We start from the raw sequence: 140,130 nt of genomic DNA, 5'->3' as shown, positions 1-140,130 counted from the left end.
TCCAGAAGAGCGCAGTCCTGGGAACAGCTAAGATACTGCGCAGGACCCTCAAGCTCCCAGGCCTCTGGTAGAGGACCCGAGCTTGAAGGATAAACCGCGTGCTGGGTGTTTTTTTATATAACTATGTTAACAGAATAAGTTCAGATTCTCTTAAAAATAATAACACTAAAATGTTAAGGACTTTTTGAGAACCCCAGCACAGACACATCTGAGGGATAAATATTCTTTAATCGTAGATGAACTCAAGCAGAAATATCGATGAAAGCAGCCTCTCCCAGCTGTCTCAGTGTGAGAGGAGGCTACAGCCTGGACAGGTCCCAGTCTGTCACAGGGCTAACACACAGACACCCATCCACACCCACAGTCACAGCTGTGGGCAGTTAGCTAACCCCACTAACCAACCCAAGTCAGCTTCCCTTTTCTCATTTAAAGACATTGATGATAAAAGGTTAGATCGCTGATGTGCACAGAGTTTGTATCTTAGGATGAAACAATAAATAAACTCAGTGATATTGTGACTTCACACACGCATTAGTATGAGCAACCATTAATGAATGAAACTAAAGTTATACAGACCTTTTTGATCTAAACAGGGATTTTTCTTCATGCATTCATTTATGATGATAGTTTTTTATGTTCAGTCAGTAAACCTCTGCTCCTAAATGGACCTGTGAGGATTTGGCAAACATAAACTTCCTCTTAATTATACACAGATCAGCAGGATGCTCCTTTTATTAATATTCTTAACTCAAAAACACTGTTGGGAACTTTTTTAAATTCACTGAATCTGTTTGCGTACGTCCTTCACGACTGTTAAACTTAGAAAAACCACATAACTGACATTATTCCTTGTGGACAGATGTAACATGGTGGACTAATATACTGACTTATCCCCATTTTTGCTGTGGACTGGTTTGTTTGTGTGTCACAGTTGCTGGTTTGGATTAACTGGAGGCAGATGTGTTTGATTGCACTGATGTGCGGCTCTGTGCAGGTGTGTCATATGGTCACATCCTTTAAATGTGTTTACGATGGACAGTTTGCTGTGTTAATACATAATTATACAGCTACAGTTGTATAATTAGCCTAGACCCGAACAGTCACACGTACACGTGACACACAAATTGCAATGGGACAGCCCAATACAGCCACCGGGACAGTCTGGTTGCATATTCAAAAATTCATTAAAAATCATTCTTGATAGTTGATGTCCAGCTTTCACCACATACCTCTGTGCCAAGTTTCATCCAGATTTACTGTAATATTCCTCAGAAATTAAAGGACATTTATATTCAATTCTATACGATTACTTAAATATTGCATCGTATTCAAAAATTCATTAAAATTCATCATTAATAGTTGATGTCTAACTTTCAACACCGTCTTACTCTGGGCCACCTACTGTACCTCTGGGACGCGTTACATCTCAATTCGTTGTAATCTTTAGCAAAAATTGAAAGAACAATTATATGTCAAGGCTGGCTCTGTGACACTAAATAACAGAACTCAGGGAATAATCCAAAAGGCGGTTTTATTAAACAAAAGCAACATACAAAATATCCCTAACCCATACTACATAACCTAAAAAGAAACATAGTGGAAGCAAAGGGACACTTAGAAGCACAAGAAAACAATATTATACTGAAAGGGCAAGAGACACAGCCCAAACATAATCCACAACTAAAACGCCAAAAGAACAAGTCATCCCACATAGCAGACGGGTCTGGCCCGGATCTGGTATCAAGCCAGCACTGCTGGCTGACTTCTGGTGTGGTAAGTGGTATATCATCCAGATATGGGCCAGGTCTGGCATAGATGGCACTGTTTATGTGATGGCATGCCACATCTGGCCTGATTGTGGTTTGGTTTATGTGGCCCAGGCTCATAGAAAACAGGTCTGGGCCGGATCCAGCATCAAGCTGGCACTTTTTCTGACTGACTGGTGTCATGGCAGGGTGTATGTCAACCAGATCTGGGCCAGGTCCGGCAATGATGGCACTATTTATGTTCCTATTTTCCTACTTTAGTTAGAAGACCCAAATGCCATGTTGCAATACTATACTGCTATGGTAGCCAACGTTTCACATGCAGCTTTGACAGGTTTGTGAGTGTACACTTTATCCAAAACCTAGTGACTCATGTTTATCACTGGGTGGCTGTAGCTCAGGAGGTAGAGCAGGTCACCTACTGGTCGGAAGGCTAGTGGTTTTATCCCTGGATCCTCCAGTCTGCGTGTCAAGAGTGTGAATGTAGTTAGGAAGCAGTCAGTTTAGAGAAAGTGTGTGATTGGGTGAATGTGACATGTTGCACAAAGCACTTTGAGTAATCTGGGAGAGTAGGAAAGCGCTATGTAAGAATCAGCCCATTCACTGTCTGAACAGTTTTGTCATGTTACTTTTGCACTATTATGTTCCGGCACATGTTGTTATTACATGGCTTGATTAAGGTACACATTAGGCTGACATCTGGGGCCAGCAGTGTGTCTGCAACTGGCCTTGTGCTGGCCCATGTGTGGGCCACCTCTGGTAAACCAGATCTGGGCCACCAAAGGGCCGTCATTCTTTGCGGTACGCAGGCCATGTGTAAGCACATTGTGTGGGACAGATCCAGGCCATACCAATTTTGCTATGTGGGAGGAATTATGTAAAAATAGAAACATCATAAAAATGAAAATGAACATAAAGTAAAATGTACTGAAAAGAACATCAGTATGGCCATCATTATTTGCTTGGAAAGTCTAAAGTTCCATGGCTTTGAACAGCCAGAGAACGCAATGCCCAGCTTAGAACGACTAAAAGTAACTTCTTTTAACATTCTGTCATTCTGCTTCTATATCAAACATCCACTAAAAATAGTCATTTGGAAAAAAAATTCGCCATTTTTCAGCAGTTTGGGTTCTTCTGTTTATAGGGGCTGTAGGGGCTCTATCCGCCTTAGTGCAGCTGCCGTACCATACTGTAATGCAGTAAGTTAGCAGGCTCTCAATGGGTGAGTGGTGGAAGGTCAGCAGTGGATGTCTGGGATGATTGTATTAAAGGCTGAGCTGTAATCCACGAAGAGCATTCTGCCACTGTTCTAGGTAACTCAGCACCGAGTGGAGGGTCGTGGCGTCTTCTGTGGATCTGTTTGTGCGGTATGCAAACTGGTGGGGGGGGGGCGAATTCTGGGGGGAGGTAATCCTCGGTGTGCTGAAGGACTAGTCTCTCAAAGCAGCCATCCCATCCTTTAGACAGGATGGGATGGCTGCTTGATCCAGTGAGAGGTTGAAGATTCTGGTGGAGATGAGGGTGAGCTGGTGGGCACATGCTCTTAGCACTTTACCACGTACTCCATCTGGACCGGCCGCCTTCCTGGGGTTCACTGCTAGGAACACACATCTGACATCGTGCTCCGTTACAGTGAATGGAGCGGTGCAGGAACCAGGTGAGGCTGAGGATGGGAGCAGGGCTGAGGCAGATGAGTGCTGCTGTTGTGGTGTTTCAAAGCGGGCGAAGAAGCTGTTTATTTCCTCTGCTAGCTGCACACTCAGGTTTTCTGTTTTCACAGTTCTGCCTCTGTGGTTTATGTTGTCTATTATTCCATGCCACACCTCTCGTGTGTTGTTGCTGGACAGGTGGGACCCCTTTTCAGGTCAGCTCGAGCAGCTCACCTGACCTAAAGTTGGCATTGTGGGCTTTGAGGAGTGTGCAGACCTCGCTGGTCATCCAGGGTTTTTGGTTTGGGAAAACCTGAATGCTTTTGTCCACAGTCACATTTGCAATACAGAACTTGATATAGTCCAGTACTGATCCTGTGAAAGTTTCTAATGCAATATATTATACTTTACTAATGTAACACTGCATGCCAAATCAATTTCGAAAATATCTGAATTTTGTATTGAAAAATGCAGGTTTCTTTCAGAATTTATTTTTATGTTATCAAAAATGTATTAAAAGTACAAGCATGTAAAATTACAAGAATGCAATCAAAAAAAATATGACCAAACAAGCTTAATTTACAGTTTACAGTTTGAAATACAGAACATAATGAAAATATATAAATAACTACCTATTCGTACCCTAAAGCAGATGACTCGTAAGCTGGAGAGGAAATGGCGTGTCACAAATTTAGAGGATCATCATTTAGCCTGGAGAAATAGTTTGCTGCTTTATAAGAAAGCGCTCCGCAAAGCCAGAACATCTTACTATTCATCACTGATTGAAGAAAATAAGAACAACCCCAGGTTTCTCTTCAGCTCTGTAGCCAGGCTGACAAACAGTCAGAGCTCTGTTGAGCCAACCATCCCTTTAACGTTAACTAGTAATGACTTCATGAACTTCTTCACAAATAAAATTTTTATCATTAGAGAAAAAATTACCAGTAATCATCCCACAGATGTAATATTATCTACAGCTACTCTTAGTACCATTGATGTTAAGTTAGACTCTTTTTCTCCAATTGATCTTTCTGAGTTAACTTCAATAATTACTTCCTCCAAACCATCAACGTGTCTTTTAGACCCCGTTCCTACAAAGCTGCTCAAAGAAGTCCTGCCATTAATTAATTCTTCGATCTTAAATATGATCAACCTATCTCTAATGATCGGAGTCATTTTTGACCAGGACATGACCTTCAACGCACATATTAAACAAATATGTAAGACTGCTTTCTTCCATTAGCGCAACATCTCTAAAATTAGAAATATCCTGTCTCAGAGTGACGCTGAAAAATTAGTTCATGCATTTATTACTTCCAGGCTGGACGACTGTAATTCATTATTATCAGGAAGTCCTGAAAACTCACTGAAAAGCCTTCAGCTGATCCAAAATGCTGCAGCAAGAGTCCTGACAGGGACTAGAAAGAGAGCAGATTTCTCCTGTTTTGGCTTCCTGTTAAATCCAGAATTCAAAATCCTGCTCCTCACATACAAGGTCTTAAATAATCAGGCCCCATCTTATCTTAATGACCTTGTAGTACCATATCACCCTATTAGAGCACTTCGCTCTCGCTCTGCAGGCCTACTTGTTGTTCCTAGAGTATTTAAAAGTAGAATGGGAGGCAGAGCCTTCAGTTTTCAGGCCCCTCTTCTGTGGAACCAGCTTCCAGTTTGGATTCAGGAGACAGACACTATCTCTACTTTCAAGATTAGGCTTCAAACTTTCCTTTTTGCTAAAGCATATAGTTAGGGCTGGACCAGGTGACCCTGAATCCTCCCTTAGTTATGCTGCAATAGACGTAGGCTGCCGGGGGATTCCCATGATGCATTGAGTTTTTCCTTTCCAGTCACCTTTCTCACTCACTATGTGTTAACAGACCTCTCTGCATTGAATCATATCTGTTATTAACCTCTGTCTCTCTTCCACAGCATGTCTTTTATCCTGTCTTCCTTCTCTCACCCCAACCAATCACAGCAGATGGCCCCGCCCCTCTCTGAGCCTGGTTCTGCCGAGGTTTCTTCCTGTTAAAAAGGAGTTTTTCCTTCCCACTGTCGCATGATTGTTGGGTTTTTCTCTGTATCTATTATTGTACGATCTACTGTACAATATAAAGCGCCTTGAGGCGACTGTTGTTGTGATTTGGCGCTGTATAAATAAAATTGAATTGAATTGAATACGTTACTCTCATTCAGTAACGTAACGAAATCTATTCTGTAATCTGTAGTGGAATACATTTTAAAAGTAACCTTTCCAACACTGCTTGTAGATCTGCCCCTGAACAATAGGATTTTACACCTTTATGATTAGAACTACAGTATGGGCAGAAATCTGTGCCATCAGAAACTGAATTTGAATAGTTACATTTGAATTGCTCAGATTGAACTCAATTCAATTCAACTGAATTCAACTTATGGTTTCTGAATGATCGTCACTAAATTGAAATTGAATTCAATTGCTTTGAAACTGTATTATATCCTTTAAAAATGTAGCTCTCGAATAATTTCAGTTTCACTTCTCACCATTCAGTTTCAGTTCCAAAATTCAGTTATTTGGAACTTACATCCGGTTCCGGTTCAAGACTAATCAAGCGGAGAGTAATCAAACTTCGTTTTACCAGCGGACCGAAAGTGGCAATCTTGAGCTGGACCTGGAGTTTCCGAACCATAAATTGAATTTCAAATTAGACTAATTCAAATTCAGTTTTCAAAAGCATTTATTCAAGTTACAATTCAGATTCAATCTGAGCCACGTGATGTTTCTGTTTTATTAGGAGACTGTCTCACCCCAACATCGTCAGACTCATGGCAGTTGCCCGCACTGAGTCCTGCTTTTTGTTGGCAACTGAATACATTCATGGTGCAACCCTGCAGCAAGTGCTTCACACAGACAGCTGCTACTCTAATAGTCTGTGTTATTGAAGGATTCAGCACTTCTTTTGGGTTTTTTAATCCATTTTTAGACAGCGATGAGATCAGCTGCACACTCCACAGATGCCCAGAGTTACTGTTAATATCAAAAATATAACGCTGTCCTTTGAGATTTTAACATAAGACTGTGAGTGTGATGGATCTAAAACTGTTTAAATCTCTACAGCCTGGTAACATGGAAACTTTAAAAACATCAGCAGAAGGTTTCAGTAGTGTAGTGTGAGTTGTTCTTTTTATTTAATAATAGTCTATATTATCTATAACAGCTACATTCACCCTGGAGAGAAACTAGTGAGGGAGACCATCAGGACCAAGCTGGGTTTCTGGGTCCAGAGGTTTGGAGAAACTTCTTCCCGTTCTTTCATCACAGCTGTCCTGTGCCAGAAGTTCTGTTGACCCACTGAAAGAGGCATCATTTCAGAAACACCAGGAAGACTGAAGCTCATCGCATTGATCAAGCAGGACTCATGATCTTCACCAGCAGCTCCCTCACAGGGAAATCTTCAGAGCTCCTCTGTAGGCCCGCCCCAGGAGATGGATAAACCCAGCATTTCATGAACACTGTGATGGAGACCTTTGGTTTGTGTAATGTTATAAATACTCGGATACTCCCCAGAGGCTCCGGACTTTTACATAAAGATATTATATTCAGTCCTGTAGAAAGTTATATATTTAAAAAGATATGATCCTCTCTGGTTACTCTGGTATGAATAACTCTGAATCACTTTATGGTAAATAACACACTATCTGCAAAAAACTGTGAAAACTGTGACCTTTGACCTTCATCAGGTTTTATTTAATTGTGTTAGAGAAACTCAAACACGCTCTTCATGCAGCTGAGTACATCAAGTGTTTAAAACGGAAGCTGTGCAGGTCTGAGATACAAACTGAGGTCCTGTTAATGCTGATGTATAGTGACACAGTTACAGGGGTGATTAATCCTTTTGTTTTTTTGTCCTTAACTTTATCAATAAAACAGCTGCAGCTTTCACTACAGCACATGTGGTACTTTAACCTTTGTACTGTTTTCATCAGTTCATTTTGCAGTTAAAAATTTAAAGATGCCGAGGAGCAGCTCAGCAAAACCTTAAAAGAACTGAAGGCAAAAGAAAAGAAATCACAAAGCAGGAACTCCAGCAACACTTGAGGGAAGATGAACAACTTTAATAATAGACCAACGCGTTTCGGCTTGTGGCCTTCATCAGGGTCATAGTAGAACATTTTAAAATTGCTTAAATACAAGACAGGAAACAGAAAAAAATTCCAAATTAACCAGTCAAAACTTCATAGATAGGTCAGCTGACATATAATAGGTAGGTATTGGTTAATTGGCTAAGTCACGCCCAAGAAAATACCGGACTAGATCATTACTGATGAGGAGGAGGGGGGGTGACATAACCCCCATACGTCTGAAAATAACACATGCATGAAATGCATAAGGAGGATGCTATAAATATACACACAGGTTTAAAAAAAGGGGGGGGGGTTGAATGGTAAAAGCACGTTTGAATTAGAAAACAAGATTACATCATCACATGGGAACACATTTGTTAAAAGATCCTTATTTATGTCTCTAAAATGTAAAATATCTAAAATTTAGACTTGAATTGTAGACTTAAGATGAGATGTCTGAAGCGCTACTTCTTCTTTGGCTAAAATAATAAGATTAATTAAATAAATATTACTCACGTGAGAGTAATTTAACTGGTTAAAAAAAAGGGAGATGTAGCTCATAAAAACTCTTTGATAGAAAAATCCTCATTCATACCTCTGGGGTGCAGACTCTTAAAACGGAATATCCAAGATGCTTCTCTTTTTTTCCAGATAAAATTTATGTTGCCACCTCTTTGGTTTAGTTTAATGGCTTCAATGCCGGAAAAATAATGGTGAATTTGGATGTTTATCATTGAAGTGTCTTGCAACAGGGCTGGTTAAATCATTCCTCTTGATTGAACTTCTGTGTTCATTAATTCGATCTTTAAGAGGGCGGGATGTTTCTCCTATATATATTTTATTGCATGGGCACTGTATCATGTAGATTACATTGTTAGTTCTGCATGTGATAAAGCCCTTTATGGCAATGGTTTTGTCACCTATAGCGTCTTTGAATGATTTAACATTTTTGGTATATTGGCAATTAATGCATGCCCCACACTTGAAATTACCATGTAGGTTATGAGTTATCAGGGTTTTATCTGGAGTGATAGGGTCCTGGCAGGCTCTAACAAGCCTATCTACCTATTAAGACGCACTTAAAGAAATAGGAAAGCTCAAAAAGGAAGCTAAAGAGCTCCTCAAACACAAAGTGAAACTGGCCAAACAGCAGCTGAAAGAAACATTTAAAGATGCCGAGGAGCAGCTCAACAAAACCTTAAAAGAACTGAAGGCAAAAGAAAAGCAAGCCGAGGACAGGAGGGGATTCTGGAGCAGACTGCTGAGGAAGAACTGACCCAGCAGCATCCAGTTTGAGGACATCAATAGTTTCTTCCTCCTCTCTCCACCTTTCTTTCTCCCCATCCTTCTTCTTGGGACGTTTGTTTGTTTTTTAAAAACTCTAATCTAAATACATGCACTGAAACACACAAATAAAATTGCCATAACTTGACCTCATGTTGCCTGCTTGTGTGTCTGTGGATGTAAAACAGTAACACACCTCCTGCTCTGTGTGTCTTTAATTGTAAATAAATGCAATATGTTTTCATTTTAAAATGCAGTGCCAAAAACTTCTGCTCCCACGTCTAACAGGCAAAGGAAGCTTTGGAGCACACTTGTAATCTTACGCTGTCAGAAGATAAACAAATGGAGAATGGTAAATTTACATGGACCTCACTCTAAATGGGTTTATATAAATCTCATATCTACTATGGCAGTGACAAACCTTAGCAGACTCTGTGGGTCCAGCTTGTGAAGCACGAGCGATTTGCTGCTGCACTGGGCTTTCAAATGTCCAATGTTTTTTCTTGAGAACTGAGACCTGACATTTTTTTGTCTGATACCTGACAAATTTTTTCTTGAGACCTGACGATGTCCTAAAATGTACACGGTACCAAAGGCATCCGCAGGTGACGACGTTTCGTCAACATTGTTGTTTGTTGGGGAGGAAACTTACAAACATACAGTACAGCACTTCAGAGTCACACTGCTAGCGATCGAAGATTTATGTAAATTTGACAATCTGAACACACTCTGTACTGTACAGGAGACACGGCATGAGATTGATTGACAATCGTCTACAGCCAATCAGGACGCAGAACACAATGCGCTGTTAAAAAATAAAACATAAAAAAAGCATGCAAAAAAATCCGCAAAACAGCGAGTCTGCGAAAGGTGAACTGCGTTATAGCGAGGGACCACTGTACTTAGAGTGGCTCTTATTTATGCAACACTGATCAAATGAAAGGAGGCTGTCCCACACATTTATTTACAGAGGGGTACATCCTGGAGAGGAGTGGACCAGGTCACCAGTCTACTGTTCAATACAAAGATAGCAGTACAACACTTTATTGTACACACAGTGCAGTTTGGGGTTTGGGTTTTTTTTGTTTTCATACTGGAGAACAATAGCATGTCACACCAGGTCTGTGGATGGTAATATTCAAATGAAATAATGATCTATGCCAATAAAGTTTTACACTGTATTTAGACATTACATGGACCACATCCTAAACATGGTGGCTGTGGCTACAATGTAGCTGCCATCACCAGTGTGTGAATGTGTGTGTGAATGGGTGGATGACTGGATGTGTAAAGCGCTTTGGGGTCCTTAGGGACTAGTAAAGCGCTATATAAATACAGGCCATTTTAAACATGGAAATTCAGCTGAATGTCCTGAATTTATCGAGTTTCGGAGAGAAAAAAAATCCTGATTGTGATTTGATTAAATGGTTTGATGAACATGTTGGCTGTTAGGTCTTCCGTACCTGAGGAAAATGGCTTCAAATAAGCGAGAACTTCAGTTACACCAGTTGTTTATCTTTAATCATCACTGAAAAATGGAGCACAGACTGGAGGTAGAGTTCAACAGGAGCACTGTTTCACACACCGTCACAGCAATCACCATCATCAGGTAGATCTCAGGCTTACATCAGCACCATTTAAACAAGACAGAATACTGTTGGCATATTGGGTAAATATTTACATTCATATAAAAATACACTGCGGGGTTTAGAACAAACAGAATAAATGTTTGTCACAGGCTCCCTGTTAGAGGTCCACCTGCAGAATCACTGAGTATGTTAGTCCTGCCGAAAAGTCACATTTCATCATGTAAGGTTGCTGAGCTATATAATCATGTCACATTGGTACAGTTGAACTGAAGAAATGCTGTATGAAACTAACAGTTATTCCATTTGTTTCCTGTAAATGAAGCAGAAGCACTAACTCACTAGTGTGAAAATCCAGGAGTCAAACCTGAGACAAACCCGTCAAAGCAGGGAAACACTGTTCACAAAACTCGGAGGCACTGTGGTCATCACTAACTCCAGAAGAATATTTGACACAAAAACCTTTTAGAGCACATCTATCAGAAAGCAACAAGCAGACTGAAAGTACACAATATAAACTATAAACAACGGTACCTTGTCACATATTCATCACCCAATCAGGTAAATCTGTGTTTTTCACTTTGGACTGCAACAATCAGCAGATGTGAGAACCAGTGAGGACAGACACAGTGAGGTTTGAACAGCTTTCAAAAGCTCATAAGACTCTAAAATGACTACAGAAATGTTAAAGTTCAAGTAAGAAAAGTTGAAATCGTCCCGTCGTCTTCAGCTCACAGGACCTTCTCCTCGCACTGACCGTCAGTCGCGTCCGGGCAGCGACAGGAGAGCCCTCCAAGCCGTGGCAGGCACAGGTGAGAACATCCGCCGTTGTCAGCGCAGTAGTTATACACTAAAGCATCGAAGGGAAGACAATGCAACAATGTCACAAAGGTCTTTACAGAAAGGCTCTTACTTTGACCGTACAGGATGTCTGAAAGGCCATGGTGGCAGAGGACTGATGATGTCACCCATGTGCACCACTGTTGCTGTCAAATGTCATTTTAGTTACATTGTATTCACATGTGTTCTCAAACTAAATGCAAAGAGAGCTTAGAGCAGCACAACAGTGTAAAAACAAAAACAGTAATGGGCAACAGAGCAGAGTTCTGATTGGCTGCTCTTTCATCGAGTTTGTGTGTGAAGGCCAGCAGTAGCAAAAAGAGATCTGTGTTACGTACATGTTTGAAATAAAGATTTCACATCAGAGTTAGCGTGCCCGTCTTTTATACTGGGAAGAACCCATAATGTTTTCATGTGGACTGAAACAGCCAATAGTGAAAATACCTCAGAGTTCTCATGTGTGTGTTAACAGAAGGGCCAGCTGGCGGGACGAGTGCATAAACATGACTATATGACTAGAGGATCTGCAGCCTCAGGAAGTGCCTGAACACTTCATCATCCATTTGTGTTGCACCGAAACCAGCAGGTGAAGCAGTTTCTCATCGTGGCCTGTTGTACAGTTCTGGGCTCTGAGCCAGTCTCCATATCCACAGCTGGCTTCTCTGAGGTCATGTCAGCCTGAAATTCCCATGCTTCACATGCTATGGAATCTGGAATCAATTATTCCCACTATTCCCACTGCATTAAACTGCTGTGAAACAAACTCCACAGAGCTCGAAACTCTCAGCCCACAAAGTTCCAACGAACGGGAAACTTCTCTGCTTACAAAAAGACAACATGGGAAAATCACCACCACCTTTAGGGATGTAAGAAAATATCGATACAACCAAATATCGCGATATTTCGCGCAATGATACTGAATCGATATTTAAAATCACTGTTATCGATTTTTTTAATTGAAAAATGACATGCATTTACTGTTTATTTCTTTTGTATGTTGGAATTCAAACTCCGGCCACTGGTTTGCAGTTTTCACCGCCTTTACTATGACGTAAAAACGAGGTCTCGCGATAACTGTAGAAGCGTCTAGTTTGCCAAAAGAACGAAGTAGAACAGTCAGTGGACGTGTGTGATGCTAGCTAACTGATGACTGAAGAGGAGAGGATACAGCCGGCCCCCGCAGCTTTCAAAGATGATGTGTGGACTTATTTTGGATTTAGGACAAAAGAAGGCAGTAAAGACTATGACAAGAGCTATGCAGTCTGTAAAATCTGCACCGCCAGAGTCAAATATTCCGGTAACACAACAAATTTACGAACACACGTGTCTAGACACCATAGCGACGTAGCGTCAAATGCTAATTTTAAAATGAAACGAGGTGATCCCGCTCAACGGACAATTGAAGAAGTTAACTTTTCGAAACTACCAGCAACTTCAACTCGTGCAACAAAAATAACGCGGTCAGTACTTGTTTTTATTTGCAAAGACATGCGCCCTCTGAGTGTTGTGGAGAATAAAGGATTTCGTAATATGATTAAAACGCTGGAGCCCCGTTACACCGTTCCTTCTCGACAACACATCACGGACATCGCTCTGCCAAAGTTGTACCAAGAAGTCAAAGCGACAGTGCTGGACTCTCTCAGCTCGGCTGAGACAGTTGCTCTGACATGCGACGCTTGGACTTCGAGAGCCACTGAATCGTACGTAACTGTTACAGCACATCACATAACGGACCAGTGGGACCTTCAGTCTCATGTACTACAAACCCGAGCCATGCATGACAGTCACACAGGTGAGCACATTGCAGCGTTACTAACTGACGCTGTGGCTGAATGGGGATTGAACGCAAAGGACCTTGTTGTTGTTACCGATAATGCACCAAACATGGCTCTCGCGGCTAGACTTGCCTCAGCTATCCAAAGTAGCAAGGAGTTTCCTATGCATTCCTGGAACAAGTGTCTCTGCAGAGAGAGTTTTCTCCTCTGCAGGAGACATAGTAAATGCACAGAGAAGTGTCCTGAGAGCTGACCATGTCGATCAGCTTGTATTCCTGCACAAAAATCTGGAAATTGAAAAATAAACACTGAGAAAACACTACACATGTAAAATCTCTGATATGAGAATGTTTGACATTTTGGTTGAGTCTCATAAGCACTTATTTAGATGAGTAAATTCCTTTTTTCAGGTTGTACTAAAAGTGTTCCATTGATGGACACTGCAGAGCTGTACTTTATTTTATCAACACTTAATTGTAATAGCACTTTACATTTTTTGTTAATGTTTACTTGGATGGATTCTTCAAGCAATTTCATTTTTGATTTATATTTGTTTATGTTAAGGTCACATAAAAAGTACTTTGTTTTGATGCTCCATAGAGCAGTTTTTGGATAAGTATTTTACAATCATAGTACTTAGAAAGACTTCAGTGTTACATGTTTACTTTTTTCATGTTAAAAAATACTTGATATTTCAGTAAAGTAGTTTTTGTTTGTTTATTTGACATGACTTCTAATAAGGCAGATGTTAATTTCTCCATTCATTTTGAACTTAGAGTGTTTTTGTTTCAGATGTTTCATGTCAAGCATTAAACAGTTTGGACTGTTTACTTGAGTTTTCCTAATTAAATTTAGTCCTACTAAACACAAATATCGTCTGGCTTTTAGTATTGCAATATATCGTATCGTCTACCCTGTATTATGATACATATTGTATCGCCAGATTCTTGCCAATACACACCCCTAGTTCCCTTATTTCCTGACGGTTTTATGACCTCTGGCAATATTTATTAATGTAAAAAACCAAAAAAACAATTAAAAACTAGTAACAACCAAACGAAACCAACCTTTTTCCCCTAATCTCAGTATTCATGCTAAGCTAAGCTAATTACACTCAGATGAGCTTTGCCCCCTTTTTAAAAAACCTTTGTAAACCTTCCTCCCACAGACTGTACTCTACAATTTCTCATCGTCCTTAGTCCCTACATTTGTCTCTCTGGTTTCAGTCACTGCTCTGGCTGATAGAAGTCATACCCTGTGGACACTGTGTTGCTGTTGTGGTGATGCCGTACAGGCGAGAGCGTTTCTGTGGCAGAAACTCTTCTGTCTCTTTCCCCAAGTGACGATCCACAGCCACCACGGCCTCCCTGTAAAACACCCACAACCTTTTAAATATCTCAGAGGCCACATAGTGATGTGTCAGATATGTCACATTAACACTGCCATTAGTCACAATGTAGTGAATGTAAGATACAAAGCACTTAAACATAGGAAAAGGGCTTGTGTAAATAGGTGAATGAGGCATGTTGTATAAAATGTTTTGACTTCTCCGTGAGAGTAGCTGACGTCATTAGCCACTTCCAGGTCCAAACTCCGCTTCAGGTCCCAAAGTCAAACGAACACTGCGACATCACTGAGAGTTACAAACTGTCTAAATTCTTTCATCTTTAATAAAATGATCAGTGTTGCTGCTTTACCAGGTGTAACTATGAAGTTTAACAACCGGTCGCAGCAGATGGCCCCGCCCCTCCCTGAGCCTGGTTCTGCCGGAGGTTTCTTCCTGTTCAAAGGGAGTTTTTCCTTCCCACTGTCGCCAAAGTGCTGCTCATAGGGGGTCATATGATTGTTGGGTTTTTCTCTGTATCTATGAGGCGCCTTGAGGCGACTTTTGTTGTGATTTGGCGCTATATAAATAAAAGTGAATTGAATTTAATTGAATTGAATTAACATGCAGGATGTTAACATGCAGGATGTTAACATGCAGGATGCTGTAAACGGACCAAACTTCAGCCAGGAGAACAACTGAGATAATCCATCCACAATACAGGTTAGTCATTCATATACTGCTGCATGGGCTGGGCTGTAGTTACATCCTAAGGTTTTAAAAACTGAGCTTTAAAATGAACAGTGGCAATAAAAACCGAGAGAGGCCGACAGCGATCACTGACTGTTTTAGTGATCACTAAACACTATGTAATCTGGCTTGTTCAGATTAAATAGAACAAGATACAAAACATTAAAACATGTTAAAAACACAACAGCCTTAATAAACTCAGAGCAGTTTGGACCCGGAAGCAGGGTTCATATGTCATCACTTAAAGACCGGATATAAGACTCAGTCCATGTACCATTTGACAGTTTTGAGCCAGGACTTTCTGGATTTAGATCAGCAGAGCTCTAAATAAAGAAAAATGCAAAGTAAATGTCTTAGTTGGTACCTCCTCCAGTCAGTGTAATACAGGTTTCTTCCAAAGGAAACCAGGGCAAACGGATACTGGATCCCTTCGACGATATTCCGCCTCAGTTGGCGGTGAGGATCCATACACTCCACCTTCCGAGTCCCTGCAGAGTCATTGGGATAAGTAATCCAGGAACACATTACCAGTAGGAGCTCTGAGTGCTGTGTGTGGATCTGAGGAAGGCTTTTTCCTACCTGCATCTGCCCAGCATAGCTGTTGGTTTTCATAGTCAAAGGTGAGACCGTTGGGAAGTGCTAGATTGTCTTTGACCAGGACAACTCGCCCAGTCCCATCCATGTTGGACATCTCAATTTTAGGCCCGTCTCTATTCCAGTCTGCCCAGTACAGCCGCCTGAGACCAACATCACAAAAACCAGTTACAAGAAACTGCTACTGCTGGGTTCATGATACAACTTCTGCTCTGATATTAATTTCACTGCTAGCAGACTCAAGCACATTAGCTTTCACCAAGAGTCCTGAAGTTATTGCTAGTAATTAGAATATATGGCATGTAGTAATGGATATATTGGACAAAGGATGCTGATTCATAGTGAAGGAGGACATGCAGAGGGTTGGAGTGACAGAGGAAGATGCTGGGAGGATGAGGAGGATGATAGAGGCATTGTGAGATAAAGGAACCTTCTAAAGGAAGCAACCAAAAGATGTAGTACACACAGGGTCAGTGCTACTCCTCGTTATACGATTACATAGTATTACTGCTAATACCTAGAGATGGCACGATACCACTTTTTTATGTCCGATACCGATACCGATATCATAAATTTGGATATCTGCCGATACCGATATGAATCCGATATAGTGTTTTTTAATCAACAAAGCTGTTTTTTAAATATCTTGCTGCATTTTGTATAAGTTCATACTCAAGTTTAAAACAACAACTACACTAAAGCTATTCTGTTATACCTGTATGCAAAAAAAAATATTTCATAGTTCAGCAATACTGATCAATCTAATAAACTTAAACCTGCACCATCCTCCCTATTCTGGTATTTTAAAGAGTACTTAGCATAAATATTAAGCAGCCTAACTAATAGGGTTCCAACTCCCAGCAACAACAAAAATAAATAAATAAAAAATAGGGAACCACCCCTCACGCTCCACCTCATGATGCTTAATCGACGTAACCAACCTTAATTTGATGCAGTGTGGAAAAAAAAATGCACAGAAATCAATTATTTTTCAAGAAATATTAAATAGATTCAACATCTTTCTTCAGCAGAACTGCAGACTGCACAGATGGTACCTTCCCAAAGGAAAAAGTACTATAGCTTACTAGGGTATGTATATATATATATATATATATATATATATATATATATATATATATATATATACATATATATATATATATATATATATATATATATATATATACATATACATATATATATATATATATATATATATATATATATATATATATATATTAGACTTAATAGTCACTATATACAGTAATTGACTTCTATTCATTTTACATCAAATTAAAACTTTGGGTGTCAGATAATTATTTATTAAAAGCTAGACATTTTAAATGAGAATAAGAAAGAAAAGTATGTCTTTGTGCCCCCTTTTCCCTGTTAATGCCCTATCGGCCCCCCTGGCTAAACTTTGCTAGATCCGCCCCTGCACAGTTACCAGCCGTCAGCTACGTAGAAAAAGATCCTCGAGTAGAAAGTAATATTAAATAAATTCTAACAACAGCTGATCAAGCTTAAACGTGCTGCTGTTGTTCAGCCGCTGGTTTCCTCTTTCTGGTGCAAAATGGGCCAAAAGCAAACTAGAGACACGGACTCGCGACAGAAAAGCCGATCAGCTGATCGTTAAGCAGTTTCATGATTGAAGTAGCAGCAGGAGAGGCAGTCGTTTGTTAAGCTTAACGCAGGAATGCTTTACAAACATTCAGAGATGGACTTACACACTTGCTTTACTTCTCTCGGGGATAACTTTGTCGGAGATGAAATGCCGGGTTGCTAGCGAAGCTCCAAATGCTATCCAGACCACCGACAGGTCCCGCATGCCACAGCCGCTCTATCACGTGATGCATACTGCTCCGACGTGCTAACGTTCTGAGGTGAGTTACGGCGTGTTGCAAGTTTTGTGAGGTGCTTTCGTGATATTTAATGGATCGGATTACATTTTTTATTTTTCTCCGATATCCGATCCAGTAATTTAGGTCAGTATCGGACCGATACCGATACGTAATATCGGATCGGTCCATCTCTACTAATACCAATACAAATACTATTACCCGTATGCTGGGTTGGTGACGATGGGTCGAGGGTTCACCAGGTCAGTGTCAAAAAGGACTCTCCGGTGACTGCCGTCCAGCTTTGAGACCTCTATGGTGTCTCGCGTGGAGTCAGTCCAGAATAGAAGGCGGGCCACGTGGTCAATGGCGATGCCTTCAGGACTCTGCAGCTCTGAGGAGGAGCAGACATACTTAACACTGAATACAGGGACTGATGGCACCACTGCACTTAACTGCCAAAGGCCGAAGAGCTCAACTTCATCAGGGGCCTGGCAGGAACATCGAAAAAAAAAACCCTTAAACTACAAGTCACTAGCATACAGCTAAGAAGTACAGACCAAGAACATTCCTGTGGCCACACGAGCTGCTCAGCAACACCTGAAAAATACTGACCAGCCTTTTCAAAAGATTTTTGATGAAGCATCCACGGGATCTACCAGAAGGTTCCAGGAGTCGGATGTTCAATCCCTAATACTGGGACAGTTTGATCTTTGGTTTTGAGAATATAGTTTAGCTCTTGTGACAGCAGCTGCAATGAAACCATCCCACTGCTAGAACAAAGAAGTCCTGGGCATAACTTCTCCTGCACCCGAGTAATCAAACAAAGAACCACACAAGCTCCAGTCTCTCGTACAAGTTCAGCACAAAGTGGAGCCACATATAAAGCTGCTTCTGCTCAGTCGCGACACGTGCTGTACCTTTAGTAACAACTGGAACGATGTCTCCTCCAGTGAGGCTGGCCTTGCTGATAGCTGGTCCAGTGATGTCGGTCCAGTAAACCATCTTCTCCACACAGTCGTAGGCCACAGCGATCACCACTCGATCCTGGTCATGAAAGAAGAAAAAGATCAACCTTTCATTATTTTAACAGACAGCTGTGTGTTCAGCTGCAACACATTAATGCAGATGTGCCAGATGATTTCTAGACTTCATGACAGAGACGAAGAGCTCTGCAGCTGAAAACAGCTAAAGAACAACGTGAATGTGTGAGGACACAAAAATCATAATCCATGAACACATTCAGGCTCTTACAGACATCTTTTCAAAAGACCCTCATCCGAGTCTAGACACAGAGAGCATTGCAGTGATGTCACTATGGTACCACTCGCAGATAATTAAACTGGGTAAAATATCACTGAAACACCAAGTCAAACAACCAAGTGGCATCTCTCTGAAGAGAATATCATTATGGCCACAACACATTCAATTCAGCACCAGATCACAGCAGCAGCTGTCTCAGGGTGCTTTACACTGTAAGGTAACACTAAAGCATGTCAGGCAGCAGGACGGGCTGATAAAGTCCAGACAAAAACACGTCAGTATCTGTGGAGGCTGTCAGCAGCAGCAGTGTCATTGTTCTTACAGGGACGTGCAGCAGAGGTTTGGCCTCCTCCCTCCTCATGATGTATCCATCGAGCGGCACATGTTCGATCTTCCCGCTTTGAGCGAACAGCAGGTATGCTCCAGGAGCGATGGGCTGGACATCAGGCCGCGGCGTGGGACCGATCGGAGCGGGAGTAACTGCCTGATCGATGCCTGTGTGGGAGAAGAGTCATGCTGGCAGTGGGCTTTGTGTGGAGATGTAACAATTAGCCTACAACCTTCAGTTCACCAAGATGATACTGGCCTCTCTAAGACATCACCTGACATGTCTGACACATCCAAGTTTATATAAAGGTACATGTACAGCATTACATGACACGCATACACCAGCTGGACTCTGCGATGCTCTGCACAGATTAAAACTATATATGGCCACGGTATGCTGTGATTATGTTTCTAATCACGGACTGATTTCATCTTTTGGGTATTTAGATATTTGAATGCTGCCATTTATTTTTCTATTAAGGTAGTGGGAGTGTCAGGTGGGGTCACTCTGGTGTGAGTGGGTATGATTTTCATGTGGCCACAAGTTTGAGTGGATGGACTGCGCCTGGGAAACTGATCAGCATCGTGGGTTTATTGGGTGTTTCTAGATCTATTTGTATTCTATTGTATATATTATTCTATTTTACTCGATTGTATGTAGTATTTTTATTCTATTCCAGTGTCTTCTAATTTCTGCTACATAACTTTGCACTTTTGCTGTATCAAAAACAAATTTCCCACGTGTGCGCCTAATAAAGGTTATCTTATCTATAATTATTTTCAGTGCTTCAATCAAATGGATGTTTTTATTGTGTGTAACCTTTTACCTGTGTGTGGTGTGCAGCTGTGCCGTCCCTTTTCCCTTTGATGTTTTTGTAGTTGGGCTTTAGTTACTCTGCTCAGCTGTGTACGCCATGAACAACTGGGAGGAGCCTTGTAAAGACGGACCAACCTGTTTGTTTGTGCCACTTCCCCTGTAAACCCATTACAGGTCACACACAGCACTGACTCCCAGCTGTTTGCAGTGCTGTGCTATGAGTTTAATGTATGAATTTATTATTACCAAGCAGTGGTATGGGTATATTTCTTACTTTTTACCGTTTCTTCCCGCAGTAAATATAAACAACGACAGTATTCAGGAAGAAAAACAAACACTGCAGATATTTTATCATAACTCTGGTTTTACGTGGCCGATCAACACAATTTAAAAACTGGTATAAAGTCCACACTTTTCCCGTCAGTTGTTCCGTCTGTCCTGCTCACATCTCCAATGGTTGTACACGTTGTCATTAACGTGGCTTCATCCACATCAGCCGCTTTGCTAAAACACCGGTGTCGCAGATAAGGACGCTGTCATAGCCTGTCAACCACGTTGATTAGCTGCGTATATACGAATGTGAATCGCGTGATTGGCTGGACTGTGGGATAATGTGGCATCGTTCTGATCCCATACGGGAGCAGCCAGTCACTGACTCACACTGCAGAACAGAATCGTTAAAGTATTAATTTTAATTTCAATTCAGGTTTTTTTTGTGTGCAGAGACGTGCCAGCAGCTTAGAGGGAACATTGCAGCCTGGCTACAGAGCTGAAGAGAAACCTGGGGTTGTTCTTATTTCCTTCAATCAGTGATGAATAGTAAGATGTTCTGGCTTTGCGGAGGGCTTTCTTATAAAGCAGCAAACTATTTCTCCAGGCTAAATGATGATCCTCTAAATTTGTGACACGCCATTTCCTCTCCAGATTACGAGTTATCTGCTTTAGGGTACGTGTTTGAGAATTATACCACGGAGTCAGGTACTTCTGATTAGAGACCTTAGTTTTCACAGGAGCTACAGTATCCAGAGTCGTACGTAGTGAGGAGGTGAAATTATTAACAAGATAATCGACCTCTGTTGGAGCAGCGTTCAGATAGCTGCTCTGCTCTATGTTGGTACAGGGCATTGAAGATGATAACAGTGGGTGGATTATATTCTTAAACTTAGTTACAGCGCTTTCAGAAAGACATCTACTTTGATAAAGTCTACTCTCCACTGCTGTGTAATCAATTATTGTAAATGTAAATGTTATCAGGAAATGATCAGACAGGAGAGGGTTTTCAGTTATATAATGCTCGACAGTACATTTATCATGTGCAGCTTCAGGCAGAAAAGAAATCATATTTAAATTGAAATGAACCTCATATGAGTAAAAAGTTTAATATATCGATAGAATGACACGATAAAATGTTTGTTTTCCGATAGCACAACATCAATAAGCAGAAACAGAGACTCACAAAGAGGAGGGCTACTGTGAGGTCCTGTGCGGGTGTTGGGGACCTCCTGCCCGTTGGCGTCCACACACCAGCACTGCCCAATGCTTTGGTGGCACTGCGTGGGCTCGTAAGCTCCGCGCTCGTCACACCGGGGAACGTACCGACCGACAGTCGGACGAGGACGGAATGAGAAGGGAACGTCAGAGTCGGCTACGGCACTCGCTCTCTGCTGCTCACACCGGGTCTTCTCACGCTCTGAGGACACACGAGAACGAAACACGTTCACAGAGTGATGGTCGCGCCTACGGAGACGTACCAGTGTCCCGCTCCTTAGAGAGTCACATGTTCACAGTCACACAGTAGTAGCATCTGATGACATTAGCATTAATGCATCCACAGGGTCACAGGGAACAGGAAGAAAACATGAGGCTCCAACACCTGTCAAGTTAAACCTGCTCTTGATCTGTTATTGACATCACTAGCCCCGCCCCTTTCTTTCTATTTAGCATCCAAGCAGTCAGACTTCTGCAATACCTCCCCAGGCCTTTCTTTGGACGCTGGCTGCTTTTATCCATGTACCAGATGACTTTCAGATAATTTTTTATGTGTTTGTTACTTAAACCACATCACTTTGACCTCTGAATCACTAAAGCATAAAAGGGTCAAGATCTGCGAGGCAGATCGTCAGGAGATGAGAAGTGTGGACCCAAGTGCAAGCGCTGACAACTGAGTAAATGAATGAGTTTTCTTTTCAGGGAAAGGTGAAGCACAAACAAAAGCAGAGCATCGCAGGGAACTAAACCAAACAAAGGCTAAACTGGAAGCAGCTACAAAACAATAACACAGAGGAACAAAAACCTGCGAAACCTGAAACGTCCAACAGGAGACGATACACAGACGAACCAGCAACTAACAGAGGCAGACACAAGGCTTAAATACACAGAGGGACAACGAGGGAATGAGACACAGCTGGGAGTAAGACATGACGAGACCATGGGGACGCAAAACTCAATACACTGACATGAGACACAGACCTTCACTATAAAACAGGAAATGCACGAGGGCGAGCACAGACACGACGAGCTGCAGAGACATGGAATAAAACACGAGGGGGAAACCCAGTAAACTAATCTGAACAACTTAGGACTGAGAATAACTCCAAGAACAACAAATGAACGTAAGATGATACAGAAACGCAAGGAAACAAAGAACGCCGGGTCAAATGACCCAAAGGAGCTGTTTACTAAAGGGACGAACCAGTCAGCACATAACAGACAACCAAAGAACACATACAAGTGTATCTTTGTTAAAAGCAGCATGTTGCACTGCAGGGCAACCTGCTTGTGACAAATAAAGCTTTGAGTGATTGATTGATGTCGAAAAACACTCCATACAAATGATTTTTGCACCAACAGCATGATTCCCAAAGACAACGACGTGACACGGTGTCTGTAGGACGTCTGAGGAAACTGGAGGCTAAAAAACCTGATCAGCAGGTGATCAGGAACTGAAACGATGCTGCAGTGTTAGCATTGAATCAGGAGGAAGACGTATGGTGTCCTGATCAGGGTGCATTTGTTTGTATGGACTGTGAGTCTGGAATGAATCACTATTAGAAACAAAGGATTCGTCATTTTCAAATGCATCAAACTTTAATGACTGGGTCATTTGGAAAAACAAAACACATGTGACACGTGGCTTATTTCAAAGGTCCATGCTCCTGAGCAGACTTCAGCACGTGGCAGCTGCAGATACAAAGACTGAGTGATTAAAGCAGCAGGCTCTTCATCTCTGTGGTCCCACAGCGAGTGTCCTCAAAGACAAACCACAAGCCAGCCACAACAGTGTCATCGCACACGACAGCAGGCTGTCCTCACAGCGCCACATCTGCCCCCAACAGTCCAACGGGACAAAGGATCCCTGATGGCGGCGGAGACGATCAAAGCCCCGCTGTCGACACTAGAGGCATCTAAAAGATGCTGCTGACATTAAGAGTCACGGACATGTTTTGACACGGGACACTAAATGATGCCTTCAGAGGCAAGACAGGTCATAATAAAGGATGGAAATATGACAAAACTGTGGTGCAGAGGAGTAAAGCTGTAATTAGCTGTGCGCCTCCAGCTGCTGACAGCTGGAATCAGTATTACTCTGACTGCTGGCTGCGCTTCTGTTTGTCTTCTTTTAGTAACACACACACTTTCAGAAAAAGAAAGAAAACATGAATCAGGAACAAAAAACGCTGCTGTTTCCTCAACACTAACTGTACTTGAATGCGTCACATGTTGAGTTAGATCAGACAGAGAATGTGCTGCTGTGCTCCGAGCAGCATCAGAACCATGCAGCTGGAGCTGCAGGACGACACTCTTACTGGAACGCACAAATCAAAACACTCTCATGGGTCTCAGTGTCTCCGTTTACAGTGATACATGCATGGCTGGGGTGTTTAAACAGACTCCTCCAGGATGACCTGTTTCACGATTAAAACAATGAATGGGGGCAGTCACTCTGGAACCAGCAACCCTCTGTCTGTAAACCTGTGAATGTGCTGGTTACCCACCTGAGAACGTGGGACTGCAGTGGAAGCCATCTCCGTGGAAACCAGGACGACACTGACAGGTAAAGGAGCCCTGTGTGTTGGAGCAGGAGGCCTCGGCGTGGCATCGATCCTGCTGCTGGCACTCATCCACATCTGAACAGGCAGAAAAAACAGAGGCTCCTCACATTCTGGATCTTGCAGTACCAGTAATGGCCACCAGATGGTGAAAAGTTTGAAGGTAGATCTTTAGTTGAATGCTGCAAATAGACTATGTGCGCCTTAGCATGTGCTACTTCCGGCACTCCTGCAGAGCGCTTCGTTTCCGGTGTGATATTCGTGCCTTGTTTATGCTCGGGTTTTCTAAAACAAGTCAACCAAATTGACGATTTACATTTCTCAAGGTGTCTTGGGCATTTACCGAATATATCTGTAGATGTTCGTCAACTTGTCGATATTTCTTCCTCCGCGCCTCAGAGCAAAAGAGAGGAAGGATTCTAATTTTATATTTCTCAGTATCTGTATACAGCGGTCCCTCGTTTATCGCGGGTGTTATGTTCTAAAAATATCCCACGATAAGTGAAATCCACAATGTAGCCACCTTTATTTTTTGCATGTTTTAAGGCTGTAAAACCCCTCACTGCACACTTTATACTCTTTTCTCAGGCAGGCATGAACATTTTCACACTTTTCTCTCTTGTTTAAACTCTCAAAGTTCAAACCTTTGTAGAAGAATAAGTCGAGTATAAACCAAAGATCAAACCCTGTTTTCAGCTGCAAGAGAATTCAACATTAATGAATCAGAAGTCCAAGTTTTAGTGTGATGGTCAGCATCTTCCTCTGCCTTCTGGGTGCTACCGCAGGTGCCTTTGACGGTGCAGAACGTTTTGTCGACGTTGTGTTTGTTGGGGGAAACGAACATACAGTACAGCACTGCAGAGTCACACTGCCGGTGATCGATGGAGAACCGTCCAGTAGATCACAGGAGAGACGGCACAGAGGAGATCGTCTGCAGCAACCAGGACGCAGGAAAGTGAGCCGCGTCATAGAGAGGGACCGCTGTAATTTTGAAGGTACGTCACAACATACTCGTTGTAAATACTCATGTATACAGACCCTAACCAGCAATCAAGCAGTGGGCAGCCACCAATGCAGCACCCGGGGAGCAGTGTGTAGGGACGGTACCTTGCTCAGGGGTACCTCAGGGTGGCCGTTCAGTGGAGTCGAACCCCCGACCTTCCGGTCATGGGGTGTCAGGGCCACCACTCTACCTACTGAGCTATCCCTGTTCACCTGTGGCTTGAATGCTGAACATTTGCCTGTTTAAATCATAATAACTGTCACTATACAGAGATGTGTCTTCTGCTGCAGTGATGCAGTTCTGCTTGTGTTGAGTGATGTAAACAAACAATCGATCTGCACGCTTCAAACGTCAAAACTGATCATTTGACTTTTTTGACACAGCAGTGGTGAGTGTTCCCACCTTCTGCTCTTTGTAACTTAATGCCATCTTTCCGTTTTCGTGTTTGGATATGACTTTGGAGTCCACCTTCGCAGTAGCGATTGACCGCAAAATAAAGCTACTTTACATCCGGTCTTAAAACAGGAAGTTAGCATTTTCCCGTGCACAGGGTCTATTGTAATGAAGCCATAACGCCAGAGTTCCCGGGCGCGACAGCCTGGCAGGCTCCCGCAGCAGCAAAATCCTCCTAAACCTGTTTGGTCGTGTCTTTGAGAGCAGCTGTGTTATCACTGCTTGCGAATATGGACCCGAACACAAACAGCCGATGGACACTGAGCAGTCGTACGTCTGTGGGCAGAATTTAGATGACTATGTGCATCACAGACTGAATTTAAAGATAAATCAACGACACCAAGTCACCCAAATGACCCCCTGGTGGCTGGGTGAGGTACAGGTTTTAACATAGTCCCTTTTTGCAGCTGCTAATTACGGGCTCTGAGTAGACTCTTCTTCAGCCAACGTTGAATCGACAAAGCATGCTGACAGACCCGTCTCTTTAACCAGACGGTGTATTTATAGCAGCAATAGTTTTGTCCTCCTGTCTTGCAGCCCTCTGTCCACAGAGGCTCAGATCCAGCCAGCGGTCATAAGTCTAGTGGCTCGACGGCTGAGTTAGTGACAGGTAGCATAAACGCTATGAGAGGAAAGCATCTTCATTGCATTCTGTAGCCCAAACATCCAGCCGGTCATCACGAGCCATCTCCAGCCACAAGAACAAAGAGTCCTGCCCCACAGAGCCCTGATCGAAGCAGCCAGTCTGAGACAGGGCTGAGCACTATCAGCCCACAGCGCTGTGAGGCGTGGCTGCATGTTTCAGCACGTCGATCAACGGTTAGATAACAGGAGCTAAAGGTGTCAGACCCGAACATCGTGATGTTTGTAACTGTAAGTACACTGATTCTGAAGCACTTTACAGTCTGTACCATTAGCACTGGAGCATGGTGTACGTTACATGCTGTCTGCGAGCACGACAAACATCTCCAGACTCAAGGACACACAGTTTTACATGGAGGACGACAGACATCCAATCAGCTTACAGATATTTAGAGCAATGTGCTGAAAATGACTCTGAAACCTAACAGCAAACTAGAACGCATTATTACTCGAGCCACGAGTGTCAGCGTGTTAATCCATCAAACCCATAAAAATCCAGCTCTTCAAACAGGCTGTAAGAGAGCGTTGAGATGGGCCTGAGCCCCGTGGTGACCTTTCACCCCCAAACACCTGTAATCTGAGTAAACTGATGACACACAGGTCCTGGCTGTGTTGAACATTTCACACACAGAGCCTTTGAAAGGTTTCTGTCATGTAGCTGGAGAGAGGTGCAGAACTGTGGATTGCATGAGGCTGTGCTGAGCCTCACTTGTAAAAGCTCGACCTGCAGTTACCACTCAGTAGCTGTGACTGTGGACAGACAGAGGTCTGTGGTAAAGGACTGACTGCTGTGCAGCACACACTGATACGAGCCTGTAAAGCTGTGGAGTGACTCTTCATTCTGTGACAGGTGAACATACCTGTCAGGCATACGATCCCAAACATTTGTTGTATTCATGCAGCAGTGTCTCTTACATTTACAATGCATCTGTTTATTAAGGATGAGACATCAGCGAGCACCGTGAACTCACCCCGACAGCCCCGGCCGTTACCCTCAAACCCCGGCAGACAGGAGCAGGTGTAGGCTGAACCTCCGGTGTAGCGGCACAGTGCTCTCTGTGGAACATCGCAGTCATGAGAGCCTCTCTGGCAGTGATCTACTGGACGGTTCTCCTCTGCAGGACCAGAGAGAAACATGTTTTGATGAACCTGTCCCAAACTACACGTCCCCATTCATTAGTATGATAATAAAGACCAGTGGTGTCTATCTAGCCATCCATCTTCTTCCCCCTTATCCTGGGCCGGTCGTGGGGGCAGCAGCCTACGCAGAGAAGCCCAGACCTCCCTCTTTCTGGCCACCTCCTCCACCACCACCTCCATTTCCTCCAAGGCATTCCCAGGACACGCTGTCCTGGGTCTGCCCCGGGGCCTCCTCCCGGTGGGACGTCTCACCCAGGAGGCGAACAGGAGGCATCCTTATCAGATGCCCGACCCACCTCACCTCTTTTCAATGTGGAGGAGCAGCGGCTCTACTCTGAGCCCCTCCCGGATGGCCAAACTCCTCACCCAGTCTCCAAGGGAGAGGCCAGCCACCCTTCAGAGGAAGCCCATTTCTGCTGGTTGTATCCGCGAGCTCGTTCTTTCGGTCACTACCCACAGCTCGTGATCACAGGTGAGGGTAGGGACGTAGATGGACCGGTAAATTGAGAGCTTTGCTTTTACACTCAGCTCCCTCTTCACCACGACGGACCGGCGCAGCGTCCGCATTACTGCAGCTGCAGCACCGATCCGTCTGTCGATCTCCCGTCACTCGTGAACAAGACCCAGAGACATTTCAAATCCTCCACTCGGGGCAGGAATGTACTGCCCCGGTGAAACTTCCAGGCCTTTAGTTTTTGAGATCACCTCAAAGTGCCCTGCTGTAGGTGGGTGGACAGGTCGTTTTGAAAAAAAGATTAATCTTGAAGAGTATTTGACTTATGAAGCTAAAATTCCACAGCACTCATTAACCATCCAAACTATTATATTTAAACACATCCTACATTACAACATCCCATCAGAGGGACGAGGTCCAACCAACGAACCCGACAGCATCTTCATTTTAGGTTGAAGCAGTCACATCTCGTCACTACAGACCAGGCAGGAAACATCTCGTCTGTGCTGCACAGATCGTTATTGTTTATGTCCGCTGTCAGCTTTAGGTGCAACAAAGTCATACTCACCCACAGGAACCAGATACCCCCCAGCTGTCAACACACACACACACACACACACACACACACACACACAACCCACCGACACACGTCTTTCCATCACTGGCGAACACAAAGCCGGCGGAGCACTCGCAGCGCAAACTTCCAGGCTGATTACTGCAGACGGCGTTGGGTCCACACACTGAAGGAGTCTCCCTGCACTCGTCAATATCTGCCAACAACATACATGTAATGTTACTGCACATTACATGATCTCTGCTCCATGTGCTGCTTGTAGACGCTCAGATTAAATGTAATCCAGGTTCAGATCATCATTTTACTACTATGGAGCGTTTCCACGTGACTGTCACATTTTTGAAATTATTCTCTCATCTGTTCTTTCCCATTTTCAGCACTGCCCATGTGACCAAGTGTGGGTTTGTTACCGTGGCAATATCGTCCATCTCCAGCGAAACCAGCTGTGCATTCACAGCTGAACCGGACGCCCTCGCCAGGTGTACAGACAGCGTTAATGTCGCAGCCGTGTCGGCCGCTGAAGCACGGATTCTGCTCCAGAAGACTGCCTGTCAGAAAATTAGACACACCTCCAGTCAGAAACAATGTGACTCTTCACAGCACACAAACGCAGAACCGCGCACACCGAGCAGAAAAGATTGTGCAGTTTGGCAACAAACCCTGAAGGTCAACCAGATAATGATAACCCTGAAAATAGATCCAGTGTCTCCAGAAAGTAGCACTCACGGTAAACCACCAGCACAGCAAGAAGCGAGGCAGCGAGAGAGAACAGTGAGCTGTGTCACCTGCACGTTGTTTACCAATAAAATCTAACCGTGAAGAACAACAAGCATCATGTAAATGTGCAAACACACATATGCACACATATGTTATATGTGTTGGTGTTAGAAAGCTCTCCCATCCAGCTCTTCAGCTGTTACAGTTTCACTTTGTCACAGTTGTTGTTCGCCTGGAGACACGCTTAGTTTCCATCGTCAGCAACACAAACATCTATAGACTGTATAGAAAAGATGGACCTAACCACCGCGACGTCACCACTCATTAGTGACTTCCTGAGTGCTTCTTCCAAAGCCACCATGGTTCTTGATATTTGATGTGAATACACGAAGTACAGCTGCTGTGTAACATCAGAGCTGCTCTGTTATTCAAGTATTTAAGGAAAATCTGCGTTTGTCTGTCGAGTTTGCAGAAATGAGAATTTAAATATTTGGGGATATTTTGGTGGAATATCGAGACATGCATGTTGTAGGCGACTGCTGCTCCTTCTTCATGATAAAAGGATTAATGGATAAAAGCGAATCTGTGGTTCACTCACTGACTGCTTTCTGCTCGTGCAGCTGGGCGGAGCTCCTGGCAGGAAACATGTCCCAGATGCTCTGCTGTTTGCCAACAAAGCCCAGCTCAGTGTTGTTTGCTTGTATAACTCTAAACCCCCCGAGCTTCTCCAACCAACCTCACCTGCATATTTACCTCAAATCCTGCCCCTCCCCCAACCCCCACCCCCAGCCCGGGTTGGTATCTTGTTGACATCAGCCGCTGATCTTCGCCCCCTGCCTGCAGCACTCTCACTCTGATTGCAGCTGAGGAAACAGAGCCAGGCTCAGATTACTGTTTACCTTCCTCCGATGTCCCACTGCAACACCGCTGAGGGTTTAAACTATTGGATATGTGTTTCCGAACATTCCTCGGAGTAACAACACGCACCGCTTCGCTGTGACTGTCCCTGACAATGTGGGAAACCTTCTGTGACCTTCAGCATGAGTCTGTTCCCTGACCTGTGCCGTCTGCATCTGTGACACATGTGGAACTAAAATAAATACACCACACATTCACAGAGGCAGATTTTTACATCACTGCTGTTTGTGCCAAGAACTCAAGTACTAATAATCACAGCCTCCAAATGCTGTTCGGTTAAATATGTGGAGGCTAAACTTGGAGCCTCCTGTAGGGTCCATCCACAAACGAGACGTCAGGTCGGCTGTAAAATAAAACAAACTCTGTGGCAGGTTTAACACATTTGACAAAGACTGTGGCCTCGTCCTTCCAGGTTACATCAGCGATATTTTTACAGCCCATTTCAGCTGGAAAGATTCGTGTCACCTGTGTCTCTGATTGCTATTACACACTTTCAAACATGAAAGACTTATTCTGGTTTGTTAAATACAACAACAGTGCGACGGCCACCTTTTTTCTACTGTTTGTGCTTTTGGTTCATTTCCAGTATTTTAATGGGACCTCACCTCACCTCACTACAGGCCTTTGAAGACGTTTGTTTCATTTCGCTCAGTCAGATTCTAGTTTTGTTTGTCTGTTATGTAGCACTAACTCATGGCACCTGTACATCTTACTGAGTAACTTCTTAACCAAATCCACCCATCCACCCACTTCTGGTGGAGGCAGGGTACACAATGGACAGGTCACCAGTAGAGTCACTAGTGACTCAAAAATCAATGCAATTAGTGGTGGCGCTCCAACATACACACTCACAGACACACACACGGATACATATGTGGACGTGTAACATACTGTGGATGGGACCAATTTTGTTGCTCATGGCGTAGCGGATAAGGTGGTTGTTAGCGTCAAACATCACAAAGATTTGGTCTACACTGAGCTGCTGGGTGGTCAGCGTTGCCCCCGCCCACCCAGCCTCATCATACGGGCAGGTCTGAAAGATGATGGACTGACGCCACTGGTAGCTTCTAGTCTGGACGTCTCCATCAGGGGAGGTGATGGTGTAGTTGCAGCTGGAGGAGGAGATGATGACTAGAAAGAGGAGGAGAAATACGTTAGCATTGAGCTACCTTCAGTGGGAAGTGAATCTTTTAATGTCCTAAAACATTGATTTGGCTGAAATATTTACACAGAAAGATTGAAAACAGAAAAACGGACTGTTAGGCCCTGACTGCGTGACGAGCTTAGTGTCAGAGCTGCTGGCCTTACAGTTTCTGCTGTACTGGTGAATCTCCTTGTATGGCTTGATCTGGACAGTGGAGCCTAACGGGACAGCCGGCAGACGTCCATCCAGGTCTGTGCTCATCACCAGGTGGTCGTGTTCATCGATGCCTTTAAACTCTTGCTTGATGGTCAGATGCTCGTTGCCCGGCTGGAAGACCACCTCGGCCTGTCGGGAAAACACGCCGCCTACAGGAATGTGAAAACACACGTTTTCAATGCATTTAGGCAAAGACAACCTACTGAGTGCAATGTGCATTAAGTGCAAACTGAGCGTCAGAATGAAGAAGACTGTCTGATGTGTGGTTGTTGGTGCCAGACAGGCTGGTCTGAGTGTTTGGAAGCTGCTGATCTGCAGGCATTTTCCCACATAGCCATCACTGAGGTTTGCTGCTTCCAGCTCACAGTGAGCTCAGCATGAATGGAATCATTTCTGAATCTGTTTTGGACTTTCTGCATACAAACATGATAAACATTACAGTTACAGTATTTAACTGTTCCCAGGCTCTAGAGGCCCAGAGTCTTTGCAGTTCTGAGCAGTTTTGTGAGCACACGAGGGACAAATTGATGCAGCTTTACACAACAATCATCATCAACCTGCAGCCTTACCAATGAGACTGAATCCATTCTCGTAGCCGGGCTGTTCCAAGGCAAAGGCCCAGCCGATGACGCCCCCCAGTGAGGACAGAAGCTGCAGGGAGGGCCCCACGCTGTCGGGGATGTTGCTGATGGCCACATAGGCCCGTCCATCATTGGCTACCACGTACGAGTGCAAATCATTGTTAGTGAGCCTTATCGGTGAAGGTAAGTTTCCCACAAACACTTGGCCGTTCACTTTTCCGTTCATCCTCTGGGGTTTGCCTGAAAAACAACTTCTCCATTAAATCATTTTATTGTTTCTTTTATCTTCAGTCATCTTTTTTCCTACGAAAACTCCTGATAAATATAGACAAAGGGAATAATATTTACATGACATTTACCAAGTTTTAATGCTTTTAAAGAAGCTTTAATAGAAGAAAAGTTTGGATAGTTTTGACTACACTGTCTTACACAATAAGAAATGACCAAAGCTGCTTTCCTGTTATTAAAATAATCCACAGCTTCACTGATAAGGAACTCAGTTCTTCTTACCTTCTGCAACACAGTCCTTCCCATTCCCATAATAACCAGGCCTGCAGTGGCAGCAGTACCCCCTGCTGTGATCTCGGCAGTCAGCAAAAGCTGAGCATTTGTGCCTGTTGTGGGCACACGTCTCCAGGTTGTATGCAAACACTGTGAAAGGAACAAAAGAAGGCAGGCCGGTAGCTTCAGAATGAAACTATGACAATCTCACCCAAAGAAAAATAAAACACAAACGTCCTGTTATTGAAATCTACCGTTCACATCCAAATCTTCATCGACCACAACGATCTGAGGATGCTGTGGAGCTGAACGCGGTGGTGCTGGTACGTGCCGCTGTTGCAGCCCCGGCTTCTCTGAAGTGTATCTGGGTTCACTGGGCGTGGGAGTGGTGTGTCTTGGTTGCAAAGTCTCAGAGGTGGTGTATCTGGTTTCAGTCTCATGTTGCTCGGTTGGATGTATTCGTTGAATTGTCCCAGTGCTGGTGGGTGCTGGTGCAATAGTGTCTGATTCCACAAAGTGTGGCTCCTGAGTTTTCAGCGTTGCATTTCCTGGTGTGACGGTTTCTGGATAACCGGTTTGGAAGCTGCTGGGGGTCTCAGATGGCTGCTCATGCTTTTCCTCCGGTACTGTTCCAGCTGTCTTTATCCCCTGGGTTGTATAGGTCAAGAAGTCCACCCCCACATGATCAGCAGTCTGTGTTGGTAACATGGTCACAGGAGGCTCAGTAACACCCTCATTCTCAGGAGAGCTAGTCACTTTCCCCGGTTGGATCTCAACGAAGAACGGGGAGGATCCAATCTTGTACACCCAAACTCCACTGCGTGCTGCGTTGGTCTTTCTGGTTGGATAAAGAATAACATGAAATGTTTCCAAAGTGGACGACAGTGAAAATCAAACTAATGAAGTGGAAACTAGAAATGACAGACAGCATTTCTAAGATGTGTTGTAGCAAAAAGAATCGTGAGCGTCTCCAGTCAGTCCAGAATGCTGCAGCAAGGCTTTTAACAAAGACATGAAAAGAGAGCACCAGCTCATTACACTGGCTTCCAGTACATCTCAGAATTCATTTTAAAATCTTGGTACTGACTTTTAAAGCTCTGAATCATGACGCTCCTGCCCATATTTCTGAGCTCTTAGAACGCCACGCTCCCTCTCGCAGCCTGAGATCGTCTAATCTAAGGCTGCTGGTAGTTCCCCGAACACGTTTTAAAACCAGAGGTGATCTTTCAGAGCGGCGGCCCCAGGTTGTGGAACGCTCTCCCTCCATCTCGACGTTGCCTGGATTGTATTTGTTCTTTTAAACATCATCTTAAGACTCATTTATTGAGACTGGCTTTTAATCCGATTTGTGCTGTATGTTTGACTGTACTGTTTTATATTATTGTGAAGCACTTTATCCTGTGAAGAGTGCTATACAAATCAATAAAGTAAAGTAAGTGTATTTCAGAACTTAATTACAAGGACTACTGGAACTTTGATTTTGCTTAAATAAAGTCTACAGCTCTGTGAAAAGGCGTTTCCTGTCTTGTGTGGATGCACGCTCAGTCATCAGTCAAATGGATTCTGTTCACGTCACTCTCAGCACATTGTTCCTTCAGTGGTGCTGGTTTCAGTCATTGTGCAGATGTCCTGTTTATATGGTTGGTCTGGGGCTGCCTGCTGCTTCAGGACCTGCTGTCATTGATGAATTCTGCTCTCTGCCAGAAAGTCCTGACGGAAAACATCCGATCATCGTTTACCGAAGCTCGAGCACATTTGGGTTTCGCAACAATGATGCAAAACACAGCAGCAAGTCCACCCGTGAATGGCTCCAAACAAAAAACCTCAAAATGAAGGTTTTGAAGAGGCCTGATGAACGTCTGGACTTGCTGTGCTATGACCTTAAGACCATGCTGAGAAACCCTCCATTGTGCCTCAAGTCAAACAATCCTGCAAAGAGTGGGACTAACGATGTTTCAGACATTTGATTAAGGCGCCACAGCCATGACTCCTTTTTCACACACAGTAGGTTTGGACAGCTTCTTTAACAGGACTTCGGATTTACTCAGGTTTTCTGTGTCAAACATTAAAACTTGTTTGTTCTGAAACATTAAAGTGACAAATACACCAGGAAGGGAGCGGGCACTTTATCACAGCACCACGTACAAACACAGACTTCATATTTTCAGTTCCACTATAGCAAAAGCATCAGCAGCAGTCATACTTGGTAAGTTGGCTGATGGAGGCCTCGTCATCAGAGGTAATGTTGAAGTACAGCCCCTGTTTTTTCCAGAACCAGCCCACCAGGCCTTCGTTGAAGCCTGACTCGAGCAGCTTTCTTTCTCCTCCTATTGATGTGTAGAGAAACTGCAGGCCGTTCCTGGGGTACAAGAGGATGGCCCAGGCAGATGATGCTGTGTAGGCTACAACCAGCTGGAAGGTGATTCTCTGAAAGTGCAAGATAACATGTTTATATCCACACCACTGCTTATTTTTCATTCTGGGTGGGTTTGTGTGTGTTTTTGCTCACTGTGTGTTTATACACCACTCTACATTTAATCATCACTGATATTCCACACCATGTCCTGTCTCTCCCATCATGGCCCCGCCCCTCCCTGAGCATGGAGGTTTCTTCCTGTTAAAAGGGAGTTTTTCCTTCCCACTGTGGCCAAAGTGCTGCTCATAGGGGGTCATATGATTGTTGGGTTTTTCTCTGTATGTATTACTGTAGGGTCTACCTTACAATATAAAGCGCCCTGAGGCGACTGTTGTTGTGATTTGGCGCTAATAAAACTGACTTAGACGGAGACAGGGTAGAATGAGTGTTTATGCCGTAGAACTAAAAAATAATCCGTTTTTCTGCACTAAGGAAAATACACTCAGAATAAATTAGTAAATAAAAGTATATAATATATATAAAAAATAAATACATACTATCTAATTGAGAGAAATTGAAATCCTCACCTTAGTGTCCAGTTGGTCTCCTCGTCCAGATGTCCCCTGGGCAGCCATGTTCTCCCAGGTAACAATGAAGGTGTTGGTGGGCTTCTCTACCTTACCATCTGGGAAACCCTGCCTGATGTGGTCAGCGGCTCGACCCAGGATATTGGGGGTGCTGTCGTGCCTGAAGTACACCTTGCCTTGTCCGTCACTGTTGTCCAGGTCTCCCAGAAGGACTGCAATCATTTTAAACTCACTGGGCGTCTTCCCCAGGTATTTCTCCTCAGCGGGAGGCTCGGCAACAGCCACAAACCCATTGGTGTTGATCTGAAACAGGAGGATCAGGTTCTTTGGTTAATGAACAGACACCTCATATTTCATGTGAAATCACACAGTGCATTTATGCACCTCAGATTTTAGTAATTGTGAGAATGTATCATTTTATTTTAAGGTTAAATGTTTTTACTGATGACCAATCTGGACATTTCCCACAATCCTGAGGTCTGAACTATAAATGTGGTCCAGTACTGTCTGATTAAATTTCATGAGCCAGTAACTGACGTGAGATAAAGTGAGGACTGTTGATGCTCCGTCATTATCATAAGTTTCTCAAAGCTAGGACAAACAAACCCTGCGCTACAGTTATTCTCAGAATGATAACTTATTATTTAAATAAATGATTTGCTTATTCAGCACAAAGTGTAAGCAGAGTGCACAAAGTTCTCTTGCTGCTATTCTGTGCTCTGTCAGCTCCAGGAATTCCACACAAATAATTCACTCAGAAAAGAAAGATCTCTTTAAGCTGGGCAGACACTGGGCGATTTTTTCAGTCGTGCGATTCAGCTGCTGCTCAAACTGTACGATTGACTCGCAGGGGTGAGAAGTTCATAGGTCACGATGCAGGTCACACACTATATGGCCGATGCTCTGATGCGACCTGAGTCACACTGTGCGTCCATAACATGAAGGTTATAACAGAAAATCTGTCGCTCTCTCCCTCTCTGTCTCTCACTCACACAGACACACCACCACCATCAACTTTGCTAAATTGCTAATGAAAAACATGATCAGGCAGCTGTGATTGAGCAGCAGTGTAGATCCAACTATTCACGGTTGTTGTGGTCGTGATGATTTTGTGAGGCCACATCGAAAAGGCTCGGATGAGCTCTCTACAAGTTGTGCCTCCATCGCTTGTGTCCGGATCACACGCTGCACTGCTGCTCCGTCTTTTTCAACAACCTTTATGTGTTTGCGCGTGCGCAGTGTGAGAAGCTGCGGTGATAACCTCACGACGGTCCTCACGACCAAGCGATTGATGATCTGGAGCTGGTCGTGAGGTGTTAATCGCTTCTCGTTACCCCACGTATACTACACGATGCACGACGCACGATGAAGGCCAAATTCGGGCCGATCACCAAAACGGTCGCACGACTGAAAAATCGGCTCAAAATGGGCCAAAAATCACAGAGTGTAAGCCCAGCATTAGCCCATCATTACCCCAGCATTAGCCCAGCATTAGCCCATCATTAGCCCAGCTTTAGTCCAGCATTAGCCCAGCTTAAGCCCAGCATTAGCCCAGCATTAGCCCAGGTTAAGCCCAGCATTAGCCCATCATTAGCCCAGCATTAGCCCATCATTAGCCCATCTTTAGCCCAGCATTAGCCCAGCTTAAGCCCAGCATTAGCCCAGCATTAGCCCAGCATTATCGCAGCATTAGCCCAGCATTAGCCCATCATTAGCCCAGCTTTAGTCCAGCATTAGCCCAGCTTAAGCCCAGCATTAGCCCAGCATTAGCCCAGGTTAAGCCCAGCATTAGCCCATCATTAGCCCAGCATTAGCCCATCATTAGCCCATCTTTAGCCCAGCATTAGCCCAGCTTAAGCCCAGCATTAGCCCAGCATTAGCCCAGAATTAGCCCAGGTTAAGCCCAGAATTAGCCCATCATTAGCCCAGCTTTAGCCCAGCATTAGCCCAGTTTAAGCCCAGCATTAGCCCATCATTAGCCCAGTTTAAGCCCAGCATTAGCCCATCATTAGCCCAGTTTAAGCCCAGCATTAGCCCATCATTAGCCCATCATTAGCCCATCTTTAGCCCAGCATTAGCCCAGCATTATCGCAGCATTAGCCCAGCATTAGCCCATCATTAGCCCAGATTTAGTCCAGCATTAGCCCAGCTTAAGCCCAGCATTAGCCCAGCATTAGCCCAGGTTAAGCCCAGCATTAGCCCATCATTAGCCCAGCATTAGCCCATTATTAGCCCATCTTTAGCCCAGCATTAGCCCATCATTAGCCCAGCTTAAGCCCAGCATTAGCCCAGCAATAGCCCAGTTTAAGCCCAGCATTAGCCCAGCTTTAGCCCAGCATTAGCCCATCATTAGCCCAGCATTAGCCCATCATTAGCCCAGCTTTAGCCCATCATTAGCCCAGCTTAAGCCTGACTCGAATCGTGACCGTGTGAAGCCACACCACCATGAACTGAGTGCAGTCTCCTTTCAAGGACAAGGCAGTAAATGCAGACAAAATAGCAAAAATATGTCATAATAATCAACTTCTTCAGTTCAGATAATGAGACAATCATTCATTTGTTTAGGTTTCAAAATATGAGCAATGGTGGTGACTGACGCAGGATTTCTACAACAGGAGATAAACCTAGACATGCCCCGCTGTGACTGAGCTTTAATACGCATCGTATGCCTTCTGCATATTATATGACAAGACATAGACAGAGAGAGGTATGCAAAGCAGTTTGTGCTCTAAGTTATTTGGTAATATTCACTTGTCAAACATCCAGTACACACTGCGCGCTTCATATAAAGTTGTCCTGTTGCTCTGTGATTTTATCTCATTCTCACAGTTAAACCTTCCCAACCTCGTGTCTCACAGGCTGTTCATCATCTGTTTAGTGTCACAGATTCAGATTCTTTCCCAAACCTGATGATCAGTCACTAAACCACCGTCACCTTTAGCATTTTTAACAAAGCAAAGCAGAATTTCACCGTAGCTGTGCCACGACACAGGTTTACATTCACCGTTGCATACAACAATGAGACAAACCAGATCTGTCAGCTGTTTATCAAAGGCTTTACAAACATGCATCTTTCATGTGTCAGCCAGCATGCAGCCTGTTTCAGTGTTAGTTACTGTTCTTACTGTCCGGGAGGAACTTTGACCACATCATTGCCTTGGCACTGATAAAGTATTCTGATTCTGAGATGCTCACAGCTGATGATGTGCGACCCAAAAGCAAACTAATTCAGTTCAATTCAGTTTAATTTATACAGCACCAAATCACAACAACAGTCGCCTCAGGGCGCTTTATACTGTGAGGTAAAGACCCTACAGTAATACAGAGAAAACCCAACAATCATATGACTCCCTATGAGCAAACACATGGCGACAGTGGAGAGGAAGAAACCTCCGGCAGAGCCAGGCTCAGGGAGGGGCGGCAATAACTGGCTGGGTATGAGTGGAGGACGAAGGCAGACTGTGGAAGAGCCAGACAAGAGCCTCACTTAGTGCAGAGAGCCGTCTGAACAGAAGAAGCACTGAGTGCATCATGGGAAACACTCAGCAGCAAAACTAAGCAATCCAGAACTTTATCAGACATGAGAGGGAAAAGACTGCTGAACATTTGGGTAATTATATTAAATGAAACTAAATCATGATGATTTTCATTCATGGTATTAGTCTTGTTTCTGATGTTATGGATTATTTTAATGTTTAATCAACAAGCTGACAGTAAAAATCCCTCAAAAACACACTGATCTTGTCTGTTTTTACACACTCACTGCACCAGAAATAAACTGTACGAGTCGCTCATCATACCTCCATGTGTACCACACACACACACACACACTCACACTCCTAATGTCATCTTCATGTCCTGCTTTCATCTTTAACGTTTGAGCTAAAGCTGACACTAAATTTGTAGAAATCTCAGAGGTGTACAGCAAATATGTCCCCAACTATAATAAATCCTACCTGTGCTTTCTATACTCTGAAATAGGGCTGCTCGATTATGGCAAAAATGATAATCACGATTATTTTCACTGAAATTGAGATCGATTATTTGACGATATTTATTTAACCCTTTAAGACCTACTATAGAACCAAGTCCGCCAGAGCTTATATTATTTTTTTTACATGCTGTGGAGCCATTTTTGGGAGCATTTCAAGTTGCTATATATCAATACAACTGTTATAGCCCATATTTTAATAATATGTATTCATTAAGTCCATAGTAATTACATTAATTGCAAAAAAGTGCAATAAACTACAAAAAAATTGAAAATCGTTTTTGTTTTGTTTTTTTACATATATTTCTACTTGGAGAAATTTAAGAGGTTTATCCCTCAAAACTTTAAATACAAAAAAGTTGCAAAAAAATAGTTTACAGCAACAGGAAATTTATTTTGAGTGTCTTCATAGTTTTATTTTGGAGATACACCAATTTTTATATACTGCAGGAAAAACAAAAAAACAATCCTATGATGCAAATTTGCAAAGAAAACAGCAGGTGCATCAAAATAAACTATTTCCAGCAGTGCAATTCGAGTCCTAAGCATCCCAGCAACTATTCAGAAAAGTCAAACATGACTTATAAAAACACCAGTATAGGCTTTTAAGGCCTACAAGTAAAAAACTACATTTTCCGCGAAAATGACGTCACTTCCGGTTTCGGACAGGAAATGAAATGAAAGCTTTATGTGGAAGGAAACCGTGACAAGCTGATGGCATCAGATGTAAGTACAACTCCTCCGGTTTCATATGCAAAACAAATTATTGCGCTAGCTTACACGGTTCCAGTTCTACAGGGATTTAAAGGGTTAACAATAACAATGTATTGAATAATGACTTTAAAAAATAATATAAAATAGTGCAAATACTGATAACAGTGCAAATGTTTGCAATATAAAAAATAAATAAAAAATGTAAACATCTATGTTTAGTGAACTTTGCAGTGTTGCTCTGTGGTGCAGCTACGACACCGTAGCAAAGTTTACACACTGTGTCTACTTGATCCACGTCTGACTGAACCCACAATGTTTCCACACCACTGAAGTTTTTTTTCTTTTTTTACCTCTCTTTTCAACCAACGGCAGTCACTCTCCTCTCCAAATAACTTCTGCTTAGCTTTCCGAGCTTTCCGAACTTCCCTCGGGTCCTCTTAATTGTTGTGACGTATGTTCGAAATGCAGAGAGGTGCGCTCGATTTGCCACACGGAGCAGCGCGAGAGTAAAGCACGAGGGAGGGGCTAATAATCGGCTCAGTCATTTTTAATGATCGTTGAAAGCCCAGATCGTAATCGTGATTAAAATTCGATTAATTGAGCAGCCCTACTCTGAAAGTAACACACCATTGATTAATGCTTCAATATTAAATATGATTGCTACCGAAACACAGGCCCTTAAATAGTTAAATGATTACTTAAAAAGCCATCACCCGGCCGTCTTAGCTAATCATAGGCCCATCACCAACGTCCTTATATTTCCATAAATCATAAAAGAGTAGCTGTCAAACAGCTAACTGATCATCTGCACAGATAAAGGTCCCAAGTTCGACTCCCCCCTCTGACCTGTCAGTGTGGAGTTTACTCATGGCAGTGACATGGTCTCGTACTGTCACATTCCCAGTAAAGAGTGATTTATTTTAACTGGAACATTTTGGGCTGCAGGTAGTTTTTCTGCATCTTTATGCAGAAACAATCCAAAAACTAAGAATGGAAACTATCCATTTCTCTACTGCTTTGTGACCTCTGGGATTGAGATAACTGGAGCTGAGTCGAACCTAAACGTCTGTTTGTGAGCAAAGACATTCTTAGCTTTGAAGGTCACATAATCATCAAAGCACAGCAGAGACAAAACACATACTGAGCAGGCACGTCTGATATCTTTACAAGCAGCCAGCATCAAAAATGTTGAAAACATATCTGCAACCTTGAGATGAGACAGGAAGAGGAGAGGAAACATGAGACAAAGAGGAAAGCCACATTGCTCGAGTGCCTCTGTAAAGAGGGTCTCAGCAAAGTCATGTCTTCAGGGGAGCTTTCCCCCACCCTCCCCCATCACACCCTCCTCCCAGAGACAGGCTTCCTTCAGAGAAATGCACGAGCGGCTCGAATGGCTGCTCTCCCAGCCGGTATCTGACACTGCAGAGCTGAAGAAGCTCCACCTTCATCACAGAGCAGACAGCAACACACTGCAAAGGAACACGGCTGATGAGAAACTCTACCAACAGCTGTGTGTCCAGTTCAATGAAATGTGCTTCATGCTCACTGGTTAGCTAACAGGACTTAGTGTTAGCAGCAATCAACCAACCCACTGATGTCATATTCCTGACTTTATTCTGATGTAAACACTGTAACTAAAAGCAATGTTTTAGGTGTTAGACCTGCATCAGTTTTTCCGCGGGGGCTTCATACATGTAGTTTTTTCATGCCCACTTTAATATGAGCAGTACACGATTTAATGTTTTTAAAAGCACAGCGCCTGGACAGCAACTCTCTTAATAATTCTGATTTCATTTCTACTAGTGGAGCATTAAGGAAAATACTGGTAATTTTTTATTTAAAGATTATCATATGTTCAATTCAATTTTATTTATATAGCGCCAAATCACAACAAAAGTCGCCTGAAGGCGCTTCATAGGTACTTGTAAGGCCTCTTTATCAGAATATTAAAATTCTGCTCACAAAAACATTGAGAATTGAGATATTTTATGCAGTTTCCCTTTCTTACGTGTAGTGTACAGGATGATGGTGGAGGTAGTGTTTTTACTGGACACTGGTGATGCTGGTGCAAAAGTACTTATGGGGCCTGACATGTGCCCAGATGATCTACAGCCCGGGTAGAATAGAAAGCCTCACAGCTAGTAACGTCCTGATGTGTGGTGATTTCCTGAATCTACTAATGAACTTTGAGAAGACACCTCTCCTGACTTTAACACTATGCTATTTAAAAGCATGTCATGGACTTGCCAGTGTCAAGCATGTTGGTGGTAGCACTGTGCTCTGGGACTGGTTTGCTGCCACTGGTACACTGTGCAGTAACAGAATAATGAAGGAGCACTATCTTCAAATTCACCAACTTCACCTCAAATCAACAGTTAGACGACTGAAACTTGGACACAGACGGGAGTTCCAACAGAACAACGATCCCAAGCACACAACACTGTTTTTGGAATGGATAAAGCAAGCTAGCATTAAGGTTCTGGAATGTCCCTCTGGACGCCCCCAAACTCGGGTCTTCTGCCCAGAAGACTCATCACATATCTGGGCTGAAATATGCAGAAGCTTGTTGATGGCTACATGTGCAACGTGCTAAGAGATGTTTAACCCAATATTAGTGGGGGTGTATGCATCTATTTGAGCCGTATATACACTTTTGACCCGGTTTGGATTAGCGAAACTCCAAATTTTAATCCAACTCAAGCATTTCAAAGTAATTAATGATGCTGTACAATCACTCCACCGTAGAAAATGAACAGTTCAAAGAAACTGACAATCACGCAGATGATGAGTGTATGTATGTATGTAATCATTAGTGTATTAGCTAAAATCATATGCCATATTGTATCAGTGTACACAAAATGCTACCTGTAGTGAGCACACCGCCTCTTCCAGGCTATACCAAGACATCTGCATCACCCGAACCACAGGACAAGACTGTTTTCGATGTGTGTTACACTGAGGCAAAGCCCAGCGATGGAAAATCAAGGGTGAAAATGGCTCTTCAAACTGTCACTGATAAAATGCTGCATTTATAATTTGCATCTCACTAATAAACCATTTGTTACATAAAGACAAGGCGAGCAAGGGATTAAACCGGCAGCTGCCTGGGTCTCATCATCGTAACAAGCGGTCAATGTTGGGCCAAAACACGTGACCCGGCTGCTGCAGCCTTTGTAGAGCCTACGATGTAACCTAGCTAACTGTCCAATGCCGCTGTCAGCATCCATGCTTGTGTGTAATGATGTGTTCATGTGTGGTCGTCTCCCGGGGTTTCGTACGTGGTGCCAGCAAAGAGGAAAAATAAAACGCTGGGATTGTTTTTCCTTCTCGCTAGCTTCCACCTAAGCATGATATAGCATGTTCTGACTGAGAGATTTCTGAACAAATTCAAACGTACAGCTCTGTTATCACTTCCAGCATAAATGAAGACAGAAAACTAAACAGCAGTGACGTTTGTAGGGTTACTGAAGTTGGGCTAGCTGGTATATAATGATGTGCTATGTGATCGCTAGCGACACAGCTATGTTAGGTAAACACAGTGAAGCTGGAGGATGAACGCTAACTTTCTTCCACTCGATAAAAGTTAACGTGAAGGTTCCTGATGGTTAGAGACAAATGCAATCGCATGGCAGGATGCTGTAAACGGACCAAACTTCAGTCAGGAGAACAACTGAGATTATTCAGCCACAATACGGTGGCTGTAGCTCAGGTGGTAGAGCAGGTCATCTACTGATCGGAAGGTTGGTGGTTCGATTCCTGGCTTCCCCTAGTCTGCATGCCAAATATCCTTGGGCAAGATACTAACCCCAAATTGCTCTCCGATGCATCCATCGGAGTATGTGTGTGTGTGTGAATGTTAGCTATAAAGCACTTAGAAAAATGTGCGAATGTGTCAGGGTCCTGGGTCTGAGCGACCCAGGATCCCTGCGCAGTTATGAATTATATTATTATATGTATTTTGGTGTTGCTTCCCTTCTCTGTGCTTGTGTGTGTGTATATATATATATGTGTGTGTGGCTGAGCACCTGTTTATAGGCGGCGTCAGGCCTGGAGGGTGTGGTCCTGCAAGGGGACTGGCCACACCCGAAGCCACACACCTGCTGCTGATCAGGCCTCGTCGGCGGAGCTACTTAAGAGAGTCTTGGAGCTCCCACCGACGCGGGATCATTCCATGAGACTCCACGTTAGTCTTCTGCTTAGTTAAAGTCTGAGTGTATGCCTACTGGAATTAAGTGTCTTGACAGCTGCCTCTGTCATTTTCCCCTCAGGAGGAGCGTGGAACATCGGAGGGCAGCAGGCACGGGGTGTGTGTGGACACACGAGAGTGGAGAACACGGAGCACGGACTTTTTGGGAAGACACGACACGGGAGTCACGGGAGAGCACGGGGATTTACTGTTATTGTTTCCATCACTGTAAATAAACGCACTGTTTATACACAGAGTACCGCGCCTGGGTCCTCCTTCCCCACTCCTTCCACGGTGTGCCATGCCGCACCGTGACAGAATGGGTGAATGCACAAGTTGTGTAAAAAAGCGCTATATAAGAACCAGTCCATTTACAATACGAGGTTAGTCATTAATGTACTGCAACAACATGGGAATAGAGCAGCTGTGAGAGGATTCAGCATTAATGAATCAATGGTACAGAAGTGGAGGAAGCAAGAAGAATGAGTTGAGTAAAGTTTTATCCAATTTTGTTTCGCTTAATGCGCCTTATAATCCGGTGTGCCTTATGTATGAAAACAGACCCGTTCATCAACAGTGTGCCTTATGGTCTGAAAAACACGATATGTTGGATGACACTGTGTGGAGCTGTTAAAAGCCTGGCTCAACATGCAGTACTGCATGTACTGTTTAAGGAGCTGTAGCAGTACCCCGGGCAAACTTGCCAGGACGTTGCTGACATCACACATGTCTGACCCCTGAGATCATCATTATCAGTGTGAGAACAACACAGGGAGGAAACACCCTGAGACGTGACATCTGGTTTGGGAGGACAAATGTGTCATTCTTCCATGTTCCAGATGTGCCGGCTCTCCAAAGAGCCTCCATTTACTGTCAAGGATCAAACTACAACCCAGATAACCTCCTCAGCAGCAAACCCTGGAGCTGAGCCAGGAGACTGCATCTTGTGGTTTTCAACCCGGGCATCATATTAAATGTAAAGGACTCATAAACACTGGTGAAGCACAAAGCAGCAGGATATTACTCGCTCTGACGCGCTACGGGGTGGGACTGGTGATGGATAGATGGAGATGCTTGAAAAAGAGCTGGTGGGGGCCGACTACACACTTACTATTAGATCTTCACACTGAGTGAAACCCAGCAGCAGAGGCTGAGAGCAGCTTTTAGTTTCATGCTTTCACCCTGAAACTCTGTTAATACAAATTCATAATGTTTAAATGACACACAACACACAACCTTTGCTTGATATTCTATCATCTGCATGAAAATGGAACAACCACAAAATCAGAGACTTTTCTCTGGAAGTGAGAAAACACGTCCTAACACAGCACATTTAAAAAAGGAATATCGTTTGGAAAGCACACCCCGACTTTCAATCTCCACCAGCACCTTGAAGCTTTTCCACTCGAGCCTCATGTCACCCACCCACCCACCCACTCGGACTCGACGTAATGATGAACACATCACGGTTCACTATCTCACCCAGTGACACACTGATGTGCAGACCGGCGTGGCCGGGGCTCAAACCACAGCTCCTTAAAGCTCTTTGACTGTTAGCTTTACCTGTGGGTTCAACAGGAAACCAACATTCATAGATTTCCTGTCCTATATGCAAATAACTCGTTCTACCCCCAGTAACAGCTCTGTGTCTGAAATAATGTGAAAAGACAGGAGTTTACTGGAGCTGGACCTTGACTGTGTCTCATCAACTTCCTGTTGAGCCAGGGAGATGTGTGTGGTCTTTTTGTTTTTGTTTTGGGGGATGGAAAGCAAACAGTTGTGGGACAGAAGAGCAGTGGACATGGATGCGTAAGGAGAGCGTTCAGCAGGTGTGCAAATCTGAGCACATCAGTCTAAAAGTGTGTGACCGAGCTCTGTGTGTCATCCACACTGGACGTCTCTCTGTGGAGACGACTGCAGTAACATGTTTACAGTAAGCTACAGTCAGCAACTCTGACCATCCCGCTTTCTGAGCTATTTTGCCCCGCCCCCCAAAAAAGCCACAAACGATATTGAGGCTGACACAGTCTATGACGTGTATGTACTCTGCACTGAGCTAATGATAATAATTGGTATTAAATATTTAATACTTACTTTGTTACTATAATACTATAGTTTCTGTCACAGTTAATTTTACCTGTTATAGAGTGAAATAATGTGGAGCTTTGGACACGAGCGAGCTGGGAGCAGCCTGGCTTTGCTCCGGACTTTAACTGTGTCAGTAACAGCTCACATTTAAATTCACATATTCACAAAGAGTCGAGCACCTGTGTCAGACTGAGCCAATCCAATCGCACACCTGTCTGTTCACACATGTCACACAAACCCACAAATCAAACAACGAAAGTCAGAAAGCAGCAGGAGGATGGACAAAGGTATAGCGCCAATAAAAAAGCTCATCAGGTGACAAACAGACAACGACTGCACTGAGAAAGGAATTCACTCCTCAGGTAGGTGCGAGGAGCCTGAAACGAAGGCAGAGCTGCATTTGCAAAGTGAACTAAGTTTGAATCATGAAGAGTGAGCGAAAGACAGAGCTGAGTGTCCTGGAGCTGAACGAAAGGATGAGGAGCTGTGAGACTTTACTGAAAAAGTCACTTAAACATGTGATCAGCGCCAAGAAAGATGGAGGACATCCTCACCTCTCTGACCACACACCTCTGAAAGCAGTTCCCAGAAATGTTGCGCTAAACTTCAGCGTTCAACATGCGCACGCAGCGCACTGAACCTGACCATGAGCAGATCCTACAGGACACAAAACCGCACAGCCCTCAGCTTTGTCCTTAGAAATTCTAATAAATCAGAAATGATTTCTCCCACTGAGACTCTCAGTCTTTACCAGCTTCACTTCACTTTGGTTTTTGATGCTTTGAAAGGTGACAAAAAGCTGATTCTGGATTTTTTTTTTCTGCGTACTCCTCTTTTTACGAAGAAACTTTAACACATCATCATCATCCTCTAGATATGACACTCACATAAACTGTGTCGTATTCTTCCTCCAAGTACACCAGTGACCCTTTCAGAGGCAGCTTTGCCGTGGAGTCGGAGCCGGGTGGCAGCTGCAGGTCTCCGGCTGCTTCTCCAAACTCAAACAGCTCCTCCAGCTTCAGAGCCCGAGTCACAGCACCCAGACCCGCCAAGTACCAGCAGAGCCACCAGCAGAGTCGGGACACGGCCTTCATCTCCATCTTCACCTGAGGATTCCCACCGACCTACGAGCTGAGCGCAGCGGCGGAGTGACACCGGCGGGAGGACGGGCGCACGGATGGATGGATGGAGAGCGATGGGAGTGACGACCGCACAACTTCCGGAGACTTTTTCAAAATAACGTGAAGTAAAGCTAGAAGTTAGAACTTTTTAAAAGATAAAAAACTGAGTGAGGGACAGCTTTAGAAATGCGCGCCATCCTTTTTTGCTTTTAGCCTTTACACGTGACGTGTTGTCTAAGTTGAACTTGTGTCTGTAAAATATAAGTTTGTCACACAGTGCTCCGTTGGTCCCATGCATCACTGCCATCTACCGAGCGCAGTCTGTAACTTCATACAACCACAATCGGACTTGTTCGGAAACCCGAGAAGATGATGAGCTGATTTGTGCTGCTGGGGTCAGCGGGGGGTCAGGTGTGCAGCTACCTGAGGTGTTCCGGGGCCTGTGAGGGAATGAAGCTTGTGATGACGTCACTACAGCGTGCTGCTTTCATCACTGGCATAGGGTCTCTGACTGATATAAATGAAGACATTTGGTCTGAGTTGTTGGACCCCATGAAAAGGCCAGTTTACACAGGAGCATCGTCACAGGAACCTTTTTTGAAAAAGGTCACAGATTTGAATCTGGTGTGAGGTGTGATGCAGGCAACATCCAATCAGCTGCAAAATATTTTTTAATCCTTCAACAGATTAATTTTCCTTACAAAGCCTGTATATAAAGGGTGGAAGTCACAGCTGTTGCTTATTGTTTTCTGGACTCATTTCTGTTTTCAAGGTTCAAGGTTTCAAGGTTCTTTATTTGTCACATGCATAGTTATACAAGTATAACACACAGTGAAATGTAACCTGACACGCTCCTCGACATGTGCAAAAATGGCGGGGGGGGGGGGGGGGGGTAGAGGAAGAACATTATATATATATATATATATATATATATATATATATATATATATATATATATATATATATATATATATATACACACACATATAGTATATACACTGGGTGAATGTGCAGTAGTAGCAGCAAGCAGGTGAATTCTGTACATTAATATGAATAGATATCTGGCTATTTTACAGGATAGACAATATAAACATATTTAAAATTAAAGGAATTGAAATGTACATTGTGCCTTGGTTTAGTGTCTGGAAGAGTCCTGTCTCAGTCAATTATAGATGATGTGAGAGGGCGGGTGTGTGTGTTTAGGGCACGGATGGCTTGGGGATAGAAGCTCCTCTTGAGTCTCTCTGTCCTTGCCCGGAAGATGCGGAACCTTCTACCAGATTGCAGAAGTTGGAACAGTTTGTTGCCAGGATGGGACGGGTCCTTCAGTATCTGCGCAGCTCTAGTCCGGCATCTCCTGGTGTAGGTGTCCTGAAGCGGGGGGAGAGCAATCCTGCAGCAGCGTTCTGCTGTACGGATCACTCTCTGGAGAGCTTTTTGGTCCTTCACACAGCTGTTCCCAAACCACGATGTCATGTTCTGTGTGAGGATGCTCTCCACAGCACCGGTATGTTTTTTTACAAACCATGTAGGTAGAAGGATTTTAAGCTTTGTGGACAGACTGCAGCACTCAGCAAGTTGTGTTATTTGTATGAGGTGCCGTAAGGGACATTACTACTGAAACGCTCTCACACACACTACTGAAAAACCAAGGCGTTTCAGTTGAACAGGAAGTTAATTCTTGACAAGGAAACTGAAGGAAAAAGTGGTAGATTTCAAACAAACCACTACACAGATGTCTACTCAGCAACCTGCTAGTTAGGGGTGGGTTTTTATAATCGATTTATCGATTAAAATCGATTCTGGCTTGGATAACGTGAAATCGATTCATTAAAATCCTGAATCGATTTTTTAATTTAAATTTATTTTGCCCGAAATGCCAGAATCTCTGGTTAAACCTCACAAAATTTCAACAACCACCAAAGATAAAACAGTAACTGAGAGCAGGAACAGGCTTCTGCACAGAGACGTAAACACAAAGCTCGACCCGCCGACGCATCAGGATCAGCGAGCTGTGACTTTCTCACCGACGGCACGGACACGGTCGGGGCTGAAAGCCGACAGCTCGCTGACTCTGTCGGCGGGTCGAGCTTTGTGTTCACGCCCTTTTTGCGCTGATTCTGAAGCTGTTAGTTTGATCTCTCTCCAAACAATATTGACCGAACCAGCAGCAAAAGAAGATCCAAACTACGCTTCACACAAACATCGTCATGGATTCACTCTGACTTTTACTGTTTTGCTTCCACCACGATGCACAGCTCTCTCTCTCTCTCTCTCCAACAACAGTTTCCCGTCTAAAAATCTGTTTTCTGCATTATTCGCTTGCTTGTTACGCACAAGTCTACCGTTGTTTACAGCCTGTCGGACGCTGTTTTTTTCCTTTTACTTACTTCCGAAAAGAAAACCTCATTTCTGCTGTTCAATACTGAACAAATTTAAACTTTTTAAAATTATGCAAAATTGCAAAACGCTGTGTCTCTAATAAAACCTCTGTAACTTCAGAGGTAATGTTCATATGTTGATTAATGGTTTTCTTTCATTTTTGATCGACTGCAGAATATTTTTATAAAATCCCAGAACAGGAAAATCTCCTTCATGTTTTTCTGTTTTATCTTCAGCTGCTTTGACACAAAGGCCTCTGCTGTGACGCTCACACCTTTGATAAAGTCTTGCGTGTGTCAGCTTCCTTTTTATAGATACAAAAATATGTAAATGTACTGATCTGAATTATAATATTTCTGACTGTCAAAATTTCCCAGATTCAAATCGAATTGAATAAAATCAAATTGAATCGAATCGATTCTGGACCTTAGTGAGACAGCTGCATTACTTAACAATATGTTAGCCTCAGCATAAGTCAAAATTTAGAATATGGTTTCTATGGTTATTTTTTTGGCATATGTGCTTTTTGTCTTTTTTAGCAAAGAAAAAAATATCTTAAAATCATCAATAAAACCAGGGAGAGAAGGCTTAGCGTTCCTCCATTTAGCACAATGGACATGATATTTACTCAAAAGTAAAAAGCTGACATTGCCCTAGCAATAAATTTGGGAGCACTGATGAGAAATTATTGTATATCATAAAAATATTAATCAAATGAAGCAGAGGCAGTGGGACCAGTTCACAAAATATGTTATATTCTCTTTGAGAACAGTTTAGACATTGACTTATTTTGAAGTCTTTCTTAAAAATTGATATTCCTTGTATGTCGTTAGAATTTTTGATGTGTTAACAACTGAGTTGCCAATATAAAAAGCTTAGGGGAAACAGGACATACTTGCCGAATTCCCTGTTTCACCTTGAATCCATTCCTTGATTCAAAGAAGCTAAAATATTGTTAAGTAATGCGGCTGCTTCACTTAGGCTACAAGTACAGCAGTCCCCAGCCCCCAGGTCCTGGACCAGTACCGGTCTGTGAGTCGTTTGGTACCAGGTCGCAAGAGTTGAGGCTTGAGTTTGAAATGTATGGTTTTCAGGGTATTTATCGTTTTTTTATTTTTATGTCGTTTACGTGGCGAAAAAAAGGTTGGGGACCGCTGTACTGGCAGGTTGCTGAGTAGACATCCTTGTAGTGTTTTGAAATATACCACGTTTTCCATCAGTTTCCTTGTCAGGAAATAACTTCCTGTTCAGCGGAAATGCCTCTGGTTTCAGTGGAGTGTGTCAGAGCGTTTCAGTTGTGCGTGTGAGAGCGTTTCAGTTGTGCGTGTGAGAGCGTTTCAGTAGTGTGTCAGAGCGTTTCAGTTGTGCGTGTGAGAGCGTTTCAGTAGTGTGTGTCAGAGCGTTTCAGTTGTGCGTGTGAGAGCGTTTCAGTAGTGTGTGTGAGAGCTAAAATTTCAGTAGTGTGTGTGAGAGCGTTTCAGTAGTACGTGTGAGAGCTAAAATTTCAGTTGTGCGTGTGAGAGCGTTTCAGTAGTGTGTGTCAGAGCGTTTCAGTAGTGTGTGTGAGAGCGTTTCAGTAGTGTGTGTGAGAGCGTTTCAGTAGTGTGTGTGAGAGCGTTTCAGTAGTGTGTGTGAAAGCGTTTCAGTAGTGTGTGTGAGAGCGTTTCAGTAGTGTGTGTGAGAGCGTTTCAGTAGTGTGTGTGAGAGCGTTTCAGTAGTGTGTGTGAGAGCGTTTCAGTAGTGTGTGTGAGAGCGTTTCAGTAGTGTGTGTGAGAGCGTTTCAGTAGTGTGTGTGAAAGCGTTTCAGTAGTGTGTGTGAAAGCGTTTCAGTAGTGTGTGTGAGAGCGTTTCAGTAGTGTGTGTGAAAGCGTTTCAGTAGTGTGTGTGAGAGCGTTTCAGTAGTGTGTGTGAAAGCGTTTCAGTAGTGTGTGTGAGAGCGTTTCAGTAGTGTGTGTGAGAGCTAAAATTTCAGTAGTGTGTGTGAGAGCGTTTCAGTAGTGTGTGTGAAAGCGTTTCAGTAGTGCGTGTGAAAGCGTTTCAGTAGTGCGTGTGAGAGCGTTTCAGTTGTTTGTGTGAAAGCGTTTCAGTAGTGTGTGTGAAAGCGTTTCAGTAGTGTGTGTGAGAGCGTTTCAGTAGTGTGTGTGAAAGCGTTTCAGTAGTGCGTGTGAAAGCGTTTCAGTAGTGCGTGTGAAAGCGTTTCAGTTGTTTGTGTGAGAGCGTTTCAGTTGTTTGTGTGAAAGCGTTTCAGTTGTTTGTGTGAAAGCGTTTCAGTAGTGTGTGTGAGAGCGTTTCAAGGTTCAAGGTTCAAGGTTCTTTATTATTTGTCACATGCATAGTTATACAAGTATAACACACAGTGAAATGTAGCCTGACACGCTCCTTGACATGTTCAAAAATTGGGGGGGGGGGGGGGGGGGGGGGGGTGTAGAGGAAGAACATTATATATATATATATATATATATATATATATATATATATATATATATACACACACATACAGTGGGGCAAAAAAGTATTTAGTCAGCCACCGATTGTGCAAGTTCCCCCACCTAAAATGATGACAGAGGTCAGTAATTTGCACCAGAGGTACACTTCAACTGTGAGAGACAGAATGTGAAAAAAAAATCCATGAATCCACATGGTAGGATTTGTAAAGAATTTATTCGTAAATCAGGGTGGAAAATAAGTATTTGGTCAATAACAAAAATACAACTCAATACTTTGTAACATAACCTTTGTTGGCAATAACAGAGGTCAAACGTTTACTATAGGTCTTTACCAGGTTTGCACACACAGTAGCTGGTATTTTGGCCCATTCCTCCATGCAGATCTTCTCGAGAGCAGTGATGTTTTGGGGCTGTCGCCGAGCAACACGGACTTTCAACTCCCGCCACAGATTTTCTATGGGGTTGAGGTCTGGAGACTGGCTAGGCCACTCCAGGACTTTCAAATGCTTCTTACGGAGCCACTCCTTTGTTGCCCGGGCGGTGTGTTTTGGATCATTGTCATGTTGGAAGACCCAGCCTCGTTTCATCTTCAAAGTTCTCACTGATGGAAGGAGGTTTCGGCTCAAAATCTCACGATACATGGCCCCATTCATTCTGTCCTTAACACGGATCAGTCGTCCTGTCCCCTTGGCAGAAAAACAGCCCCATAGCATGATGTTTCCACCCCCATGCTTCACAGTAGGTATGGTGTTCTTGGGATGCAACTCAGTATTCTTCTTCCTCCAAACACGACGAGTTGAGTTTATACCAAAAAGTTCTACTTTGGTTTCATCTGACCACATGACATTCTCCCAATCCTCTGCTGTATCATCCATGTGCTCTCTGGCAAACTTCAGACGGGCCTGGACATGCACTGGCTTCAGCAGCGGAACACGTCTGGCACTGCGGGATTTGATTCCCTGCCGTTGTAGTGTGTTACTGATGGTGACCTTTGTTACTTTGGTCCCAGCTCTCTGCAGGTCATTCACCAGGTCCCCCCGTGTGGTTCTGGGATCTTTGCTCACCGTTCTCATGATCATTTTGACCCCACGGGATGAGATCTTGCGTGGAGCCCCAGATCGAGGGAGATTATCAGTGGTCTTGTATGTCTTCCATTTTCTGATGATTGCTCCCACAGTTGATTTTTTCACACCAAGCTGCTTGCCTATTGTAGATTCACTCTTCCCAGTCTGGTGCAGGTCTACAATACTTTTCCTGGTGTCCTTCGAAAGCTCTTTGGTCTTGGCCATGGCGGAGTTTGGAGTCTGACTGTTTGAGGCTGTGGACAGGTGTCTTTTATACAGATGATGAGTTCAAACAGGTGCCATTCATACAGGTAACGAGTGGGGGACAGAAAAGCGTCTTACAGAAGACGTTACAGGTCTGTGAGAGCCAGAGATTTTCCTTGTTTGAGGTGACCAAATACTTATTTTCCACCCTAATTTACGAATAAATTCTTTACAAATCCTACCATGTGAATTCATGGATTTTTTTTTCACATTCTGTCTCTCACAGTTGAAGTGTACCTCTGGTGCAAATTACTGACCTCTGTCATCATTTTAGGTGGGGGAACTTGCACAATCGGTGGCTGACTAAATACTTTTTTGCCCCACTGTATAGTATATACACTGGGTGAATGTGCAGTAGTAGCAGCAAGCAGGTGAATTCTGTACATTAATATGAATAGACATCTGACTATTTTACAGGATGGACAATATAAACATATTTGAAATAAAAGGAATTTGAAATGTACATTGTGCCTTGGTTTAGTGTCTGGAAGAGTCCTGTCTCAGTCAATTATAGATGATGTGAGAGGGCGGGTGTGTGTGTTTAGGGCACGGATGGCTTGGGGATAGAAGCTCCTCTTGAGTCTCTCTGTCCTTGCCCGGAAGATGCGGAACCTTCTACCAGATTGCAGAAGTTGGAACAGTTTGTTGCCAGGATGGGACGGGTCCTTCAGTATCTGCGCAGCTCTAGTCCGGCATCTCCTGGTGTAGGTGTCCTGAAGCGGGGGGAGAGCAATCCTGCAGCAGCGTTCTGCTGTACGGATCACTCTCTGGAGAGCTTTTTGGTCCTTCACACAGCTGTTCCTGAACCACGATGTCATGTTCTGTGTGAGGATGCTCTCCACAGCGCCTGTATAGAAAATCCTGAGGATCTTTGGAGAGACCCTGAACTTCCTCAGTTGTCATAGGTGATACACGCGCTGCCTAGCCTTTTTGGTCTGGACCTGAATGTGGGCAGCCCATGTCAGGTCTGAGGAGATGTGGACACCAAGATACTTGAAGGACTGCACCCTCTCCACTGGAGCTCCATTGATGATAATGAGCTTGTAGTCTCTGTGCTGACCCCTTCTGAAGTCCACCACCAGCTCCTTGGTCTTGCTGACGTTCAGCTGGAGGTGGTTGTCCTGGCACCACGATGCCAGATTCTTCACTTCATCCATGTAGGCCGTCTCATCGTTGTTGGAGATGGCACCCAACACCACTGTGTCGTCAGCAAACTTCACAATGGTGTTGGAGCCATGGGTGGCCACACAGTCTGAAGTGTAGAGGGAGTAGAGCAGTGGCGAGAGGACACATCCCTGAGGTGCTCCTGTGTTGATGGTGATGCTGTTGGAGAAGCACCTGCCCACCCTCACCAAATGAGTTCTGCCAGTGAGGAAGTCCAACACCCATGCACACAGACGGCTGTTAAGTCCCAGATCCCTCAGCTTTCAGTAGTGTGTGTGAGAACGTTTCAGTAGTGTGTGTGAGAGCGTTTCAGTAGTGTGTGTGAAAGCGTTTCAGTAGTGTGTGTGAGAGCTAAAATTTCAGTAGTGTGTGTGAGAGCGTTTCAGTAGTGTGTGTGAGAACGTTTCAGTAGTGTGTGTGAGAGCGTTTCAGTAGTGTGTGTGAAAGCGTTTCAGTAGTGTGTGTGAGAGTGTTTCAGTTGTGTGTGTGAGAGCGTTTCAGTAGTGTGTGTGAAAGCGTTTCAGTAGTGTGTGTGAAAGCGTTTCAGTTGTGTGTGTGAGAGCGTTTCAGTTGTGTGTGTGAGAGCGTTTCAGTAGTGTGTGTGAGAGCGTTTCAGTTGTGTGTGTGTGAGAGCGTTTCAGTAGTGTGTGTGAGAGCTAAAATTTCAGTAGTGTGTGTGAGAGCGTTTCAGTAGTGTGTGTGAGAGCTAAAATTTCAGTAGTGTGTGTGAGAGCGTTTCAGGAGTGTGTGTGAAAGCGTTTCAGTAGTGTGTGTGAGAGTGTTTCAGCTGTGTGTGTGAGAGCGTTTCAGTAGTGTGTGTGAAAGCGTTTCAGTAGTGTGTGTGAGAGCTAAAATTTCAGTAGTGTGTGTGAGAGCGTTTCAGTAGTGTGTGTGAGAGCGTTTCAGTAGTGTGTGTGAGAGCTAAAATTTCAGTAGTGTGTGTGAGAGCGTTTCAGTAGTGTGTGTGAGAGCGTTTCAGTAGTACGTGTGAGAGCGTTTCAGTAGTGTGTGTGAGAGCGTTTCAGTTGTGTATGTGAGTGCTAAAATTTCAGTAGGTTGTGTGAAAGCGTTTCAGTAGTGCGTGTGAGAGCGTTTCAGTAGTGCGTGTGAGAGCGTTTCAGTAGTGTGTGTGAGAGCGTTTCAGTAGTGCGTGTGAGAGCGTTTCAGTTGTGCGTGTGAGAGCATTTCAGTAGTGTGTGTGAAAGCGTTTCAGTAGAGTGTGTGAAAGCGTTTCAGTTGTTTGTGTGAGAGCGTTTCAGTAGTGTGTGTGAAAGCGTTTCAGTAGTGCGTGTGAAAGCGTTTCAGTTGTTTGTGTGAGAGCGTTTCAGTAGTGCGTGTGAAAGCGTTTCAGTTGTTTGTGTGAGAGCGTTTCAGTAGTGTGTGTGAAAGCGTTTCAATTGTGCGTGTGAGAGCGTTTCAGTAGTGTGTGTGAAAGCGTTTCAGTAGTGCGTGTGAAAGCGTTTCAGTAGTGTGTGTGAAAGCGTTTCAGTAGTGCGTGTGAGAGCGTTTCAGTAGAGTGTGTGAAAGCGTTTCAGTTGTGCGTGTGAGAGCGTTTCAATAGTTTGTGTGAAAGCGTTTTAGTAGTGCATGTGAAAGCGTTTCAGTAGTGTGTGTGAAAGCGTTTCAGTAGTGCGTGTGAGAGCGTTTCAGTTGTGTGTGTGTGAGAGCGTTTCAGTAGTGTGTGTGAGAGCTAAAATTTCAGTAGTGTGTGTGAGAGCGTTTCAGTAGTGTGTGTGAGAGCGTTTCAGTAGTGTGTGTGAGAGCGTTTCAGTAGTGTGTGTGAGAGCTAAAATTTCAGTAGTGTGTGTGAGAGCGTTTCAGTAGTGTGTGTGAAAGCGTTTCAGTAGTGTGTGTGAGAGTGTTTCAGCTGTGTGTGTGAGAGCATTTCAGTAGTGTGTGTGAAAGCGTTTCAGTAGTGTGTGTGAGAGCTAAAATTTCAGTAGTGTGTGTGAGAGCGTTTCAGTAGTGTGTGTGAGAGCGTTTCAGTAGTGTGTGTGAAAGCGTTTCAGTAGTGTGTGTGAAAGCGTTTCAGTAGTGTGTGTGAGAGTGTTTCAGTTGTGTGTGTGAGAGCGTTTCAGTAGTGTGTGTGAGAGCTAAAATTTCAGTAGTGTGTGTGAGAGCGTTTCAGTAGTGTGTGTGAGAGCGTTTCAGTAGTGTGTGTGAGAGCTAAAATTTCAGTAGTGTGTGTGAAAGCGTTTCAGTTGTGCTTGTGAAAGCGTTTCAGTTGTGCGTGTGAGAGCGTTTCAGTAGTGTGTGTGAAAGCGTTTCAGTAGTGTGTGTGAAAGCGTTTCAGTAGTGCGTGTGAGAGCGTTTCAGTAGTGTGTGTGAAAGCGTTTCAGTAGTGCGTGTGAAAGCGTTTCAGTAGTGCGTGTGAGAGCGTTTCAGGAGTGCGTGTGAGAGCGTTTCAGTTGTGCGTGTGAGAGCGTTTCAGTAGTGCGTGTGAAAGCGTTTCAGTAGTGCGTGTGAAAGCGTTTCAGTAGTGCGTGTGAGAGCGTTTCAGGAGTGCGTGTGAGAGCGTTTCAGTTGTGCGTGTGAGAGCGTTTCAGGAGTCCGTGTGAAAGCGTTTCAGTTGTGCGTGTGAGAGCGTTACAGTAGTGCGCGTGAGAGCGTTACAGTAGTGCGCGTGAGAGCGTTTCAGTAGTGCGAGTGAGAGCGTTACAGTAGTGCGCGTGAGAGCGTTACAGTAGTGCGCGTGAGAGCGTTTCAGTAGTGCGCGTGAGAGCGTTACAGTAGTGCGCGTGAGAGCGTTTCAGAAGCGCGTGTGAGAGCGTTACAGTAGTGCGCGTGAGAGCGTTACAGTAGTGCGTGTCAGAGCGTTTCAGTACTGCGTGTGAGAGCGTTTCAGTAGTGCATGTGAGAGCGTTTCAGTTGTGCGTGTGAGAGCGTTTCAGTAGTGCGTGTGAGAGCGTTTCAGTTGTGCGTGTGAAAGCGTTTCAGTTGTGTGTTTGAGAGCGTTTCAGTAGTGCGTGTCAGAGCGTTTCAGTAGTGCGTTTGAGAGCGTTTCAGGAGTGCGTGTGAGAGCGTTTCAGGAGTCCGTGTGAAAGCGTTTCAGTTGTGCGTGTGAGAGCGTTTCAGTAGTGCGTGTGAGAGCGTTACAGTAGTGCGTGTCAGAGCGTTTCAGTAGTGCGTGTGAGAGCGTTTCAGTAGTGTGTGTGAGAGCGTTTCAGTAGTGCGTGTGAGAGCGTTTCAGTAGTGTGTGTGAAAGCGTTTCAGTAGTGTGTGTGAAAGCTTTTCAGTAGTGCGTGTGAGAGCGTTTCAGTAGTGTGTGTGAAAGCGTTTCAGTAAGATAAGATAAGATAAGATAAGATAGAACTTTATTAATCCCTCGGGTGGGTTCCTCTGGGAAATTCGATTTCCAAAAAAGCACAGCACCGACAGAAGTTAGAGTTATACACACACACATATATATAAATACAGAGACAATATAAATAAAATATACAAAGGGGATAAATAGAATAAATAGGAATAAAAATAAAAATACAAGTGAATTGCACATTTCAAGTATTGAGTCTATTGCACCGTTGACTATTTACAAAAGTATTGCACAAAAGGTATTGCACAGTGAGGTGAAGAGGCACTACAGCTTAGTTGTTCCCTCCTTTGTCCTCCTGTTTCCCCTCCCTCTCCCCTCCAGAGAGGAGTTAAACAGTCTGATGGCGTGTGGGACAAAGGAGTTTTTAAGTCTGTTAGTTCTTGTCTTTGGGAGAAGCAACCTGTCACTGAACAGACTCTTCTGGTTGTTAATGGCCGTGTGCAGAGGATGCCTGGCATTGTCCATAATGTCCATCAGTTTCTTTAATGTCCTTTTCTCTGCCACTGTCACCAGAGTGTCCAGCTTCATGCCGACCACAGAGCTAGCCCTCCTGATCAGTTTCTCCAGCCTGGATGAGTCCTTCTTTGCTGTGCTGCTCCCCCAGCACACCACAGCATAGAAAAGTACTCCAGCAACCACCGACTGGTAAAACATCCTCAGGAGCTTCCTGCAGATGTTAAAAGACCTCAGCCTCCTGAGGAAGTACAGTCGGCTTTGGGCTTTTTTATACAGGTGCTCTGTGTTGCATGACCAGTCCAGTTTATTGTCCACCCACAGCCCGAGGTACTTGTACTTGTTGACCACCTCCACCTCCTCCCCCTCTATCTGAACCGGCAGTGGACCTGCTCTAGACCTCCCGAAGTCCACAACCAGTTCCTTAGTCTTTGAGGTGTTGAGTTGCAGGTGGTTTGTGTGACTCCATGCGACAAAGTTCCTCACCAGACTTCTGTACTCCTCTTCCTGATCATCCCAGATACACCCCATGATGGCTGTGTCGTCTGCAAACTTCTGAATGTGGCATAATTCAGAGTTGTAGCAGAAGTCAGAGGTGTACAGGGTGAAGAGAAGAGGGGACAGCACAGTTCCCTGTGGTGCTCCTGTGCTGCTGACCACTGTGTCAGACGTGATGTCCTTCAGCCTGACGTACTGTGGTCTGTCGGTGAGGTAGTCGGAGATCCAAGCCACCAGGCAGGGGTCCACCTCCATCCTGTTCAGTTTTTCTTGAAGCATACAGGGCCGGATGGTATTAAAGGCACTGGAAAAGTCAAGAAACAGGATCCTGACCGTGCCTTTTCCCCCATCCAGGTGTGAGTGGGCTCTGTGTAGGAGGTACAGGATGGCATCCTCCACTCCGACACCCGCCTTGTATGCAAACTGTAGTGGGTCCTGGGCATGTTGTACCTGTGGTCGGAGGAGGTTGAGGAAGAGCCGCTCTAGAGTCTTCATAAGATGTGACGTCAGTGCCACCGGTCGGAAGTCATTCAGCTCATTGGGCCGGTTCTTTTTGGGGACCGGGACGATGCAGGATGTCTTCCATAGGGCGGGCACTCTCCCCAGTCGCAGACTGAGGTTGAAGACTCGTTGTAGCGGCTCCCCAAGTTCAGCAGCACACGCCTTTAGCATCCTAGGACACACCTTGTCTGGGCCTGCTGCCTTTCTGGGGCGTAGTGTGTGTGAAAGCGTTTCAGTAGTGCGTGTGAAAGCGTTTCAGTAGTGCGTGTGAAAGCGTTTCAGTTGTTTGTGTGAGAGCGTTTCAGTTGTGTGTGTGAGAGCGTTTCAGTAGTGCATGTCAGAGCGTTTCAGTAGTGTGTGTGAGAGCGTTTCAGTTGTGCGTGTGAGAGCGTTTCAGTAGTGTGTCTGAGAGCGTTTCAGTAGTGCGTGTGAGAGCGTTTCAGTAGTGTGTCTGAGAGCGTTTCAGTAGTGTGTGTGAGAGCGTTTCAGTAGTGCGTGTGAGAGCGTTTCAGTAGTGTGTCTGAGAGCGTTTCAGTAGTGCGTGTGAGAGCGTTTCAGTTGTGCGTGTGAAAGCGTTTCAGTTGTGCGTGTGAGAGCGTTTCAGTAGTGTGTCTGAGAGCGTTTCAGTAGTGCGCGTGAGAGCGTTACAGTAGTGCGTGTGAGAGCGTTTCAGTTGTGCGTGTGAGAGCGTTTCAGTAGTGTGTCTGAGAGCGTTTCAGTAGTGCGCGTGAGAGCGTTACAGTAGTGCGTGTGAGAGCGTTTCAGTAGTGCGCGTGAGAGCGTTTCAGTAGTGCGCGTGAGAGCATTACAGTAGTGCGTGTGAGAGCGTTTCAGTAGTGCGCGTGAGAGCGTTTCAGTAGTGCGTGTGAGAGCGTTTCAGTAGTGCGCGTGAGAGCGTTTCAGTAGTGCGCGTGAGAGCGTTTCAGTAGTGCGCGTGAAAGCGTTTCAGTAGTGCGCGTGAGAGCGTTTCAGTAGTGCGCGTGAGAGCGTTTCAGTAGTGCGCGTGAGAGCGTTTCAGTAGTGCGCGTGAGAGCGTTACAGTAGTGCGCGTGAGAGCTTTTCAGTAGTGCGGGTGAGAGCGTTTCAGTTGTGCGTGTCAGAGCGTTTCAGTAGTGCGTGTCAGAGCGTTTCAGTGGTGCGTGTCAGAGCGTTTCAGTAGTGCATGTCAGAGCGGTGTGTGTGAAAGCGTTTCAGTAGTGCGCGTGAGAGCGTTTCAGTAGTGCGTGTGAAAGCGTTTCAGTAGTGCGCGTGAGAGCGTTTCAGTAGTGCGTGTGAAAGCGTTTCAGTAGTGCGCGTGAGAGCGTTACAGTAGTGCGTGTGAGAGCGTTTCAGTAGTGCGCGTGAGAGCGTTTCAGTAGTGCGCGTGAGAGCGTTTCAGTAGTGCGCGTGAGAGCTTTTCAGTAGTGCGGGTGAGAGCGTTTCAGTAGTGCGCGTGAGAGCGTTTCAGTAGTGCGCGTGAGAGCGTTTCAGTAGTGCGCGTGAGAGCGTTACAGTAGTGCGCGTGAGAGCGTTTCAGTAGCGCGTGTGAGAGCGTTACAGTAGTGCGTGTGAGAGCGTTTCAGTAGCGCGTGTGAGAGCGTTACAGTAGTGCGCGTGAGAGCGTTTCAGTAGCGCGTGTGAGAGCGTTACAGTAGTGCGCGTGAGAGCGTTTCAGTAGCGCGTGTGAGAGCGTTACAGTAGTGCGCGTGAGAGCGTTACAGTAGTGCGTGTCAGAGCGTTTCAGTACTGCGTGTGAGAGCGTTTCAGTAGTGCATGTGAGAGTGTTTCAGTTGTGCGTGTGAGAGCGTTTCAGTAGTGCGTGTGAGAGCGTTTCAGTTGTGCGTGTGAAAGCGTTTCAGTTGTGTGTTTGAGAGCGTTTCAGTAGTGCGTGTCAGAGCGTTTCAGTAGTGCGTTTGAGAGCGTTTCAGGAGTGCGTGTGAGAGCGTTTCAGGAGTCCGTGTGAAAGCGTTTCAGTTGTGCGTGTGAGAGCGTTTCAGTAGTGCGTGTGAGAGCGTTACAGTAGTGCGTGTGAGAGCGTTACAGTAGTGCGTGTGAAAGCGTTTCAGTAGTGCGTGTGAGAGCGTTTCAGTTGTGCGTGTGAGAGCGTTTCAGTAGTGTGTGTGAAAGCGTTTCAGTTGTGCGTGTGAGAGCGTTTCAGTAGTGTGTGTGAAAGCGTTTCAGTTGTGCGTGTGAAAGCGTTTCAGTTGTGCGTGTGAGAGCGTTTCAGTAGTGTGTGTGAAAGCGTTTCAGTAGTGCGTGTGAAAGCGTTTCAGTAGTGCGTGTGAAAGCGTTTCAGTTGTGCGTGTGAGAGCGTTTCAGTAGTGCGTCTGAGAGCGTTTCAGTACTGCGTGTGAGAGCGTTTCAGTTGTGCGTGTGAAAGCGTTTCAGTTGTGCGTGTGAGAGCGTTTCAGTAGTGCGTGTGAAAGCGTTTCAGTAGTCCGTGTCAGAGCGTTTCAGTTGTGCGTGTCAGAGCGTTTCAGTAGTTCGTGTCAGAGCGTTTCAGTAGTGCGTGTCAGAGCGTTTCAGTAGTGCATGTCAGAGCGGTGTGTGTGAAAGCGTTTCAGTAGTGTGTGTGAAAGCGTTTCAGTAGTGTGTGTGAAAGCGTTTCAGTAGTGTTTGTGAGAACGTTTCAGTAGTGTGTGTGAAAGCGTTTCAGTAGTGCTTGTGAGAGCGTTTCAGTAGTACGTGTCAGCGCGTTTCAGTAGTGTGTGTGAAAGCGTTTCAGTTGTGCGTGTGAGAGCGTTTCAGTAGTGTGTGTGAAAGCGTTTCAGTTGTGCGTGTGAAAGCGTTTCAGTTGTGCGTGTGAGAGCGTTTCAGTAGTGTGTGTGAAAGCGTTTCAGTAGTGCGTGTGAAAGCGTTTCAGTAGTGCGTGTGAAAGCGTTTCAGTTGTGCGTGTGAGAGCGTTTCAGTAGTGTGTGTGAGAGCGTTTCAGTAGTGCGTGTGAGAGCGTTTCAGTAGTGTGTCTGAGAGCGTTTCAGTTGTGCGTGTGAAAGCGTTTCAGTTGTGCGTGTGAGAGCGTTTCAGTAGTGTGTCTGAGAGCGTTTCAGTTGTGCGTGTGAAAGCGTTTCAGTTGTGCATGTGAAAGCGTTTCAGTTGTGCGTGTGAGAGCGTTTCAGTAGTGTGTCTGAGAGCGTTTCAGTAGTGCGTGTGAAAGCGTTTCAGTAGTCCGTGTCAGAGCGTTTCAGTAGTGCGTGTCAGAGCGTTTCAGTAGTGCGTGTCAGAGCGTTTCAGTAGTGCGTGTCAGAGCGGTGTGTGTGAAAGCGTTTCAGTAGTGTGTGTGAAAGCGTTTCAGTAGTGTGTGTGAAAGCGTTTCAGTAGTGTTTGTGAGAACGTTTCAATAGTGTGTGTGAAAGCGTTTCAGTAGTACGTGTCAGCGCGTTTCAGTAGTGTGTGTGAAAGCGTTTCAGTAGTGTGTGTGAGAGCGTTTCAGTAGTGCGTGTGAGAGCGTTTCAGTAGTGTGTGTGAAAGCGTTTCAGTTGTGCTTGTGAAAGCGTTTCAGTTGTGCGTGTGAGAGCGTTTCAGTAGTGTGTGTGAAAGCGTTTCAGTAGTGTGTGTGAAAGCTTTTCAGTAGTGCGTGTGAAAGCGTTTCAGTAGTGCGTGTGAAAGCGTTTCAGTTGTTTGTGTGAGAGCGTTTCAGTTGTGTGTGTGAAAGCGTTTCAGTAGTGCGTGTGAAAGCGTTTCAGTTGTTTGTGTGAGAGCGTTTCAGTTGTGTGTGTGAGAGCGTTTCAGGAGTGCGTGTGAGAGCGTTTCAGTTGTGTGTGTGAGAGCGTTTCAGTAGTGCGTGTCAGAGCGTTTCAGTAGTGTGTGTGAGAGCGTTTCAGTTGTGTGTGTGAGAGCGTTTCAGTAGTGCGTGTGAGAGCGTTTCAGTAGTGCGTGTGAGAGCGTTTCAGGAGTGCGTGTGAGAGCGTTTCAGTAGTGCGTGTGAGAGCGTTTCAGGAGTGCGTGTGAGAGCGTTTCAGTTGTGCGTGTGAGAGCGTTACAGTAGTGTGTGTGAGAGCGTTTCAGTAGTGCGTGTGAGAGCGTTTCAGTAGTGCGTGTGAGAGCGTTTCAGGAGTGCGTGTGAGAGCGTTTCAGTTGTGCGTGTGAGAGCGTTTCAGGAGTCCGTGTGAAAGCGTTTCAGTTGTGCGTGTGAGAGCGTTACAGTAGTGCGCGTGAGAGCGTTACAGTAGTGCGCGTGAGAGCTTTTCAGTAGTGCGGGTGAGAGCGTTTCAGTAGTGCGCGTGAGAGCGTTTCAGTAGTGCGCGTGAGAGCGTTTCAGTAGTGCGCGTGAGAGCGTTACAGTAGTGCGTGTCAGAGCGTTTCAGTAGTGCGTGTGAGAGCGTTTCAGGAGTGCGTGTGAGAGCGTTTCAGTTGTGCGTGTGAGAGCGTTTCAGGAGTCCGTGTGAAAGCGTTTCAGTTGTGCGTGTGAGAGCGTTACAGTAGTGCGGGTGAGAGCTTTTCAGTAGTGCGGGTGAGAGCGTTTCAGTAGTGCGGGTGAGAGCGTTTCAGTAGTGCGCGTGAGAGCGTTTCAGTAGTGCGCGTGAGAGCGTTTCAGTAGTGCGGGTGAGAGCGTTTCAGTAGTGCGCGTGAGAGCGTTTCAGTAGTCCGCGTGAGAGCGTTACAGTAGTGCGTGTCAGAGCGTTACAGTAGTGCGCGTGAGAGCGTTTCAGTAGTGCGTGTGAGAGCGTTACAGTAGTGCGCGTGAGAGCGTTTCAGTAGTGCGCGTGAGAGCGTTACAGTAGTGCGCGTGAGAGCGTTTCAGTAGCGCGTGTGAGAGCGTTACAGTAGTGCGCGTGAGAGCGTTTCAGTACTGCGTGTGAGAGCGTTTCAGTAGTGCATGTGAGAGCGTTTCAGTTGTGCGTGTGAGAGCGTTTCAGTAATGCGTGTGAGAGCGTTTCAGTTGTGCGTGTGAAAGCGTTTCAGTTGTGTGTTTGAGAGCGTTTCAGTAGTGCGTGTCAGAGCGTTTCAGTAGTGCGTTTGAGAGCGTTTCAGGAGTGCGTGTGAGAGCGTTTCAGGAGTCCGTGTGAAAGCGTTTCAGTTGTGCGTGTGAGAGCGTTTCAGTAGTGCGTGTGAAAGCGTTTCAGTTGTGCGTGTGAGAGCGTTACAGTAGTGCGTGTGAAAGCGTTTCAGTAGTGTGTGTGAGAGCGTTTCAGTAGTGCGTGTGAGAGCGTTTCAGTAGTGCGCGTGAGAGCGTTACAGTAGTGCGTGTGAGAGCGTTACAGTAGTGCGCGTGAGAGCGTTTCAGTTGTGCGTGTGAGAGCGTTTCAGTAGTGCGTGTGAGAGCGTTTCAGTTGTGCGTTTGAGAGCGTTTCAGGAGTGCGTGTGAGAGCGTTTCAGGAGTCCGTGTGAAAGCGTTTCAGTTGTGCGTGTGAGAGCGTTACAGTAGTGCGTGTGAGAGCGTTTCAGTAGTGCGCGTAAGAGCGTTTCAGTAGTGCGTGTGAGAGCGTTTCAGTAGTGCGTGTGAGAGCGTTACAGTAGTGCGTGTGAGAGCGTTTCAGTAGTGCGTGTGAGAGCGTTTCAGTAGTGCGTGTGAGAGCGTTACAGTAGTGTGTGTGAGAGCGTTTCAGTAGTGCGTGTGAGAGCGTTTCAGTAGTGTGTGTGAGAGCGTTTCAGGAGTCCGTGTGAAAGCATTTCAGTTGTGTGTGTGAGAGCGTTACAGTAGTGCGTGTGAGAGCGTTACAGTAGTGCGTGTGAAAGCGTTTCAGTTGTGCGTGTGAGAGCGTTTCAGTAGTGCGTGTGAGAGCGTTTCAGTAGTGCGTGTGAGAGCGTTACAGTAGTGCGTGTGAGAGCGTTTCAGTTGTGCGTTTGAGAGCGTTTCAGGAGTGCGTGTGAGAGCGTTTCAGGAGTCCGTGTGAAAGCGTTTCAGTAGTGTGTGTGAGAGCGTTTCAGTAGTGCGTGTGAGAGCGTTTCAGTAGTGCGTGTGAGAGCGTTACAGTAGTGCGTGTGAGAGCGTTTCAGTTGTGCGTTTGAGAGCGTTTCAGGAGTCCGTGTGAAAGCGTTTCAGTTGTGCGTGTGAGAGCGTTTCAGTAGTGCGTGTGAGAGCGTTTCAGTTGTGCGTTTGAGAGCGTTTCAGTAGTGCGTGTGAGAGCGTTTCAGTTGTGCGTTTGAGAGCGTTTCAGGAGTCCGTGTGAAAGCGTTTCAGTTGTGCGTGTGAGAGCGTTTCAGTAGTGCGTGTGAAAGCGTTTCAGTTGTGCGTGTGAGAGCGTTTCAGTAGTGCGTGTGAGAGCGTTTCAGTTGTGCGTTTGAGAGCGTTTCAGGAGTGCGTGTGAGAGCGTTTCAGGAGTCCGTGTGAAAGCGTTTCAGTTGTGCGTGTGAGAGCGTTTCAGTAGTGCGTGTGAGAGCGTTTCAGGAGTGCGTGTGAGAGCGTTTCAGGAGTCCGTGTGAGAGCGTTACAGTAGTGCGTGTGAGAGCGTTTCAGTTGTGCGTGTGAGAGCGTTACAGTAGTGCGTGTGAGAGCGTTTCAGTAGTGCGCGTGAGAGCGTTTCAGTAGTGCGCGTGAGAGCGTTTCAGTAGTGCGCGTGAGAGCGTTACAGTAGTGCGTGTGAAAGCATTTCAGTTGTGCGTGTGAGAGCGTTTCAGTAGTGCGTGTGAGAGCGTTACAGTAGTGCGTGTGAGAGCGTTTCAGTAGTGCGTGTGAGAGCGTTTCAGTAGTGCGTGTGAGAGCGTTTCAGTAGTGCGTGTGAGAGCGTTACAGTAGTGCGTGTGAGAGCGTTTCAGGAGTCCGTGTGAAAGCGTTTCAGTTGTGCGTGTGAGAGCGTTTCAGTTGTGCGTGTGAGAGCGTTTCAGGAGTCCGTGTGAAAGCGTTTCAGTTGTGCGTGTGAGAGCGTTACAGTAGTGCGTGTGAGAGCGTTTCAGTAGTGCGCGTGAGAGCGTTACAGTAGTGCGTGTGAGAGCGTTACAGTAGTGCGCGTGAGAGCGTTTCAGTAGTGCGCGTGAGAGCGTTTCAGTAGTGCGCGTGAGAGCGTTACAGTAGTGCGTGTGAAAGCATTTCAGTTGTGCGTGTGAGAGCGTTTCAGTAGTGCGTGTGAGAGCGTTACAGTAGTGCGTGTGAGAGCGTTTCAGTAGTGCGTGTGAGAGCGTTTCAGTAGTGCGTGTGAGAGCGTTTCAGTAGTGCGTGTGAGAGCGTTACAGTAGTGCGTGTGAGAGCGTTTCAGGAGTCCGTGTGAAAGCGTTTCAGTTGTGCGTGTGAGAGCGTTTCAGTTGTGCGTGTGAGAGCGTTTCAGGAGTCCGTGTGAAAGCGTTTCAGTTGTGCGTGTGAGAGCGTTACAGTAGTGCGTGTGAGAGCGTTTCATTGGTGCGCGTGAGGGCGTTTCAGTAGTGCGCGTGAGAGCGTTTCAGTAGTGCGCGTGAGAGCGTTTCAGTAGTGCGCGTGAGAGCGTTTCAGTAGTGCGTGTGAGAGTGTTTCAGTAATAATGTCCCTCACGGCACCTCATATATTTGCTCCAACAATAGATTCTTATGTTTACACAGCAACTTTCCAGCCTGAAAAAAAACCCTAAAAGTTTATTTTGTGATCCAGAAAGAGTAATATTTAAAACGCCGCGTTCCTCTGCAACTGCCTCGTTTGAGTTTCGGACAAAATGCATTCTGGGATTATTGCCTGGGTTTGGCTACAGGAGCCAACGAGCTGATTGGAGACTGTAACAGCCAGTCAGTATTGTTTGCATCCAAGTCTGTGATTGGTTGGTTTTGTGGCACACTTGTAACGGTGTACAGAGAGTGGAGCGCGCAGTGAGCAGAGATGTTGTGACCGCGAACGACACGCTGAGAGCAGGTCTGCAGATGTCTGTGAGCACACAGAGCAGAGAACAGAGGGGCTGTTATTGTATGTGTATATGGATAATTGCAAACACTGAAATACATTTCTTGGATGCAGAAATAAATTTGTTCGCTCAAATTAAACTTTTATTCTGCTCAAAATAACTTTCTCCTCAACACGCAACATTTGTGCTTGCAAAACTTTTTTGAGTGCGCTCAGAATAGAAGCACTAAAGTAACACCATAGAGTCCCAGTTTAGTGACTGGTGTGTACTTAAACATCCCCGGACATGGTTAATCAAACAGTTCCCTGAAGAGGTGCCCCTGGTACAGTTCATTTGGACTTAGTTCATATGCAACTTAATCGTAACACGATGGAGCACAAAACTCTTCCTCAACTAAAGCTGCTCTGTGAACACTGTCATGTAAATGAAAATAACAGGTGTTGGGTCTGTGTTTCCACAAACCCCGCTAATTCTAGAGACTTATTCATCATGAAGAAAACAAGACAGTCGATCGATCGATTATTTGCGCAAGGGAGGCCTCGTCTGTGTCCACCACGAAAATGACCCCCAGATCTGACCTCCTCCTGCTACCTTTTATTGAGAGACAGTTCACACAAAACACGTCAGAACAAAGCCACGCCCACATGGTCCTAAGATGTGTGAACTTCTGTATTTAAGTAAGAGTGTGTGTGTGTGTGTGTGTGTGTGTGTGTGTGTGTGTGTGTGTGTGTGTGTGTGTGTGTGTGTGTGTGTGTGTGTGTGTGTCAGACCTCCTGCTGACCAAAGGGTCGTAAACCCAGGAAGTTTACATCAAAAGAAACAGATCTTTCAGATAGGATGTATCTACAATAAAACCTCCCCCAGCACAGAGTGGTTGGAGAAGTGGTCAAGATCAAAGGAATGGCTTTGATCCTACTGCTTGAACTAAGACTGTACAAATTTAAGAAACACAATGGCAACATTCAACAATTAGACTTAACAACAGGTGTGTAAGACATGTAAGAGGCATGTTCTGCTTCCCCAGTAAAGCCACAATACATGTAAACTATAAACCTAATTCTGCTGTGCAAGAGTGTCCGTGTGTGTGTGCTCAGATGACCTGAAGTCTACTTGAGATCATCAAGTAGAGTGTGCATTCACCCTGAAATTAGTAGAGGGGGTTACGTATTAGCTATATTAGCTATTTTCTATCATGTTCATACATATATGTATATATTTCAATACTTTTGATTATTGATATTGAAGCAATTTGTCTTTTTAGCCAAGTTGGTGCAGTCGTCGTTGTTTTAGTTTCACAGCAGTCCAGCATGTGACAGTTTGTAAAGCGGGCGGGCACTGGCACTTTGTCAATACAATTATGCAGGCTATGGACTGACTCAAAGAAACCAACATTCTATTGGCCCACAGTTGCATCAGCCCATTGGGCAAAGGCCCAATAAGCCAGATTACCACTCAGGGGCTGAATGTGCAGCTATAGTCGTGGTCTACTCATCTGGAGCATCCTGCCATGGAAATTTGGGGGTTTCTAATAATTACTTTGAATCATTATTCCATCCACTTTGTCCAGTGTACCATTATCACTGGCACGCTCCAGAGCACGATGCTACCACCGCCATGTTTGACAGACCGTACAGTGTTTACTCATCCAAACATACCTGTTGTTGTTGGGGCCAAACAGCTCAACCTTTGTGTCTGCTGACCACAAACCTGCAGAAGGAACTTGGCTTGTTTATGAGGTATCTGCACACTTCAGTGGCGCCTGAAGGCACTGATTTTCTCAGTGCACAGTAACTTGAAACTGTGTCGGACAGTTCAGTGACGCTGGTGTTCCAACAGTTTCCAGGTCATAACACTTTCCTCTTATCTGAAGGGTGACCGTCTGGGTTGTTTTCCAGACCTCAGCAAAGTGGTGGCACATCAGAATAACTTAGTTCTATAAATACCAAAAAAATAATACAATAGAATTCAATGAAATTATTAATAACTTCTTATTAAATATTAATAACTATTAATACTCACCACAAATAAACCCATCTAAAACTGAAAGTGATCAGTTTCTTGACAATGCAACCCTTCCAAAGTCACTAGACAGTCAAGCAATGGCACTGGAGTCACCACTGACATCAGGTAAACTCCAGGGGGCTAATCCTCAACTCAAAACAAGCTAAAAAATTACATGGGTGCGAACAATCTACTTACCTAATGTTTCTAACAGAAAAGACTCTACACGAGTAGGTGTATGGGGTCCCCAGACTAACCTAGACCCCTTTACTCACACCACAGCCTTCAAACAAAAGAAATACAGCAGAGGAGATTTGTGCCAAACAATTCTAAGCAAGGAACGGAGATAACGCCCAACCACAGGCGAGTCTCCTTATTAAGGTGTGCACTCCTGGTTTGTCCAATCACGCCTCCTTCCTGTAATTAGCTGGAGATCCCCAAATTGACAGCAGAATGCAGTCTGTGTACCTAAGGCAGCGGTCCCCAACCTTTTTTGCGCCACGGACCGGTTTATGCCCGACAATATTTTCACGGACCGGCCTTTAAGCTGTCGCGGATAAATACAACAAAATAAAACCAGTACCAGTACTGAAAAAATGAAGATTTATTCATAACACACGTGAAAAGACCCAGGAAAACCGAGTTAACGATAAAAACAATAACAAAATAACACTGAAAACCAATAAAAACCCTGAAAACTATACATTTCACACCTGAGCCTCAACTTTCGCGGCCCGGTACCAAACGACTCGCGGCCCGGTACCGGTCCGAGGCCCGGGGGTTGGGGACCGCTGACCTAAGGGAATGGCAAACAAAAGGAGAGGGAAAGAAAACATGCAGCCTGCAGACACGTATCAACGTGAGTGTTGAATCTCTTTGCTAGAATTATGTTTGGGTGTGTCAAATGTTTGACACGTGCTGTACTGATAGTTGCTTTACGTATCATTACTACAGACCACAGCTGAATAAATCAACTTGGAAGCTGCCACCGTGTTCTTTAACCGGAACACGACCACCATACCGTGCCACTGATTTACAGTGGCACGGTATGGTGGTCCCCCCCCCCCAGAACGGGCCTGGGCTCTCAGGGGTCCCCTGGTGCATCGGTGGAGTTGGAGGTGTGTTCAACTGGTGGGGATGCTGTTACATCCTTGCAGAAGTTCTCTTCTCTCTAGGACTTCATTCTGCAGGTGGGGGCGATATATGTAGGAAAGGTGGTGAATGAACTCAACCTGGGTGTCTATTGTCTTATATAGTCTGGGAGGTGATTGGATGATGGGGTATGTTAGAGATTTTCTACAGGGTAGGTGTGGTTTCCTCTCTGGTGTGGTCGGGTGGGCCGCCCCGGGGTCTATGGGGGTTGGTCGTGCTACTGCCTGGACCTCCTCCATGTCTGCTTTATGTCGTTCCTGGGGGATGGGGCTATGGTTCCCCACACCCTCTAGTGCAGCGGTCCCCAACATTTTTTGCACCACGGACCGGCCTTTAAGGTGTCGCAGATAAATACAACAAACTAAAACCAGTACCGGTACCAAAAAAAGATTTATTCATAACACACGGAAAAAGACCCGAGCCTCAACTCTCGTGTCCTGGTACCAAATGACTCATGGACCGGCCCGGGGGTTGGGACCGCTGCTCTAGCAGATAGTTACATGGAGAAACCTTTTGAATACACAGGTGTACACACGGGTGTTCACACACACACGTTGTCGTCCTTGGCTGCTGCCTCAAAGCACATCGTGTGTTGTCGATCTTCTGTGCTGCTCAGTAACATTCAGTATTTATTATTTACTGTTACTTGTACTTATCTAGGTTGTTGCTGTGGTCTCTCTACCGTGTCGTTCTCTTTTGCTGGTTTTCTTTTTTTTTCTTCCAACAGGTGATCCAGCTGATTTTTAGTGTCTTTTCTCTCTGTCCCTCTTCCCCTCTAACTTTCTTTCTCCCAGTCATGTCTGTCTAGTTTGTAATAACTTAAAATAAAATAAAGATCAATCAGGGACCGACTGTTGGCGAACAGTAGAAAACACTGCTGACAGACAGACGCTGTGGTATAATAGAAGCAACAAAGAGCGTAGAGTATGTTACTGACAGAACGTGAACTGGGCTGATGGGATTGTGCTAAAATGGCCAAAGCTCGATGTAACGGAGTATTTGGGGTATTTCTACTATTTCTTCAAGTCCATCGCCTTACAGCAGTGAATAAAAATAGAGATGTGGGAGGAGCCTGGCTTGTCGTCAGTGTGGTGAGGTGAGACCAGCTTCACAGCGCCTCCTGTTATCTAACAACCTGCCTGTTATGTAACAGCACACACGAAAATTTTGCAAAGACATGAGGAGGAGGAGGAGGAAGAGGTCTGCACTAGGCCTGCACTGATATCAAAGTCGATACCGTTTATTAGACCCACAGAGCAGCCTGAGACAAAGGAAATGATCACATCTGTACTAGTGAATGAATTCATGCTGTCATGATCAGTGATGTAAATATGAATTTACCGTTCAAAGGATCCTGCTGGATCTCTGCAGATACCTTTAAAGGTTTCAGCCTCAGCTTTTGATTTCATTCTACTGTAACCATGTTAAAATGTCACAGTACATCAAACACATTCAGCTTATTGGAGCCTTTTTGTTCCCTTTTTGTTACATTTGGCGTTTTTTAATGCTTGTGGATGTGCAAATGTGGCAAAGCACAGTGTCTTCATAGACCATCATGTCTACGACTGCTGTCATGCTGAATGCCTGCTGGCTGCTGTTCTTACTCAGGGTTGTTCGAATGTTAATCAAACCAGCATTTCTGTGAGTGTGCAGTGCATGGACCATATCCATCCATCCAATCCATCACACAACTGAAATATTGTGACCTATTACTCTTTACAAAAACGGAGACCATTTATATTCACAGTTTATTATAACACTTCGTAAGTAAGGTAATAATAAGGTTATAAAAAGTGCAATTAGAGAGTTCTTAAAGCTGTAAGTCTGCTACACTGTTCAGAGAGTCACATGGAAAGAAGCACGTTAGTCAGATTCTACATTCAACTGTTTTTTATTGAAGCATGCTTTGATTTCTTTTTTAAAAAATCAGTTATCAACAACAATAGAGATGTGATATTAATTTTATTAAAATAAAGTCTGCATTACAGTATCAGTCGGGTAATAACTGGATACCTCATTCATCTACGTGCACACTGAGTTAGTCCATCATTCCCTCATTTCTTTATACAGACATGGGTGCAACACTCTAAACCAGCATCAGTCTGTCTGTGTGACGCTGCTGTGACACAGTCGGTCGGTGTGTGTGTGTGTGTGTGTGTGTGTGTGTGTGTGTGTGTGTGTGTGTGTGTGTGTGTGTGTGTGTGAGGGGGACCACAGATTCCAGCTTACCCCTCTCTCCTTCCAGATCCATCTCTCCAGTTTCCTCCCTGCAGCATCCCTCCTCCTGCTAAGCCAATCCCCTGGTGCACAGCAGCATCATGTGACCAACAACTACCAATAGTGTACTACCAGGCACCGGCAAAAAGAGGGGAGGTGTCTCTCTGTGTTCTTCTTCTCTTCACTGTGAGTCAGACGGCATCCCTGGATGAGAATGGATGGATGGACACGCAGGATTCATCTGACTAGCACAGAGAGGTTTCTCCTTTTTATTTCCCCCTGAGGAGGAAGCGTGCTGCTCCATCTTTAACACCTACTGCATCCCTCCCTCCTTCCCTCCCACTGCTACTGGCACACAGAGGAGATGAATGGGGAGGCGATGGACCCGGCACAAGAGCAGCAGCAGAATGCCGGTAACACCTCCCACCTACCTCCCCCTCCAACCATCACACCGGCCATTCCCCCCTATGTGAAGCTGGGTCTGACCATCGCCTACACCGTCTTCTACTCACTGCTCTTTGCCTTCGTCTATGCCCAGCTTTGGCTGGTGCTGCGGTACCGGCACAAGCGCTTCAGCTACCAGACGGCCTTCCTGTTCCTGTGTCTGCTGTGGGCCGCCCTGCGCGCCCTTCTCTTCTCCTTCTATTTCAGAGACTGTGTGACCGCCAATGCACTTGGACCCTTTGCCTTCTGGCTTCTGTACTGCTTCCCCGTCTGCCTGCAGTTCTTCACGCTCAGTCTCATGAACCTCTACTGTGCGCAGGTGAGCGGGCTTCTGCTGCTGTTACTGTTCTGCTGCTGTTACTGTCGTAGCAGAGACCGGTGGCTCTGGGAACGGCTAACAGGGTTCAGACTCTGGCAGGCTTTAGTCCACGCAGGCAGTACGGGGTTAATCTGCAACAAATCTGAGGTATCCTTTCATTTATTGTTGATGTGCTGCCATCTGTGGCCGCTGACGGTAAGAACATGAATGATTAAATAAGCAGGTTCCCACCTTCACTAGTCCCAGTGGCAGACAGTGGCACAGTAAAAGCCAGTCTGAATTACAGTGGGGGGTTCTGTTGACTCAGGAATCTGTGGGGCTGAAGAATGAAGTACAACAAACTGCAGTTCTTGAAACGGCCACTTGAGGCTGACTCTAAAACCGAGTCAGTGCTGTGAACATGTTTGCAGCCCGGTAGCTTTGGCCTCTGTGGATAGTTTCCTCTATACTGCATAAAGGTTTGATGTTAGGATGCTTCAGTTTGTAGGTGGATGCCCAATAGCTCATAGAGCTGTAGCTGACTGAGCTTGTGGTGCTGGAGCTTTTTGAAGTCCAACAAGTTTGTATTTCAGTTTTAGGAAGTGAAAGTGTCTGGTACATAGTCCTGATTGGTATGTATGTGGTGACCCTGCATCACTGTCGTGACATCTGTCACTGATCAGCTCTGATGAGTGCAGCTGCTCAACTAGACCAGGAAACAGAGTGTTTTCACATGAGAGGAGACTCATTAACCAGCAGCGCTTGTCTGTGAGAAAGATGACACAGGTTATTTTACTACAGTGCATTATTTCCTTAATGCGGGTACCTTCAGGAACAAATCAATGAGATGAGCTGCTGCAGGCTCTGAGGAAGCACACACAGTTTGCAATGCTTGCATGCTGAACACATGGCAGAGACAGATGACGCTGTGTGGACCGAGTGAAGCTCAGACAAAAGTCTGTGTGCTGTAAATGTCCAGTTGTTGTTTTAGAAGCGATCCAAGTGCATTTGACTGAGATTAACTTGTGACTCATTGTTCAGCCGTAGGTAGTGAAACCTGGAGCTTTTGGGGGGAAACTGTTGATCGTGCTCTTTGGCAGTGAAGCATGTTAATAAGCTTATATTATACGTGAGCTTCATTTTTGAATGACATAAAGAAGTGCTGTTTCATTTATGAGCTGATAATCTGACAAAATAAAGCTTTTCCAGCTTCCTGGTCGTGGAGGTAAAGCAACCCTGAGTGTGCTTCTCAGGAAGATCCAACTGATAGGTATTCCTTTGAATAGACCTAGAGCCTGGGTCCTGCATTAACAAAAGGAGAACAGAGTCCTGACTGGCCAGCAGTCCTTGAGGAGGCCGGGCTGTTGGACTAAATGTGTCCGTCAGATGACCTCTCAGCCCGTTTGAATAACCAGTCTCTGCCTGTCTCTGCTTCTTCCCCACAGGTTTACTTTAAGGCAAAGTCCAAGTACGCACCAGCACTACTGAAGTACAGGTAACTTGACTAACTTGTGAAATCGAAGAAGGTTGTCAAAGCAGGAAGTGGAGTTGGTATTTTCCTAGCTTTTCCAGAATCCACAGCGCTGTCTCCCCTCTCCCAGACTTCCTCTGTACCTGGTCTTCCTTTGCGTCAGTCTCATTTTTCTGGTGGTTAATCTGATCTGCGCCCTGATGGTCAAGATGACTGCTGCCGACGTGAAGACCATCGTTCTGGTGAGGGTGACCGTTAACGACAGCTTGTTCGTACTCTGCGCCATCTCGCTGTCCGTCTGCCTCTACAAGGTGGCCAAGATGTCATTGGCCAACATCTACCTGGAGTCAAAGGTAGAGTCTCCTTTCATTTACAACATGTGCTAAACTATGAGGAACGAGAGATCATGCTGCACAAAATTGTTTGAATAAACTGATGAAATGTCTCTGTGTGTAGGGAACGTCCGTGTGTCAGGTGACCCTGATCGGCATCACGGTGGTGTTGTTATACGCATCACGAGCCTGTTACAACCTGGTGGTGCTTGCCCTCGCTGACATCGAGACCATCAACTCCTTCGACTATGACTGGTACAACGTCTCCGACCAGGTTAGACCTTCATCCAGCTGTAAACAGGAGCCGGCTCCTTATGTCACCATCATGTAACTAGGACTGGGGTAGTACTCGTTGCAGAGGTCCTGCATAAAGCCGACCTGATCTCCATACATGTGTTCATTCAATCACACCCATACCTGACCTGACCTGGGTATACCATGGGTATGGCCATGTTGTGTGCTCTGCACGCATTCCCCGCTGTGTGTGTGGAAAACATGCACAGACCAGTGTGCCACTACATGTCAGCAGGTTTGGAAAGCTGTGTTTCTGTTGCCTCTGACCTGTGTGTGTGCGTCCTCAGGCAGACTTGCGGTCCTCTCTTGGAGACGCCGGTTACATCGTATTTGGGGTGATCCTGTTCGTGTGGGAGCTGCTGCCCACCTCACTGGTTGTGTTCTTCTTCAGGGTGAGACGGCCGCCTCAGGATCGGGTCAGTACTGCAGGTTCTTACAGTTGGCATGAGGTTTTCTCTCTAAGTTAATGATAGGCCATCACTGTTTGACTGCCGCTCTGATGTATTTGGTCCAACAGAGCACCACGGGAATCCCTAACCACGTTCTCTCCTCCAGAGGATATTTCTTTGACAATCCTCGTCGCTATGACAGCGATGACGACTTGGCGTGGAGCATTCCTCCCCAGAACGCCTCAGCGAGGTGTGAACATCATTTCTGACTTTACAATGTCACTGTCACTGGTACTTATGGATGCCTGTGGCTGGGTTAACTGGTGATTCTAAATTGCCCATAGGTATGAATGTGAGTGTGAATGGTTGTCTGTCTCTCTGTGGTAGCCCTGCAACAGACAACTGGGACAGGCTCCAGTTCCCCATGACCTGCATATAGCTTCAGACAGGACTACCATTAAGGCCTGGTTGTTGGACTGCTTCATTTATGGCTCCCTCTGAATGGCAATGAGGCAGGTGTAGTGGTGGGCGTGCAAATAGCAGAGATAGTGAAGGTCGACTCCATTCATCTGGACGTAGTGTTTTCAGTGGGTGTAATGAAAGTCACCTGGATGAGTGAAGAAACGTTTCTCCCACTGAAACGTTCAGATGAACAGAATCAGCCTTTTAGGATTTCCTTAGTGGAAGCTCCAGATCTCCTGTGACACAGGTCTCTGTGACAGAGCGGCTCCTGTAGGTGCGTTATGGAGCTGGCGAGTGTATAACTTGAACCCTGACTTTAAACAGTCAGCTGTGTGCCTTTGCCTGTGTCTAGATATACAATATTTGCTCCATTAAAGCCTCTGAAGGACAATGGGTCTGATTGCGATGGAGCAGAGCTGACCTGACGGTTTCACCAAAACGCAGAAAACCTGAAGCTTTTTTCACAGGCTTGGTCCTGACTGCCATATTTTCTCTGACAGCCTTTCCTCTGACTGCTGCGACTGGGGCAGCCGCCACAGCAGCTTCACCGTGCATCCCAACAGTGACGAACAGCGCCTGACCACCGCTGCCGGGGAGCTCCGCCCTTATCCATGAGTCCGCTGCTCTGTGTACAGCATCACTCTGCACTTTGACACGGTTCGGTTATTGTGTTTGTTATCGTCACTGACATAAGGCTTTGTGGAGTCACTGTAGAAAATAAAGAAGAATGTGTTACAGCAGGGGTCTCAAACTCGCGGCGCGGGGCCACTTGTAGGTGACGTGAAGAAAGATAATGCAGTTCGGCCCTGGAAGTGCGCCACGTGTCTGCACGGGCAGAGAGGACCAAAGGCTTCAGTTAGTGAAGAGTCAGTTTCTTATGCAACAATTTAAACAAACAAACAAAACACTTTCAGTAATATTTGTTTGTGTTTCCTTGTGTGTTTGTTTGTACTCCTAAAACACTAAAGTGGCCGTCCAATGAGACCACAGTGGTCCACAGCTCACTTCAGTTTGAGACCCCTGCCTTACAGGTTTCTACACAACAGTTAATCACTATGTGTCCTTAATTTTTGGTCCCCCAGCTGATCGCCCCAAACAGTCCCAGAACATCAAGTGTTTAGCTGTAAACAAGAACATCTGAATTTGGCCTCATGATGTTGGACTTTTCCCACAGCTACAATGTTGCTGCTTCTAAGACTCGCGGTATGAATATGATGTTGTGATGAATGTTTCGAGTATTTCAATGAAGATAATCCAGGTAGTGAATTAAATTGGAAACAGTTCTTTTCATGAAGTCAGCTTCTTTGTATTTATTCACACACTCACAAAGACATCCGATCAGAGACACGTCCGTCTCTGCTGTGCTGGGACACTGTAGGGGTTAGCTGATAACAAAGCCAGTTAAACGTGGCCATCATCTGCACATCTGTGTAGTCCACATTGTTCTGCTGTAAAATACTGCAGCAGGTCAAAGTTAAACAGGAAAGGAGAACAGTGCACATCATACCGGTCCTCTCATTACTATATGAAACAAAGTGGGCACTACATAAAGCTAACCTGTTTTCAGCCTGTCTAAATGTATGTTAAGCTTTCTTTTACTGTAAATGTGTGAGGGTCATTTTTGGCTGAAAAAGGTTAGAAAACCATTTTCAAACAAAAACAAGTTCGAACCATTAAAAGAGCAGGATCGTTGCTAATGTTAGCGACACAATATTAGCAGTGAACATCTGTCCAGATGTGTTTTAAAAGTAACAATTTAATGTGTTCAAATATCTTCAATGGAGAAGACCTCTGCAGCTTTTTAAAAGACGGAGATGCACAAAATGCTTCATTAAAAGTTCATCTGGAGCCACATGAGATTTGATAAAGATGATCAGGACACGCAGCAGCGTACTGCTTTACCACCTATGCTTGGCAGTGTTGACAGGTCAGCTGGGATTCCCTAACCCCAGCACATCAACTAATTCCAGTAGAAAGGAATTCATTGTGCTGCTCATCACACCATTTTAACATTTCCCCCTAAAACGACCTGAAACAACATAAACCCAGCTGCTGGTTTGCAGGACGCACACGTGTGATCTGTGTCTGAGTATTAATAATAATAATGGATTGGATTTATATAGCGCTTTTCAAGGCACCCAAAACGCTTTACAATGCCACTATTCATTCACTCTCACATTCACACACTGGTGCAGGCAGCTACAGGTGTAGCCACAGCAGACTGGGGCAGACTGACAGAAGCGAGGCTGCCATATCGCGCCATCGGCCCTTCTGGCCAACACCAGTAGGCGGTAGGTGAAGTGTCTTGCCCAAGGACACAACGACCAGGACAGAGAGGCCAGGGATCGAACCGGCAACCTTCCGGTTACAGATGCGATTCCCAACCCCCTGAGCCACGGTCGCCCCATATATTCAGGTCTGAGCACAGAGCAAACATGTTAGCATGCTGTCTGTGCAGCTGATGCTGTTAGCAGCAGAATGCAGCTGCATGTGTCCAGTTTACTTTACCATCACGCTCTCGTCCTTGTGCAGTAATAATAAAAGTAACATCCATGCTCACGCTGCAGACTGAGCCATTATTTTCCTCCTCCTGCACACCAACTGAAATCAGCTGATTGGTTATTGGTTCTCCAAACTTTGCTCAACCTTTGTTCATTTTATTTCAGAAGAAAGAGAGCGGTGTGAACTCTCAGTGGTGACTCGGGGTTATCTGCATTTGGCAGACTTTGTTTCCTTACACTCTTGAAGGCTGTCTGTCACCCCTCCTGGACACGTTGCTGTTCTGTCATCACGTGACGTCTTGGAGCATTGCTTGGAAACTGAAACGACACCGAGAGGATTGTTAGGCAGCTCAGAGTGCTTCAGTGCAATTCATGAAGTGGGAAAAGGCAGGCAGAAATGACCAAAACTACTTATTAGTCACTTTGAAGACAGTATTCAGGCTGTAGGCAGTATTTCTGGAAGGAACTAGCAGATCATTTTCTTAAATCCTTGAAAAGCTCCTCATGAAAGTTTTTCCTCTTTTTACTTTGTGAGAAAAGCAGGAAGAGGTGGTGAAGAAGCCACACGTGTGGGAACGACACTGATTTAATCAGTAACCAGGCAGCCAATCACTCCACGCGTTGTATATCCACATCTGAAAATCACTTCACGGTTGGGTATCGATCACCGTTTCCACTCCCGTCAGTGCTGCACGGCTCGGGACAAGCTTCAGCTCCAGATTTCTAACAGATTTACTGCTTTTGTAAGATTTGTAACACTTCACATGTTTTGTTGTTGAGCTTTTGTGTTTGTGGTGTGAAATAAAGACATACAGCCAGTGAAGGACAGCACTCAGTTTTGGGGGCAGACACAATAAATCAGTGAAAGGAAATGAAGAGAATAAGCAAACACCACATTCGGGTTCAGAAATATTTATTCCTCTTGTCAAATAAATAAAGTTCGCAGGTACAGCCTTTTTGACCCTTTTGTGTCGGACTTCTGAACTGGTTTGGTTTGTTAAGGCTGGTGAGTGGACTGTACAAGACTGCTGCTGGGCAAGCGAGGCTCAGAGAAAGGCAAGCACTCCCTCTCTCACACAGAGTCTCCCTGCACGCCTCTGATGGAGGCTGAGCCACAAACTGGAACTAATGTCGGGTAACTGGCCTGAAGTGGGCTAACTCACTGCCACAGTGGGAGGTGTGTGCTCTGAAGCATGTCTGACCAGTACACAGCACACACCTCATCTGCTGTCTTATTGGCTTCTAGCTGACAGCGTAACCAATGATAATACATCAATAACTGATGGGTCACATGATCACAACATCTGGATTCTGGATCTGAAATCTTTGATTCTGAAAGCTTCGAGCCATTCTTACATTTTACAGGTGTGAATGGTCCCAGCCTCGCGCCCGGCGGCAGCTCCGTGACCCTCTCACATCAGCTCAACAACCAAAACATACATAAAAATGTAAAAACCAAACTGATTTCTTAGTTTTAGGTTTCTGTTGTTGAAAGCTGCGAATGTTGTTTTTGTTTAGCACTAGAATACAAACGATGATTAAGATCAGGTGGCACACATTATAAAGCTGCAGTATTAACTCACCTGTGCTTTAAAAACAAGTCAATTCCTGAAATGATCTTTAAAGTCTTTCTGGTCCATCATGGTGGCATCACTTACTCAGCTAACAACCCAGCAGGGACCTTCAGCAAGCATCAGCTCAAACAAACAAACAACTCAACCTGTTCTTGCTTGTTTGAAAAACTGTTCAAAATTCTCATTTAATTCCTTCTTCAGTTGGCATGCCCCTCTGCACACACACACACACAGACACACACACACACAGACACACACACACACAGACACACACACACACACACACACACACACACACAGACACACACACAGACACACACACTGACAGACACACACACTGACAGACACACACACACACACACACACACACACACACACACACACACACACACTGACAGACACACACAGACACACACACACACACACAGACACACACACACACACACACACACACAGAGCTGCAGCAGGATGACATTCCTATTTTTACTTCAACTTTACAAAGAAAACAAAGAGCATTAAAGAAGCTGCAGTGTGGGTTTGATGCTGCATCACAGCATTTATTCTGTTTTTAAACATCTACTCAGAGAATCAGGAAGTAACAGCTCAAAATAGCTTCAACAAGCAAAAGGATAAAAATGCAAATAAAGGCAACCCAGAATTCTTTGGTCCACCTGCTGCTTGAACTGCTGAGCAAACAGAGTTCGTCTGAAAAAGACGTTTCCCGATTAGTTTGAGGAGGTGGATCTTTTTTAATCACCGTGGGGCTGACATGGCGGTTTGTTTGTGTTCTGTTAACATGGATGGATCCAGCTGTGAATCATGCACAGCTGCTTTTCCTCACAGCACCCCTGAACCTGTGCTTGTCATCCTCAGCTTCACTCGTATGAAAAGACGTTTGATTTCTGTGTGAATAAATCCAGTTTACAGTGTGAAATAAGACACTGAAGCAAAACCTCATTTCTAACACTTTTTAAACAAATGTGTCTTTAAGCCAACAGACCTGGAGCCAAACAGCAGCCAAGCAAATGGCTCACCCACCACACAGCAGGAAACAGCATCCCAATCAGCTCCTCTGTACTGGCCAACACACACACACACACACACACGCGCACACACACGCACGCACGCACGCACACACGCGCACGCACACGCGCGCACACACGCACGCACACACACGCACACACACACACACGCGCACGCACACGCACGCACGCACACACGCGCACGCGCGCACACACGCACGCACGCGCGCGCACGCGCACGCACACGCGCGCGCACACACACACGCACGCACGCACACGCACGCACACACACACACACACACACGCACACACACACGCACGCACACACACGCACACACGCACACTCGCACGCACACACACACACACACGCACGCACACACGCACGCGCACACACGCGCACGCACGCACGCGCACGCACACACGCGCGCACACACGCGCACACACGCGCACACACGCGCACAGCAACAACAGTAAAAGGTAAAGACAAACACAAAGGCAGCTGTGCGCTGACAGACTCCTTCCTTCTTCTACAGGAAATCAGGTGTCAGTATAAAAGACAACAGGATGTGAGGTCAGCAGAGGGCGGCTCTCCCCAGCAGCTGTAAACCACAGCGTCTCCTGCTGCGGCAGGCCTCTCGCCGCCGAGGCCTCGCTCTGTTCCTGTTGTCCTACATCAACATCTGCGGCTTTTTACTTTTCAAAAATAATTTGAGGACAAGTTTCATGAGTAGAGAAAAACGTGTCGGTTTAAATGTTCCAAATATTTTCTGATGAAGGCGAGAGGAGGCTGAAGAATTAACATTCATGATGTGTGACGGGGGGAGGGGCTTATAGAGGGGTGGTTCATGGGACAAAAACAGGGGTCACTGCTGGTCCTCAGGTCCTCCTTCTGAGAGCAGGTAGTCTGTTGCAGTGTGGGACGGTGACGCCTGCTGTCCAGGTGGAGCATCGCCTCCTGTTACCTTTTCTCCTTCCACAGCTGACGGAAGTGATGGAGCTGATATATGCTGGTGGATAACCTACGGAGACACATAGCACCGACACGTCAGACTGCTGGACAGTGCACAGTGACCTGTGGACAGGAACCCACGCTCACACGGAGCAGAAGCATACCTGCCGAAGCCGTTCATCAAGGCCACGATCTCCTGACGAGTAAGCTGGAAGCCTTTGGATGGGCTGTGTTCAGGAAGGTTCTTGATCTCCTTCTCAGAGAAGAGGATCTTCAGAGCAGTACCGAGACCCTGAGTCTGCACACAACACAAACTCTATAACACTTCAGTTTGAGGACCAAGCCTACAAATCACAGACACATGACGGGGAGCATGCAGTCTGATGCACTGTTTGGGGGCAGATTGGCCTCTAAATCACCACGGTGCATTTAAACCCAAAAAGCTTTATTTTAAACAGTTTTATTGCAATAACTCTGAATTACAGACGTTTCTACACAAGCCCAGTTCCAAAGATGCTGGGATGCTGTTACATTCAAATAAAGCATCTCATAAACCTGTGTTTGATTTACAGAACGAGATGTTTTTAGACTGTTTCCTGAACAACACAGAGGCTGCAGGAACACTGTACGGGTAAACTGACAGTAACATCACGGGCGGGAAAGAGCACACACAGAGCTGCAGCGTGCACACAGCGTGCACACAGCGTGCACACAGCGTGCACACAGCGTGCACACAGCGTTATGTTGGATTTGTCTAAAGTTGACATTTGTTCACGCACTGGGACAACACGTGACTCGAGCCCTAACAATGATGTGTTGCTGTGGAAACTGAAGACGTGTTAAGGACACCGTGGTGCGGTCATATATGATGCTACACAGTTACTATTGTGGAACTGTGATTACACTCAGTGCCACGTAGCCTTTTACACCTGAGCTCTAACACGGCGAGTGTGAAGGCTTCTATGGTGGCTCCACATCAGGGGACCTGACCTCCACCTGCAGATCTGAGACTGTGCTGGCTTTAAAATGCACAAACTAGGATGAACACACGCAAAGACGCACCTGCAGTTTCCCCCAGAGGCGACATTTACTGCAGCCCACACAGTCCATGATCCTGGAGATGTTCTTGAAATGGAGACGAAACTCCTCCTGCAACAAGAACAGGACGCTGTTTCAGACTGTTTAGAACTACAATCAGGAGCAGAGGTGTGGACTATGACTGCGCTGCTGCTCATGCTGTGCAGAAAGTGACTGAACCCAGGGCAGCAGCAAGCATCATGACACAGTCCTCTTTATACTGCTGACTAACACAGGACCAGACACCTCGTCAAACACACATCACAGAGGACGATGCTCTGTCACTACTACAGGACAACAGAGTGGATAGTACACAGACACACACACAGCTACACCTTCACATAAGGAGGTGAAGTATAATACAGAATGGAGACTGAACAGAGTTTCATGTGCTGATGTTCATATGTAGACGTAGCAGCTTTAGTTTTTACCTTTAACGTTTTGGCTTCCAGTTTGTGTCCAGCAAACATGGACTTCTCATCGAAGTGCATGGGGAAGGCTCTAGAAGACACAGGTCCAGAAACAGTGATGATGATAATAATACTCTACATAAGTAATATAGTATTTATGGCTGCTGTAGGAAGGGCCTGCCTTTGTCTCAATGTGACAGCTTCTCATCTGCTGATGATCGATTTTTCCCCACAAACCTATTACGTAGCAAAAATGAACTGAACTTGTTTAAAATGCAAATTCGTCTCTGTTTCCGTCTTAGATCAAGTTATTAAAAGGGAGAGTTTCCTTCCCACTGTCACCCAGTGCTTGCTCATGGGGGTCGTGTGACTGTTGGGTTTTCTTTGTATTACTGTGGGGTCTTTACCTAAGAATAGCTTTGAAGTGACTAATGTGCTTTGGTGCCATGTACATATAATATAACATAATGCTGGTGTGCAGCATCACACAGCATGGACCATGTGGCAGGCAACAACATGGACACCACAGTCAGCGATCAGCGTGATCTTTGGGCTGTGTGGATCATTTAACCTGCTCATTACCAACATTGTGTTAGCTACAGGCTCGGTCACAACAGCTTTCGGAACAGCGCAATCCTCTACAGGACTGCAGCACATCCATGGCAGCCATGGAGGGAGGAAGCTATCAGCTTAGCTGGGTGCCGACTCCAGGCGTTTGGGTCTATACTGAGTCGCGGAAGCTGCTTTACCCCACAACATTTTCTTTAAGGGGTCAAATAAGAAAATAAAACACTGATGTAGTAGGTCCCACTAACTCCTGATGGGAGTCTGTAGGAAACAAAACAACCCCACTAAGATATCCATGGGTTTCAGCTCGTGCTGGTCTTGGACTCTCCTGACAACAATCAAGCTCCTCCTTCTTACTTGATCTCGTTGAAGATGTGCAGCAGCAGGTCTTTGGTCTCTCCGTCCTCCTGAGCATTTCCCGTGTATAGGTTGACGATGGCTCGTTCAAAGTACGGAGCCACCTTGTAGAGCGCCCGCAGCTCGATCAGGTACAGGAAGTAGAGGTTTTTCAGGCGTCGCGTGCCCTCCCCCTTTGTCTCTGCCATGTCAAAACGCTGACGAAACTCCTGGACGTTTGGACCCCACACTGAGCGTCCCCATCCCTCTGAAGAGCCAAACAACAACAGCTTACAGCATGAAAAACACCATCACTGAGTCAGTTCATCAGCATAACTAATCCCAAAAGCAAAATGTACATGCGCCTCATCAGCCGTGCTTCAGCAGATTCTGCTAAAGAGACGTGTACTGTAATGATCCCAGGTCGAGCTCCAGCTTTGGTCAGTGATTTATTTTATTAGTCTGTTACTTAGCAATAACTAGCAGGTGGCTGCTAACCAAGCTAGCTAACATTAGCTGGTATCTTAGCACACTACGCTGTCATCCAAATAAAACAATACTGTGGTGGCCATAACACCCAAGCTGTGTTTGCTCTGTATGATGTCGTACCGTCCAGCAGGTACTCGGCACACAGGTGGATGTTGATGCTGCTGTGGAGGCCCGAGATGAGTCTGTAGAAAACTCTCTTCTCCAAACATAAACCTGGAGAGACAGCGATGACAACGGGTTTCTTAAAATCAGAATCCAACCAAGCTCAGCTTAAAGCTTCAGTCCACCCAAAACTGTATAACACTGGGGGACGAGATGTCTGATTTATAGTCCTGCCTTAAACATCAACCAGAACTACAGTAGAACTCTGGACCCGGCGCCACACTACAGGCAGACTTATCCCACAGATGTAACTGTGTGATGAAAACCTCAAAATCTGTAATAAATGTGTTTGGTAGTGTTGGGACATCAGCTCTACTTGTGACGGTGCAGAGATCCAGAAGACCCAGCAGCTACTGAGCACAGGACTTTAAATAAGGGACATGGACGTGACATGAGAGGCCAGCTTTCATCACAGAGAGGGGGTGTGCTACAACAACTTTAACGGCGTGGAACATCACATCCACAGGAGTGCCTGAAGCAGCATTTCATCACAGCACCATGAGGCGTCCGGCATCTACGCATCAGGCTGTGATGAGCCACAGCTCTGTGTTCTGTGGCCTCCTGTCAGCAGTCAGCCTGCCCACACAAAGTCTTCCAGAGGAAGCAGAGACGAGACCAGTTCAGCTTCAGAACACAGACGCTGAAAACCACAGGAAGTGACATGCCTACTGTAGCTACACAGACGCTTCAGCTTTATGTGATTTACATGACAAAGAATGATAACAGCGTTCTTCAGGTCAGTCTGGGTGGTGCAGGCGTGAGCACACGAGGCAGAACCCACCTTCAAGCCAGGTGTAGAAACCTTCCCCTGCAACACGAGCGACACGGACAAGAAGAGTTAGGTTTCAACACGGCTGAAACACATCCAAGTCAACAGAAGTTTAGTTTACTCACCATCATCGTCTCCTGAACACAGAAACAGAAGGAAACTGTTAGATCGGTGCAGTGATTAGGCATACACATACCACACACTAACTAACCTCTGAACGTATGAGCTCTAGTTTCACACACAGACATCTAAGGTGCACGAAAAATACACTGAAGAGCCTGCGTTTTAATCCAGCTCTTTATTCAGTACCCTGTGACGCAGTATGCAATAAACAGGAGGAGGCTAGCATGCTGAAGCAGGTACACTGATGTGTGAACAGTTAGAAGAGCAACATGACAGGAAGCTCTCAGAAATGCTTCAGTTAGGTCGTTTATACCGACTACTGTCTGCATGTTTGAGAGCCCAGGAAACAGCTCGTGAGGTGCTGTTTACGTCTTTGCTGCTCGCCTCCTGCAGTCTGACTACAGGCCGGTCTTTCTGGAAACGGTGACCGGTGTGGAAGAACCGGAATGGCCTGTGCCATTCCAGACGCGGCTGCAGTAGTTGTGTCCCTGTTTGGATGCTGTCAGTTGTGCTCATAGCAGACTGAAGTGATGTCATGCTGCCAGCACACAGTCTGCCACCTGAATGAAGGTGTGCTGTCAGGGAGCCGAGTGCCTGCACAGGCCATTCCGGTTCTTCCACACCGGTCACCGTTTCCAGAAAGACCGGCCTGTAGTCAGACTGCAGGAGGCGAGCAGCGGGTTGCTTCTACAGCAAACGCGTAAACAGCACCTCACGAGCTGTTTCCTGGGCTCTCAAACATGCAGACAGTAGTCGGTATAAACGACCTAACTGAAGTATTTCTGAGAGCTTCCTGTCATGTTGCTCTTCTAACTGTTCAGCCGCGTCTGCCGGTAGCAGCTCTAACTTTGATCCTCACCTCTGCTGGGAGCCAGAGGGTTCAGAGGTCGATACACCGACCGGGGCCTGTGGACACAAAAACACATTTTCAGTAGCACCTCAAAGATGAGCATCTCTGTGCAGGGAGCTCCAGGCTTACTTGAAGCAGTTCTCCTCGTAGATGCTGTTCCACACTCTCCAGGCTGACGGACCCTTATATCCGGTGTATCGCTCCGGATTCAGGAGCAGATCCACATACTCGGCATCTGGAGACGTCTCATCTGAAACACATTTCATGGATTAAAAACTGAGTACAGGAAAGTTCATGTAAAGAGCTGGAATAAGGACACATCGTGCCTGTTACAGGTTTGTACTTTGGGTTTTTGTAAATGAGGAATTTGCCCTGGGTGTGAAGTTTGATGCCTCATAGTGCTGCCCTCACAGATACGCAGAGAAAGAGATGCTCACCGTCCAGCTCACAGAAGTGATCCTGAGCGTCGTCGTGTCTCGCCCAGTCAGCGAACGCCTCCTTACTCTGGTTACTGGAACCGGAAAAAATACACACACGTTCTAACTGTGAGCTTTACTCGACAGCTAACAAGACATGAAGACCAAACAGGAGATCACAGTCTGATCACAACGTCCACGTAAATGTTCATTTTCAAACTTTTCTTAAACGTCGTCTCCCATCACTTGATTCTTAATGAAGGATGTCTGTTGACTTTAAACAGTTTCCAGTAAAGGTCACGTGAGTCTGAAACCAGCATCACCCTGCAAAAGCTGCAGAGATGTTTCCCTTACTGCACATGCAAACTCCACATGCACTTAAGTGTGCGTCTGTGGAGTCGCTGTCAGTTTATTACACGTGCCTTTGCTTAAGCCCAGTCTCATCTGCGCCTCTGTGTGTGAGGAGGTGCACAAACTGGACACTGGGAGCAGAGACAGGGGAGAAACCAGTGCAGCCAGAACTGATGGCTCAGATCTGTGATGAGCTCAAGCCCATTTCAAATTCCAGGTAAACACAACGAGGTTAAACTAAATGAAAGGAAGTAAGAGAAGCTCAACTTCTCTAAACACTACATGGGTGAGATATTCTGCTAAGAGATGAGACTGGGAGATCACATGGAGGGTTACAAGACGAGCATAAAGTCGCTAAACCAGACGTCTAATAACTGATCCGGATCGAAGGATTCTTTCAATTCCAGAGGTTGACAGCCGCCCTGTGAAAACTGACTCAGGATCAGAATATGCAAAGATGCATGTAAAGGTCCGATTTGTGCATTTCAGCTCTGACGTGTCATCTAAGCTCACTGCATTGTGCTGCGTGGGCAGGGACGACATGAAGGCGCAGACTGCCGTGCACACGCGCAGCACAAACTGTAAATGACGTCACAGCGGCGCTGCTGTTGGAGGAGAGGAAGTGCCAACCAGAACAAAGCAATCATGGAGTGGTTCTTCTTTACCGACGTGTCATTAACACGGAGCAGCGTTCAGTCGTGTGGTCACTGCGTCACGCGAGGTTAGACGGTCTGAGAGGTGCACATCTGGCCACATCAGCGGATGTGATGTGAGTTTTCATCAGGAGATGCTGCCTCCTGCCTCTTTATTTGTTACATTTCAAACCCACGTGAGTAAAGCGGCTTGGTGTTTGTAATGCACCGTCACATCCTGTCTGTTTGCACCAGCCGGTCCGCTGCTTCACAAAGGAACCTCCACGGTTCCTGCAGGAGAGAGCCCCGGTGGGCTCGGTCTGCACTTTGAAGTGTCGCCTGGTGGAAAACTACCAGCAGCTGCCGGTCACACACTGGTAAATGTTTGAGCTGCTGAGGCCCGGTGAAAACAAGCTGCAGATAAAGACAGAGCAGGAGGTCTGTGGACTCACCTCAGGGTGCTGTTGATGGCCCCCAGCTCCTTGGCCTGCTGGCACTCCACCACGTCCGACATCGTATTGGCCGCCTGCGAGTACTGGACACAGGAGGGATTCTTAATAACACTGTTTATCACAGTAATGACACCACTCACATCATCTTTACTTCACTGGGCTCGATGAAAGTGTTCCAGCCTGTAATTATGTAAAATGCTAAATGGCCTGTGTTTGTAAAGCGCTTTACACAACCTGTCACACACACATTCACACACTGGTGATGGCAGCTACATTGTAGCCACAGCCACCCTGGGGCGCACTGACAGAGGCGAGGCTGCCGGACACTGGCGCCACCGGGCCCTCTGACCACCACCAGTAGGCGACGGGTGAAGTGTCTTGCCCAAGGACACAACGACCGAGACTGTCCAAGCCGGGGCTCGAACCGGCAACCTTCCGATTACAAGACAAACCGCCAACTCTTGAGCCACGATCGCCCCAAACAACAGCTGCTGTACACAACAGCCCAACACTCAACCGTCTCACAAAGACACAAACATAACTCCGAGGTTAAATCCTGCTTCACCTTCTGCTCCTGCCAGGTAAGCACAGCCCAGTGTGACCTGATAATACAACGCTCGGTCATGAAAAGTGAGCCCAATACATGATTCTTATAAATCTGTGCTTTGATTTAACAACGGAAGAAAAAACTAATACTTCTTGTTTCTGAGTGAACATCAAGACGAAGAGTAAGGAAATATCTGCTGCACAGACACTTTTACAACCCCCACCCCCAGCCCCAACTCTAGCCCCTCCCCCAGTTCTAGCCCCAGCCCTAACTCTAGCTCCTCCCCCAGTTCCAGCTCCACCCCCAGCTCCTCCCCCAGTTCCAGCTCCACCCCCAGGTCCAACCATTGACTCACATGAAGAATCAGAGGAGCAGCGAGTGCTCCATAAACACAGCTGCAAACTGAAATCTTCTAAATGAGATTATTTGGCTCAGTCAAAGTGAAATATTTCAGGAACTGAAACAAAGAAGCACAAACATGTGACTCGTCCAATCTCGGTGCCATGTTTTAAAAGGACACATTCAGTAGTACCCAAGCAAAAGCAGTCAAACCGGTTTGTGCCTGAAACAGCAGCCTCTGCGTCCCAGTTACATTTAGAGGAGTTTTTAATATTTCTATCATATTCAAATCCTTTGATTTCACTGTGACCTCTCCCTGACTGTCAAAGCACCTCTGGTACTTCTCACTGCCACTCTGAGAAAGGCTCGCTTTAAGTCTGGCTGCGTCTCCCAGCTGATGGTCGGGAAACATCTGCCCCTGACCGAGACCAGAGCAGATGTGCAAACACTTCTGGGTCATTTCAAGGCAAACACCAGGCTGTTGGCCAAGAGCGACAAACACTCTGCTCTCAGCGTCTCCACGTAGAAGCTATCAGAGGAGATAAGAAGAGTGGCTGTGTGTGCGGTCAGTCCAGAAAGTGCTGGAACAAATGCAGCAGCTCTGAAACTTCCTCTAAAGTAAGAGACGACAGCAGCTACGAGGCCGCCGTCACAGCAAGTGTCTGCTGTCTGATCTCAGAGCGCGTGCACAACAGTGCAGCGCTGGCATGTCCACCTAACGTGGATTCACTGCGACGACTCAGCCACATGTTCCCACGGTTCTGAAACCAGCCCACTGAGTGAACAACGGGCTGGGAGGGCAGGTTATGATCATTAATATGCAAAGTGTCATAACCACTGATCAGGTAAGCAGTCCTTGTTTGGTTAGCACAAACACACACAACACTGCAGAGGGAAGGGGAACGAGGCTCACCCACAAACCTGCGTGCAAATCACACAGATCAGACGCATCAATACTTCCATACCTGACAGTGTTTACACAAAACGCACAAAAGTGCCTCGTACAGCACAACAATAATGATGATGACATCAAAACCAGAAGGTGTTTAGCCTTTGGATCTAAGAATGCTCCAGCAGTGCTTTGACTTAGTCGGATTTCCTGGCACGATCCCACAGGTCCCTGTGGAGAACCTGACTTCCCCTCACTGCTGTGACTCTGTCAGCTCAGGCTGAAGATCAGCTGCTCGTCTTTCATGACCACGACTCACTTTTTGGGTTTGGTGTTGACCCGAGCGGCAGCGAGTACCTCGGCTAAATTAACAACGTTGGTAGAAATTGTGTTAATATGTCAAGCAGTGAAACAAACTCCTGACATTTCACTGCTGCAGTGCACTAGTGCACGAGCTGCAGTTACACCCAGAGACCTGAAGCAGGACTGATTCACACATGACTGACATTCTGTGGTGCACAGCACAAACGTTCAGGAAACACCACAAAGCTTCACTCATAACTGCACACACAATGATGACAAACACTGCTACACACTCACTACCCACTGACACTCTTCTTCAGTCCACTCATTGGTCAGAGGTGTCTGGGAGGGAGCACCAACAGTCAATACAGGAAGAAGGTGCCGTGTGTCAGCCCACTCGTGTCCTCCAGCACCCCCATGTTACATGTGCTGTTTAACATGTGAATCACTGAAACCAACGCAGTCAAATATCAGCCAGGAGTACACCAGACCAGCAGAAGTGCCCGGTCTACACCTCTGAGCCAGAGTGAGAGAAAACCCAAAATATCTGCACCTTTCTCCACCTTAGTCTTGGCTTTTAAAGTCCTGAGCTGCAGGAACTGCACCCTGGAAAAACAACAGTCCAAATATATACAGCACTCATGTGCAGGCAAGCAGGTGACCACAGCTGTACGTGGTAACTCCAAGTGGTGCAGCTTAGTCAGGAACAGCTGGTCTCACCTTGTTGTAGTTCCCAGACTTGATGCCAACAGGAACCTTGCTCTGTGAAACGGAACACAGACCATCAAACAATGATAGGTGACAATGTTCACACAGCTTCCCCTGAGAAAATACATTTAATGCAGTATGTGACAGCTAGTTAGGAGGCGGTCGTCTCCGTCCTCAACGAGCCGACGTGTGACTGACAGGCAGTAAAAAGAGACCATGTTGGAGTAAGGCTGGCTGACCTCGGGGCAGGGCTCCACGTGGCAGTCTTTGATGGAGCAGTGTCCGTCATCAGGCCAGAAAGGACACGGTCGCTTCAGGTTCACCTGCAGCACAGACACAGACACTCAGCACCTGCTCATTTATTATTACTGTTATTATGACCGAGGCAGGAAGCAAGCAGTGGCTCGTCCACATGTGAAGGACAAGCAGACGCTCGCTGCCTGTCACTGTAGGCTCAATCAGGCTTCAGTGAACGAGAGAAATCAAGGACGAGGGCGTGGCGTGTGAAAGCGTCGGCTCCACAGCTGTGCGTGGCTCACATCGTGTTTTTAGACAGTGGAGATTTCACAGGGGAAGCAAACGGAGGCCAGTGCCCACTGACTGTGGACAGCTGCTGACGTGCACGTAGGACACACGCTCGTTTCACCTGTAAGCATCCTGCTCGCCCCGCCGCCATTCACACAAACACCGTATGATCCAAAGAACACATATTTACTATGATGCGTGTGTGTTACGGTATACTCAGCCACTCCCACCGTGTTTCGTGCTCGCTCACAACGTGAACATATTAAAACCATTACAGACACAAGCCTGAAACTTTCACTGGCCTTTCTGAAGCGTACCAATCAGAGCACTGGTTACAACACAACTGTGTGTGTGTGTGTCACACGGTGGAGATTTGTATTTATCTGGTACATTGGTTTTATTCATTTTTAGTGTTTATTCATGAGAGTAGTTTTTATTTGGGGGGTCATGTGATTGTTGGGTGTTTCTCTGTATCTGCTGTACGACACAAAGCGCCGTGAGGAGACTTGTTGTGATTTGACGCTGTGGAAATAAAACTGAATTTGCATGGTTCTATTGTTTTATTTGACTCTGTTTTAGTCCACCGTGGTCTGGCTGCACATGGGACAAATTAGCTGATAGGGATCACCTGCTGAGGTGTGGGTGTGTCCAGAAGTGGCCTATCAGCTGTGACCTTTTAAAAGCAGACTAGCTGAGCGGCCCCAGATATGAGGAGGAATGTGTGAAGCCAGGTGAAACGAGGGACCCGCTGCCCTCTCGTCAGGGTGCGACGCCTAATCGGGAGACGGATGGGCCAGCGTGACGCGGTGACCCAGTCCTGACAGCGAGGAACGGCGACAGTGGGAGACAACGCGTGTGACTGGCAGCAGGGCAGAGGAAGCTGGAAGCTGAACTGAAACAGACACAGGAAAGTGTTTGTCTGCTGTGCGTCTTCTCTCCACGTACACTCTGGTCTGTGTACAAGTCACACTGAAGTGACACCCGCACTACATCCATCTAAGTGGCCTCAGGTCTGCAGTGTGAATGAATGAGCACAGTGTGTGTGCTGCTCAGACACCAACAGAGCAGCCGGCCTCCTGTTCAAGCGCCGCTGCACCTCAGTGTGACGGTGCTACAGGCGACCCCTGAGCCTCCACCCCACCTCCTACACCAAACGCACACAATCGATTTGTGAAAACATGTTTAACACTATGGCATTAAAAGATTTGAATGTGTCAGCCGTTTGAAAGGTCACATACGGTGATTAGCACAGATCGATCCCGTTTAGTGTTGCCAGAAACAACATGTTTGTGCTGCAAGCTGCAGCTGAGGGAGGTGGTGCGCAGCATTTTGGTCTCCTTAAAAACGAGATGATCTACAAGCTCACAGAACTGGAGCAGCTGATATAGATCAGAGCTGCAGATCAGTCTGCTGTCTCGCTCCCTCTGCGCCTGACAGCATTTACCTGCTCGTGGTTGCTGACTTTACACCAGTGCTGTTCAGACTGCTGTACTAATAAAAACACAGCTAGACAGAAGTGCAGCAACGTCTTCATCAAGCGTAGCTCTTTCCAGGAGACTGCACGACTTTTTATGGCAGCACTGTCAAACCACAGTGTAGCACGACACCGGTACAAGATTCAGACATCACTTCCTGTTCTGTAACACCCAAACTAGAGACACAAGAAGAAAGGAAAAGAAAGTGCTACATGATTCTATGTGAGAATCATTTACACAGATGTTTAGGACCGTGTCATCCAACAGCTGCACGGCGGGAGCCGAGGGAAAGGACGTCCCAAAGCATTCACAGCATGTTTGTCCCACAGTGGGAATTTATATTTGTCTTTCATCAGTGGTTTTAGTGTTTATTTGTGAGTGTAGTTTTTATTTGCATGAAACTATTCTGATGTTTTTACATTGTTTTAACCCACTGTGGACTGGCTGGGCTTGGGACAAGTTGGCTGATAGTGATCACCTGCTGAGGTGTGGGCGTGGCCTATCAGCTGGTGAAAGGGCCTGTTTAAAGGAAGCTGGCTGAGCACTGAGGGAGGCCCTGATGTGAAGGGAAGGAACGCGCAGAAGCCAGACGATGGCAACAGTGTGCTGCCCTCTCGTCAGGGGCGTAGCACAGCTGCACCTCTACCTGCGTTTGTGAGCAGTGACTCCACTGCTGTTCACCGGGTGCAGCCGTGTTGGGAGAGGATCGCCATGGCTATAAACCAGGCCAGATTCCCAGACGATGCTTCTCTGCTTGCAGGGCGATGCCACGAGGGAAGACGCTGTGGCAGCGAGCGCGCGGCTCAAGGGCGGAGCATAAGTTGGGCTGTGATGGGACGAGACTGAGATGGGAGGCTTCTCCTCGTCCTCCTGGGACCGGCCTGGAAATGACTCCCCCGGTTTGAAAAATAAAGAAGATTCGTTCTGGGTTGTGGGAGCAGTTGCATCGTGGGACTGAGTGTTATTCTAACGAACTTTAGAAGTTTTGTTAGAATTGTGTTCATGTATTCCTGGGAATGCTCATGTATATGTTGTTTTTAGGATTGTTTGTTTGATTCTTGTTTTCTGGCCTGTGAATAAACCGTGACCGATTCGTCCTGTAGCATCTCTGGGTCTTGTATTTAAAACAAGAACGTCCTTGGTGTGACGCTCAGGTGCACCGGCTTTAGTGTCTGCATGTTCACGGTGTGCTCTTACTGTGGGAGGACACAGACCACTGAGGTCTAACAGTAAATCATGTTGTGACAACATGTGCCAGTAAACACAAAGACCTGCAAAAAGACAACATGTGCGCACACACGCAAAAGAGATCCATGTGATTTCCATCTGTTTTTACATACTACTTTTACTACTGCACTGAGCCACACTGTGCTTCCACTGTAGCCGGAGCGAAGGCGCAGCTCTTACCCTGTAGTATCTGAAGTAGTCTCTCTCTGTCAGCTTCCTGATGCGGGGGTAGATCTTCAAGTTGTTGAAAATGTCGATGCTTTCGACGTCACAGAAGCAGTCATCCAGGACGCCTGTGAGCTGAAGCAAAGCAGGACACTTCGTTTACTAATGACACCTCATCTCTAAATAACAGTGCCACAGTGTTTCCACTCATGCTAAAACAGTAAAAATAATCATAATGTCCGGGTCATTTCAGATGTTTTAAGTGAAGCTGTGTGCTAGAAACTAAAACCTGACTGACGTCACGCAGTACAAGTCAAAGTCTGCACCCTGACGTTTGTTCAAACTCTTACGATCAGTCCAGACTCGGCAGCCTCAGTTTTGCCATGGATGAGATTGAGGCTACGTCCACACTAGCCCGGCTGGATTTGAAAACGCTCCACGTCCACACTGGTGTTTTCAGTCGTTTTCACAGAGGTGTGCGTCCACATTGAAACGGATGAAAACGCTGACGTTCCAGTCCTGCGCAAACGCGAGTGAGAATTAAAGACTTTGAAGGAAAGCTATCTGGAGCATGAACAAACGGATATTCATCCTTTTTAGGGCGACTGCTGTATAATGCCCTCCGCTATCTTAGCTTAATTGGTCACGTGACTGCATCACATGACTAAAATGAGTCATCGTTTTAGAAAGTCTGTGTTTTCGAGTGTCCACACTGCGACGGGGCAGCTCCCTTTTGAAACGTGTGCGTTTTCAAGAGCGTTTTCAAAACGCTGCGTTTTCCCTTCAGGAAAACGGCGTCTCAGTGTGGACGGGAGGCCAAAACGTTTTAGTGTGGACGTAGCCTGAGAGCACTTCAAAAGTCAGTGATAATAGTTACGCCTTCACTGGGAGATGTAACACCTAAAGACAAAATTACTGCCGTGAAGCTCTTACTTTGATGGGTGACAACAGAAGTGAGCCCTGAGGTAGGCCTGTGCCATATGACCACGATCTCAAATCCCGATATAAAACATCTATCATCGCGATAACGATATAAATCACAAACATGGAACATTTTCTGTAAATCCTGTGAATCTCGGGCAGCTCGACTTGTGTGAAGTGTTTCCAGCTGTAGCTGGAGTCGAGTGTTTTAACCGATGCATGAAACGATACATTTTTAGTCATAAGTTGTAACGGCGCCGTTTTCTTTGTGAGTATTTATTACACGGCGTGCTGCGGGGAAAAGCCTGTTCTAACGTTTGAGTCTAAGGTTTATTTTTTAGCACCTGGCGGCTCTTTTTTACTTCTCATCTGTAAATAATCTACTTTTTCACGTCATTCAGTTTATTTTGAAAAGTCTCAACAGGATCTTGAGCTTTATTGTGAAAGGTTCATGTGGAAACTAAACCAGCGGACACACAATGGTATTACCGTCGTTGTTGCTAACGACAACAAGTAAAAACAGGCGCTTGTCTGTCCGTAGTGTGGTTATATTAAATATAAGAGAAAGAGAGAACTTGAAGAAATGAATATAGCCACTACAGTGACATCAGAACATGAAAAAATATTGCCGTAAACAGTTTATTTTGCGACACCACGAAACAAACGACAACGTAAAATGAAACGATAGATGTTTTTATATCGTCATCCGATATATATCGTTATATCGAACAGCCCTACCCTGAGGGATCTCACATAGGAGAGGAGCAGATGTATAGCTTTTATTCCAAAGTGTCTGTTTGAACACAGTTACAGACACAGCAGCCCACTATTACATCTGTCAGCTGGTCATGTTTTTAAGGAGCAGTAACCATCATCCCGTTCTTAAATGGTCTTCCTGACCGACTGACTCGAGTTAATCTGGGTGAACAGATTCCTGGAAAGATTTTTTTAACCACAGCATGATAGAACAAAACAGTTAAAACACAAGTTCAGCTGAAATGGATCCAGAGACTCAGTTCATAGAGACAGCAACATGCAGCATTAGCAGGTGCATGCAGTCTCACATCCCTATTTTGGACATTTAGACAGTTGTTCCCTACTTGGTGGGGGTTTTTATGCAGCACTTTGTACGCTTTTGCATGAATTTATGATGGAAAACTGTTGTTTTATGTAAAGGAACACAACACCTGCTACTGTGCTTCTTGTTCTGTGGACACCCATAGATGGCAGCTCTCTTTATAACTTTACAATAAATTAAAACGCTGTAAGAATCTAAAGTGCGCCTTGTTAGAAGACATTACAGTTGCTGTCAAGTCTTTTTGTGGCTTCGCCTCCTCTTATCAATGAGCCACGTTTGCTTTGGCAAACATTTAGGATACCGTTCCTGACACAACCCCCACCCCCAGGTAGGGTTCACATTTCTGATAAAGACTGGATTGTAATTTTGCTGCTGTTACAAATTTATAATCATGTTATAGAAATGACATTAAGAAAATAAGAAAAACTATTAGGATCAGGTGATGATGCTCCTCCATCAGATAAACCACCACCTACCTGCACGTTCATACATAATACATCCATCACACTGTGTTACCTGAACCCACCAAGCCGACGGCCCATTGTCTGCTCTATAAACCGTCAGCTGCTGACTAAAACCTACAAATGTGTTTGAACTGAAGAATTACACAACCCAGCATTCACATGTTAAGAAGCTTGGTAAACAGTCAGTCAAATGGCTCTGGCTAGTTTTGTTAGGTAGCTCAGCTCTGTGCACAGCAGGTAGAGCCTCAAACCTCACCAAACATCTGCTCTAACTGGCTGGAGAACAGCTCCGGACACTCTTTCGGTTCATTTAGCTCATGATTAGAGTCTCAAATGCTTCATTAATACTTTAGTCTGGAAATTAAGAGAAAATGAAACATAAATAAAATGTTATTAACAAAATATCCAATGCAATGATTCCTCAATACTGAGTAAAGATGGACATTGTATTGTTTGGGGGCTTTTTTGCATTTAAATAAATAGTCTGTGTGTGTGTGTGTGTGTGTGTGTGTGTGTGTGTGTGTGTGAGCGAGAGAGAGAGAGAGAGAGAGCGAGAGCGAGAGAGAAAGTTATTCGAACCAAAACCGAACAAGTACTTTACAAGTATGTAGTTGTAAAAACTTGTAAAGTACTTTCACATTCTTTATATTTCACAACAGGCTTTTCCTTTTCAAGCTATCAAAGATATGACCGTACAAAACATATGGCAGCAACTGCTCAGCTCTGCAAAGAGCAGTACACCTAAACTACGTGCGGGTATTTTAGAAACCTTTGTAAACCCTTTACACTAGTATTATATATACTTATATATACACTACAGAAACACAAAGACAATCTTACTGTGACAAAAAACTAATGACAAACACCAAACCACAGCAGACCTCAGAGTGCAGCAGTCCACTGAGCGCCAGGAAAAGAACCATTTTTCTCAGCATCCTGTTGTTCGCCTTCAGCTTTCTGTGTCTCAACTTCCTTCAAATTAAAACTTCCCCCTCACGTAACTGTCCAAATGTCACGGCAGCAGCTGTATGTCTGTGCTGTCATCACAGACCCGCACTTCCATGCCGCCAGAAGCCCCGCCTACAAACAAGCCGCTGTCAAAACAAACGCCGCCCCTCTGACGGAGCCTCCCTGTTTGTAGTCATCTACATGTTATAGGTCGCTAGGGACACTTGGCAACTTCTACGCAAAAGACTACAATGTCCGTGAGGAGGCTGTAAAGCGGGAGCTCTGACACAGCCAATCAGATCACACCACGCTTTTCGCTCAACTCGCAAGAACTTCGGCTGGTTTAACTCGCTGCTGGGTCCGAGGAGAGGAAGAAGAGGAGCGCTCTCGACTCTGCTCATTAGTCTACTTTAAGGACTTAACTCACTGTTCAGTACAAACAAGAAGAGATTTCGGTTTAAATACCAATTTAGTCGGTCAACTGTAACTATATCTATTTATTTATCAAAATGGCAGAAAATAAAACAATTTGTGGACTCATGGACAGTCGCTAACTAGCATCTCACGTACACAGTGACGTCAAAATAAAATGACAGTAGAAAGTGCTGGAAGCTCCTAAAAACAAAACTGTGGTATGACTTTCGCAGATTACAAGCTTCATGAAGAACAACAAACTATGTTATTAAAAAAACAAACTGTATGTTTCCGGTGACAAAAGCTCCGTGTTTGGGGCTACTTACGTGACAGAAGCAGCTCTGGTCCTGGCTCTCCGAGGTTCTGCTCGGATGCTGCTCGCTGTGCTGCGTTTGGGGTTTGGTGTTTTGCTGAAACCAGCCCAGAACAAAGTTTCCCAACAACCACGCCAACAGCAAAACACCGAACGCTTGAAACGTTACTTTCCACATCACTCACTGCGCTATCAGCTTGGAAAGCACAAGAAAGTCAAACCTGGCGAGTAGTAGCTAGCTAACTATAGCAGCTTTAGGCTAGCAGAAATGTATCATCCGCAGCGTGTCGCCAAACCAACAGCCCGATCTCCAAGGAGTCTCACGTGGATATTTAGACTCCTAGCTGCCCCACGTAAACAGAGTCATGTTGTAAAAAAATTTACATGACTTAAGAGGCGCTTTCAACCAGCCTCCACTTTATTTTCAAGGTAGCGCAAGAAAAATGACTTTTACTTCCGGTTAAAATTTCAGAATAAAATGCATAACTCGCTCTTGCAGCTATAACAGGTCGATCTCAATCGGAGCCAAAACACGATCCTTTTTTCCCTAAACAGTAAATTAATATAACATAAAAGAAACAATGGAAAACTTCTTAAAACCAGCTACACAAAAGACAGCGTTGTCTTCCTGTGGGAGTTGTCGCCACTTTGCATGCGTTTGGAGTTGTTGTAGGGTGTGTCTGTTAGATTAATAGACTGGTTTTTACAAAGCGCTTTTCTACTCTGCCTGAGCTCTTACTTTATACAACATGTCTCCTTCACACGCAAACATACAAGCAGGATTTTCCAAGCCTGACGCTTTCTATGTGGGGTGTAGCTCAGGAGGTAGAGCAGCAAGAGCGTAGATTTGGTTTGGGCATTGGTGGGGACGGATGATTCAACCACCGAACCCTGCCCTGTTTTTGTTTTTTGTTTTTCCTTCTTGATTAACAAAAAAGGAGAAATATACTTGCCTACATATGCTATTCTACGTGCTTTTAAACCATTTAAAATTACAATTCATAGTTTTATATGTGAATTATATAATGTTAAAGTACTATTAAACAAATGACTGAGTATTTCAGGCTTTAGTTTACTTCAGCCATATTCCATATAAATCAGGTATCATACAAAAATAAAAATAGCTTCAAATACAGTCATGACAATAAAAGAATATGACTTTAAGGACTTAACAACATTACTTCAGTTATAGTACACCAACATCTCTGATACATTAGCACTAAGGGAACACTGAGTGACCTGCTGGTTTCTGTCCATAAAACTACTCGTCTAAGATGACCACAAAGTAACAGATCTCTCAGCAAAATGATGCAACGTTTGAGGCACTATTGCCCCGATTAACTCAGTGAGCTGCGATCTTTTATTCTAAACATGAGCTACTGTTACAGCAACAGACATGGACTACATGCCCCACACAACAACTCAATGTCCACTATGTGAAGCAGCCAAACACAGGCCTGCTCCTCTCACTAACTGAGATAAACTGCTGGCATATTGGTTTTACATCTATACTGTCCGGTCTCTCCTGGTGGACATGGCAACACGTTATTCATGGTTACGTACAGTTTTAGACTGATGTGGGCCAAAGCCTAGCATAGCCTGTAACGTTATTGTGACACATTTTATGAGTGAACTTGGCTTTAAGTGACTCACAGGTTTCTTTGAAAAACACTTTCTTATATCCAGCTTCTTCCTCTTTGCTGCCGTCCTCCTCTCCTCCTCGCAGCGCAGGTTTGCCGCTGCTGAAACTGAACAGAGCTCCCTGAAAGGCTCAGCCAATCACATTGGCCATATTTGTCACATGACGTAGGACTCCAGTAGAGGTGAGTTAACTCTTTCTGCACCGCTGGGTGAATGAGACGCTGACAGATCGTTTTTCTTTCTGTCGGGTTTGTTTTTCTTTACTCGAAGAGATCAAATTATTGGTGGGGACAATTCAGTAATCGCTGGATATTGGTGGGGACGTGTCCCTTCCGCCCATGACAATCTACGCCCTTGTAGAGCAGGTTACCTACTGATCGGAAGCTTGGTGTCGATCCCTGGCTCCTCCAGTCTGCATTTCAAGTATTCTTGGGCAAGATACTAACCCCAAGTTGCTCTCCGATGCATCCATCGCAGTGTGAATGTGTGTGAATGCAGTTAGAAAGCACTAAGTACAGAGGAAGTGCTTGTGAGAATGGGTGTGATTGGGTGAATGTGGCATGTTGTATAGAGCGCTTTGCGGACTTGAGTACTGATAAGAATCAGTCCATTTATGTAACATTCACACGCACTCTGGAGCAGCTTGGGGTTCACTGACCTGCACGAGGACACTTTGGCATGCAGACCGGACTAGCCAGGGGTCAAACCACTAACATAATTAATCAGTAAATGACTCTTTGGTCACTGTGCTATAGCTTACATTGGGTCTTGGTGCGTCCCCTCACGTTTTATCTGCCTTCTCTGCGCATCAGATGACTGGAAAATCTTTCACAAGTGGATCCAAGCAACCAACATTTGGAGTTATTTAAACCCTATAAGACAGTGATTCTTAACCATGGGATCATGGCCATGTTTAGGCATTTCTGTAGATATGTGCTGTGAGGTGATCGGAGAGGCTGCTCCAAAGAAGCTACTGACCACCCCACTTTCAAACGACCCTGTGAGCCACCGTATCACAGACATGGCCTTAGACATACAGCATCAGCTTCTGGAAAGAATAACAAGTAGTCCGTTTTTTTCTCTTTGGAACTAGACGAGTCCACTGATGTCACAAATGGTGCATTGCTGCTGGTTTTTGTTTGTTATCGCTGGGACAGTAGTTGGCAGCTGGTAGAACTGTGTTGGGGTGTGCAGTGATGGTGCAGCTTCAATAACTGGCAGGCATCACGGCGTCATTAGGCAGATTCTCGATCGTGCACCAGTAGCTAAATGGACCCACTGTGTTCTCCACTGTGAAAGCCTTGCAGCAAAAAATATGTTACCAGAGTTCCACGATGTGATGGATGTAAGTGTGAAAACCATCAACTTCATTAAAAATAATGCTGTAAACTCCAGTTGTTTTGCTGAGCTTTGTGAGGACATGGAAGCAGATCACGTCCATCTGCTCTGCCACAGTGAGGTGACATTGAACACGACTGGTCATCAAGCTTTTGTTGGAACTGAGGAATGAGGTCTTTTCTTACAGAGAAAAAAAATCTCCTCTTGTACATTATTAGTCCACCGCTGAGCGTGCCTACCTCTGTGACATTGTTCACTGCTGAACCAGCTGAACAGCAACATGTTTTTTATTGCAGACAAAGTTGAAGCTTTCAAGAGGAAACTTGCTTTGTGGACTAAGAGGGTCCAAGAGAAGACGATGGACATGTTTCCACTTTTGTCTCACATCTTGGAAAACTCCCCTCAGGTGAAGGTCAGTGACTCTGTCGATGAATATTTCCCTGAGGATCCCAGAGAAGCACACATGTGGATTTTGGACCCATTTTCTGTTGATCCCACTGAAAATGATGTTGCTTTGCTCTCACATCTGGAATCCCAGCTTCTGGAAGTTTCCACCGACAGCACTTTAACGTTGGAGTGGGGCAAACCGGATCTGGGCTCCTTCTGGATTGCTGTCTCAAAGGAGTACCCGTCTGGCACTGAGAGCTGTGAAACTCCTTCTCCCATTCACAACTACATACCACCAAGACCAAAGCCCGAAACAGATTCAGAGCAACAGTGGAAGCTACTCTGAGAGTGATCCTTTCCTCCACTCCACCCAGACTGGATCTGATGGTGTCTCAGGTAAAGGGGAGTTACCTGCTGTGACTCTTTGTCCATTTGTCTCAAACATAAGGAGTAACTTCTGGTTCTGCCAATGAAAAAAGGTTTACTGCTGAAGTAACTTTCAGATTCACTCACAGACTATAAGGCTATATTTTCATTTGCACTTCATTTACATTTTATAACAGCTTATTTATTTATTCAATTAATTAGAAAATAATTTTGAATGTATTTGTTTTATCACCACATTATTTATACAGTTTCTATTTCCTCTTTTTTCCTCGTCTCTTTTGCTGTGGTAAAATTAAATGATCAGTTATTTCTGTGTTATTAAGGCTGACGTCAGCCTTTCAGTTTCTTCTTGCAGTCTGACTTGCTCCATGAATTGTTTTATGTGCAGGTTCACATACACATAATAAATGAATGTCTGTGTGATTATTGCATTGTATCATGTCATCATCATTATTTGACGAGGTTTTAGCTGTCAGAATGAAGTAGATTTGATTTAGTTATTAAATATGAATCAAACCAAAAACAACATCAATGTATTGAGTACGGTGTTAATATCTGAATGGGCCCCGGCCCCTTTGTAGTGGAAAAGTTGGGCCCCGAGGTAAAACAGGTTAAGAACCCCTGCTTATAAGACACTTGAATTTTCAAATGGTCGCCATTTTCCAAGATGGCTGTCACTTCCTATACAGGAAACAGCTGTTCTACAGAGTTCCAGTCACTTGTTTAAGTTCAGAGCTTGTACTCTATTTTTTACTGTAAGAATGACAACTTTAAACATTCCTCCAGAGCTTCTTTGTTTGATTTCTAACAAAACCCTTAAACAGGAAACAAATGTATAACTACAAGAAAGCATTTGTAAAGCAGATGGATCGGGCAGGTGTTTCACTCTAACTTCACAGCTCAGAGGTGCAGCTGTTATTATCAAAAAAGGGATCCCCTTCATAGCGTCAAAAGCAGTATCAGACCCTCGTGGACGTTATGTTACAGGGAAACTTTATAACAGTCAGGTTACACTAGCAAATATTTACGCCCCTAATGTTGATGATGCAGGCTGTATTAAATCATTTATATCCTCTTTACCTAATATGGATACCCATAAACTGATAATTGGTGGCGATTTTAATTTCGTTTTGGATCCTAGTCTTGACAGACCATCACAAAGATCAGCATCTAAATCAAAATCTGTGAAAACTATCCAGGAGTTCATGAAGACATATAAACTGATAGATCCATTTAGAGCTATTTCCCCAACTCTAAGCAATTTTCATTTTTCTCCTCTGTTCATCATACTTATTCTAGAATAGACGTTTTCTTAATAGATCACAGATTTCTTACACAGACCCAAAGTTGTGACTATAAGGCAATAGTTTTATCTGACCATAGTCCAGTATTGCTACGATTAGCAATAGGAGATAGACCTACTGCACCAAAATGGCGATTTAATAATGGTTTGCTGTTAGATAATATTTTAGTAAATGAAATAAAGGATCAAATCAAGCTATTTATTTCAATAAATGACACACTTGAAGTTACGAGATCCACACTATGGGACACATTAAAAGCCTACTTGAGAGGCCAAATCATCTCATTGAGTAGTTATAGGAAAGAGTCAAACATAACAATGGAACTTTTAGAAACAGATCAGGAATATGCCATCTCTCCTTCATCCAAACTTTATAAAAAGAAGGTCTCATTGCAGACAGAACTTAAATTGCTTTATACAAATGACACAACTTCGACATAAGTACTATGAACACGGGGAAAAAACAGGTAGTTTACTAGCAAGGCAAATTAAAGAAGTTGCAGCTTCAATTCATACAGGTAACGAGTGGGGGACAGAAAAGCTTCTTACAGAAGACGTTACAGGTCTGTGAGAGCCAGAGATTTTCCTTGTTTGAGGTGACCAAATACTTATTTTCCACCCTGATTTACGAATAAATTCTTTACAAATCCTACCATGTGAATTCATGGATTTTTTTTTCACATTCTGTCTCTCACAGTTGAAGTGTACCTCTGGTGCAAATTACTGACCTCTGTCATCATTTTAGGTGGGGGAACTTGCACAATCGGTGGCTGACTAAATACTTTTTTGCCCCACTGGATATACACATAACATTTGTGATCAATATGAAGTACTACTCTCACTAGATGCGGAGAAGGCGTTTGACAGGGTCGAGTGGGATTTCCTCTTCTCAACCCTGTCAAAGTTTGGCATAGGCATGTTAAGCTGCTTTACACAAAACCTAAGGCCTCGGTTAACACAAATAATATAACTTCTAGTCCTTTCCTCCTCCACCGCTCTTGAAGACCAGGGTGCCCTTTGTCCCCATTGCTATTTGCACTTGTCATAGAACCTCTCGCCATTCAATTACGCTCTGCAAAGGATTATAAAGGAATAAGGAGATTTGGTGTAGAACATAAGGTGTCCCTCTATGCAGATGATTTGTTGCTATATATCACTGACCCTACTAAATCATTGCCAAAAATTATGACAGATTTAACTGAATTTGGGAAAAATTCTGGATACAAAATTAACCTAACAAAAAGCATATTGTTTCCTATTAGTTCTTTAGAAAAATTAGACAGTGCTACATTGACTTCGTTTCCTTTTACCATCTCAAATACTTTAAAATATCTTGGAATAAATAATAATTGTATAATAAATGTAACCCGTGAATTCTCTGGCCTTTTCAAACATAATTTTATTAATTTATACCATCAAACTGAGCAGAGCTTGGAAAGACTGTCCAAACTGCCCATCTCGCTTGCTGGCCGAGTAAATATCATTAGGATGAGCACTTCACCCAAATTTTTATTTTTGTTTCAATGTAATAATAATGGATTGCATTTATATAGCACTTTTCAGGACCCCTCAAAGCACTTTACAAAGCCACTATTCAGTCACTCTCACACACTAGTGGAGGCAGCTACAGGTGTAGCCACAGCTGCCCTGGGGCAGACTGACAGAAGCGAGGCTGCCATATCGCACCATCGGCCCCTCTGACCATCACCAGCAGGTGAAGTATCTTGCCCAAGGACACAACGACCGAGACTGTCCGAGCCGGGGCTCGAACCGGCAACCTTCCGATTACAAGACAAACTGCCAACTCTTGAGCCACGATCGCCAGAATAAAAAAGACATTTCTCCAAAGACCCAAGATTACAGGAGGAATGAGGTTGCCTGGCTTTCAGCTCTATTATTGGGCCTGTAACATACAGTGAATGCAAAAGTATTCGTCCCCCTTGAACTTTCCCACATTTTGTCACATTACAGCCACAAACATGAATCAATTTTATTGGACTTCCACGTGAAAGACCAACACAAAGTGGTGCACACGTGAGAAGTGGAACGAAAATCATACATGATTCCAAACAGTTTTTACAAATAAATAACTGCAAAGTGGGGTGATTCAGGTGTGTTGACCCAGGGTGAGACCTAAAACCTGCAGCACACCGACCTGCATCCTGACTTTGACTTTCTCTCACCTTTATTATTTATTTTAGAACAACACACATGTCCATGTATGAAAAGAACATTTTCAATAACATCCTTTCTTTGAGTACTTCAGTTCACCGTCCATAAATGTACTTTAATGACAATGACTGCCTTGGAGCAGCTGTTTGTATTTGTTCGGGGAAATTACATTCAAATAAATGTATTTGTCATTTCCACTGAGGTGGTGCTGTGGGTACTGCTTTCCAGCCCTCTGCTGTGGATGTTCACCATAATAAGGATTTGCTGCTGCTGCCTCAATCTCCTTTCTTTCTTAATGCTGTATTTGTTAAGTTCTTTATAGACTTTAATCGGTTTTTTAACATCTCTGGAGTAGGTTGGACTCATAGGATCCTTTTCTGTGGATAAAGCAAAATGTCCCTTTTAGACTGGTCAGATGGTGCCAACCCCACCTCTTCAACCCTGGGTGAACTGAGCTGGTTGATAACCAGCCCTGTGTGAGAGATTATCCTGACCACTAATGTTAGAGTAAGTGAATCCAGACAATGAAGACATCCTGGGTACACTGAACTGGCTTTGTAGTGTAGACCTCTGGTAAAGTAGCATGTTGTGGTGGGCGGCCATCTTTGAAGAACAGTCAATTTCTACGTGAAAGGGCCGTCTCTGCTTGTGAGTACAAGTCTTGTTTGTTCTACAGTATGTCTGTGTATTACACTTGCACTGATTACTGTGCATGTAAATATGAAACACTAGGTGGCAGCAGTGCACCGTCATTTGCAAACATCCACACAGATCTGCACCAACACAGTAAACACAAAGGGAGGAAGCCAGGCTGACAGAGTGCTGCAGACACTTTATTAGGCTTGAAAGAAGATTAACAGCAGCTTCATTATATACGAAGACAGAGCTTTTATAACTGTGCATTTATTCTGAAAGCTCATGTTCCACATTCCTCTGTTACATAATCAGGTCTGCAGAGCCATGTCTGCCTGTCTCCATGGAGAAGCCCTGCACTATGCAACAAGAGTGTACTGAGTTTACTTGAAACATCTGGAATGCATACTACATTATCCTGTTAGTACAGACATACATGTAAGACGTTGTGTGTATTTGTTGTATCGACACATATGAGATGAATCCAAGTCGTTTGCACAGAATCGGTGCCGTCCTGTTCACATGAAGAGCCTGAGGATCTTGGGCTTGAAGACCTGCATCTTGCTGGAGTCCATGCTTTTCACACTCTCCTGTGCTCCCAGGATATACTGGTGTGCCTCATCGAAGAGCTCCTTTCCAATAGCTTCCTGGACTCTGTCCCGCCACGCACTCAGCTTGGGTCTCCCCTCAAACACGTCCACGCCGGCGCCCACAGGCTGCATTGAGACAAGCACAAGAAGAGGATTCAGGTTTAGTCCCCACAGAGATCAGAACCGGTTTGTTCATCGACCTCGTTCCCAGCAGCTGTTTCAGCTCAGGAGGAGCTCTGAAAACACCGGGGATGTGTGCGACTAGTCAACAAAGTGTTGCTACGGTTACTAGTCGGTACCAGGCGAACTAGTTGTTGGACCTGTTTATATTTTAATTTAAGTATTGTTGGTGAGAAACACCATTGATCTGGATGAACTGGAAAAAGGAAATACCATTGCTAAAACCAGTGGTTCCCAAACGTTTTTTGCTGGGCCCCCCTTTGTTTCACAAGAAAAATGCCCCCCCCCACAAAACAAAAAAACCTTCCTCCAACCACACGCCCATATTTTTGCTCCATTGCTGTTTATTTCACACCTCAAACATTTAGTGAACAATTAAGCAAATACAAGTAATCTGCAGGAAGTAATAACATAAACTACTAACTCTGTCACGCTGCGTCCGCACCTACACGGGTGATTTTGAACACGCAGCTGTTTCGTCCACGTAAACGGCGTTTCAAATCACCGAAAACTGAGATTTTTAAACTCCTTTTTTGCGTTTCCGTGTGGACGAGGAATACAGAGTTCGTCACGCAGCGTCAAAGGTATGTGCCTTTTTTCACATCACGCTGTGGCCACGTTATTGTTTACATGAGATGAACTGCAGAATGGCAGATAGAGACTAAATACTGTTAATCTGACTATCTGCAGGTTTACACGCAGTTACTGTCCCTCCATTTACAAAGGCAGAGGCGTCACAGTGTGATTGTTTTACATGTGGTTGTTTTTTCCTGTGTAATAATGTTCAACATTGCATCAATACATTTTTCTCTCTGTGCAAAATGTGTTCAAAAACATAAACAGCTGTGAGATCCTGTTTGTCTGTGATTTGAACCGGGGGAACAAACTGTGTCAGGATCAGCCTGATGTTATTTGTATCCTGCTGTAACTTTACTGTATAAAGAGCAAACATCTCCAACATGTCAGGAGCAGTTAGTCATTACAACAAGTGTTTGTGAACTAAAGATCAAGAATGTGGGATCCTGTTTGTCTGTGGTTTAAACAGCCCAGCGCTGCTCCTGACGAAGGGGAACCTGCAGGGAGACCTACCTCAGCACCTGTGCAGGTGAAGCCAAAGGGCAGATTTGCTTCACCAGATTTTCTAGTCTTTGGCTCAGAATGAAGTTGGTTTGGAAACATATTCAGCGACGCTTCATCTCCTGCTTTGTGTTTGTGTGGGCGCCCCGTCAAAAACCTGTCCACGATGCTAGCAGTGTCCAAACGTTCTTTGTTTTTGTTTTGTTTTTTCCTTCATACCGCCCCCCCTGCAATGGCTCTGCCCCCCCCGCCCCCGGACTGGAAAATACATTTAAAATGTGATTAAAGGGACAATATGCCAAAAATGCACCAACTTACAAAGAAATGACAGATGTGCACTTAATGATGGTGTGACGGAGACCTGAATGAGTTTAAGATCTCGTGTTTGCTCCTCTCATAGTGGGAACACTGATTCTGATTCCTGTTACTGCGGGTACATTTGGGCCGCTCACCTGCATGATCTCCACAATGGCGACCAGATCAGCCAGTGAAATCTGATCTCCAGCGATAAAGGGCCTGTCCTGGAGGAACTTTTCTTCAACGAGTTTCAGGGAGGAGTTCAGATCGTCCAAGGCCGCGTTCATTTTGTCCTCTGGGATTTCCACGCCCATGACCTTGGGAATCATAAGCTACAGGCACAATGGATTCAGTGTGAGTGAAACAATGAGCTTAATGCTGAACACAATCTGATTCAGGAGATGAATGATGACACGGTGACTCTGGGTTTTTCTTTGAGCAAATTCCAACAAACTAGAAAAGTAGCATCTGTCCCAAAGAGGTGGAAGGAAGTAAAAGCTCGAACACGCCGGGGAGGAGACGATGTCTGAATGATGTGGATTTTAAGTCAACGGCTATGACATCGCATGACTTTAGCTTACTGGCTCAGAGCAGCTCTCTCTCTCTCTCTCTCTGAGCGAGCAGACCAATGAAATGGCAGTGATGAAACTTTACCACAGAGGTGCACAGTAAGAACTGCTGAACTCTCTGTTTTCCAGCAGTGGCATTTATTGCTGATCATTTTCAGTTGGCCCAGACATGCTCAGTGACATCACTCTGCACAGTGATTTTACTTCATAACCAGACGAAAGGGTATTTCAACAAAGCTAGAACATGATGGTGATAAGATCCCAGATAGCAAGGAGACATTGAACAAATGTTGATTTTCCATCTGAACCATCAGAATCGTCAGGATTGAAATGTCAACACAAAACCAATGTTGAAACAACAAACCTGACACTGACATTGAAATAACATTGATTCACTGTTGTTCTGTCATCGTTGATTGTTGATCTATTTATAGTTGACAAGGTGACAACAATCACGTTGAAAAACCATCGATTTATGGTTGAGCGGGAAATTAAAGCTGCTACCACTTGGACTATTCCATAGCACCCCCTCTCACAGTGGTACATCCCGCCAGGTAACCATTGTCTTGTACAGTACAGCGGGACATTAGATTTACTCTCAGCGGAATTGACCGGAGAAGGCATCAGTTCATGGCCTGCACCATGATTAGTATAAGGTAAGAATGAATGACTTTTGTTCTATTCGTTATTTCCACGGTTGCATTTGAATAACAGTAAAAAAAACAAAACAAACTTGTTAATGTAAAGTTTTGGATAAAATGTGGGAGCCCGAAATTGTGTCTACTTTCTTCTTACAATCCGGCAACAAATAAATTGCACTGCAAACAAAGTCTATCAACAAAGAAAACATTTTCGTTTCATACTTTTCCGTTATACAAAGCTAGCTTTAACGCTTCGAGGGTTCCTTTGTTCTTGCCGTCGCCTCGGCGCTTGACCCAGACTTTCGCTCTGTAGTTGCTTTTTAGCATAGTACTACAAAAAATTGTAAATCTGTGATATATGATTGATAAACGTAAAGGTAACTGTATAAATGTGTTCAATGACTTTGTTACTTTTAATGATTGGAGAGCACCCGCTTCGATTCGCACTCAATTCAAACTTTACGTTGCACGCTCACCTACCTTGCGTTTGCACCTTTTGTCCACACGTAAACTGCGTTTTATTATTTATTTATTAGTTTTTCGCCTCTCACTGCTTAAGCCATTAATATTTCTAGAATTGTTTTTTTTAAACAGATGCGACCTCACAAAAGATGTTAACTATGCTGTCTGACCTGACGAGAGCTGTTAACGAACTCCGTGAGGAGGTCAGAGCCATCCGCCATCCCTGCTGCAATGAATCTGTAGATGCTGGGGTACTGCCTCTGGATTTGCCCTTGCACAACATTGAGGAGCTAAACAATGCAGAGCCAGCTCTTCAATCACAAGAGGCAAATAAGGCAATGGTAAGTATATAAAGGTTATGTACACTTTGTAACTATAAAGTATAATAGCTGTCAGATGTGATTTAAATACATAACGACGGCATGTTGATTACACACACAAGCACTTGCATACACATTAAAGACATGAGACACGCTAATTCCATCTCTTAAAATGTGTCTATAGGTGAGACGCTTTGCCTTGATTGGAGGGACCACACTGCAGGTGCGAGTCCGCCGTGTAATGGCTTATGCTATTACAAACGAGCTGGCCTCGGTACTAAACTGGGCAGGGGAAAAAACCAAGGACCAGACAAAGCAAAAAAGGGCATTTAAAGATACCAAATATGCATTTGCAGAGCGCTGTAAGTTTTACCGTTTTATTGCTATATTACTTTTTCTTTCTTAATAACAAGACTTTCATGTCCAGTTAATCTGGAGATGGAGTCTTTGGTCTTTGGCTTGTTTAGTCCTCGGGTTGTAGTTTGTACAGCCCGAGGACCCCATGTTTATTTTGTTTTAAAGGATACACGGTACACCATGCTAAGACTTATCACTTTTTCCGCTCATAGCTCTTTGGGAATCAAATGCGGCAGTTTGCAGATTTACGCCTGGTGACTTTCATGTTTATCAGCCTAGGAGTTTACATACTTTCTCCCAGCTGAAGACAGTTAACAAGAGCTTATTCATGTGCTCTAATTCACTTTTTTTGTGTGTGTGTGTGTGTGTGTGTGTGTGTGTGTGTGTGTGTGTGTGTGTGTGTGTGTGTGTGTGTGTGTGTGTGTATTTTTGTCCTAGATGGCCTGACGCAGCAGTTGGGAGCAAACTCTATGTCCGAGTTAGTCTTTGCACAAGCAGTGCAGAATTGGCTCCGATACGCCCCAGATCGTTTGGGTGGTGCAGGACGCACATCATCCATCCCCATCCCGGAGTAAAAATTACAAACTTCTGTGAATCATATAAACGTAAATAGGAAACTGTCTTTTAATAAAGTATTTAGCAAACGAAACATGCCTATTGACCTTTTTTGGTTTATTTTTTTCTCTGTTACATCACATGCAATGCTTTCTTATTTTAGGATATTAATATTGACATAATACATTGTGAGACATTTGGTGTTTTTTATAAAGGGTGTCCAATTTGAGGAATAAGTACAATTATGTGTTTAGGTGGTTGAAGTATTGATGGAAACATGCAGTAGTTTAGTATTGGTTAAAATACCTATAAAGAAAGGTAGATTTCCAGTCATGATTTAACTGTTGTTTTAATAAAAAGCAACTGTGCGAAAGAGGTGGAAAATCAACACCATAGCTCAACAGTGTTTCAATATCAGAATCTGACATTGTTTCAATGTCAGCAGTATTAGAAAATATAACGTTGAATCAACGTCAGGTTTCAACATTGATTCAACATCAAAACCTGACGTTGTTTCAACGTTAAAAAAGGGTGCAAGAGTGACGTTAGGTCAACGTCACACTTCAACGTTGATTCAATGACACAGCCTGATATTGACTCAACATTGTTTCAATGTTTCCTTGCTATCTGGGATATTACTAATCTAACAGCACCTACAAAGATCAGTGAAGGGGAACGTACCCGGAGGCAGAAGATCTCGGAGCCGTGCATCCGGATGGCCGTGTGCTGCCACGACAGGTACTCATTGACACGAGCACGCTGCTGGAGGTCAGCTGGGTACCAGAAGTCGGGAGTCTTAAACTTCTCAGCCAGGTACAACATGATAGCAATGCTGCAGAGAAGACATCACTGTGACCGTCACGGCAGACCAGCGCTTCCTCAGCTCACGACTTTTTGACATAATCACCTTTCAGCCAGGCAGAAGTCTCCATCTCTGAGAGCTGGGACCTTCCTGATCAGGCTGATCTTCCCAAAGTCCTCCCCATACTGCTGGCCTGGGACCAACACACGCGCATGCACACGCACACATTTTAATAGCAGATATTTGGAAGAATCACATGATCATCGTGGACATAACCAGACAGCGTCAGGCAGTCAGTGCGGACCGACGGAGCAGCTGCTCTGCAAGCAACGGAACCCAAGTTCAAAGAAACCCTGATCTACACCCTCACAGACTCACAACTCAGACCTGTGCTCGTCCAAACCTCCTTACTGCTGCTGTGAACGGTCACACTGGCGACGTTCTTCGTGTCTGCGTGCGTGAACTCACCGTCCAGCAGAGAAAGCTTCTTGAAGTCGAAGCTGATGTTGTTCTTCTTGGCGAAAATGTACACGGAGCGGCAGGGCTGCGAGAACAGGTCCAGGTAGAGCTCCAGCGCCATAGCTGACGGTCGGCTCCTTCTGAGCAGGGTGCGGACACCAAAGAGTTTAAAGCCCTCTAAGATAGTTGGCGCCCCGCCCCCTGCTGTCGTGTGCCTCACCCTGATAGTGGAGTTAATGGCGACGGTAAAAACATAAGCGTGTTTAAAAAGCACACAAAATGTGTTTAAACACACGTTTTAAAGTGTTTTCAAACACAAGGCGTGTCCAGTGAAACCAGCAGCTGCAGAGCACTGGCTGGGTTCACTCTCCTGGAAACAAATGAAAAAATAAACTGCGCTTTGAATCTACACCAGTAACTTTTACCAACAGCCTTACATGAGACGCACTTAGTATCTCAAAGCTGTGCTTGAGGTCCAATCTGTTTCTATCAAAGGTGAAGTGCATTAAGCATGTGAGTGAAGTTGGCCCCCCACCTTCTTCAAATCCAACAAAAGTGGTATCAAACGTTTGTGCTGCAAACATCTTTGTTTGTGCTGCTATCATTTTAAAAATATTAATAACATAACATCTTGATGCGTGCTTAATCTTCCAGGTAAGTAAATCCCAAAAGGTTGGTTCCACACGCATGCAAACAGCTCGTCTCCACTGCTTTAACTGTTAAACAGAGGCAACACTGCGGCTGGCAGGGTTTATTATGTGGAGCAGCAGCTTGTTTAGTTTAAACAGTCTGCATTAAGCTGGGCAAACACTGCGATTTTTTTCAGTCCCGTTATTCAGCTGCTGCTCAAACTGTACAATTGAATCTCAGGGGTTAGAAGTTCATAGGTCACAATGCAGGTCTCACACTATACAGCCTGATGCTCTGATGCGACCTGAGTGCTCACACTGTGCGTCCATAACATGAAGCTTATCATACAAAAGCTGTCTCTCGCTCTGTCTTTCACACACACAGACACACACACACCATCAACTTTGCAACGAACAGGTGTACCTGGCAAAGTGTGTGTAACCCTCAGTGTTACTGACATGTTCCACACTGATGCACAACAGTACTCTGGGCCCCACACTGTTTTATTAAGTATGTCTAATCACTGTAGACATTACATGTACCTTCTTAAAGGAGAGGTCAAAGGTCAGCTACCTTTATAGGTTCCTGCTATATGTTGTGACATATACACAGCACAGTTGTAGGAATGATAGTTTCTAAGTTCTAAAGCTTTTTGTCAATTTTCAACCAATAAATCATCAAGTTGACCTTGAAGACCACAAGTTTGAATGGATTGTTAACATGACCCCACTCCACAACACAATCCGGACTGACTTTAACAAATGTGCTATAGGCTCACCCGGAAAATAGTGAGCTTTACAAGACTGATTTAGTTCCAAAGGCTTGCACAGACCTCAACCAATCCTAAGGCTAATTAGCACGGCTAGAATTTTAAAAACATTTGTTAAATGTTGTCATTGCTAACATATACCTGTTTTAGAGCATGGTGAGTAGCCAGAGTGCAAAGTTATTTTTACCTCTAAAAAAAATGTGAAGATGTGATATTAGCATGTACGGAGCCCCTCTGATGACACGGTCCAAAAATAAATAAATTGTGGCCACAAAATACTACTTCGTGGCCACGAAATGGGTATAACGTGCGCACGAAATACTTATTTGTGGGCACGAAACACTTGACCGATAACCGTGATCCTTCCCAGGCCCAGTTGGTTGACAATAAAATCTACCCCAACGTCCGGGTCGTACTTACGTCTGCAAAGCAACTGGGCTCTCAATATCCTGTTTAAATGTCTCTCCATAATAATGGTTCCTTTCAGTGCCAGGCTTTTCAAAATGCATCTGTAGCTCAGTCCCAGCCTAAAATTGTCAGGGATCTGGGTCTGAGGGACCTAGACCTATTATTGTATATTGTTTACTTCACTGTAAATAAACGCACTGCATTAATCGGCATTTTGGGTCCTCCTTCCCCACACACCCACGGTCTGCCACGCAGACCATGACAAAAATATGCCTGTTTCTCCATCACAGCTCTGATGATTCAGTAAGGACATCTCCTGGTTTCATCTTCATGTTTCCCTCTCACCACATATCCAAACAGACATCATGACCAGCAGCTTTACAGCTGTGGCTCCAGCAAACATCAGCTGATACTAGAAATTAATATTAAATAAATTCTAACAACAGCTGATCAAGCTTAAACGTGCTGCTGTTGTTTAGCGCGACATCTGCTGGTTTCCTCTTTCTGGCTCGAAATATAAACAAACAAGAGAGAAAAGCGATCAGCTGATCACTGATCAGTTTCATCATTTAAGTAGCAACAGGAGAGGGAGGGGGGAGAATGGGAGAAGAAGAGGCAGCTGCAGCGTAAAGACACAGAATAACTCCAGCTTTGTGTCTTTTTTTTCATTCAAGCTGAAGTCCGGACAAATCACCTTCCTTTTCAGCCCAATACGAAACGCGGCCGGTCCGGCGGCCACCACGGGTCTCTCCTCCTCCTTCCTCCCCTTTCCCTCATCCACCTGCTGTACTCAAAACTTGTACTCAAGTACAAGTACTGTTACACTGGTTAAGTTGTACTCAATTACAAGTAAAAGTACTGGTGTTAAAAAAATACTAGAGTAAAAGTACAAAGTACTGTTCTCAAAAACTACTCGGAGTATTAATTACTTTTTAACAGACTGATGTTTTATTCTGTCGTCAACAGCAGGCATTCGACTCGATTCACCAGTATAAATATTTATGTTCAAAGCACATTTCTCAGATGAACAAGGTATAGAAAGGTAACTTGTTTTGTAAATAAATGTAGATGTAAAAGGAGGAATTTTGTTTGTTAAAACAATGACAAAAATGTTTCTGAACATGCGTAGAACCATTTAAACTTTTCCCCATACACTGAACAACAGGCAGGAGTGTCTTAAACTCTTAGCGTTTCTGTCACACTTTACTTTCTGAACCTTTTGTTCAGTTTCAGCACGAGCTGGTTTTCTAAATTAACAGAGGCAATCCGACTTCGTTTGGCAGTGAAGAGTAAACCAGCACAGCTAAAAAGTCGTTCACACGCAGCAGAAGCAGGCAGAGCTGTGTTCAGTTTAAGAGAGAGGTTTTTGATGGCTGAGGAGTGCAGCAGCTCCATGGTGTCTGTGGCACAAGCAAGGTAACCATCAAGCTCAGCTGCACTTTGGTCTGGAGAAGAATTCATCTTCATCAGATGACTCTTTGCTGATCCTCACTCTCATGCTCCGTCGTTTCAAGATGTTGTTTGATGCATGTCAAGGCTGTAATTGCAAGTAGATAACACAATTTTGTTATTTAAATTTCAGTGATTATTCCTGAACACAAATTTAAAATCGGCAAATTCTCAAAAAGGATTGTTTAGTATTCAGGACAGACCATCAATAACTTACAATGTATTAGGTGAAATACTCACTTAAGCATGTGTTCAAATGTAAAAATACACAAAAGTGGGATCACATGAATCCTTACCAGCCTCTGTTACATCTGCTCTGTCAGTCCAGGAAGTCTTGAACTTGGGTAAGAGGACTGCAGCTGCAGCCAACTCTGGATCCTCCATCATCGCTCCAAAACGCTTTTGAAGGCCATTTTGCAGGGCTCTGATGAGTGGCACGCATGTCGTGCTTGATGTCTCCAGCCTGCTAAGTTTGGACAGTAGTTGTTGGATTACTGGCAGGAGCCATCCCATAAAGGAAGTGGACTCAGACTGAAGGATGTTTGAAGCTTTCACCAGTGGCTTCATGGTGGTACAGTACTCCCTAAGGAATGCAACTTCTGCAGGACTCAACCTGTAAGACACAACAACAAAACCCACCATGACTATAATAGGGATCTTCTGATTTAATATTAAGAGTCTGCTCACGTTTTTAACCATCCATTAAGGAAAATTCACAAAATTTGCAACCATATTGGTAGGTGTCCAATCAAATCAAATCAAATCACTTTTATTGTCACATCACATGTGCAGGTACATTGGTACAGCACATGTGAGTGAAATTCTTGTGTGCGAGCTTCACAAGCAACAGAGATGTGCAAATACAAGAACGTAAACAAGCAAAATACAAGAATGGCTACATCTGAAACTAATAAATATATGTACAATATATAATAGTATATGCATTTCTGGATGTGTATACTAAATATTTTTCTACGTGTGTGTGTGTGTGTGTGTGTGTGTGTGTGTGTACATATTTTACAAATTAAATAGAGTCAATAAATAAAATAAGATAAAATATACAGAGTGAGACATGTGCAAAACAGTGGCGTTACTGTACAGTATGGAGTGCATAATGTTGAAGTTCCAGTAGTGGAGGTGAGGTGTCCAATTTTACTCACATTTTCACCTTGAACTCCTCACAAATGCTCCTGATGGCATCTTCCTCCTTCTCATCAATGATGCGTATTATCCTTTCAATGGCAAGGTAGGTTGAATTCCACCGTGTTGCATTGGGACAGATGATCTGTAGCTCACACTTGTCCTCTACCACTTCATTAGCCAAATGAGATCGGCCAGTTTTGTTCCAAATGGCCTGGCATTTTGCAAAGCTTGCACGGGAGAGCCTCTTGTAGGTGTCACTCATGCTCTCTGCTAGGGCAGCGTCAGATGTTGCCACAAGGTTTAGCAGGTGACATGCACATCGCTGATGAGGCGGGAGTTGATACTCCAAACCAGAGTCTTCATCAAGAATTGCACCTGCCTCATGGTAGTCAATATGGTCAGTCAGGTCAAGAGTTTCTGGGTCTGCTTCATCTTCAGCTTCATCTGCATCATTTTGTGCCCCAAACATGTGGAAGGCCTTGACAGAGTTGGATCCATTATCAGTTGTGTTCTTACAACTTTGCCTCTAATCTTGTATTGGCAATGGATATCATCAAGCGCACCAGCAAGCATGTCAAATGTGTGAGACCCTCTCAATCTTTTGCACGCTAGTGCTGCAGACTCTTCCTCTATCCAATGGCATGTGACTCCAAGGTAACTTTTCTGATGAGCTGACCAACAATCAGTAGCAACAAATTTGACTTTATCGAATGCTGCAACCAAAGTCATCTTCATGTGATCAGCAGCTTCACAGATTCTGGCACGGACAGTGGGTCTGGAGATGACTTGAGGTTGTAATGTGGTAACCAATTCTTTGAAAGATGGCTGTTCTACCACTGCAAATGGCTGTAGACCCTCACATATGAAATTGATGACAAGCTGTCAACAGTTGCTTGTGGAACATGTTTGTTTGCAGCTCTCAACATCAGGTCTGGTAACTTGTGTATTTGCTGAGAGCTTGTTTGGTGTGGCTGTGGTCTTTCGCTGTCGAGATGTTGATGCCACAGTGATATTGTACTGCTCAGTCTTCGATGGATGTTTCCTCTGTAGAGATAAATATTATCATATGTCAGGTTCATACATTACTTCATAACATCACTGTGATTAACACTACAGGAAAACACATTTTTAAAACATCATTCAACTAGACTTGAGCTAATCTTTGATTGTTGAGCATAGTATAAAAGAGTGGTGAATTGGTCAAATCTTGCAGATATATTGCTGTATTTATTCACAAGTGTAAACCAATTTTGAACGATCATTGCAAAAAACATGAATTTCTGTATACATTCTAAGTCCTGTAATATGTATACTATCTGTAAAAAGAGTATCGACCAATGTATCAGTATCTAAATTTTTAACTCCTTTTTATCAGTATCACCCTAAAGTTTTCAGTATTAGTCAGGTCCTAAAAATACTAAGAGAGCAAAATATGTGTATATAGCAAATCTAATTTAAGAAAAGGGATCACATACACAAAAATGCTGCCCATACAGCTAACAAATAAAACCAATCCACATTATGTTCTTTAAAAAAGATATCATATTGGGAAACATATAACCCTACTGATTAAGAGCCACGTCACTATGATAGACCTATATCAGGCCAATGATACTGATCAACCGATCCATCAATCGCGCTCTGGTACGTGTCAGCTGAGAGCTGGAAGATTCATTTGAGATGCAGCTCAGCACTGTGTTCAAGTTTTTGTTTTTTATATAGGCCAGCTGATTGTAGGCCTGTGAGTTTTAAATGACTACAAGTTTAATTTATTGTAATGACGGTGGTTATCCAAATAATAAGCTAAAACATGCACGCACATTAGCTAGCTCCGTCTTATTTTAATATCAGGCTAACCAATGGCGGTGACAATATCTTAGCCAAAATAACCTTAACACACATGGAAAATAAGAAAGCAATATCATACACGTATAGTTGTAAAACCTCTTACCTCAATGTGTGTTTTTAAGATTAGACGCTGAAGTCTTGTAAGCTGAAATGACTGTAGAGGTCAAAGTTTGCACTGCATCTGGACGCTGTCTCCGTTTCTCCCTCTGCACATGAACAATCCCTCCAGGTACGGCCACGGGCACGCGGGTATGGCCACGGGCACGCGTCCTCCGTCTTTTCTGCTCGTTCTCATGGTTGACAGTGTTGTCCTCTGTCTCCGTTTTGGCTTCTTTGTCTCCAAATCTTCGGTCTATAAAGTAGTTTGTACTCCACCATTCAGCACCTCCTGTGCCTGCTGCTGCAGCGGAGTTTATTCTTTGCTTACGTCTTAAATTGGCGCGGTTGCGATTGCAAAAATGCAGACGAAAGGTTTGAATATTAATTCAAATTGTGGGCGTACTCAGTAGCGACTTTTGATTTTATAAGTAGCGAAGTAGATTACATGGTGTAAGTTGTACTCAAGTATGAGTAAAATTACACACTTGAAAAATTACTCATAGTACAAGTACCCAAAAAAATCTACTTAATTACAGTAACGTGAGTATTTGTAATTCATTACTTCCACCCCTGACAGTAAATGACCATAAATGAACTGTAAATTACACCGCGGTCAGCTCCATTCATATAGTTCTATCAGTGCACGTGTACACACGTTGACAACCGTAACCATGGCAGCCGAGGGTATTTAAACGCTGCACGAGGCTCCAATCGTCCGTTTACACTTGCTCGTGGACTTGTTTCGACCTGCTCCAACCTCAGCCTGTGGAAAGCTAAGTTTTGCAAAACATTTGACTGAAAGCGGATATAACTTGAGAGCACAACAAGTACTTCATCTGTTTGTACTTGTTTCTGTTTTTCAAGTTTGAAGATGGCTCGCCGTGGACCCGGACTCCTCGACTGTCACCTGGACTTCGCTGCAGGTACGTTTGAAAATTTCTTTAACTTTAAATGACTGTAATAATTTAACAAGTTCCAGTGTGAATATCAAGTTTTAACGTGATCAAATATGTGTATTCAAGATTGTTTCCCGTAAATTGTTTGTATGCTTTAAATTTTCCGGGAGAGGTGTAGAAATTATTAACGACCGGTGTATGAATACGAAAAAAAGGTGTTACTTTGATGTGAAGGCTTCAAATTTGACACTTTTCTTTAAAATGAAATGGTTAAAAATAGCTTAATGGACTAAAATTTGTAAAATGCCCAAAAATCCGTTTCTGTGGTAACGGCATCTTCAAGCTGTCATGGCGTCAGAACACGCAGGCGTAAACACACAGATCCAGGTCCCCTCCTGACATCCTTTTCTTCTCCGGATCAAAGGCTTTAATGACAAACGATATTTTTTCTCTGCTGCAAAACACAAAGATAAAAAAAAAATACAAATAAAATAATATCAAAAGAATATGAAAACAGTAGAAATAATGGCATTAAGACCCATCTTCTGTTACGGTAATGCTTTTAACCTTATTGGATAGCAGAGAGAGATATTGTACACGGGGATATTTCCACAGGGGTAGCATGTTTACCACAGATTAGATGTGTCTGTCCTTATGGCAGATACAGTCCTTGTGCACATTTCTAAAAATGTGGATTCTGAGTTAAGAGTTTCTGTTTGTTTGTTTGTTTTTCACTTGACCATCATTTTCAGACATACCTGCAGAGCTTTGTGTGTGCAATTTTTACTTTTGCCAAGGAGGTTGTGTTTTTATTTAAAAAAAAATGCGATTGGTACATGTGGTCTAAATGTTACATTATGGTTTGCATAATGTAACATTGCTTAGGCTGCTGCCCCCGCGACCCGGCCCCGGACAAAGCGGATGAAGATGGATGGATGGATGGATGGTTTGCATCCACATATTTAACCTCTGAGCTTTTTTCAAAATGTGTGACATCGTGAATTGTAAATAAAACAGGAGAATGAGCTGCATGGTTAGTTCTAAATGTACTGTAGTATATTTATATAATAAGTTACTCATGTTCGGCTATTTACAAATCAATACTTATTATCCATTACCTATTCCAACATAGTGTTTGCATAAAGGCTTACAAAGAACAAATAAAACAAATTGAATGTACACTAAATACAGTGTCAATATAGTGTCACCTTAAAAGTACACAGAGTGAGCTGCCTTGGTGGAGGTTTGGTGGTCTTCTATTAAAAAACTTCACTTAAAGATTGAACAAGTAGAAGTGTCATTCAGTCTGACATAAAATGCTTTTCTCTCATGCTCTGCTCAAACTAACAGATGTAGGTCTGTTGCTTTAACACTAGGTGTCTATTACATTCCTAATGTTATTTTAAAAATTGTTTCCTCACAGGGCGTCTTGACTATGTGGTTGAACGCCCTGCAGAAGAAGGCCTTCCTGAAGTCATCAGGATCCTGGATGACAGTTTCCAGAGCACCACCTCTTCTGGTGAAGCTCAGGACACTGATACCCAGCGTATCAGCGAAGGTGAGTATGGTGAGTATTTTTCCCCTCTCTCACCCTCACCCTCTTCTGATGAAGCACCAGATGCTGATGACGGTGAACAGCAAGGTGAGTATGGTGAGTACCCCCCCTACCTACCTGTAGATGATGAAGAGGTGAGTGAACAGACTGACAATTCATCTGACTGGAACGACTCAGAAGAGTGGGGGGATTGGCTTAGCGATGACTCGGGGTATGACACCATGGATGAGAGAGATGATTCCCCTCTCATCCGGGAGCACCCTCCAGGGCCGTTTTGGCACGATTGGCAACATCCTATTGCTCCAGGTGCTGCCCCCATCGCCATGCCGCCTTTTGGCCAGGCCAACGCCCCACTCTTCCCTCAAGTTGTTGCCCCAGTTGGTGACCCGCCAGCTGCTCCTCCCTCAGCTGCTCCCTCTGCTGTTCCTCCCTCAGCTGCTCCCTCTGCTGCTTCTTCCTCATCTGCTTCCTCTGCTGCTTCTTCCTCATCTGCTTCCTCTGCTGCTTCTTCCTCATCTGCTCTCTCATCTTCTTCTTCAGCTGCTCTCTCTGCTGCTCTCTCTGCTGCTCCTTCCTCAGAAAAGAGAAGCAGAGAAGACATCTGCACCGAAGAGGTAAGTGCAAAGAGGTGCAAGGTAAGTGACCAGTTTGATGCCCCTTCAACATCCTCAGGTTGTTTTGGAGTCAGACGTTTCTGGGAGAGGCTTTTTAGCCTTTCCCTTGATGACAGTGACTCTGATTAGTTTATGTTAGAACGTGTTTTTAAACTTTGCCTTTGTGTTTTTGTTTTTACAGATATAAGAACATCTGACTCACACATGTGAAATGTATTGTTTTTTTCTTGAATAATATATGTTTTTCCCAAGCCCTAATTCACCATGCAGGACAAAGGTACGTCTGTACTTAATGTCAACACAAATAAGTAGAAAAGGTTTAAATATGATGCAGTGAACTGACTGTAGTCTCTTGTTTTTACATAAGGTATAGCCTGTGGCTAAGAATTCAACACTTCAGACGCTCAACGTCCAAGATGGAGCAAACACCCCACCCAGAAGACAGCCTTACCCCGACCAACCCGATGAGAAGGATGGATGACCAAGTGAAAAACGGGAGAGTGGTGCTGTGGTCCAACTATGTAAGTTATCACCTCACATTGACAACAAACTGTATTGAAGGCGAAATTCTTCCAATAGTTGGTATAAATCATCATCCTCTGTCAGCAGCACTGTAGGTTTAGCTTTATTTATATTTTTCATGTGTATACGTTGGGTTTAAAATTGCTTTTTAACAACATACTGCAGCTGCCAACAATGGAAATGCTGTTTTGTGTTAAAATGACAGCTTTCTTGTGTTATTGCTTTGCAGGGCAGCTGAGAGTGGACAGAGCTGCACAGAGGACCAAAGATCCACTCTCAGCACTTCATACCTGACTGGCCACAGCACCACCCCTCCTCACCCAGGGTGAGGAGGGTCCTGACCCCGCCTGCACAGAGGGAGTTGTGAACATGCACTTCTGTGTCGGTGGGTTTAGGATCCTCCTCACACTCACACTGATGAAGACTGTCACTGGAAGATGTCTCCATTGCATCAGCAGGACGTAAGCATTTGTAAAATATTACAGTTTGTGATGTTTTATACATATTTTTATTGCATCATTTAAAACTATGAGATATAAAATAAACCAATTTTCATAACATTTTCTGTGTATTTAGTTGTTTTCTTAATAAGTTATTTGGAACATCATCACAACCTGTCAGCTTTTTATTGAGGATTTAGAAAGTTGCTGGTGGCCCGAGTGTGTAGAGTGGGGTGTTGTTTTTGTCACATGGTGAAAGTGACCTCAGGGGGAGCAAATAGAACAACTGCACAATTTGGGGATTCACAGACTTTGGTAATCGCTAAAAACAATTAATAAAAATTGTTCTGTGTGTACTAAAAGCTCAAATATAAACCATCCTGACACACTGACACAAATGATCTGCTGTTTATAAGCAGGACGGTGTTTTCATGAGCCTGGGTGAAGCTCATTTGCATGAGTTTAACCTCCTGGTCAAAAACTTGCATGACTCTGATATCACTCTAACTTTCTTCTGTTTATTTATTCATTTCTGCTAATTGTAGTAGATTAATATGTTCACCAGCTGATTCTTGGCCTGAATGTTTGAATGTTTGCAGTTTCAGGTCCTACTGATCAGTTTTAAGTATTGTAGAAAGTGAGCAGCAATTCAATCGAGTCCTGGGATGAAATGGGACAAAAGGGTAATGTGACAGCCACATTAGTTCCCTTCCCTCGTTTAACAATGTGTAAGCAGACTGCTTTAACCTGCAATTTACTGCATGTTGTTAGGCTGCATGGTACAACCACAGGCTGCTAACCACCCGTGGTGATCGAAGGTTTTGAGGTCTTGCTTGAGCTACTGATGAAGTTTTATCAAAGCTTGTTAAGTTTCCCAACCACATTTCATCCTGATGGTCCAAGGCTTACATCTTTATGCTCACAGACGTACTTCTGTAATTAATCAGTGACCGATTTATTACTTTAAGTTACAGTGTGAGGGGCATTAATGAACATAAATCAGATTTAACTGGATTATGTGTTTAGGTCAAGAGACACAGACCTTCATCTTTAAGAGGCTCTTCCCGAATGTCTAATCACGATGTTTGTGTTTGTCTGCAGCAGAGAGGGTATAACACAAGGCCACAGTCATGTGGTATTCTTATTCTTATGTATAAAAAGGGTTCACAACTGAAAGTAAAAAGTAATACAGTTAATGCACATTCATCTTAGTTGACATAAGCATAAAGACAATGTAAATAAGATATGGAAATATTTTAAAAGTTATTATTTTTCATGTTGCATCAGTGGTTGTCATTTTATTCACCAGAACTGCGATCTGTACAATACTAATCGGCTAGTTTCTGGGATCGATTGGTAGTGTCTCCAATCTCCACTAGGGGGCTTTCGCACATTCTCCTCATTGCATTAAACTACTCTGTGAGATAACAACACAAAATCACTTGTGATTCTTTCCTTCCTGTTTTCAGGGGTGTAATAATGGCTGCATTCACTGAGGAACGTAGAGGAACAGTTAATATATGACAGCCTATATTTAGTAACATCGGGTCAGTGCAACACAACCAGGCACCTTTACATCGATAGCTCAATTGTGTCCAGCAATATTGTCAGAAACGTTTTGATACACAGACTTTGCTTATCTCATATAAATGATTGACATTAAATGCAGTCATGGGGGATCAGTTGGGCTGCAGAGGTGCAAACATAGTGTCATCAGCTGTAGTCTGTTATGTTGAAGTTGCCTCGTTCTAATGTTTTCTCTGAGGCTGCTGTAAATGTGAATATATTTACTGTGGGTTTTGCTTGAAGAAGCTTTACGTTGTGAAAAACTGAAATCTTAAATTAGAATTGTTGTGCCTTATTTTGTGGATCTTTTTACATATATTTGAAAATACTAAAATTTGTATATTTATGTATTTTTGTTTGTCTGATAGCATTGATTTATAAAATAAATCAGACATTTCAAACAGTTACTCGCTACTTACTCAGTACTTGAGTAGCCTTTTCACCAAGTACTTTTTTACTCTTACTCGAGTAACTTTTTTGACGACTACTTTTCACTTTTACTTGAGTAATAATATTTTAAAGTAATGATACTCTTACTTGAGTACAATTTTTGGATACTCGACCCACCTCTGCATCCAAGTGACTTCTTCAGTCTCAGCTGACTGCAGGTTTCCCCAACCTTACAAACACATGTGAGTGAAGTTGCCCTCCAACCTTCTTCTAATCAAACAAAATTGATGTCAAACATTTGTCCTGCAAATTATTTTGTTTGTGCAGGTTGTGTTTCTCTAATTTTATACACAGTACATGTACAGTGAGAGAGAGATGTTACATCTGTCTTCACTTGCATCCCAGTCATAGAAGCGTTGGAGGTCGTTCTTTCTCCCACTGAAAATGTCCAGATGAACAGAATCAACCTTTTGGGATTTACTTACCTGGATGATTAAGCACGCATCAAGACGTTATTTTATTAATATTTCTAAAATGATCGCCGCACACACGAACATTTTTGAAGCACAAACCAGCACAAACGTAGCAGAAACGTTTAACATCGTGTTTGATTTGGGTAATGTGGGGGGGCTGGTTGACCTTTTGACCTTTACATTTTCATTAATATCTTTAAAACAGAAGCAGCACAAATGACAATTTTAGCAGCACAAACCAGCACAAACATAGCTCAACTGATTGACACCAATTTTGTTTGATTCCATTAATGTGGGGGGGCTGGTTGACCTCTGATGACCTCTAGAAATTTTTATTAATATCTTTAAAATGATAGCAGCACAAACGTTTGATACCACTTTTGTTGGATTTGAAGAAGGTGGGGGGGCAACTTCACTCACATACATGAAGCCAATGACAAGCCTGCATCATTCCCTAATGACCACCAGGGGGCAGGAGAGCCCGGACCAACGTGCCAGAATGTTTTCTTCGGTGGGCGTGTCTAAGATATGACCACACTGCCAGCATAAGAGGAACTGGTATAACAGCAGTTTCATCACACAACATATCAGAATCAGAACACTTTATTCATCCCGAGGGAAATTAGGGTTACAGCAGGCAGCACGCTAATGGCGCATGCGCACTTACAAAGGAACCTTCTGACCAACTTTACACAAACATCACATTGGGCAGACATGTCAGAAGGTAGGCTGATAGGAAAAAACAACGAAAATACATAACATGAGGTAAGAGGAGGAGAAAAAAAACTCCACTCAGACTGAGCTCCTAGTGGGAGAACAGTTTGATAACAGAAAAAACACCTCAGCACAAAAGCACATGACTATCAATACACCATAGAAACACAAGACCAGCAACAGGTAAAGGGTGAGAGAGAGCCGGTGTACACAGCGCATCCGGTCCTGCAGCATCTGCGCTGGTCCAGTTGACTGCTATCTTCCCCGGTAGGGCACAAGCATCGAAGGCGTTGGAAAGGGAGGGGGGATGAGTGAGTGCTTATCAGTGTAAGTGTGTGTGTGTGCGTGTCCATAGTTTAGCTGAGACAGTGTCCTTCGGCCTATCAGGCTAAGTAAACAGTCCTCCAGCCAATCCAGGTGTCCTTGCATGGGACGGGAAGAATAGCCGTAACACAGTCATTATCAGGGAGTGATTGTTCGGCTCCAGCCTTGGGCCTGCAGCTGGCGCCGTGATGGGGATCCGCAATGTTCATGTTGATTTTGTTAATATATATTTTCAGTCATATTTTGATGTGTTTTGTTGTTTTCATCACTTTTATTTGGTCTTTTTAGTTGCAGAGGTAACCATGGTTCTATGAATGAGTTTATTACAGCTTGAGACACGTTTAAGGACCAGGCAGGACAAATATTTCACAATATACAGCAGGTCCCAGAATATTCCTCAGTCTGATGAAGGCAGAGAGGTGGTTGGTATGATGGAGAGAAGGAAGACACATGGATGTGGGCACGCTGAACTCCAGCTGAGCCACCCGTCTGTCATCATTGCTGCACTGCTGGTAGTGCCTTGCTTGCATTAGCTTGCACCTCCTTCCCTCTGATTCATTCCTAGAGAGTCGTCTGATTGTTTTGGTAGGAAGCCAACATGGGCAGTGTTTCGGCATCAAACCTGAGAGTCAAGTTCAACAGACATCTGGCTCTTATGTGGAGCGTCAGACAAACTGAGACTGATGAGGAAGTCTGGCTAAAGAACGCTGGAATCTCCCACCTCGACTGATTCATGGATAAATAATCTATCTGTGGATCCTGGCAGATGTTTGAATGTGAACTGAGAGAAATCCTTTTGACTGTGGTTTTGTGGTGATCTCATTAACCTTTTATCACCTAAGTAGCATACAGGCGACCTGGAATTATTTTGTCATTTTCACTGTAAAATTCTGAGTCCCATTCTTCAGGAATCATCTGAATTTCTTCTCTAGCTCAGAATAGTTGAGGAGTGATGAGAGGCGCGAGTGGTAACATCTAGGAGGAGCTTCTGTCTGTGTTCACACAGCAGAACCAAGCACAAATGGAGCTGGAGTCTTTAAAGAGCAGCCCCACCGCTGGCTGATGGTCAGAGCATCTGCCTGAAGTGAAGGCATTTCAGGATTGAGATGTGAATGTACTGAAGAGCGATGAGTGTTGAAAAGCTGGAAGAAGTGCTTTAATCAGCTGATGAATGAAGAAAGTGGAGGACAGCTAGGAAGAGCAGAGGATTAGTAAGGAGGAGGTGAGGGCAGCTATGAAGAGGCTACTCTAGAGGACGATCCTGTGGAGTCGGTTGTTTAGGAGGACAGTGGACTAACCAGGATTTTCACAGGAGGAGAACTGTACTGGTACAGATCTGCAAGCACCAGGGTGATGTACAGAGCTGCAGTAACTACAGAGGGCTGATGAGCCACAGCATGAAGATATTCAGATGTCCAGGTGTTCACTGGGAGTGAGCAGGATGGACAGGACTAGAAATGAGTCCATCAGAGGAACAGCTCAGAGTCAGAGAGGCTGGGATGATTTGCACATGTGCAGAGCAGGGAGGGTGGATGTACTGGACACAGGATGATGAAGATGGAGCAGCCAGGCCGGGGGAAAGAGGAAGACCTCAGAGGAGGTTCATGGATGTAGGGGTGTTGGTGTCACACAGGGGGATGCTGGGAGAGGCTGAGACAGAGGCTCCTAAACCGACCAGCTGAACGTCTGAAAAATCACCCGAGATCCTAACTTTGTTCCTCGTTAACTTTTATTATGGCCCTAACCAAAGATCAGTCACGTCTCCACTGATAACTGGTGACCTGCGTGATTACGTTTTTGTCTTGTTCTGGCTGCATTAAAAGTCAGTGTTTCCTGCTCATACACTGTGACGTTTAATATCAGGGGCTCTCTGCAGGTTCGTCTCACAGCTGCTGTGAGCCAGATGATTCAGGGAGTTCAGTCCAACGGGGAGTCCTCGTGCTCCATCTCTCTGCTCTCTGAGCTGCAGAGCACTGGGTGAAAGGTCATCTGAGCATTTACATAACTCAGAGCTATGCTCCTGTTGTTGCTCTTTCAGGGACAGATGAGGGTCAGTAACCTCCTATGACAAACACTTGCTAGCATGGACTGCCTTCATAAATGTACCCGTGTTCACTCAGCTGGTGAAGTCTTACAGCTCATCATTGTGTTAGTCAGGCCAAAGCAGCTTGTTTGGAACATCCAGTTATTCTCTAACCCAGATTCTAGAGACTAAACCCTTCACACTGATGTTCATCACTTAGATTAAACTCACCTTTTCCAGTACATTTCCAACTGTAGGATTGAGTATTACTGCAAATGGAGACGGTCCTCTACCTCAGCCAACACAGGAGCTTTCCTCTGCTCTCACACATAAAGACGTGTTGCTCAGTAAGGACGAGGCATTTAGCCATGTCTTCTTTAGATAAGGAATATTAACACATTTAGGATACACATGTAAAAAGTGGCACCTTTCTCACTGATGTGTGTGAGCCAGGAGCTACGAGCTGTATGTCGCACTTCTTTAACGACTGAAATCACCAATGTGCAAAGATGCACATCGAACCTGCTGAACACACGAAACAATGAACATTTTCAGGTGAAGCTGAGCTTTGAGAATCTGGCAGCAGATGTATAACGTGCAGTGATGGCTCACACGTGTCTGCTAACATGTGAAAGAAGGCAAACACACACACACATAAGTGAACTGTGTTTATTTCATCCACATCACAGTAACATTGTTTCCAGAGGAGCCCTCTGCTACATCAAAACTCAAACTTTAGAGCTCTTTCTCTGTGCGCTTCTTCGTAACAAGTATAGAAACCAAGCGAATGTAACAGTCGCAGAGCTTGGGTTTGGTTCAGACAGCAGAAATGATCATGGTGTGAAAATGAAGCAAGTGACCTTTAAACGACTGTGCAGAGGGGGCGGGTGCTGATGTGGTACAGCCGGTCGTTCAGGGAGGCGAGCCTTCACAGGAAGCTCATGACGGTTCCCTTTTTCCCCACTTGGTGAGGCTCCAGCGCGTTGAACACAATCACAATCCTGCCAATCAAACACAGCAGTCAGTCTGCACATCCACATGAGAGCAGCACACTCATCGCTGACAGCAGCACTAATGCTTACTGTGTTTAAACCATCATCCCAGACAGAAGACTGGCCCTGGAAGCAATCTTTCTACCAAATCAGTTCTCTACATCATCCTAATGGGAAATGCTCCACATGTGTCCAGATGATCTGCAACAACAGGAGGAAGAAGCACAAACACAGCACATCGAACACCTCTGCACCAGTGTTGTGGAGCACGGTGGTGCAGAGGTGAGGATTTGGGCTTGTTTTCTGATTGTTGCGAGTGCTCTTGCTCTTGACGAAGGCGGTCGCACTTTTCTCCTCTCCCTTAGCTTCCCTGCTTAGCCTCTTGTGTCCTTGTCTAGTCTCGTGTTTTTTTGTATTACTTTTTATTACTTTTCCGTGGAACACTCTCACAGTCTGTTCTCTAAAACCTAAAAGAGAATTATGGGTTGGATCAACTGGTCCCTGAATGCAATTGACACCCCTTTCTCAACGAGAAGTCTGGGCTCGGGTGAGCCTGAGTGCTGAAGATATCTACCTATTCAGAACCATGGTAACAGGGTTCTTGCTGATCGGAGCTGGCTTGGCCCTGACTTATCGAAGAATTAAGAAAGCGGAACCGGCTGTTCAAACCCCCACAAGGCTGCCCGCTGGGATTGGAACGATGGAAGAGGCGTGAGTTTCTCAAAATGGGCTCATTGAGTGCAGCACGGATAAGATCTTGGAGAAGCTTACGGCTGCTGTGAATACTCAGAATAAGATCTCTGAGCCCAAATTGGATGACATCTCGAGGAGGCCCACTGTTGTGAGTTCTCAGAATCGGCTCTTTGAGCACAAGAATGACAACATCACAGAACGTAAGTATGGCGAAGCTCGCGGCTCTCCAACGGGAGATTGAGAGACCAGTGTTGGACTGTAGAACTGCTTTGAAATTCATATGAGCTGTTCGCACTAAAGTAAAAAGCACCATCACTTCATGCGGATACCCTCTCGGCGCCAGCTGCAGTCGCAAGGCTGGAGCTGAACAACAACACCCTGATAACGACTGTGTTTAGTCTGTTCTTCCCATTCCATGCAAGGCCACCTGGGTTGGCTGGAAGACTGTTTACTGAGCCTGGCAGGGCGAAGGACACTGTCTCAGCTGAACTCTGGACACGCCCACACATACATATACACTGATATGCACACACTCATCCTCCCTCCCTTTCCAAACGCCTTCGATGCTTGTTGCCTCCTGGGAACACGGCGGGTCTGAGCCCGCGCTGGATGGTAGCGCTGGGCAGGATGGCTGCTGTGTTTGCTTCGGATTACTCCTCACCCCCCACCCGACCCTGTGGCTGGTCACGTGCTCCATAATGTTGTGCTGTGGACATTTATGTGCTTCTTTGTGCAGAGGAGTTTTGTTGTTTCCTGTTCTCATGCTGTCCTCCCAGGAGCCCGGCATGAGTAGAGGTCTCTTTTTTTCCTCTTGTACTTTCCCATTGTAGTGTATATTTCAGTGTTTTTCTGTAACGCTACCGATCTCTGACCTGTATCCCCATGTGATGTCTGTGCTATGTATGTATGGATGGGAGGGGGGGGTCCTATTTCACTGCAGGTGTAAACTTTGCATGTGACAAATAAAAGGCTTGATTGATTGATTGATTGACTGACTGAGTGCTGCAGTGGCATTGATTAGTGCTGGGCTCTGCTGGGATCGGGCCCAGTTTGACTTTATAGCATTCTGCAGAGTAGTAAACGTACACGCTCTTCTTTCCAAAGTATATTTATACAACAGCTGTCTACATTCAGAAAAGGCTCAGCGGCTCATGTCCGTTAGTTTATTCAGTTAGTGAATCATTAACATTCACAGCCTTTACATGTGATCACTGTCAAGCTGTTAAGGAGACAGCCTCAGTAAACAGGTAACTACAGCGAGTGTGCACAGCAGACTCACCTGTCTTGGCTCAGATCGAGCTCCTTGGTCAGAAACTCAAAGATCTTGGCGCTGTGCTCCTTGTTCTTCTCGGCGGTGTCAGTCACACCGATAGCAGACACTGACAGGATCACACACGGAGAGGTGGAACCTGCCATCAGCATCGGCAGCCCCGGCGTCACCACCACGTTCATCCGCTGGACCAAAGACACAGACACTCGCATTGAAGCCCGACTGAGAAAGAAGGCTGCACGGGCGAGGCTTCATCAAACAAACTAAGTGTGCTTACTTCCACAGAGGGCAGCACAGGTGCACCAGTTACTCCTCTGTGTCCTCGCTGCACACGCAAAACATGACGTAGCCTTAAACACGGTCACGAGCATCAGTGCAGTTAATCCACTGAATAATACAGTGTTCAATAGTTTGGTGTTATCAGACTTTGTGCAAAGGTACAGTTCGTGTTTCTCTAAGCAGAGTCACATTCTTTCATGTACATCTCTGAGGGGTAAAATATTAGTGTTTAAAAGTTGTGGAGGTGGACACAGTAACTCTGACCTCTGACCTCCTACAGTGGCTATGACCCTGACCGAAGGTGAAGCGACGCCCTGTACGAACATTCTGCTCTCCATACTTCTGCGTTGTTTGTTGGCAAGTCTTTCTTATCTGAGAAGGTTTAAATTTTTATCATTAGCTTTTCCTTCTTTTTGAGTTGAGACAAAGCTGTGTGAAATTAGCCACGTTCCTCGCTGCTAGCACAGTAACCTGATCTGCTGGATGAAATGTATATTTTCATAGGTATTTGAAAGCTACTTGTGGCACATTGAACTGCATGCTGACAAGCCCTGACCTAACACAGTATCCCAGTTTAACTGCTCTCCTGTAAACTGGTGAGACATCGTCCTCTGTCCCGGCTCCAGATGTGAGCGGTCTCTGCCAGCATGTCATTAGGTTTGGTAAAAAACAAGAGTTCAAGCAAATGCACATACATGTTAATATTATCATTGGATCCCGATACACACGACATGCTGATTAAAATGCTGTTCATGTGTTTGTGCTCCATGGAAACTAGTTTTAGCAGCGTGCTCTTCTTCACTCGGTCAGTCACAGTTCTGTTACAAATGCAGACAAAAACACTGACAGCAGATCTCCAGAACATCACCTCGACATCCAGGTTTGTCCAAAGTCTTTGTGTTTCTCTGATGAGCATCAGTATTAAATGTGGATTCTTATTAGCAGCTTCACTGCTTGTTGGCTTTAAAGCTTTTATAGCTCTCCAAGCCTGAGTGGTCCTACACGGAGTGCGTTTGTAGCTGCTGGCTACAGCTGGAATAGGGCATTTACTTTATTCTTTACATCAGAGCAGGTGTGGGGAACGCCAGGCCTCGAGCGCCGGTGTCCTGCAGGTTTTAGACGTGTCCTTGATCTGCATGGCTAAATGACCTCCTCAGCATGTCTTGAGGTTCTCCAGAGGCCGGTGTTGTGCCAAATAGTGATTGTCTGCCAAAAATTGATTTCCGGTATTTGCCAAAAACTGATTGGTCGTATTTAAACTGCTATAAATAACTTGTTGGGCTATAATATGTGAAACATATGTCAAATGGATCCCTCATGGATAACATAAAGCCATCTTGGGCCACAAACAACATTTGTGTAACAAGGTAGAAGCCGCAATCAGTTTTTGGCAGTGACTTTTATATGACCTTTATTTATGCAATTCTCATTAACATTAAAAGTCTCTTGTAAGAGTAAGTTGGCCAAGAGGACAGCAGAAATGGCAGCAAAAATTACAATAGTTCTGTAAACATATTTTAAGTGGGGCTAAAGGACCGAATTTGTTATAAAGTAACTACAGTAACACAGAGTTATACAGATACTTGAAAAACTGATAATTTTTTAATTCAATTTATAATCCTTTTGTAAACCCTGTTCACCGAAGTCTATTACCAACACATGTAAAGATTTTACTCATAAAAAATACACAGACACATTGGAAATCCGTTTTTGGCACAACACCGGGTAACAAACTCATCGTGCGATTCAGGTGAGATCTAAAACCTGCAGGTCCCCACGCGTGATCCAGAGGCTGCAGCTGCAAGAATAGAAACTACACCCTCGTTTCAGACACGTGACTATAATCCAGCGCTATCAGCCTGTGCTGTGTCCTGCTGATGGAGCTGTGATACTGAATCAACTTTGTTGACAAAGCGGCTCTTCGACGCGTGTAAAAACACTTTTGACGCTCTTTCACTGCGCGTGACTTTCACCGATTCACGCGTCATATCCAACTCTTCCCGATCGGTGCTTGTGATTGGTCACCTGTCGTACGTGGATCAGGGCTGAGAGGGTGATGAGAGAGCTGATCAGCGGACACGTATCCTCGGTGTGCGGCGCTCGCTCGCGGGCCTGTCAGCCTGGAGGTCGGGCTGGGTTCGTGTGTGTGCCGTACTCACGTCCTCGGGTTTCCCCAGAGCCGCCGCGGTGCTGGAGCACAGCCTCTTCAGAAAGGCCTCCGAGAACTGGCCGGCGGGCAGGTTGCTCTGTAGCTCGATGAAAGGCATGTTGCTGGAGCTCGCACGGACGTGGCCGTGGGAGGCTGAGACGGATGTGTCGTAAGAGCTGGCGAACCCGGAAGTAAACATGTAAAACCTTAACTCTTTACCTGGGCTGGGAAACTACAACTGTGATTGATGACGTCAGGTGTCATCAATCACAGCCCCCCCCAGTCACATGACTGCCCGCATGTTGGATCGTCGGCTCGCTGGTTGGGGTCCAGAAAGTGATGTGAGCACTTTGGACAGAGCCGCTCTCACTTCTACAAACCTGGACAAATGTGTTTAAACATAAACGAGACCGTCCACGGCTGCAGTGTGTGTGTGCTCCCACGCTTCAAGTCAAAACGAAACAAGCGCGAGCACTCACGGAGACCAGGTAACTTCAGCGTGGACTGTTAAACATCAGGTTCTTATGAAGCCCTACGGAGCCTCGCACGGGACTGTCCAGAGCACTGTTAGTGAACTTAACCAAGACTGACAGGGAAGACTTTGTCCCGGACGGCTGGTTTAATGTGCTCATAGTTCAGGCCAAGCGGCCGTGTCTTCCATCGCGGTGGTTGTTTCCGAGGTCTCAGTGCTGACCTGGAGGCACGTGGACTTAAAACACTCTTGCAGGATCTCACACAGCTTCAGTTCCTTTCTCTAGTGGACCTTGCGGGGCTCCGTAGGAGCTCGTTTCCTGTTTGTGCTGTAAAGAGAAAAGTGGACTGAATCACAAAAATCGCTTTCAGGGATGTTCCAGATCAGACCTTCACACAGTCATTAGGGAGCGTTTGCATTTTAAATATATTAACCCCCAACCGGTCGCAGCAGATGCCCCGCCCCTCCCTGAGCCTGGTGCTGCTGGAGGTTTCTTCCTGTTAAAAGAGAGTTTTTCCTTCCCGCTGTCACCAAAGTGCTGCTCGTAGGGGGTCACATGATTTTTGGGGTTTTCTTTACCTTACGATATAAAGCGCCTTGAGACAACTGTTGTTGTAACTTGGAGCTATATAAATTAAACGGAGGACTAGCGCTATCAGAAAGATTTCATAAATCCTTATTTGCTATCATTTTTGCTCCAGCAGTTGAATGATGATGGAATTTGGTAACAAAGAGTTTGCAGTGGCTGGGAGGAACAGACTCCTGCATGAGAGTAAGAGGGCTTCAGGGGGGATGACATGACCTATATGTATCCTGGGACGACCACATCGACAGGAGGGACGAGCAACACAGAGGCTGCAACAAGAAGGTGATGAGGTGTTTGCTTTTCAGTCACTGCGGGGAGATCGGCTCACACCAACAAACTGAATGAAGGCTGCCTCTGTGCTGCAAACTGGAAGCTGTGGTGGGGAGCAGGGCCCTGAACAAACTGGTATCCATCATAGATGATCTGCACCAACCTCTGAACAGGCAGTGCAGCAAAGAGACTCAGCTCTGCTGCCACACAGGACATCATTCAGACACACAGCACGTGTGTCGGGCAGAGCTGCAACGATAACGATCTGTTAGATTCAGTGTTTCTGGAGTTACAGTCAGTCTTATTTTGAAAGCAGTGTTGTGTGGCTCATGCTGGGAGCTAACACACACAGACCTCTGTGCAACCTTACTGGCTGCTTCTTTCAAACAAACATCTATACAGGGACGCTCAGCTGTTGTTTGCAGATCTCACAAAGGCTCGATTCATTTTGTGGGTTTTTTGCAAATTTAACGGGACTATTAAAAAACACCTGGTGAAATTTAAAATGCAGCTTTCATGTGAAAACATTTCTGTAATGTTCAGATCTGTGTGCTGTTTACATTAGTGCAGTGTGTGGCACACACACCTGTGAGTATCCAGCTGCTAGCAGACTTACAGCACCAATCCAGCAAACAAACCTTTAATGTTCACAGTGTTTACCCACCATCATCATCATCAGTTTCCCACACTGAAAATAATCAAAGCAGGAAGTGAACATTTGTTTCGCTGCAGCATCCCAAAGTAGGACAGACCAACACGTGACGTCAACAGCAGCTATTTATTAAAGAGTTCATCACTGTTGTACAGTCAACACACACACACACACACACACACACACACACACTCTCTCTGAAGGACAGCGCTCCCGTTGGTGTCACGTGATCTTCACCATGATTGTGGGGGTCCGTTCATCACACCAGCGATGTCACACCTGCACAATCACAAACAAACACGAGTGAGCGCCCTGCAGACATCAGTCGTCTCCTGACACCATCAGCGCACTTTGTTTTAAAGGGAACTGCTCCTAATGAGGGAACCAAAATAACCAGGATCGATTAGAGGTCCTGAATGTTTGTTTTCCACTGACTACCCACCCCCACTGATCACGTGACTGCACACTCAGGGCAATCACATGAAGCCGGTGGGCTGTTGTTGCAGGTTTTCGTGGCGTGCTCCGAGTAGAGCTGCAGTATGAGGCTCCACGCCTCCTTTACCAGACTTACCATGGGAGAACTTGCACTGTTTGAGCGCCTCGTTGAAGCCCTCACAGAGAGTGAGGTCTGTATGGTTGGTGGCACAATCCAGAAACTGTTTGACTTCAAAGTGACAGGGGCCTGGCTGGGCTGGAGCAGACCGGGGGGGCTCCTGAATGAGAGCATAAAGAAATGTCACACTCGTGGCATTTCAAACCACAGCAGCTGCAACATTAGAGCTGAGGCATGCTGGGCGTTGTCTGGGCGGCATTTCCAACCACCTCTTACCTGGTATGTAGCTTTGGCTGGTTCTGGACTGCTGCTGCTGCCCCCACCGAATGCTCCCGTGAGGGCGCTGCCAACCACGTGGCCCACAGCTGAGCCAACAGCTACTCCTGCAGCTGTGGTAGCCATCTGGGCCATGAGTCCTGGACCCTGGGACTGAGCAGGAGCTGGGGCCAGCGAGGCCGGAGGTGCATGAACAGGAGCTGGAGCGTGGGATGGAGCTGGGCTACAGACAGGAGAAAAACAGTCATGCAACACTGCTGCTAGCAGGACAAGAGCTTCCAGCTGCTGAACGCTCTCTGTGCTGCTGTTAGTTTCTGAGGGTAGGCTTCACATCAGAGTTAGCAGGTTTGGAGTTGGTTAGCATGCTGTGTGGATTTGTGATACGTCATCCGTCGCAGATCAAGTTCTGTTGCAATTCAAATTCCCAGATGTGCTCCGGCTCCTCCCGGCCTATCCAGGATGCATTGATGGCGGTTGCCTGCGTGGACTCAGTGCAGCCAAACATCCCAGAATGCATTCAGTCCAGAAGTCACACGTCACTTCGCTCATTCCTAAATGTTAGTGTTTGGTTTCTTTGCTCCTGACTAAAGTTCAGCTTCATAACTGGATCATTTTATTTCATTTGGAGAGGTGTCAGTACATGTTGAACTGAATATTACATCAGATATGACAGGTGAAAACTGTGCTGTTCTTATTTCAACAGCTGAATTCAGGCTAGCATTAAACACATTTTAGTTCAGAGATGATCAAATTATGTTTTTAATATTTGTATAATTGTCCAAGCTCAGAGCTGTTAGCTGAAGCTGCTTCACTCACCTTTTGTGACGCAGAAAAATGTCAGCAGTGTTTCAGGCGCACGTCACCGTGAAAGTCACGTGTACGGCGGGATCAGCGCTGCGTTTGCACTAATGCAGCACCAGCGCTGAGATATTAACACACAGGTACTGTGACAGTCTCACCTGGCTGGAGCCGAGGGACGGCTGCGGCTTCCTCTGGCCATTGGAGATGATTTGGCGGACAACGCAAAGCCTGGACACGCCGACCTGCTCGCCTCTACACCGGCTCGACTGACCTTGTGCAACTCGCCTGTAATCCCCCCCAAAGAGCAACTGGAGGCAAACATCGCGAGATTTAGGCGTTACTTTAAACTCCCGTAGTGTCTCCTGGCGGGGAGGGTGGGGGGGCTGCACTTCTTGGGTTTTTAAAGTTTCATTGGAGGTTGGTAAACAGCAAAACGGCGCATTAGCGCCATCAGCTGGTATGGGGATGATCCAGCATGTTCAAAACCAGCAACACTAAATCTCAGCTGCTGACAAGCGTCCATGGCTGCAGAGCTCCGTTTGCAGCAGCTCACTGAGATCTGGCCAGTGTTGGCCAAGTTACTTGAAAAAAGTAATGAGATTACAGTAACGCGTTACTGTTGGATCTGGCTGCCTCTTTGTCTTCTTGTGGTTTTGGGTCACTTCAGTGACGCCTGTCCTTCGCACAGTGGTCACAGGGCCCTGAATGAAAACTGTGCTGCTCCCTCCCGTGCGTCTCATTTCTCTGTGTTTGCTGGATTTTCTGAAACCATTGTCCTTTCCTTTCTTGCTCCTTTCGTTAGAGTTTGCGCTCTGATGTCTGAGCTGCAAACTGACCCGTGGTCTTGTATCGTCGTCCGGCTGCAGAGCTCAAAGAGCCCATTGCTGATCCTTTTCCCTAATCTGACATGAAACTGGGACAATAAATCACATCACTTTTTTTATTGTCACATCACATGTGCAGGCACACTGGCACAGCACATGCGAGTGAAATTCTTGTGTGCGAGCCCCACAAGCAACAGAGATGTGCAAACACAACAACACAAACGAGCAAAATACAAGAATGGCCAACCTGAAACTAATAAATATATGTACAATATATAATAGTGTATGCATTTCTGGATGTGTATACTAAATATTTTCCTACGTGTGTGTGTGTGTGTGTGTGTGTGTGTGTGTGTGTGTGTGTGTGTGTGTGTATACACATTTTTACAAATTAAATAGTAAAAAAATAAAATAAAATAATAATAATAATAATAATAATAAAATATATAAACGCTGTGTGTGAGGCAGTACAGATGTGGACAGAACTGTAACACTGGTCCATGTCTGTGTGACTGTGTGCCGGTGTAGAAAAGAAGCAGTAATGGAAGATACACCCCACGGCAGTGCTGCTGTCTGGGCGACTGTCCACCCACAGCTCTGTGCTTCTCCTCATTTTCACAGGTTTCTGTAGTTTGATGTCATAACCAAGGATTTCATCTTTTCATTCTGTCCCTTTACAGCTGTTCACTGTTACACACAAATCATGAAAGCAGCCCGTGACTGCAGCGTGGGCTGGCTGTGTGCTCTCGTGCAGCAGCGCGGGGAGTCCTCTCAGCTCTGGCTGTGGTGAGCGCTCACAGGCAGTACCGCCCCTGACCGCAGGGGGCGCTGTGTGCTGATCGCCGGGGTTCCTTCTGGAAAAGCTCCGTCGACGTTAAAGCTTCCGAAGAGCGTCCGTCCTGTGAGCCGAGGTGCAGGTGGTGGTCCCGGGTTATGCATGTCAGATAGCAGCAGTAACAACGCACAGGCTCCGCCTTCTGTGAGAGGGCCGAAGGTCTGAAGATGTCTGCCGCCGTGGACTTCCACTCTCAGATCGCCTCCATCATGGAGGTGCTGGCTAACGCGGCC

At 44.9% G+C, this 140,130-nt stretch overlaps 9 protein-coding genes across 11 annotated transcripts in view; 4 read left to right on the top strand and 5 right to left on the bottom strand.

Annotated features, from left to right (window-relative positions):
• Positions 1-11,111: 11,111 nt before the first annotated feature.
• LOC146629861 (nidogen-1-like) lies at positions 11,112-47,328 on the bottom strand. The gene is made up of 20 exons (XM_085355430.1): positions 47,116-47,328; positions 35,250-35,552; positions 34,510-34,733; positions 32,561-33,144; positions 32,316-32,456; positions 31,794-32,045; positions 31,173-31,373; positions 30,756-30,995; positions 28,640-28,777; positions 28,297-28,425; positions 27,033-27,176; positions 23,910-24,041; positions 21,371-21,604; positions 19,093-19,265; positions 18,428-18,554; positions 17,730-17,901; positions 15,655-15,812; positions 15,440-15,563; positions 14,256-14,368; positions 11,112-11,236 (listed from the first exon to the last, which is right to left on the bottom strand). Exons 1-20 carry the CDS (start codon positions 47,326-47,328, stop codon positions 11,118-11,120), a joined length of 3,921 nt encoding a protein of 1,306 aa, XP_085211556.1. The 3' UTR covers positions 11,112-11,117.
• LOC146629862 (E3 SUMO-protein ligase ZBED1-like) lies at positions 12,373-13,254 on the top strand. Its single transcript, XM_085355358.1, has one exon. It carries the CDS (start codon positions 12,373-12,375, stop codon positions 13,252-13,254), a length of 882 nt encoding a protein of 293 aa, XP_085211484.1.
• Positions 47,329-72,890: 25,562 nt separating the features above from the next.
• On the top strand, positions 72,891-76,831 carry gpr137bb (G protein-coupled receptor 137Bb). The gene is made up of 7 exons (XM_085355429.1): positions 72,891-73,289; positions 74,714-74,763; positions 74,870-75,092; positions 75,196-75,345; positions 75,653-75,781; positions 75,883-76,004; positions 76,717-76,831. Exons 1-7 carry the CDS (start codon positions 72,891-72,893, stop codon positions 76,829-76,831), a joined length of 1,188 nt encoding a protein of 395 aa, XP_085211555.1.
• Positions 76,832-81,737: 4,906 nt separating this feature from the next.
• Positions 81,738-99,647, bottom strand: ero1b (endoplasmic reticulum oxidoreductase 1 beta). 2 transcript variants are annotated; one of them, XM_085356692.1, is made up of 15 exons: positions 99,226-99,647; positions 95,090-95,209; positions 91,922-92,005; positions 91,695-91,736; positions 88,897-88,979; positions 87,483-87,556; positions 87,175-87,295; positions 87,043-87,101; positions 86,085-86,111; positions 85,262-85,354; positions 84,674-84,920; positions 83,771-83,840; positions 83,325-83,411; positions 82,427-82,560; positions 81,738-82,332 (listed from the first exon to the last, which is right to left on the bottom strand). In XM_085356692.1, the coding sequence occupies exons 1-15, from the start codon at positions 99,388-99,390 to the stop codon at positions 82,272-82,274; spliced, it is 1,467 nt and encodes a 488-aa protein (XP_085212818.1). In that variant the 5' UTR covers positions 99,391-99,647; the 3' UTR covers positions 81,738-82,271. The 2 variants fall into 2 exon arrangements, with proteins under 2 accessions (XP_085212818.1, XP_085212819.1); XM_085356693.1 differs by lacking the exon at positions 99,226-99,647 and adding an exon at positions 98,419-98,665.
• A 7,579-nt stretch (positions 99,648-107,226) lies between these two features.
• On the bottom strand, positions 107,227-113,705 carry gstt1b (glutathione S-transferase theta 1b). Its single transcript, XM_085356691.1, has 5 exons — positions 113,392-113,705; positions 113,029-113,116; positions 112,803-112,953; positions 109,373-109,549; positions 107,227-107,789 (listed from the first exon to the last, which is right to left on the bottom strand). The coding sequence occupies exons 1-5, from the start codon at positions 113,501-113,503 to the stop codon at positions 107,592-107,594; spliced, it is 726 nt and encodes a 241-aa protein (XP_085212817.1). The 5' UTR covers positions 113,504-113,705; the 3' UTR covers positions 107,227-107,591.
• A 6,894-nt stretch (positions 113,706-120,599) lies between these two features.
• LOC146629857 (uncharacterized) lies at positions 120,600-122,922 on the top strand. Its single transcript, XM_085355428.1, has 2 exons — positions 120,600-120,651; positions 122,048-122,922. The coding sequence occupies exons 1-2, from the start codon at positions 120,600-120,602 to the stop codon at positions 122,920-122,922; spliced, it is 927 nt and encodes a 308-aa protein (XP_085211554.1).
• Positions 122,923-129,914: 6,992 nt separating this feature from the next.
• Positions 129,915-134,841, bottom strand: ddt (D-dopachrome tautomerase). The gene is made up of 3 exons (XM_085355426.1): positions 134,639-134,841; positions 132,210-132,385; positions 129,915-130,246 (listed from the first exon to the last, which is right to left on the bottom strand). Exons 1-3 carry the CDS (start codon positions 134,825-134,827, stop codon positions 130,174-130,176), a joined length of 438 nt encoding a protein of 145 aa, XP_085211552.1. The 5' UTR covers positions 134,828-134,841; the 3' UTR covers positions 129,915-130,173.
• A 1,859-nt stretch (positions 134,842-136,700) lies between these two features.
• Positions 136,701-138,560, bottom strand: chchd10 (coiled-coil-helix-coiled-coil-helix domain containing 10). Its single transcript, XM_085355425.1, has 4 exons — positions 138,397-138,560; positions 137,438-137,660; positions 137,180-137,321; positions 136,701-136,887 (listed from the first exon to the last, which is right to left on the bottom strand). The coding sequence occupies exons 1-4, from the start codon at positions 138,558-138,560 to the stop codon at positions 136,868-136,870; spliced, it is 549 nt and encodes a 182-aa protein (XP_085211551.1). The 3' UTR covers positions 136,701-136,867.
• Positions 138,561-139,898: 1,338 nt separating this feature from the next.
• The window catches only part of LOC146629854 (uncharacterized), an 8,320-nt gene continuing 8,088 nt past the window's right edge, over positions 139,899-140,130 (top strand). For both annotated transcript variants that reach the window (XR_014906273.1, XM_085356689.1), the window contains exon 1: positions 139,899-140,130. This exon is cut by the window's right edge and continues 223 nt beyond it. Coding sequence is in view for 1 of the 2 variants with exons in the window: in XM_085356689.1 (XP_085212815.1) it covers positions 140,065-140,130 (66 nt within the window). In the remaining variant the exon portion in view is untranslated.

This window comes from Diplotaxodon limnothrissa, linkage group LG6 (genome assembly GCF_057381915.1).
Source record: "Diplotaxodon limnothrissa isolate DT_005_m linkage group LG6, D_limnothrissa_male_GT1.1, whole genome shotgun sequence".
Classification (NCBI taxonomy): domain Eukaryota; kingdom Metazoa; phylum Chordata; class Actinopteri; order Cichliformes; family Cichlidae; genus Diplotaxodon; species Diplotaxodon limnothrissa.
The sequence above is the reverse complement of the archived record's forward strand: the minus strand, read 5'-3'. Positions and strand labels throughout refer to the sequence as shown.

Bases quoted from the DNA above. Each gene is read 5' to 3' on its own strand.
- LOC146629862 (XM_085355358.1), top strand. From the start codon at position 12,373: ATGACTGAAGAGGAGAGGATACAGCCGGCCCCCGCAGCTTTCAAAGAT.
- LOC146629861 (XM_085355430.1), bottom strand. From the start codon at position 47,328: ATGGAGATGAAGGCCGTGTCCCGACTCTGCTGGTGGCTCTGCTGGTAC. The intron at 27,177-28,296 runs GTGGGTTGTGTG...CTGGTCCTGCAG, and splicing joins TGATGGAAAGACGTGTGTCG to AGGAGAACCGTCCAGTAGAT. The intron at 21,605-23,909 runs GTGGGTAACCAG...GTGTGTCCTCAG, and splicing joins CTGCAGTCCCACGTTCTCAG to AGCGTGAGAAGACCCGGTGT.
- gpr137bb (XM_085355429.1), top strand. From the start codon at position 72,891: ATGAATGGGGAGGCGATGGACCCGGCACAAGAGCAGCAGCAGAATGCC. The intron at 74,764-74,869 runs GTAACTTGACTA...CCCCTCTCCCAG, and splicing joins CCAGCACTACTGAAGTACAG to ACTTCCTCTGTACCTGGTCT. The intron at 75,346-75,652 runs GTTAGACCTTCA...GTGCGTCCTCAG, and splicing joins GGTACAACGTCTCCGACCAG to GCAGACTTGCGGTCCTCTCT.
- ero1b (XM_085356692.1), bottom strand. From the start codon at position 99,390: ATGTGGAAAGTAACGTTTCAAGCGTTCGGTGTTTTGCTGTTGGCGTGG. The intron at 91,737-91,921 runs GTCAGCCAGCCT...TCCGTTTCACAG, and splicing joins ACGTGGAGCCCTGCCCCGAG to AGCAAGGTTCCTGTTGGCAT. The intron at 83,841-84,673 runs GTAAGAAGGAGG...TGTGTCTTCTAG, and splicing joins CACATCTTCAACGAGATCAA to AGCCTTCCCCATGCACTTCG.
- gstt1b (XM_085356691.1), bottom strand. From the start codon at position 113,503: ATGGCGCTGGAGCTCTACCTGGACCTGTTCTCGCAGCCCTGCCGCTCC. The intron at 112,954-113,028 runs GTGATTATGTCA...TCTTCTCTGCAG, and splicing joins GACTTCTGCCTGGCTGAAAG to CATTGCTATCATGTTGTACC. The intron at 107,790-109,372 runs GTGAGCGGCCCA...GTCTCAATGCAG, and splicing joins CCATTGTGGAGATCATGCAG to CCTGTGGGCGCCGGCGTGGA.
- LOC146629857 (XM_085355428.1), top strand. From the start codon at position 120,600: ATGGCTCGCCGTGGACCCGGACTCCTCGACTGTCACCTGGACTTCGCT. The intron at 120,652-122,047 runs GTACGTTTGAAA...GTTTCCTCACAG, and splicing joins TCACCTGGACTTCGCTGCAG to GGCGTCTTGACTATGTGGTT.
- ddt (XM_085355426.1), bottom strand. From the start codon at position 134,827: ATGTTTACTTCCGGGTTCGCCAGCTCTTACGACACATCCGTCTCAGCC. The intron at 132,386-134,638 runs GTGAGTACGGCA...TCTTTGGTCCAG, and splicing joins CTCTGGGGAAACCCGAGGAC to CGGATGAACGTGGTGGTGAC. The intron at 130,247-132,209 runs GTGAGTCTGCTG...TTTGATTGGCAG, and splicing joins CTCGATCTGAGCCAAGACAG to GATTGTGATTGTGTTCAACG.
- chchd10 (XM_085355425.1), bottom strand. From the start codon at position 138,560: ATGTTTGCCTCCAGTTGCTCTTTGGGGGGGATTACAGGCGAGTTGCAC. The intron at 137,661-138,396 runs GTGAGACTGTCA...TCCTGTCTGTAG, and splicing joins CGTCCCTCGGCTCCAGCCAG to CCCAGCTCCATCCCACGCTC. The intron at 136,888-137,179 runs GTAAGTCTGGTA...GTGATTGTGCAG, and splicing joins ACAGTGCAAGTTCTCCCATG to GTGTGACATCGCTGGTGTGA.